This window comes from Barbus barbus, assembly GCF_936440315.1.
Source record: "Barbus barbus genome assembly, chromosome: 22".
Taxonomy (NCBI): Eukaryota; Metazoa; Chordata; class Actinopteri; order Cypriniformes; family Cyprinidae; genus Barbus; species Barbus barbus.
The window spans coordinates 25,801,554-25,945,732 of record NC_136750.1 but is presented as its reverse complement, the minus strand read 5'-3'; the positions used below and the strand labels follow the sequence as shown (position 1 = coordinate 25,945,732).

The following is a 144,179-nucleotide window of genomic DNA, read 5'->3' as shown; positions in this document are numbered from 1 at the left end:
AAACATTATTTTTCAGGCTGTTCTTCCCCTTTCAAATGCTTTGAAAAAGACTTTGCTTGAATGTACAAGTGAGAAGACAGAGCTTCCACATGTCATGTTGTGTCGTTGAGTACCAGAGGATTCAATTAATAGAAATCATTCCCTCCCATAACGGAGAGATTACTGTTATTCCCACAGAGTGAGTATTGCAATACACTTAAGGAGATAAAAGAGGACATAATGAAATATCACTCCCCTGATAGTCTCGTATTACTTTCTATATTAGCAGAGGATTTTTATCCCTGGTCATCTACAGACTGCATGGCCCGGGTTCAGTACAAGTTAAGCTGTAAGCTAGAGATGCTGCTGATTAACACAGACAATGATTTTACTTTAATTGAGGCAAGAAATAGGATGCAGAGGGAGGATGGCAAGAAATAGGATGCGGATGGATGGATGCAACGAATGACAGAATTAACAAAGAATGAACGAACAACAGATATAACGATATAACAATAGACAGACAGACATAGATAGATATTTGTCCTATAGAAATTTAAGACAGTAAAGTAATTGGCCTGTGATGTGAATGAAAAGTCACATACAAAATCCCTGCTATGAAATATGTCTGGGCCGGAGCTCAAAAGCCAGACCAAATTCATCATTTTTATGGAGCCATTTCTTGTCCTTTGGAAAAAAGACCTGTTGCCATAATTTGAAGCAGTAACACTTTCCTTTACATCTGCACTGCCATCGTAATTCAGTCCAGCATTACAATGTCATTTAGCACTGCACGGGCTACACAAGCGTCTCAAGCCGGGAGATGGTATCACACACGCACCTTACACACCACTCACATGTCATTTATACTCACAGGCTCTTAGAAAACTCCCTAGAGACTCTCTGTGTGTGTGTGTGTGTGTGTGTGTGTGTGTGTGTGCATTTGTTCACTACTCACTGCTGTGTGTGTGCACTTGGATGGGTTAAACGCAGAGCACCAATTTCGAGTATGGGTCACCATACTTGACAATACGTCACGACTGTGTGTGTAGGTATGTACGTAGTGATGTATTGCTTCTGACAGAGGGGGGTTTCTCTAGAGAAATGCAGCAGTCAGTGTCACACACACTAAATACTGAGAATAAGACGGCAGAATACAGATGTTGAATTCAGGTGTCTGTGAATAGATATAAATATTGCAAAAAGTCCCCATATATTAAAATATGTAATGCAAATAAATTTAAAACTGGGCACACAAAGTATGTGAACTGCTTGGAAACAACCACAGACTAAAGCATTAATAAAATATGGATAAAGCTGAAATAAAACTAAAAACTTAAACTTAAAAAAATTGCAACTAAAATAAGTTGCTAAAATTACTAAAACTCAAAAAAACTAAACTAAATATACATATAAAAAACGAATAAAATGACAAAAACAAATGACTAAAACCTAAATGAAAATGAAAATATAAAATAAATGTTAACAGAAATATTACTAAGTATAATACATATTAATAAATAATACTAAAATGATACTCTTCATAGTGAGGCAAAGTTGATGCAGAAATTCAACTGCATGTGGTCTCATGAGAAATAAAAAAGCAACCTCTGAGTATTAAATATTCCTCTAAGCAGGTATGCAAATAGATACAATTATTTATTCATCATTTCAGTACGTCTAAAACATATTATCCAGCTCTGTATCATTTCACATTGCATATTGACTCAGAATAACACCACTTATTACCAAGGACTGTCTATGGTTGTATGCTGTAAAAAATATAACCCAGTGTTGAATGAAAAATGGGCTTTGTTCACATGTTTTTTTGCAACTCTCCCCCAGGGTGCGTTTAGAGATGAAGTGACCTTAAAACACGAGCAAAAAAACTATTCGTTTGGCCCTTTTGACCTATCACCTTTGAGCTCGGGCAAAGGGATTTGGAATGATTTAAATCAAGCAGACAGATGGAAACACACACTCCCAAAACAAAACCACATACAAACAGGAACTTGAACGGTTTAAGTGCTACGAGCTGCAGCTTAATGATCTGTGATGGCCACATATATTCATTTTAGAGTTTGCACAATGTAGCATGTTACAACAACACACACTTACACGCTAAAGTCACAACATCACAGGCATGCATCATTAAGGAAAACTATAAAGGCTGCACATGAAGGCAGTTGGAAATGTGGCATGACACAAAAACAGATGCAATTAGCATCATTTCTCTGTTTATCAAAAGCATATCTTGCCCAACACTCACATGTGCAGAGGTTTACACATAAACTCCCACAGATTCATAGCAAACAATAAGTTGTCAAACAAGCATCTGGTCACACAATCGGTACAATCATCAAGGGACACACGCACGCCTCACACTCCTGAGGTTGATTTCTCATTTTAGCCGAGCAGGAAAAGACATGCAGCATAGAGGGAATGGAGAGCAACAGAGAAGGTAACATCTGTCAGGACTGGGGAGCCATCTAGTGGGACTTGATTAATTAATTTGGCTCATTCTGAGGGTTTTTCTGGGCTTGGTTCATTTGCATCAGTAATTGGTTCTCTCCTACTGTTTTCTGTAAATTATATTGTCCAGGTTCTGGATTGAAATAAATGGATTCAATCAGCTCATGACCTCTAACCATAAACAAATTCAGCTGCATCTCAATCTGCAAACATCTACAGCACAATAGAAGTGTACTACATCTACAACAAAAGCATGTACTTTCATCTGCAGTGAGAATTATTACAATATTTAAACACACATAATATATATTTATATTAGTATGTAGTAAGTATATTAAAATAAAATATAAAAAAAATTCACTGCACCTTCTGATCACACTGCAAAAAAGTGATTGTTCATCAGTTTTCCAGTACAAATGTCTACAGATTCTTAAAACAAGATACATTTGCTAGAAAAGCAAAAGGACAAAAATAAGTATTTTTTCATGAGAAACTGATCAAAATTTATTTATGCTTATAATGAGAACAAATATTTATCTACTTACTTTGATGGGCAAATCTGTTATATAAACAGATGTTATATATCTGTTATATAAATCTGTAAATCTGTGCATAAACTCACTTAATTTTCTTCAGTTTCCCCAAAATAAGACTTCATATCTTAACTTTCCTTCTCAAGGAAGGATGTTAATATATTTGAATTGAAAAATACATAAACAATTCTGTGGAAGATATTAATTTTTTAACAAAGCATGCAAAATTTGGTGCCACTACTTTGTGAAGTTAAGACTTTCTGCTCTGATTTTAGACCTTTTTAAGGCCTTAATTTGTGAAAGGGTAAATTACAATTTTTAAGACTTGCAGAAACCCTTGTATATCAACAGAGCACCTTTTGCACACCATACCACGATTTCAGATGCATTCTAATAATCCAAATACTTTCTGTTTGCTCTATACACATGTATTATGGATAATATGACAATCTGAATGCAGCATCCCATCATCGTTCTCAAGCTCATAGGATGCATGTCTTATCCTTTACCTCCCTCTAGTGGAGAAATGCATCCCATAATGCTTTTACAATGCATTTTCAGTGGTACTCTCATAAACTGACACAGCTCAGTCTACAGGCAAGCTTTATGAACCTAAAGACTATCTCTATATTTTCACTGTTGAGGAGAATTATTTGCCATATTGTCTTGTTTTGTAGCTTCGATTCTCGTTGAGATTATGGGACTACAACATGCCACATAAATCTATGGAGACAAAGGTGAAGCCCTCTTGTCCTTTCTACATTTTTATAGAAGTCAGAGGTTTGGAATAACATGAGAGTGAATAAACAACAGTTTTCATTTATTTTTGGGTAAACTATCACATTAAACTTAAAGCTCTCAAGATACTCGCTGGATCATTCTCAAATCATGCTGGATAATATGGATCATCAGGTTTTACACAAACTTGCGGAGTTTAGCTTACGCCAGCTGTCATTTTCAAGCAAAAGGAAAGATACTTAATACAAACATTTTTAAAATGCATATTACAACCCGAATTCCATAAAAGACTTTCAAATCACATGAGCTAATATTTTATTCACAATAGAACATAGATAAAGCAAATGCTTAAACTGAGAAATTTTACAATTTTATGCACAAAATGAGCTAATTTCAAATTTGAAAATGGTCTCAAAATAGTTGGGATGGGGGCATGTTTACAATGGTGTAGCATCTCCTCTTCTTTTCAAAACAGCTTGAAGTCGTCTGGGTATCGAGGTTATGAGTTTCTGGAGTTTTGGTGTTGGAATTCGGTCCCATTCTTGCCTGATATAGGTTTCCAACTGCTGAAGAATTTGTGGTCGTCTTTGATGTATTTTTCGTTTAATGATGAGCCAAATGTTCTCTATAGGTGAAAGATCTGGACTGCAGGCAGGCCAATTCAGTACCCGGACTCTTCTACTATGAAGTCAAGCTGTTGTAATAGCTGCAGTATGTGGTTTTGCATTGTCCTGCTGAAATACACAAGGCCTTCCCTGAAATAGACGTCATCTGGAGGGGTGCATATGTTGCTCTAAAACCTGTATATATCTTTCAGCATTCATAGTGCCTTCCAAAACATGCAAGCTGTCCATACCCTATGCACTTATGCACCCCCACACCATCAGAGATGCTGGTTTTTGAACTGAACACTGATAACACGCAGGAAGTTCTCCCTACTCTTTAGCCCGGACATGGAGTTCATGATTTCCAACAAGAATGTCAAATTTGGACTTGTCTGACCATAGAACATTTTTCCACTTTAAAACAATCCATTTTAAATGAGCCTTGGCCCACAGGACACGACGGTGCTTCTGCACCATATTCACATATGGCTTCCTTTTTGCATGATAGAGCTTTATTTGGCATCTGCAGATGGCACGGTGGATTGTGTTTACCGACAGTGGTTTCTGGAAGTATTCCTGGGCCCATTTAGTAATGTCAATGACAGAATCATGCCGATGAGTGATGCAGTGTTTTCTTAGGGCCTGAAGACCATGGGCATCCAACAAAGGTCTTCGGTCTTGTCCCTTACGCACAGAGATTTCTCTGAATCTTTTGATGATGTTATGCACTTTACATGAGACTTGCAAAGCCTTTGTAATTTAACGTTGAGGAACATTGTTTTTAAAGTATTCCACAATCTTTTTACGCACTCTTTCAGATTGGAGAGCCTCTGCCCATCTTTACTTCTGAGAGACTCTGCCTCTCTAAGAAAAAGATTTCTTGCTTTTTCAGCCCTTTGTTGCCCCCGTGCCAACTTTTTTGAGACCTGTAGCAGGCATCAAATTTGAAATGAGCTCATTTAGGGGATACAATTTTTTTTTTATCCATTTTCTATGTTCTATTGTGAATAAAATAGTGGCTCATGTGATTTTAAAGTCTTTTAGTTTTTATTTTATTCAAATTTGAAAAATGTCTCAACATTTCCGGAATTCGGGTTGTAATATTTCAGGTCACTTCTTCACTGAAACTGTTACCACAAGCCATCAGAACATCTGAAAACATGAGCCATGGTACTGCCATCACATTTTATATTCTGTACATTCACTTCCATCTGTCAGAAAATCTGTATTCTTTCCAATGTTCTGACTGTCAGAAACAGGACTGTCAATCAGATTTTCAGGGTGAATCATAGACAGACCTGCTGTTGAAGATGTGTGTATATTTTGTATTCACCTCCAGTGCTGCTTCATTAGGATGGTGTCAGATGCAGCTCATTTTGACAGACATAAAAACCCCAATAATACATATGCATCCCTAAATACCTCCCACTACATGCAAACCCTTCTGAGTGACATGACAATTCATCCCACCCATGTCCCTCCATTTCAAATTCCATCAGATTACACCAAACACATTATTTACACACTGAGACATAAACAAGTGTAAATGACAGGCATCAAATGCATTGTGCGTAACATGTATTCTTTGTAATCATCTCTTCTGCACTGTTATGCACAGATACACAGGAAAAGCAGATAAAGGATGAAACATCTAATCTGGAATGTGACATGCAGGTGGATAATTCAATTTGCAGCATTTAATTTCAGGTATTAGGATGTGTTCTCCTTATAGACACCCAATTTAAACGTAACATGATTTGGTCGGCTTTCCCTCGGTACCGCAGCTTGGGTTTCAGTCACTGACATCTGTTGGGTCTGTGAGGCAGATGGTTCCATGCACACACACAGAGGCATGGCACTCTCTCCACTAAGGCAACTCCCCTGCTGCTGGAGCAGAACCCACTGAAACGACCCTCTGCACCTGATAACGGCATAGCTATACTGTAAGAGTGCATACTTCAACAAACTTTAACAAAACAAACTGCAAATGGTTACATTCTGACATTGTTTACTTGTCTAAGTGGGTGATTCTTGACCATAATTAGCTGCAATGTGACCAAGAGGGCTATAATAATAATAATAAATTATAACAATAATAACAGTTTTACATTTATGTAATTATAAAATAATATTTTATATTATATAATAAAATGTAAAATATATAATTTAGGAAAAGTGTGCATTTACACCGCTTAAATGTAACATTTTAAATGGCATCTATAGCAATTTAATATAACTCTCATTTGAATGTAAATAAATACATTCAGTTTTTTTAAAGGTGTAATACTAAATGAAATATTTTATGCAAATACATTTAGATAATTCATACATAAAATAAAAACAAAAAATAATAAAATAATCCTAGTCAAAGAGAATTGACTGAATTGCAAGATATAATTGTGTCTTTATGTGGTTGCGCGTATATATATATATATATTTTTTACTGAAGGGATGTCAATTCAATTGGTTACAATTAATAATGCAGATATTTGATCAAATGATCAAATAATAGCTATGAATTATAATTTAAAATTAAAAAGATAACTAACTGAATCACTGTCCACAAACACTTCATCAACAGACATAAAAAGTTCCAACATAAATTTATTATGTATAATAAAAACTTCCAATTTATAATTTAACATATATTTCAGCAAATTTTCAACTCAATGTTTCGTTCTATTTTAAAATTCATTGTAACTTCTATTAAAATATTATATAAACCTTTCCAACAAATACCCAACATAAAATGTATTCACAGATCACCATTATTCAATCACAAACAAATATTTGAACTCCCAAACAGTTTAGAAGTCGTCAAGATGAAAATTGGCAAATAATCAAATGACTCTTTATTACCCTAGTAGTGATAGTAGTAGATAAACTACACTAGCATACAATTAGACAATCATTTTGTGTATCGTATACTCTGACATAGCAAATCAGATTAGGGGTGTGCGATATTGAAAAAAATCGATATTTTTTCGATAACAATTTTGCAGAGTGTGTTATTGTGCGCCTATCTGACTACCGTGGACAGCTGCAGTTTTTGATATTCTTCATATTCTGCGTGGTCAGTTCACATCAGTGATCAATTAATCTTTTCATTTAAATTGAAATAGATTTTTACCTTTAATAAAGCAATTTTCTTCATCTTTTGAGTCAAATTGTTACATTTGATCAGTCAATTAAGATAATAAACATTTAGGCTGTTACCAAAGAAATGAAACCTGCAAAGATTAATTTGAATGGTACTGAAGTTGCATCTGAAGTGGCGTTTAGATGTATTTACACACTATTTAATGCAGCTCAGAGGAACTTGGAGTGCTTTAACCGGTTACAAATGGCAAATTTTTTAATCATGCTTATTTTTGAAAAAAAATTTTTTTAACTACATGAAACTATATATATTTTCTCCGCCCATATCTTGAATTTTGAGTTCATTCTTAATGCATTTTAATAGACTGAATCATGCAGAACACACTCTAAATGCACACGTGCACTGTTTAACCCCCTTCATCATCACGTAGGCTAATGTATGTGTGCACTACGTAGGTGTTTTGTTTGGTTTTTGCAAAATACTCGATATTGTCAAATTGCACATCGTTAAAACAACAATTACAATATTATCGCAGATGATATACATTGCACACCACTAAATCAGATTCTTATTTTAATCATTTAAAATTGATCGTAATGGAGGAATTTTCCTCTGAATCATTCTGAATTAAATTGCTCTACATTGTTTTTGAATGTGTATTTTTTTATGTTTGTTTTGAATTATGTATGAAATGTTTTTGTAATTGTTTAACTTAGTTCAAATTGTCTCCATTCAGTTAACTATGTATAAAGGGTAGGCATAATAAGCAAGGCTTCGGCCTACACCTTTTTCGGTAACTATGTATTTTTATTTATTTTGAGAAAAGTTGTCTGTGAGGACCGGAATAAAATTATTATTGATATATAGATTTTTTTTCTGCTAAAGAAAACCAAGCAAATTATACGACAACATTTAACATGTTTGATTGTGATGTGAACGCTTGTGGTCTGAATCGATTACTTTTCATGTCAGAGGGCTCAGGCAAAACGTGGATATATTTTAGAATGTGGGAGTTTCAGAAGTCTGTCTCTGAATATATCTAACTCACTCGCCCACCTCGAATCACCCTGGGTTTGTTTCTGTGTGTGTTTTCATGTGTAGGCAGCCTAGTGGGTGTCTGAAATAGATTGAGGCTGTTTACTGATTAAAATGAATTTTCCTTTCTGTTTCTTTCCTTTCACATTCACACACTTGCTATTTCCATTTTACAGAGCCCACTTTACTATCACGCACAGTCGCACATATACACATTGCATTTTCGCTCCATTGTCTGTGCATCTTTCTGTCAGGGATGATTATGGGTTGTCAGCGTCTGAAAGGAGACCAGACGAACATAGAAAAAAATCCCAAAAGACCTTCAGTGCCACATTGTATCTGTGCATCTGTGTGTATCGCATGTCTTTGTGAAGATCATATCTCATTATACAGGTTTTAATTGGCCCCTCATGATCAGATCATTTCCGTGTGCCAGGCTAAAGTGATAACCTTGAGCCATTAGTCAAGCATGAAACAGCCCACAAGGAAATGACACACTCTCACAAATACACAACGAGACAGAAATACTGTGACGATATTAATATGTATAGGATTAGCCATAGAAGCACGCACACAAACAGCAGAAGTACTGCATTAATTCATGAGGCTCGAGTCATTCATTGCACGTCAAAAAACGGCAAAGAATCTCCCACGGGATTTAACCAACTGGTTTTCTTTCCACATTTCATCTATAGGGAGCCCTCACTGCAGACCTCTAACACTGGCAGAAACAGCCATTATTACTAATCACATCCTCTTTCTACTGATGGATCCTCTTAAAGGGATAGTTCACCCAAAAACAACAATTCTGTCACAATTTATTCAGCATTATGTCATTCAAAACCTGTGTTGATACGTTCAAATACATATCAGATGGAAAAAGCAAAATATAACATTAGAAAGAAAAGTTTCAAATTTGAATTTATTAGAATCTCTTTAAAAACAAGCAATAAAAAAACTTTATAATATTGACTAATGATGAGTTTCTTATTAAAATAGTGTAAATGTAATTTAATTAGTAAAAACATTAAATAATATGTTGAATACACATATATATATATACACATGTATGCATGCATAAAATCAGGCATTTCAATGTTTTCTCCATTTTATAAAAACGTGGCAACATCAACATAATAAAAAGCATTTACAATATATTACATACAGTGCCCTACAAAAGTATTGGAACAGTGAGGCCAATTCCTTTATTTTTGCTGTAGACTGAAAACAATTGGGTTTGACATCAAAAGATGAATATGAGACGAGAGATTAACATTTCCACTTTTATTTACAGGTATTTTCATCTGGATCTGATACACAACTTAGAAGATAGCACATTTTGTTTGAACCCACCCATGTTATCTTTCATATATTAAACTATAATCACAATTGACACTTTTTCCATTAAGTAACATAGTTCTTTAGCCTAGATGACACTGTAGATTTATAGACTTAATACTTCAGTTGTGCAGTGTGTGTGTTTTTGCTTTTAGAAAAATCTTTAAGTCAGGATATAGTCAAAACCATCTATTCAATGAAATATGTTTGCTATTATTTCTTCCTGACTGTGCTGAAATTGACTCTATATACACAGGAAAAGTTCAAGGCTGTCTGATCAGAATGCATTATCCTACTACCACCTCCTCCATAATAATAAACCCTATAAATAAACTCCAGTCCTGTTCGGCTGATCTGGTCCGATCTTTCTCTAGGTCAGCGCTGTGACTCATGGACATTAACCTTTCTCTTCATTTCTATCTCAGATGCATTTTTCTCCTCTCTTGCTCTTTGTTACACACCCTGGGACATTCTCTCAGCATAAGCAAAGGAGACAACAAAACAAATATTATAAATAAAATTCAAGATAAAACTTTTAGTTATTAAGTAATTAACAACTCACCCACTTGGATGTGACCACTTCCAATTACATTTGAATGAAAATGAACTTGAATTTACTTAAAAAGTTTGATTAAAATGGTAATATGACATTTTGTTATTGTATTATTACTTATAATTGAAGCCTTCTTATAAACTAAATGTTTAAAATTGTTTAAATCTTATGAAAGTGGATTTTAGTTAATAGTATGATAATATAAACATAAAAATGGTGGCTTGCTGATAGAGTAAATTAAATGGTGTTCCAAAGGCCTTTGGCCCAGAAATGGTGTAACACCAAATGTAACTGGAATATAAATTTGCATTGGATGAAAATCCACAGAGAGGAGCTTTTGCTTCATTTCAGAAGCCCACCAAACACAAACACACACTTCCATTGATGTTCTTCCTTCTGCTGCTATTGAAAAGAGTCTGTCGGCATGCTCCACTAACCTATGCCCCTTTGCACCAAGCGCTCAGATTCTTCTGTATGTTTGTTTGCTTTCATAACTTAAAGAGTAAAGCACCCAGAAACAGTCCAGAGGTCTTCCTACAGCAGAGCTCTGAACTTTAAATCTGAAATGCTTATATGCTTAACCATGTGTTAAATACACATCTGGTTTGAAAGACACACAATCTGCTACACACAAATATGCATAAACACATACAGTCTCTCCTGCACTTCTCCAGGATCAAAAGAAAAGCCCAGTTTGAGGCTCTGATCAGGGAAGATGAGGTGAGATGCATCCACACCATAGGACAAAAACAGTGTTGTTTTGTTGCTTTTTGCACAGTTGGTGTGAACGCTCAAAGAGCTTGCCGGCAGATGGGATTTATAATTATCTGAGGCGCTCAAACGTTCGGGGGTCCAGGATTTTAACAAACACTCATGGATGCAGATACACACTGGCACATGTGAATATACACACAACACGCATGTAAAAAATTTAATGAATAAGGTGTGATGTACTGAAACCAACTGGCAGTGGAATCCACACATACCCTAATCCACATTTACATAGCAACAGAATCATCCACGTTTTTAGAAAGCACCTGAATGAAACATGCGGCTTGTTGAGGAGAAATGTGCTATTGCTTTTCTAAACGACTGGATTTAGGATTTTTCACCTGGAGCACAAAAAAAATCCAAGAGACTTTCACTGAAGGAGGGAATTGAGCCATATCTAGAGACTAGAACATCATATACTGGGTTTGCATCCAACTTTTTGTCAGCAAATTGTGAATTTTTGAATGGAAACTGCTTGATGTGTGCATTAAAGGGGTCATCGGATGCCCATTTTACACAAGTTGATATGATTCTTTAAGGTCTTAACGAAGAGTCTATAGCATACTTTGGTTAACATTTCTCAATGGTAGTGTAAAAAACACCTTCTATACCCTGTCAAAATCAGCTCTGTTTTCAGCACGCTGTTCTAGTCCATGTTGCTTTAAATGCTAGTGAGCTCTGCTGACCCCGCCCCTCTCTTCCGTGGAGTGACGAGCAGACCATAGATGTGTGTAGATCCCTAATCGACCGCTCCAGATAATCAATTCATATTCAAAGATATATAAGCGTATAACTTGCTGTTGTAGACGCACACAGTCAATGCGCTCAAAGATTCGCAGACCATTCCAAAAATGGCAGATGGCTTACGTATAGCGGCCCATAGAAACAGTCGATAATGAGGCATCTAGGTATATATATATATATATATATATATATATATATATATATATATATATATATATATATATATATATATATATATATATATATATATATATATATATATATATCTCTATCTATGGAGCATACTAAACTTCAGCCGTGAAACTGGCTAACTAGCACATTATTAGGAAAGGCGATTTGCAAAGATTCATAAAAACCCTTATACTCACTTGTTCTGTAGATAAAGCTGGATCGCGAATGATTCGGGTGAAAATAGATGCATTCATGTAGAACAGGGATCGGCGCATTCCCTTCAAAATGAAAGTAATGTTAATCTTCTGAGTCTTCTGCGGCTAAGATGTCGGGAGTAAATGACGGCTGCTATATTCATTATTACATCCAACAACTAAACACTTCAATCGCTTAAATCGGAGACATTTTGTCTTCCCCTGCACCGGAGTCAACACGATAGATGGATGACTCAATCAGGGCGGGTCTAAGATAAGACGGTCTTGTCAATCAACTATCGTTGGGGGTGGGCGGTGCTGTACAGAACTACGTCATTCTGACAGGGCTCTCAGAACAGCCTGATTTGAGAAAGGGGATTTTAAAATAGAGATTTAAAAAAAAACACTGGGTGGATTTTTATCATTATAGGACGGATACACACACCTCCAACACACATTTATGCTCAAACAACTTGTAAAGTGAATTTTGCATCCGATGACCCCTTTAAAGTTTATGCATTAGGCTGAGGTGAATTTTCAGGAGTTATGCAAGGAATAAAATTGTGCTGAAAGCAACTTTCCACATGTAAAAAACATTTCACATTTAATTTTTCTGCATGAAAATGTCAAGGGTTAAACATTTGGGCACTGACAAGAAGTTGACAGCTTTCTTTTAATTAATCCAAGAAAAAAACAACAACAACATAATTTTATATAATATACATTTTATATTTAATTTATATAATAATTATATATATTTTATAATAATAATAAAATGTAATGAAAACATTACAGAATTTATTTGAATCTTTACAATAATTAATTTCTAAAAAAAAATCCCCGTGGAATAATATGTTTGATTCCATTTGATTTCAGTGCACATTTGACAAATAAATGAATGTTTCATATATTCCAGCAACATACAGTCAACCCACTATAGTCATTCCTCTTCCTTTCTTTGTCACGTTAACTCACCATCTCCCCTCCTGCACAGAAACACAGCAGGACAGGACAAAGCGCCGCATGAGGTGAGAGGTTGAGCTCCGCAGTGCAGGGAGGAAATCTATAAGGTTTATAAATAGAGACTCACAGGAAACAGCACCCCATTGATCATCTCAATTACGGACAGTGATATTTAATCCACAATCTCTGCTGCTTCATATATTGATCATTGCTCAGAGATCAACACACACCGGCGGTCACTAGTGATCCTGCAGCAATATCATAACCTCTGTCTTATTGTTTAAGCTGCACATCCTGAATGAGTTTGCTTGTGGGATATGAGCTGACGACCCAATAGTGAGACTGGTGGTTTTATTATGGGGCGAATTCATTAGTTATATTCACACTTTATACATTTTAATAAGGAGGAAGTTTAATTTGGTTCACAGCAGCATGAGGTCTCGCTGCAGTCTTATAGCTGTGTGTGTGTGTGTGTGTGTGTGAGTGAAGAAGGGAGGTATACTTCCCAATACTGGTATAAATCATCCTTTCTCTCTCTCTCTCCTTCCACTTAGACCTTCTACATGATGTCATTCTGCAGAATATCAAGTAATACACACCCACCCACAGGACCAGGGCTCTCAGACTACACCGTAAGCATGTACAGTTGCTGGCTTAAGGATATATTTCCACCTTTAAAAAAATGCTTTCATGTTTGTTGAACTTCCAACATTTTTTTTTTGTTTCAAATGTTAAATGTTTTGTTCAAATTATTCCAATTCAAATTATTTAGAGCTGCAATCTTCTCTATAAATCAGGTTTAATGTGTAATGATTCAGTCATATTTCAAGGGATAGTTCACCTAAAAATTAAAAAATGTCATTTTTTACCCACGACTTGTGTTTTCCACAGGAAAAAAGTTATTTTGCAGAATCTCCTGCCTTTTCAGCTTTATAATGAAAGTGAACAGCAACAGAAGGCCAAAACCCCCCAAAAATTGCAAAAAATCTTTGCAAAAAAGCACATAAGTGGGCCATATGACTTGTTTTAGTATCTATTATTGTATTTATTAACATTGTATATTAGCTTTTATTTTCATATTTTCAGTTTTTAATTTCATTTAATTTTGAGTTTTCATTTTATGTTTCTATATAGCATTCATTAATGTTTATTTCTGTTTTAGACATTGTAGTACTTCAACTTAAGCTTAAAATAAGCTATTTCAGTTAGTTACCAAGGAAATAAAAAAAATATTTATTTTTACAAATTTACATTATTAATCTAATATTTAGATTTTATTTTCAGCTAATGATTTGTGGATTTTACTCCAAGACTTTTAATGTCACAATAGCTTTGACCAATTAAAAGATAATTACATTTTTAATTATTTTATTCAGAAATAATTTTTTTTAGGTTAACAGACAAAACATTTTACCATAACAGAGCAAACCTGCTGCCATCTGACCATCAGAATTGTACATACTACACCAAGAGAGGAGAGAGAGAGTGAAGTACACAGTGATGGATGTCCTGCTGGAGAGGTGTTGTGCTCCACTGACCTCAATATATCAGATATGTGTGAACACACACACATATACACACACACTCACATACACACAGGGCTGACATCATCGATAAAGCCAAACAATGGAAGGCCAGCTCCGTAATAAGCTCTAACGTGATTAAAAGTGAATGTGGCAGAGACATCTGGTGTGTATGTGCAGCTCTGAACCATCTCAAACCTAATTTTTCCATTCACGTCCCGTATACAGGCAGTTTAATGAGGTTAGTGTGGATTCAAGGGCTGTTCTGTAAGAGTGAGGGAGAGATGATCTATTCCTCTCCATTCGCTCAGTGTGTGAACAGACTGCCTACTGCTGAAATGAAGACGCAGCGCTCTGTGCTGCTTTAATCAAGGGCAGATTACATTTAATGTACTGTGTGTAATGTACAACAGACCTAAGGTACAGGTGACATCATCAGACAGATTGTAAGCAAAAACATTAATGTTAAAATGTTATGTATTATATTAAAGTCAACATGAAACCAATGCATTTCTGAGAAAACAGGATATTCAATGAGAAAAAAGCGGTCAGGGACTGGATTTAATCTAACAGCAATAGACTGGATTATGAAAAGTGGGCATTACATTTCAAAAAGGGAGATGGATGGTTGGAAGGGAGAGGTTGTAAAATTAGAGGGACTGATGACGTCAGCCAAAAAGCAAATTCATTTCAGGAAGCATGTTCCTCGAATTTTCATAGGCCACATTTCCACTGTTTTTGACCCATTTTAAATTACTAAAAAATATTTGTATTGTGATTATTAAACAAAAACATTTAAAAAAGTTAAATATTAATTTTGAAAATATATTTTATTAAAATATTAGTTTTAATAAAAATATTAAAATATAAATTGCTAAAAAAAAAAAAAATGTATAGTACTATTAAATTACAATACTACTATTATGCACTTTTTCATTTTAAAATATTAAACCATCCAGCTTTTATTTTGTCAGATTGTTGGCTAATAAATATATGTGCAGCCTGTTTCAGAGTGAAATGTGGCACTGTGTTCAGTTACACGTGTGCAGATCATGATATGGTGTTTTAGCGTCTCAGAGTGACTTTATTCACAGTAAATGAACCAAGTGACTCTGGGACACTGAGAGACTGTATCTTCATGAGCTACACACGTGTAAATGAACACAGTAACACATTTAACTCTTAACCTATATTGATTGTATTTCAATATATCGTACAGCCCTAATTTTGTTTTCATGTTGACTTCGTAATGATTTCCCCCCTAATTAAATGGGGTATGAATGTATACATTTAGAAAAATGACATGAACATCTACCTCTCGGTTACAAAAACAGCAACACTTTGGCAAGACTTTAGTAAGACCTTGAAGTTTGTTCCACTCTTGCTCTAAATATGATTATTTCATAAAAATAACTCCAAACAAATCAGAATATGCAGTTTTGCCCATGCATATTCCCTTTACTTGCTACCAAGTGTCTCGTGACTAGATCTTCCTCAATATGCCAATTTTTGCAGCCTGGTACCTTAAAAATAACTTTGTTTCCAGATATACGGATACAAAATCTTTGTAAAGTCAACCAGTCAGAATCAGAGCTGGTGAGATCATCCAGCTCTGGGCATTGTCGTGTTCTGTGAACGGGCTGTAGGCGGTCTGTGGGTGTGCTGTCTGAGACTAGCTTTACACCTTCAGAAAATGATAAAGTCAGAACGTCTCCAAAGCAAGGGCGTCCTTTACACTTGCAGAGCCTCTTTGAGGAAGTGCAATGTTATAGAGCAGCTGACACGCTTTGCCCAGCATCCGTGGTTCTTTTATAAGTGAACCTCTTGTAGAAATGTTTCAGTGAAGGATGGCATCCCTCCAGCGCCGCATTAAAGCCGACAAGACAGAAAAGAGGTTATAAAATGATAAACACCGAAGATAAAAAGTAAATGCTCACTCATCCTAACAGCTCCCCGCAGACTATATAATTGCTTCTCTCAGAAGAGTCTCAACAGACAGCTCTCAAACCCTCAGTGTCCAAACACCTGTGTTCATTGCAGTTCACATTTACTATGGACATTATACTGTAGTTTCTGTCAAACAATTACTGTTACTATACAAAAAGAACATTAAAAAAAAAAAAATTATAACGGTATTTTGTTAATGTATATTTGTTATTTCAGTAGTAACTTAAAAAAACGTATCACAGTTTTGACAAAAATATTAAGCAGCATAACAGTTTTCAAAATTGACAATAATAAAAATTAAATTCTAGAGCACCAAATCAGCATATTAGAACGATTTCTAAAGGATCGTGTGACACTGAAGACTGGAGTAATGATGCTGAAAATAAATCTCTTTCAAAAACATGCAAAATAACACTGTTGCATTTGCACAATTCTTAAGCTTCAAGACCATGTTCAAATTCAAAGAATATTTTACTGTCTAAATTCATCATGATGTTTGTTTAACGCTGCCGTGTTTTTCACTATGCATAATGTTTTCACTGGCAGAATTTGCTTATCTCATCACCTTTGCCACTACACTCCTGGGCCAAATATGCAAAATGCAACTCAGGGCCAAGGAACTGTCTAGTTTCATGCAAAAAAAAGTCCTTTCAAAGGGTGAAATACACCCGGCATTCTCTGTAATTTGGTATGCAGTTGATCTTTAAGGACAGAAGGCTAGAGAAAGGCTAGAGGAAAAGAAAAAATGAGAATGAAAAAAAGAGATTTAGTTTTTATTCTGAGAGGTTCCCCACTACGCTTGACTATAATCTCCTTAGCCTTTGTATATTGTTCAGCAGCGACTGTCAGAGCCAATACGATAACCCCAATATGCAATGGCGCTAAGAATTACCATGTTCACCATGAAACATTTACAAAATTACTACAGTAATTTGCAAGATTCAGTTTAAACTTTAGAATAATTCATAAAATAACACTAGCTAAAATAAAGCTAAAAGTGCACCAGACATTTCATAGCTATAGACAAAATTAAGGGAACGGTTCACTCAAAAATTAACATTTTCTGAAACTAACAATAAACAAAATCAACAAATAGTTTTAACTTTAAACCATTACTTCTGGCCAAAATAATCCAGTCCATAATCCATAATAAAGCTTCCTCCAGTGAAAAAGTCCATCCCATGTTGTCCTCTCACATCAAAATATTTGACACCAACATATTTGTTTAGGACTGTTTTCGCTTGTAAACTGTGTTTGATCTGTGTATATTTCTCTTCTGATTTTTCACTGGAGAAAGCTATATTATATATTGAGGAGTCGGACTCATATTTTAGCCGGATGCAATGGTTTACAGTTAAAAACATCTTAACAATTGGTATTTTTAATACAAACTCGCTGATTTTCGCTTCACAAGATGCTAATTGATGGACTTGCATCATGTGAATTACTTGTGGATTATTGTGATGTGTTTATCAGCTGTTTGGACTCTCATTCTGACGGCACCCATTCACTCCAGAGGATCCACTGGTGAGCAAGTAATGCAACATTTCTGTTCTGAGGAAGAAACAAACTCATCTACACTTTGGATGTCCTGAGGGTGAGTATATTTTCAGCAAATTTTCATTTCTGGGTGAACTTTCCCTTTAAGTGTTTTGAGACATTAATATTTTAACTAGTGCTGTCAAAATTAGCGCATTAATGCAGGCGATACATTTTTTCCGTTTAACGCAGGGGCGGAGCCTGGGGTTGGCCACCCCACTCATAACTGCTACTTCGGTCTATTTTTTTTTGACAAGAAGCACATTTATTCAGTCGCAGAAGGTCTTTATGACCACATCAAACCAGAGATGTTTCACAGTCACATGTTTATGAGTCACATTTAAGAACATGCCTCTGAAATGGTTTTCAAAACTGTCTGCCCAGCATTGTCTCCCTCATCTAACACACCCAATTCAACTCGTCACCTCATTAATAGAGACTGAAATGGATCAGAAAAGGTAAAGAGAATTGAGAGAAAATACTATGCGTTTCAGACCCGCATCATGTTCAGTAGCGGCAGCTCTTAAAGAAACAGCAGCCAAAACAACCTAATAACCAGCTGCGGGGATGTCGGTTCATCAAGAACAAAAGAAAAAACGAGAGAATCAATAACCTTTATAGCTTTAAGGATTCACCTTTATTTACTTTAGAATTCAGTGTTTGATAACTTTATTCAATTTCTGTATATTTCTGCTGAGGGGCACAGGTAAATATGACATTATAGGCTAATGGGTTTATTTGAAGACTGCTTTAAGTTCACTTAAATTAGAAGTTATTTTTAAAGTTTAATAAATTTTAAAATTAATAGCTCTTAATTATAATGCAATGTTGAATAGCTATAGTCAATGGTTAAATATTAAGGGAATTTTTTGTTTTTATAGGGAAATCAGTATTAATTGGTATCAGTGATCCATGACCTTCAGTCATAAAAAGATGCCATTAAACAAATATTAAAAATATACTGTCTTTATGTTGTTTGTACATTAGTTTGAAGATTGAATTTGAAAATATTGCAATATAAAACTATATTTAAAAACTTTAATGTTAGGTTGGATTAATCGTGAATAATCGCGATTAATTTCAGAAAAAAATGTGCGATTAATTCGTTAATTTGTTTTTTTTATCAATTGACAGCACTAATTTGAACTAACACTGATACAAGTACTCAATTATTTTACCAGCTCTCCAACTACCCTAAATGCCCCATATCATTTATACCAATTTGCTGCTACTATTAACAATTAAATGATATTTACACTCTGCTATGCTTTTATCAAAAGTGACTCAAAGCACAATCTACACATTTTATCAGTTCAACCATGCATCAGACTCAAACCCATGACCTTGGAGTTGCTAAAACCATGCACTGCTTTTTAAGCTAAAGTAGCGCTAGACAAACGAGAAACAGAAGTACCAGCCGATACCAGAATGCATTTAAAAGCCACTATCTGCAGTCATAATGAGATTCTGATGGTCGCAGAGCTGTACTGCACATCCCAGAGGATCTCAGACAGATAAGGCTATTGATCTAAACGCAAATAGTACGATAACGGAGCAAGAGATACGGGTTGATGATGGAGCACAGTGCACGCAGATGCCACATCTGTGCACATGCAGTTCCCATAAGGACCAGCATTTCCCAGAATGAAAGCTTGCATTGTTGAGCTAATACACTGCGCTGGTAATAACATGATATGACAGCAGAATAAAGTATTCATCATAAAGAGATATGTGTGATGAGTGATTGTCGCAGACACTATAAAAGCGTAAACAAAATATTTTGACAAAGCAGAAGATATGAGTCTGTTAAGCTAACATCTTCAGTCACAGACAGTTTTTGTCAAATTATTTAGTTTGATGTTGGCAAGATGGCTAAGGAGGAGCTGATAGGTGGGGTCATATACCGTTATTGTAACCATGGCAGTGGAACAGATGGGTCAGGACAGGAAGTGCATGCGGTGTGGGGCGGGAGGGCGTGTCACAGACTGGGAATCATCAGATATGGTGTCATAAATCCATAAATTCTGCATTATCACATGCAGGTGAAGAGATAAATGCTATTACTATTGATATTCAATTAAAAAGACAAACAGATGCGAAATACACGCTAAAAACTCTGATAATTGAAAGAAAGCATGACGACAAAAGATTAAATCCAATATTTGGTGATAATGTAGAATAATGAGAGATTTACAAGGCTGTTCATTTTTGACCAGGAATTGGATAAAGAATTTTCAGCACAGCACAAGGGATATTGAATCCCATGATTTATGCAAACTATAAACGACTAACAAAAAAAATCCAGTTTACTCTGATGATGTGCAACGTCCCACCAGATCTACTGAGAAAAACAGCTAAAGATGTTCAGTTTTACTTTCTTTTTTATTTATGAATACTACAGTATGACTCCAGTCCCCTGATACATGCAAATCGTAAACAGTGAAAAAAAAGAGCCAGTTTTCTCTCATACCGTGCGCATAATTTTCAGCATCCCCCCAGATCAACCGATAACTTTGATCATATTTTACCGTCTAGGTTTTTGTGCTTCAAAGGAAAACGCTGTGTGTTGTGATGTCACCGTGACATTGAACCATGTCTGAGTGTCTTGGAGAAATGCAGGAGATGAATGAAAATATGAAGTGCTCACTGCTTTTATTGGAAGACTAATGAGAGCGAGAGGAACGGGGGCCCTTCATCAGCCAGGCTGGCAGCCATTTACCCACAGATGTCCCCCTCAGAGAGAGAGAGAATGAAAATGACACAGCCAGCGTGTTTCCCATGGATTCCTGCTTGTCTTTTATTGTGGTTTGTTGCTTCTTACAAATGTCAAGCATCTTAATTAACATCCTGACTGAAATATTAATGCTCGCTGCAGATACATCATTAATATTCATCCAAAGGCAGCCCTGTTAATATTTCACGTGTTACCACAGATTTAACACGATAAAGAGTGCACTTGAGTGTGCGCTCTGGTGTTATAAAAACAGACAGTCGCTGAGGCTGTTTAATGAATACATTATACAAAGGAAATGCAATCATCACTGCCTAAAAACAAGGGAAGATGAAGTGCCCTTAGGAATACTCAACATGTTCAGCTGTCTATATTTGGAAGGGGATTTATATGTGAACCCATGTGTGAATGTGCATGTGTGAATCATTTGACTGTCCTGGCAACATTTCTGAATGATAATAAACAGAGAGAAAGAGAACTTGACAAGCACAAGAACTGAAGATATGCATTTATACTGTTTATCCATCTCTATCCCTCTCTATAAAGATGGATCGGCAGAACGATAGATAAATGAACAATAGTTAGAACGACAGACAGACAGAATGATAGATAGAATGATAAAATGATGGAGCGATAGAACGACAGATAGATGGATGGATGGACAGATAAATGGGGGAAGGTTGGTTCTGTGACTAATTTTACACAATGATTACAAAATTGGTTTCTATTTAATGAAAAACTATCCTTATTAAATTAACTATTAAGTTTTTTTTCTTTCTGGGGCCTGAAATAGAGTAATTTTTGTCAATATTGATAATTAAACAATATTTTGCTGAATGTGTTTTTGTGCTGGCACCTTGGCTGGTTTAGCAAAGAGTACGGTCATGGATAAATGAATATGACAACAAAACCGGGAGTAGGTTTTAATAAATGATTTGCTGAATCATTCATATCAAACGATTCGTTCAAAACGGCTGATTCAATTGAAATTAAACAAGTGAGACCATCTGAATGGGCCGTTGAATCACTGGCTCACTGGATTCGTTCAAAACCTGATTCATTCACGGAATGAAACGCCATATTGCTCTGCACTGTTGTATAAAACTAATAGCACATTTGTGCTTGCGGCCTCGCGCACATGTGCTGATATACAGAAAAGTACACTGCTTTTCTAACTGGCATTCTAACTGTATTCTAATGGGCTTCATCGCGCAGTCAATGCTTCTCTCAAGACGTGTTTTTTTTGTTTTGTTTCTCAAAGTTGGATAATGTCAGCTCTCCTATCGTCTCTCAGTCCCTTGCAGTCACACATACATACACGTCAGGAGAATGTCTTTAAATTCTAATCAAGGAAAAATCATACCTTCTGTTGTCTTCTTTTTAAAGATCTTCAAAAGCTGCGCTTGAACCATTTTGCTCGAAAAATGAGAAATTGCTTCTGCTTGTGCGCAACTTGTTACAGTACTGAGTTCTGATTGGCCAATCGCCGTTACTTGCTTCATAAGTAATTTCAACATTTCATATCCATGATAAATTTTACGTAATACGCAAAATTAATTATCCAAAGGGGATGGTAAGGGGGGATGGTGGTTTTACAGAGGGGATGTTTTTTGCCATCCACCTGCATCCCCCCTTAATTCGAGCCCTGGGCCTTACAACGAATACAGGCAATTCCCCCCCAATCCAGAAGGGGGGGCCCGCAGTAATGCAACACTGTTTGATAATCGCCAGCAGAAGAACAGCGAATGCCATGAGTTGCGCGCTTGAAAACAAAGCCCACCAAACAGTGACTGTGTGCTGATTCTGAACGCGTCTCTCAAATAAACTGACAAAGGAGTATACTCTAAAGGCTTGTGCACTCAACTGTCGAAATGGAGCTTTGTGCTCAAGTATCCTACCCCTCTCATTCGGCAAAAATCCAAATATTCCATAATATTTCCATATTTGCGATGTAACGTATCTGAATGCTATACTATTATTTATGTAAATTATAGGCTTTGTACTTCAGAAACGTTCCAATGGTGACACAGAGGGGCACACGTTGATGTTTGTATTTTATTTGGATAAAGTACCAGCTTTAGCAATGCTGGAACTGATGTGTGTGTGTGTGTGTGTGTGTGTGTGTGTGTGTGTGTGTGCATCACTTCAACTGTTTCCTTATACCAGCAGAATCAACTTTAAACACTTATCGTCTTAATAATGCATCACTGTATAAAGGTCTGCTTTTATTTGTGTACACTCACAATGAAAACAAAACCATTTGTGAAATGTGGAACCCATGAAAGTGTATATTTACTGAATTTATTGGATTATTTACTTTATTAGCAGCGACTGGAATGGTATGGATATATCATTGAATTTTTCCAACTGAAACCGAAAACTCTCTTACACCAGCATAAAAAAAATATAGTACACCTGTACCTGTATCTCCCTTTTTACTGTACATTTTTAAAACAGTAAATATTTATGCTTCTTATATCAGTAACAGCCAAAATTCCCACTGCATACCCGGATGGATCTTCCAAAGCAATTGCAGATTTGGATTTGATTCCATCCAAGGTATTCTGAACTCCAGTGTCAGAGGTGATAGAAGGGGATAAAAGAAAATGAGAAATAGAAGATGAAAGCTTATTTGCAGAGCACTTTGCGCTGTCTCTCTCTCCTTGTCTGTCTCACCGCTTCCCCTCAACATGTCAGAAAGAGCCGTGGCCTATCACCATGGAGACAGACAGCTGTTACAGGTAGGGCAGAGGGGTGGGGCAGTGGCATGCTTTCTCCTTGTCTTTCCAGAGGTGATCTTACACCACACCGCCTCCCTCTTTTAGCTCCACAACCTCTCTCTACACCTCTCAAAAGCACAATACACCAACTAAATCACACTAAAACAGGTGCACACAATCAATAATCATCATCCACTTGATTTCACAATTCACAGATTGAATCCACCTTATTCAGCTAAACGGCACGAGTGTGCACGCATACAAAGTCAGCGAAACAAAAATCAGCACTATTAAAAAGAAGCCCATCGTGCAGTAATGAAACCCCATTGTTCGAAAAGCACACTCTCTGCAAATGTGTGTCCGCCGAACTCTGGCTTTCTCTCAAAACTGAGGCAGTAGTACTCGAGATGACACATGGATGCTGATGTCAGGATACCTGTCAGGGGTTTTTCTCTGCAATGCTAGTGTGCTGTGCTGCAATTCGGTCAGCGTTTGGAGGTGGTGCTGCAGAGTGCATGTGCTTCGGCTTTTGTGTGTGTGTGTATAAATTAAAAAGAAAAATTGAGCTGCAGTCAAATCCATCAGGTCAGATGTGACAGTTCATAACTTAGTCCCAAGGGTTTTTTAAGTGTGTGTGTGTGTGTGTGTTCCGAGTTGGCTTTGTACTCACCATAAGCAGGCAGACGGCAGATTCAGGCATCAGTTGCACAGCCATGATGTCTTTACCGTAAACAAATGTTTAGGTAACGTTCAAGTAGTGTGTTGAAAAAAAGGTAACCGTTGCGCTCTACAACACCTCCAAAATTGTCCAGGCAACGTTCAGTTAACACTTAATTAACGTATCATCTACTCTTTCACAGGACACTGTAAGATAGTTACCCGCTCCCGTACTCTCTTCCCTTCCGTTCAGAAATCCCAAAGCACTGTTCAAGCTCCGTCCTTGATCCAAATGAAATGTCTCTTCTTTGATCTCCAACAGCCTGTTAGACTCCCTCCTCCCTGAGGACGGAGAGCTGGGACGGACACACACTCGCACACACATACGGTCCGAGAGGAGGCAGAGACTGCCGTTTCAAATGATCAAGCGGCACTGCAGACACACACGCGCTCTCACGTTCACAAATCCGACTGATACAACCAAACACGGCGCTAGGAGAAAGAGAGAGAGAGGGAGAGAGAGAGCACACCCATCACTGAACACAGAATTCATATCAATTACCACGAGGCCACTTAGGATGTGAGCAAACACACACTTTACTCTAAATGAATTGATTTGCATGTGCCAATAGACAGCTACTAGCATAATGTTGCCTAAATTAAAAGAGAAACTATTATTCATACTTAATTCAAAGTATTTGAAAAAACCTTTAACCATACATATTTAAAATCAGTGTGTAATCATATTATTTGTTCTTCACACATGAGTTACACTCTTAAAAATAAAGGTGCTTCACGATGCCATAGAAGAACCTTTTTGTCTAAATGGTTCCATAAAGAACGTTTAACATCTGAAGAACCTTTCTGTTTGACAAAAGGTTCTTTGTGGCAAAAGAAGGTTCTTCAGATTATAAAAAGGTAAGAAAGAGATGGTTCTTTAAAGAACCTTTGATTGAATGGTTCTTTGTGGAACCAAAAATGGTTCTTCTATGGCATCGCTGTGAAGAACCTTTTAAGCACCTTTATTTTTAAGAGTGTACCTCAAATCGTGATGTAGACTTGATTGGAAACTCATAAACCCCCTGCAGTTCCTTCATACACCCAGTTTTGGAAACCTTGGCGTAATGTTTAATGCACTTCATGTTGTTGATAACAACAAATGGAATATATTTTCTTACTCTTTGTATTTCTATATCAATATGGCACAAGCTATTTAAATCAATGTGTAAAACGAGGTAGGTCAAGAGTAATTAAAAGTAGTCTGATTAGATTACCTAAAATGCGTAATGTAATGGATCACATTACTAAAAAAATTTGTCATGTAATTTGGAATCAGTAACGGATTGCAATTTGTAAGTAATCTACCCCGCTCTCTCTCGGTCTCTCTCGGTCTCTCTCTATATATATATATATATACAGTGGTGTGAAAAAGTGTTGGCCCCCTTCCTGATTTTCTATTTTTTTGCATGTTTGTCACACTTTAATGTTTCAGATCAAACTAATTTAAATATTAATTAAAGATAACACAAGTAAACACAACATGCAGTTTTTGAATAAAGTTTTTTTTATTATGAAGGGAAAACTAAATCCAAACCCACATGGCCCTGTGTGGAAAGGTGCTTGCCCCCGAAACCTAATAACTGGTTGGGCCACCCTTAGCAGCAACAACTGCAATCAAATGTTTGCGATAATTTGCAATGAGTCTGTTACAGCGCTGTGGAGGAATTTTGGCCCACTCATCTTGGCAGAATTGTTGTAATTCAGCCACATTGGAGGGTTTTCGAGCATGAACCGCCTTTTTAAGGTCATGCCACAGCATCTCAATAGGATTCAGGTCAGGACTTTGACTAGGCCACTGCAAAGTCTTCATTTTGTTTTTCTTCAGCCATTCAGAGGTGGATTTGCTGGTGTGTTTTGGATCATTGTCCTGCTGCAGAACCCAAGTTCGCTTCAGCTTGAGGTCACGAACAGATGGCCGGACATTGTCCTTCAGGATTTTTTGGTAGACAGCTGAATTCATGGTTCCATTTATCACAGCAAGTCTTCCAGGTCCTGAAGCAGCAAAACAGCCCCAGACCATCACACTACCTCCACCATATTTTACTGTTGGTATGATGTTCTTTTTCTGAAATCCTGTGTCACTTTTACGCCAGATGTAATGGGACACACACCTTCCAAAAAGTTCAACTTTTGTCTCGTCAGTCCACAGAGTAAACACTTTTCCACACAGGGCTATGTGGGCTTGGATTTTGTTTTCCCTTCATAAAAAAACCCTTCATTTAAAAACTGCATGTTGTGTTTACTTGTGTTATCTCTGATTAATATTTAAATTTGTTTGATGATCTGAAACATTAAAGTGTGACAAACATGCAAAAAAAAATAAAAATCAGGAAGGGGCCAACACTTTTTCACACCACTGTATGTCTGCTGTAAGCAACTACCTACCTACCACCCTGCACAGCAAAATGCTTTAAAAACCATCAGAACAACTAAGTAAATGAATAGCAACACCCTGGTTACCATTCACAAAACACTATAGCATCATGGCAATAACTTTTACACAGGAAAAAAATAACTGATGTATTCTTCTTTAATTAGCAATTACCCAAAACAACCTAGTAACTGCAGAATGACAAGCTAAAATCTAGGGATGTAATGATTACCTCATGGTAAAATTCCCCACGGTTAATATTACCATTTCATATTTTAATTATTAAAAACCGTATTCGATTACCGCGATTTGAACAACTCACGATAAATAAATAGGGTGGAAAAGCTGGGAGGTTTTAAAAGATTGCTAAGGGAATTATACATATAAATATATGAATGTACCTCTGAAGGTTCTGATTGTCTTCAGAAACGATTCAATGGCCTTTTGTTTTCATCTTCGCTCCATGTAATACCTAAAGGAAGCGTTTTTAATCGCAATACTGCTTTGTCCACGAAGTTTACGGGAAACAGCTGTAATATAGCGTTTCCATAAGCACCACCTGCTGTCAGTGAGTGGGTTTACAGAGACTTACATTCACATTCAGTCTGTGTGCAGTAGCCCCTCACTGCAGAACAAAGATCCAGGGGGCGGGGTTGGATCCACATCTAGGGGGTGGAGATTGCTAGGTTTAGGGGTGGGGATGTGTAGGTTTAGTGATCAGGGGGTGAAGACGGGTAGGTTTAGGTATATGTAAGGTGGGAGGAGTTGGATCTAGATCCAACCACGCCCCCTGGATCTTGTGTTCTGCAGCGAGGACCATCTCTCTGTGTGCAGTTTCTGTCTGGCAAAAAACAGACCGAATTTGCATGCCCTGCTGTACATTTTGACCGGTTGATGAAAAACAAGCTTATGTGGATTCTACACATTTAAACAATTCAGATAAGTTAGAGAATTATTTATGGAGCAGATAAAAATACATGGGTCTAATCAGTTATTAATCAATTATAATTTTGACATGAAAATGTGAGGTTTACCCATTTATGAAACTTTTTCAAAGCTTTATTTGAACATTTACATTAGATATTTGAACATGCTATTAAACAGTTGCAGTCTAATTATCATTTAAAATCCAAACATCATTGGTAATGTTATTGTTTTAGTGATTATGCAAACAAAAAGTCATTTTATTTGTTGTTTGTTAATTCTTAAATATAAAACTTGGTGAAATGATTTATGTGGCAGTAATATTTGAACATCTCCTGCACATTTTAACAATACCGTGATAATACTGATAATCGAGATAATTTTGGTCACTATAATTGTGATAAGAAATTTTCATACAGTTACATGAGAATATCTTAGCTAGTGCAAAGCAACAAATTCGACTCTCAATCTCACAGTCGAATATTCGCGGGGTATTACGATCATGCCATTTTGGCTATAGGGGGTGCTCAAATGTCTGATTTCACATAGAACTACTGGTTTTCTCCCAATAAGTTCATATACAGCCTATTATGATAACACTGTAAATAAGAATCTGTAAAAAAGAAGCTTTAAATAAATATTTAAATTAATGAAGAACGCATCCACAAAAGGAGTTCATTCAGAGCCGCGCAGACACGTTCATTTCTGCATTCGGTGCATTCTGTGCAGATAGCCTGCAAGTCGTAATATTAACGTTATGTTTTATAAATAACGAAGCGTATTCTATATTAGATAAATGAGTTAAATCCCACTGATTAAAAAATTGCTATCAAATGCTTCATTCTACTGGTCATCTTCAGCGCGCACAGCTCAAAACAGAAATGCAGAACATTAAGTTCAAGTTCAAGTTGAGCTTTATTGTCATCCGCTACATGTGGGGACATGCAGTGGAACGAAATGTCGTGTCTCGCAGGACCACGGTGCTACATAAATACAGACATTACAACAATGAAGTAAAAAAAAAAAAAAACACTATAAACCTATACACTACTAACAGATTTAACTATAAGTATACTATATATATATATATATATAAGTATTTACCCTATACAAACTAAAAAGGATAAAAAATACAACTATACGAATGCTTCACATAAATATTACCCTATACAAACTAAAAAAAAAAAAAATAAGTTTAATAACTACTGTCATACACTTTAATAACTACTGTCATATAGCCTACATAACGTTATAATGAGAGCACTGTTGTAAAAATGTTTTGAATTATTAGGGTTTCGCTGGCGTTTAATTTTAACTATCTTTTAATCAAAACATAAAACATTATTTTTGTATCTGCGAGGTGTCCATTACACATTTTCCCTGTGTGTTAATGTCAGTAATTATGACTTGACTCTTGGTAATGTATTTTGCCCCGCCCCCAAACATATGATTCGACTATCAGTCGAATATCGGCAAGATTCGAAAATTCCAATTCGACTATGAAAATCCTTAGTCGGGGACACCCCTACTTTGACAAAACAGTATAGAATATAAAGTTCACAACGCAGGTTCGGGAGGAGCCTAATCATCCAGTCCTGTCAATCATCGTTACGACCGTATATAAGCAGCAGTCATTGCTCCGTTCAAGCGACTATTCTTCCGGCATCCCTCCACCACCCTTTCTCCTCCTTTAAATCCCTTCTCTTTCATCCACACCGTATCATCATAAGGGGGGGGGGGGGGGGGGGGGTTCTTACTTGGAGCTCAAGCCGAGCCTCGGGTTTCGAGCCTCCTTAACAGACAGCAAGCCAAGTTCGTTTTACCATTACCAGGCAGGGCTGAATGGGCAGGCGAACTCGTAAAATAATTTTATTGACATCTATCTATCTTTGCAACCACCACTCACATTCTCTTTAGAAAACATAAAGATCCGGTTATAATCTGTGCCTTTGTTCTTGGTGCAAAGAATGAATGAAAGAGTAAGGGATGAAAAAAGAAAGAGAAAGCAATAGTGAGAGGAGCCTCAGGGGACCTAACATACTTTCTCCAAACATATGATTAGATACAGCGACTCTCCCTCTCTTTTTCTCACATACACACAATCCACAAGGTGAGAAGGCTGCACTTTCCTTTTTTTAGATTCTACTTCTCCTTACTCGTCCCATGTGACACTACCTCAGTAAGGGTTAAAAGCACTATCCCTTAGAAAAGATTTGCTTTCTGTAATTTTACTGAAGCTCACACACCTGGGTCGTTCTCTCTCTCTCTCTCCATGCACACACACACACAGTTTCTCCTTGGCTGGTTCTTCCAACCCACACAGGACTAATTAGCCCTCCAGAGCAGCAGTGGACTAACAAAGATAAATGAAGTCACACTCGCAGTCTGACTGACTGACTCGAGACAGTGGGGTGGGGGGCGTCTGAGGTGTGGCAGAGGGTCTGCGTTGCCATGACAGAATCAAAACATTATTCCTTTTGCTATAGCTCTGCCAATCAAAAACTGTCAGTCCAAACAATACGTGCTGAGATTTAATTCATGAATGTGGTCAAGACACACTCTGGTTTCTATCTGCTTCAGTTAATAGGAACAGACTGTGAAGAATAAAATTTGCTTTGATCTTTTTAAATAAAACCACTCAATGCACAACCTAGTACCAGTCTAGTCTAAAAACAAAATTTAAACTATATTCTAAGATATTTATGTCCTTTATGTCAAGTCAAGTCAATATTATTTGTATAACACTTTTAACAATGCAAATTGTGTCAAAGCAGCTTTACATCGGCTTGATATAAAGCTGGGTGGCTTTATATCAGCATTACAGTATTTAGACGGGGAAATAGTTTGTCAAAATAGTGTCATTCTCCTCTGGCCAGACAAAATCAGCAGTTTAAATCTAGGCTAAAGCAGAATCAGATCGTGCAAAGGACTCATCTGGTTCCTGTGGTCTTGTCCCGATGGCCGTCTTGGAGACAGGGTCTAGACTAGTCCTGGCTGCAGAGGTCAACTCTAGGTGCTGATCCACCATCTGATCTGGATACAGTCTGGATCTGGGTGGCTACGGTGACCTCGGAATAAGAAAGAAACAGACTAATATTAGCGTAGATGCCATTCTTCTAACAATGTAACAAGTACATCAGGTGTTTTCAAAATCAGAATCAGAAAGAGCTTTATTGCCAAGTGTGTTTGCACACACAAGGAATTTGTCTTGGTGTTAGGAGCTTCCAGTACAGAAAGTACAAACATAGTGCAGACAACATATAATTAAGGTGATAAAGAACACTAATAATGAAGAGAATAGACAATAATTAAGAATAACAATAGTAATAAAGAATAAAAATATACAGAAAAGAGACATGACCATAGACAGAACTGTGAATGTGCATGTGTCCTATGTACAGATGAATGTTTGATGAGTTATTTACAGATGTACAGTACCGGGGTGTGTTATGTGTTGTTCAGGTAGGATACGGCCTGGGGGAAACAGTACAAAGATAGACTGAGCTGGGTGTGAGGGGTCCAGAGTGACTTTCTTAGCCCTTTTCCTCACTCTGGAGGTGTAAAGTTCTTGGAGCCTGGGTAGAGGGGCACCGATAATTCTCTCAGCAGTCCTAACTGTCCGTTGTAGTCTTCTGATGTCTGTTTTGGTAGCTGAACCAAACCAAACAGTTATAGAAGAACATAGGACAGACTCGATGATGGCAGAGTAGAACTGTTTCAGCAGCTCCTGAGGCAGGTTGAACTTCCTTAGCTGGCGGAGGAAATACAGCCTCTGCTGGGCCTTTTTTCGCAATAGAATCAATGTGATTGTCCCACTTCAGGTCCTGGGAGATGGTGGTTCCCAGGAATCTGAATGACTCCACTGCAGTCACAGTGCTGTTCATGATGGTGAGTGGGGGAGAGCAGGGGGGTTCCTCCTGAAGTCCACTATCATCTCCACAGTTTTGAGCGTGTTAAGCTCCAGGTGTTAAGACTGCACCAGACAGCCAGCTGCTCAACCTCCTGTCTGTAAGCAGACTCGTCACCGTCCTTGATGAGGCATATGACTGTAGTATCGTCCGCAAACTTCAGGAGCTTGACAGAGGGGTCCTCTGAAATGCAGTCATTTGTGTAGAGGGAGAAGAGCAGTGGGGAGAGAACGCAACCCTGAGGGGCGCCAGTGCTGATGGTGAGAGTCCTGAATGTGTGTTTGCCCAGCCTCACTAGCTGCTGCCTGTCTGACAGGAAGCTGGTGATCCACTGACAGATGGAGGCGGGCACAGAGAGCGGTCTCAGTTTGTCTGAGAGAAGGTCAGGTATGATGGTATTGAAGGCCGAGCTGAAGTCCATAAATAAGATCCTTGCATAATTCCCAGGTTTGTCAAGGTGTTGCAGGATGTAATGCAGTCCCATATTGACAGCGTCATCCACAGACCTGTTTGCTCTGTAGGCAAACTGAAGAGGATCCAGCAAAGGTCTAGTGATGTCCTTCAGGTAGGCCAGGACCAGTCTCTCAAGTGACTTCATGACCACAGACGTGAGTGCGACAGGTCTGTAGTCATTAAGTCCAGTGATTTTGGGCTTTTTGGGGACAGGAATGATGGTGGAGCGTTTGAAGCAGCAGGGAACTTCGCACAGCTCCAGAGATCTGTTGAAGATCTCTGTAAAGATGGGGGCTAATTGGTCAGCACAGACTTTTAGACAGGCAGATGAAATACCGTCTGGTCCTGAAGCTTTCCTAGATTTCTGATTTCTGAAGACCTGGTTCACATCCTCTACACAGACTTTAAACGCAGGTAGAATGGTGGGGGAGGGAGTAAGGGGGGGAGGTGAATGTGTGAAGTGCAGATCAGAGCGGGTGCTGGGTGTCAGTCTGGCCTTTTCAAATCAGCAGTAAAACACATTGCGATCGTCAGCCAGTTGTTGATTCTCCACAGACTGTGGGAGTGGTGTCTTGTACATGGTGATGTTCCTCAGACCAGTCCATACTGACGCTGGATCGTTTTTTGCTGAAAGTTCTTTTTTCAACTTCTCAGAGTAGTTCTTTTTAGCCACTCTGATCTCCTTTGTTACTCTGTTCCTGGCCTGGTTATACAAGATTTTATCCCCACTTCTGTAAACGTCCTCTTTGGCCTGACGAAGCTGTTTGAGTTTCCCAGTAAACCACGGTTTATCATTAGTGAATGATAAGAATGTCCTGGTGGGGATGCATATATCCTCACAGAAACTGATATATGATGTTACAGTCTCTGTGAGCTGGTCCAGATCGGTGGCAGCAGCTTCAAAAACACTCCAATCAGTGAGGTCAAAACAAGCTTTTAAATCTTGCTCTGCTTCATTAGTCCATCTTTTAACAGTTCTTAATACAGGTTTAGAAGATTTAAGTTTTTGCCTATAGGTCGGTATGAGATGAACCAAACAGTGATCAGAGAGCCCCAGAGCTGCCTGTGGGACAGAGTGATATGCATCTTTAATTATTGTGTAACAATGATCCAATATATTATGGTCTCTATTGGGACATGTAACGTGCTGTCTGTATTTTGGCAGTTCGCGGGAGAGATTTGCTTTATTAAAATCTCCAAGAATGATTAAAAGAGAGTCCGGGTACCTTTGCTCTGTTTCAGATATTTGTTCGGCCAGCTGTTGCATCGCGCGTCCGGAGACACATAGCCTACACATTCACGAGAAAGGAGGAGGAAAACTCTTGGGCGAATAGAATGGTTTACAGTTTATGAAGAAGCTCCTCCAAATTAGGAGAACACATCTTCTTCAGAGTTGTTACATCTGAACACCAACCTTCATTTATGTAGAAACATAGTCCACGACCTCTCATTTTCCCCGTTAGCTCCGTGATGCGATCTGATCTGAACAGCTGATATCCCGGCAAATGAAGCACTTTATCCGGGATGGTTTCACTCAGCCAGGTTTCAGTGAAGCACAATGCAGCAGAGAAAAGTCCTTATTTGTGCGGGTGAGGAGAAGTAGTTCATCCATTTTGTTAGGAAGGGATCGGAGATTCGCTAGATGAATGCTCGCGGAGCTTAACCAGCGCGCCGGCGCGCTTCCCCCTTTTCCGTCTGAGCGCGCGTTTGACTAGGACCGCTGCCCCTCCGACCAAAACATCCAACAAAGCGTCTGAATAATCAAAAACCGGAAAAAAAAAATTGTCCGTAGTGCGTTGCCTTATGTCCAGTAGTTTGTCTCTGGTAAAACTGACAGTAAGACAACGAACAAACAAAAACATTAAAAGAACGGGAGCGTTCCACGCAGCAGCCATATGCGGCGCCATCATTATTAGTTTTGGGAAGTGTTCCCGGTTCTGGTTGACCTAATTAATGCAGCCTAACAATTCTTTAACGGATTTGAATTATAGAAATGCGATAGTGTATTATGTGTAAACCAGGTTAAAGAGATTGGTCTATAATCTAGATTTAAACTGACAGAGTGTGTCTGCTTCCCGAACAGTGTTAGGTAGATTGTTCCAGAGTTTGGGCGCTAAATAGGAAAATGATCTCCCTCCCGCAGTTGATTTTGATATTCTAGGTATTATCAAATGGCCAGAGTTTTGAGATCGCAGCGGACGTGAAGGACTATAATGCGATAAGAGCTCACTCAAATACTGAGGTGCCAAACCATTCAGGGCTTTATAGGTAATTAGCAAGATCTTAAAATGAACTCTAGCTGTTGCATTTTGAACCAGCTGGAGTTTGTTTATTAAACGTGCAGAGCAACCACCCAATAAAGTATTACAATAATCTAGCCTCGAGGTCATGAATGCATGAATTAATGTTTCTGCATTTGACATTGAGAGCATAGGTCGTAATTTAGATATATTTTTAAGATGCAAAAATGCAGTTTTACAAATGCTAGAAACATGTTTTTCGAAGGAAAGATTGCTATCAAAAAGTATGCCTAGGTTCCTAACTGATGACGAAGAATTTACAGAGCAGCCATCAAGTATTAGGCAGTGATCTAGGTTATTACATGCAAACGTTTTTGGTCCAATAATTAACACCTCTGTTTTTTCAGAATTTAGCAGTAAGAAATTGCTAGTCATCCAGTTTTTGATATCAACTATACATTCCGTTAGTTTTGCAAATTGGTAAGTTTCATCAGGTCGCAAAGAAATATAGAGTTGTGTATCATCAGCATAACAGTGAAAGCTAACACCATATTTCCTAATGATATCTACCAAGGGTAACATGTAAAGCATGAAAAGTAAGAGGCTAAGTACTGAGCCTTGAGGTACTCCATACGGCACTTGTGATTAGTATGATACCTCTTCATTTACTGCCACAAATTGATGGAGGTCTGATAAGTATGATTTGAACCATGCCAGTGCACTTCCTCTAATGCTAACATAATTTTCTAGTCTATTTAAAAGAATGTTGTGGTTGATAGTGTCACGGCGCTAAGATCAAATCAAAAACAAAAAAGCGAACGATCAAATTAGTTTGATAGACAATACCAGAAATATGGTGGGAATTAAGTTATATATTATCACTTTAAACAACAGAGAGTGAAAGTAAGATAGAGATTAATGTAAAAAAGATTAATGTACACTACCATTGGAGTTTGGGGTCAGTAAGATGTTTGAAATTTAAAAAAAAAAATCTGCTTATGCTCACCAAGTCTGCATTTGATTAAATTTTTTAATATATGATGATAAAGCATCATTACTCCATTCTTCAGTGTCACATGATCCTTCAGAAATCATTCTTATATGTTGAATTGCTGCTCATATTATTATGAATGTTGAAAACAGCTGTTTAATTTTAGTGGAAACCATGATACATTTTTTTCAAGATTGTTTGATGAATAAAAAAAAGTTCAAACTAGAAACCTTTTGTAGCATTATAAATGTGTTTACTGTCACTTTTGATACATTTCATGCATCCTCGTCAAATAAAAGTATTAATTTATTTTTTCTAATAATAAAAAAAAGGATCTTACTGACCCCAAACTTTTGAATGGTTGTGTACGTGTATCTCCTTTTAAAATAGACTGCATGTTTAAAAATCATCATGAGCTAAACAGGCCACTTACTGGGGTAGTTCAGGTAAGAGCTATTCTGTTGGAAGACCTCTGGGAATGTTCCGTCCTTTCACCTCCATCTCTCCTCTCAGTGGGGATTTTAAATGTCAGAAGAAGAAAAGATCTAAGATCACAACCGGAAGAGGGCAAAGGCCAATCTTGATATGCTTGATAAGTCAAATCCTGTTGCAGTTTTAAACCGTCTGGAAAATAAACAAGAATTGTGTCACATACATGAGTGGAAAAGGTCTCATTTACATAAACGATTCAGCTCCAATAAATGAGTTTTGGTATCTGATATCACCGTTTAGACTATAGCTACAGTCACCAAAGACAGCTCAGACTGTGCTATTACGTTTTACAAATTATTTTAAGTGAATAAATAAATAATACAGCATAATGCACATCAGCTGTTGGTAAAATAATTTGCATATGTAAAAATATTCTGACACATAGGACTTTCTCTGCAACAAATCTCACCACAAAGCCACTAAATAACTAAAATTCAACTATATACTTAAATTAAATTAAATCAAATAAAACCTGCTGAGAATATAAAGTATCTCTTGGGATCTGTGAAGGCTACAAGTGGGAGTAAAATCAATAGTGTCTAGTACTGCAATAAGATTTTATCACAATACCAAATCAATACACAGACGCCAGGTATTGATTTTAATTATTGTTTTTGTTTTGCAATTTATTTATTTATTTTTGTGTCATTAATATAATGCAAAGCTGTTAGATATGCCAATTAGATAAGTGAATTGTCTCATACGTTGCCAAATGTGTCATACTCCAGTCAAAAATAAAAAGATGAATTAATGGAAATGCATTGCAATATATATGATGTACAGTATTGCAATAGAATGCATTCTATTTATTCTAATGTTCTCACAAGCTATTGAGTGTCAGCTGTGAGAAAAGAACATTTAGAGGTCTATCATGCAGCCATTTGTAGCCAGATCTGTATTGATCTTGTCACTGGACAAATAAATCATTCACACCTGGCCACATTACACCACAGGCTGATACAGGATTTGCATGCTTGAATTGTTACATATCTTACTTATTGAGGTATGCATAATAATTTGGAGACTAATCTATCATCAACTGATGAATGAATTATTAATGAGTCACCAAGTAAGAAACAGCTCAATACTTATTTTTTCTGGTTTTCCAGATACAAACTGCGAGGAGGTTGAGCATGCTTATGTAAAACGTCTCATGCTTTTACACTCTCCGTGCCTTAAAAAAAAATACTGAAAGTCCTTAATTTCACTTTTAACACAGTAGAGCGATAGAGGAAAGGACCCTGTGCCAGAGTGATTTTCTTTCTGTGCCCTATTGATTTAATAAAGCTTGCAGAGCTCAACAAAGAATTCAATTGCATCTCAAAGTGCTTGTATTTTGAGTGGCTGCTGAAGGACATGCTTTTCAAAACTCTATATGTGCAAAATGAAGCAGCAGAATGTTCATGTATTCAATAAAGCTCATCTTAAACAGCAAATGACCTTATCCTCAGAATACAGGATTTTTAAAAATAACGATTAACTACAGTATTTAATCTCAAATCAAACTGATTGTCTTGTAATACAAGAATTGTATAATTGTCTTTTAATACAGATGGGCAGAGTTCAGACACAATTTCAACAGGAAATGAAAAAAAAGCATGCTTTGAGAGTGCAGTTTTGTTACAATTTTGTTGCATTTTGCTAGCAAAACCTATTGGAATTTTATCTTGATCTATTATTCTCTAGACTAGAGGACAGACATACTGGAAGCAATGTTTTAAAACAGATCAACAGTGCCCTCTGCTGGAGTTGGATAAATCAAATCTCACAACTGCATGTGCAGTGAGCAGGAAGGCAAACCTCTTAATTCACACAAAGCTAAAAAAAAAAAAAAACATACATATTTGCATATACTGGCGCTGACAACTAAGCAGTAAAAAGGTGTCTGTAAAATGTTGGATGACAAAATACATAGCCTATTTAGTCAACAAATTGATGTTTTGATGAAGACACACACACACTTAAGACACACTTTAAGAGTTAATAAGGCAGATGATTCTGTCACATGTAGGCTAACAGAAAGAAAATGTGAAAAGATGACAAACTTGGATTGGAAGAGGTGCATAAACAATAATATAATAGGCCTATACATTTAAACCTGCATGACTTCTTTAGATACAAAGCTTTCCAGCAGATTCATTCATTCATAACAACATTAAACTAATCTGCATGCAGTAGGCTATGTGTGTATGTGTGTGTGTGTGTTTGAAGTAAACTTGCAGTCTCTCAGCAGCATTGGGAAGCTGCAGTCGGTGCCTATAAGAGGCTTTCCTACAGCAATCCCCTGCAACTGTCACAAGCACTCTGTCACTTACAGATGAGACTTTTCATCAGACCCTTAGCAACTCTTGTCTCCTTGTTGATGTTAAGGAGGTTTGGTTTGGCTATGCTTGTGAGGGCCAAACATCCTCACTTATATAATTAAGCATCATAAAAAAAACAACTTGTGAAGACATTTTATTTGTCCTAACTACTTAAAAATGCTCATAAATTGGCCAAATCATGTTAATATTTAAATCAAATAATGTGTACAGATTTCTGCGAGGATTAGGCGTAGGTCATATTTTTTTGTCTTGTTTCCAGTGAAAACATTTACCTATGAGGTAAGAAAAATTAATTTATTTTAAATAGTTGACAATTCTGTCATTATTTGCTCATCCTCATGCTCTTCCAAACCTGTGTGATTGTCTTTTTTCTGTGGGACAGAAGGAATATTCTATCTAGATATGTTTTATATTTCTTACCTTTTTATAATCTGAAACAGGTTCTTCAGATGTTAAAGGTTCTTTGTGGAACCATTTAGACAAAAAAGGCTCTTCTATGGCGTCGTGAAGCACCTTTATTTTTAAGAGTGTATAATTTCAGAAGATTTATAATATAGCGCACAAAGTCAAAAATACATTTATGGTGCTTTTTGTCATTTTTGACATTTCACTTTCACTACATGAAAAGTGGCCAGAATATGCTTAAAAAATTGTGTTTTTGTGTTCCATAAAAGAAATGGAGTCAAATGTGGAGTGGATCATAATAACACACATAAACATTAACAATATTAATGATCCTGCAACAATACTGATTGAAATAAATTATATTTTTCCCAGTGTACATAGGGTAAATTCTGTTTATTTGTTTTTAAAATGACAAAATTATGCACCTTTTGCTGAATAAACAGTTCATCATTTCCACGAATACACACTGTTGGAGGTTTGCCAGATGGTGGCAGTGTAGGAACAATTGCCTTCCTTACATAAGTCTTTTAATTCTTCCTGCTTAGTGATGGGGAGACTCAAACATACGTCAAGGGGATTTGAAAACCTGGCTGACCTGTTGACAACGTCACATCCTACGACATAAACACCTATTTGTTTACCCATAACTCTTTTCTCCTCTCCCAAAACCTTCAATCACAAGCTAATTGCCTTTTCCTCAAAATAAATAGGTCAGTACAAGTGTCTGATGTAAGGAAGGACACTCGTTTACCTGTGCACACAAACAAAGGTGCATGTTTGTTCAAACCACGGTTTTGCCAGAGCACTTCTTGGAGAGCGTCTGCGTGTAATTAGCCCGTCAAGAGCCGTTTTCTGTTGCTCCAACCTGAAACCTCTCCAGGGTTGAGCACACTCCTTCAGTGCACCCTGGGATTTGACTTTGTTTGTGAGAAAGCCGTTTCTAGGCTGTGTGTACACATAGTGACAGAGGCATATGCATGCACACGCAAAATAATGAAAATGACGCCCCAAATAAATTGTTAACACATACAGTGGGGCAAATAAGTATTTGATACACTGCTGATTTTTCAAGTTTTCCCACTTACAAAGAATGGAGAGAGCTGTAATTTTCATCGTAGGTACACCTCAACTGTGAGAGACAGAATATAAAAAAAAAATCCAGAAAATCACATTGTATGATTTGAATAATTAATTTCCATTTTATTGCATGAAATAAGTATTTGATACAATAGAAAAATAGAACTTAATATTTGGTACAGAAACCTTTGTTTACAATTACAGAGGTCAGACCTGTAGTTCTTGACCAGGTTTGCACACACTGCAGCAGGGATTTTGGCCCTCTCCTCCATACAGGTCTTCTCCAGATCTTTCAGGTTTTGGGGCTGTCGCTGGGCAACACAGAGTTTCAGCTCCCTCCATAGATTTTCTATTGGGTTCAGGTCTGGAGACTGGCTAGGCCACTCCAGGACCTTGAAATGCTTCTTACGGAGCCACTCCTTAGTTGCCCTTGCTGTGTGTTTGGGGTCATTGTCATGCTGGAAGACCCAGCCACGACCCATCTTCAATGCGCTTACTGAAGGAAGGAGGTTGTTGCCCAAAGTCTCACGATACATGGCCCCATCCATCCTCCCCTCAATACGGTGCAGTCGTCCTGTCCCCTTTGCAGAAAAGCACCCCCAAAGCATGATGTTTCCACCCCCATGCTTCACAGTTGGGATGGTGTTCTTGGGATTGTACTCATCCTTCCTCCAAACACAGCGAGTGTAGTTTACACCAAAAAGTTCTATTTTGGTCTCATCTGATCACATGACCTTCTCCCATGCCTCCTCTGGATCATCCAGATGGTCTTTGGCAAACTTCAGACGGGCCTGGACATGTGCTGGCTTGAGCAGGGGGACCTTGCACGATCTGCAGGATTTTAATCCATGACGGTGTAGTGTGTTACTAATGGTAACTGTTGAGACTGTGGTCCCAGCTCTCTTCAGGTCATTGACTAGGTCCTCCCGTGTAGGCCTAGGCTGATCCCTCACCTTTCTCAGGATCATTGATACTCCACGAGGCGAGATCTTGCATGGAGCCCCAGCCCGAAAGAGATTGACAGTCATCTTGAATTTCTTCCATTTTCTAATAATTGCGCCAACAGTTGTTGCCTTCTCACCAAGCTGTTTGCCTATTGTCCTGCAGCCCATCCCAGCCTTGTGCAGGTCTACAATTTTGTCCCTAGTGTCCTTAAACAGCTCTTTGGTCTTGCCCATAGTGGAGAGGTTGGAGTCTGATTGATTGACTGTGTGAACAGGTGTATTTTATACAGGTAACAAGTTCAAACAGGTGCAATTAATACAGGTAATGAGTGGAGGATAGGAGGGCTTCTTAAAGACACACTAACAGGTCTGTGAGAGCCAGAATTCTTGCTGGTTGGTAGGTGATCAAATACTTATTTCATGCAATAAAATGGAAGTTAATTATTTAAAAATCATACAATGTGATTTTCTGGATTTTTTTTATATTCTCTCTCACAGCTGAGGTGTACCTACAATGAATATTACAGATCTCTCCATTCTTTGTAAGTGGGAAAACTTGAAAAATCAGCAGTGTATCAAATACTTATTTGCCCCACTGTATTTTAATTGTCACAATGCATGCTTTTCATAGCTACACAAAATCTCAAATGTGCACTGCAATGTTATAGTACCTTTGGAGAAACAAGAGGTGGGGCATGTAAAACCCATCCCTTGTCTTTCGCTCCATTAGTGAACACCATGCACCACAAGTTCCTCCCCCCTGTTAAAGCACACACACAAACACACATGCACACTTAATGCTGCAATCCTCTTTGTGAAAGTGACGCGCTTCTGTCAGAAACAGAGCTTAGCTGAAGTGAAACAGGGAGAGAGAGAACCAGGCTCATTCAATTTCTGCTTGTCTGCCATCCGGTTAACTACTGTATGAGGTTCTGTGATCTGGTTTTTCTTGCAGGTTGATCAGTGGGACTACGAAAAAGACATCCAACCAGATCTTAGAAGCTTCTCATTTTGGACATTTGAAATTTGGGATTGTCAGTTGCTGATCAAAATTTCAACTTTATCTACAGGTAACCTGCTTTGCACTTGCACAACTCTACAACTTCGGCCTGTGGTTTGGAAGATGCTAATAGCTTATGCAAATTGGATACAAATCTAACTGAGGACTCCCATATCCAGCTCTTATTGATTTAGTTTTACTTTTTTAAACTCTACTCCGAAGTAGAGCCTGGTGTATGAGCAAACAGCTGTAACTGTGAGGTGGTCTCAGGTGAGGGGGGTGAGACAGCAATCAGGTGTTTTTTTTGGGGTTGGTCGGGCTCAAACAGAGCCACGGTGGAGGACGACCTGCTGGATTTCTTTGATATGGATGGGCACGGGTATGCGGATGGGGACAGGGACAGCTACCAGATTGATTACCGGCGTATTGTGGGGGACATGGAGCCGGCCAGGCCACGGATGTCTTTACGAGACTCGGATCATCACTTTCATGGCCCGTTTACACATAATACACTGCATGGGCACGGGCACGAGACGGCTGCCCAGCGCTACAGTGCTACCCGAATACAGGCGGGATATGAACCAGAGAGGTGAGAACATAGTGTAGTTATTAAGAATGAATAAATGAGCAGGTCTTGGTTTCTTTTTCCTCAAGTATCTGATTTAACCACACTGTACATCATACTTGATCACATTCAATAAGGATGGACATATAAACACACAAATATACATTGTCTATGCCTATTATGTATACAAATACAGTAGTCAACATTTGAAGTGGATCCAAAAAGTTCATCAAATTTGTCCTAAGACAAGAAAACATTTTGGTTTTAGGATAACTTTGATGAAAGGTTTTGATCCTCTTGAAATGTTGACTAGTGTATATAGGTGTGAAATATATTTATTTAATTTATTTACAAATAAACTCGTACTGTATATATCAACTCAAAATATGTCTATACCCATTACACACACACACACACACACACGCACACGCACACACACACAAACACATACAATTGCAATTATATATAAAGGTAAAAACAATGATGACCAACTAAATAATTATGATTAATAATGTATTTTGACCCATTAATAATTAATGCTGTTTTGGGAATAACTCATGTTGATTTTGATCCCCTTTTGTGTATGTATGTGAGTCATTTCTTTATATTTTAAACTTGTGTTGAAAATGTAGATGGAATAATAGAAAAATAACAGCTGTGAGTGAGTGGGAGAGAAGAAGGAGGGGGCGGCTCTGTTGTGTCTGTGTTGACCTCTGTTTTGTCCAGTCAAAACAAGCGAAGACATTAATGTATTATAGATACGCTGTAAATACAGAATCCGCATAATGATATATTTATAAACAAATACACATTTTATTTAAGCATGTAATCGTCATTGAACAACTTTAAATGAATGAATTCATAGCAATAATACAATTTTTTTTAAAGTATATATATTTTTTTATCATTTAAAACCTATCAGAAGTGTGTTTGTGCTGTCTTCATTTTAAATAAATGCCATTTGTTTGATATTTTGTTACCTAACATGGTGACATTCAGGAGCCCAAAAACTTTTTGGGTCCACTGTTGTTTCAATCACATTCCTAAATAACAGTTGGGAATGTCCACAGCAACAGCCTGTGATGTTGTTTTGACTCTCAGGATACGACACCTAGAAACCCCATGAGCTTTCAGCTGGATCTGGCATCACAGCTTATTACTTCCTCCCAGCTTTGACACCGACACCTGCGGCACAGGTGCTTTTCTAAGTGTCAAGCAAGGGTCTCCCCTACCTCTGCGGTTGACACTTCTGCCCTCAGAGGTTAACTAGTATTTATCTGCCTCAGAACTGCAGATCTTCAGCTTAGCTCAAGGACCACGTGACTCTGAGAAAGTAAGACATGACCCATCAATCTTTAGTGTGTCTGCATGCTCTTCAAAGCTCCGTACACATCTTCAGTGTTGTGCAGCATCTGAAATAAGATCTGCTAACTGTGTCATGATTCATGAAGCTCGTTGCTGTAAAACATTAATATCTAGAGGGACTTTGTCATTTTTCCACCACCACATCTTTTCTCTTTTCCATTAGTGTCGGCTCTTTCGACAGATGAGAAGAGAACTTTAACGAAGGATTATATTGATAGAGCACTCTTTAGGTCTAATCTGCAGTTTAGATTATAATTCCCACTAGGAAAGAACAGCATGTCTGTGTATGTTGAGAGGGCAAGATTAAATGTCCATCAGGAATAGATTCAGCTGACCACGGCATAACATGGTATATGTTAAACAAGGCTTAAATGGTTGAAGTGATTTTATTGAATGTATGTGCTAATAAATGCTGTGCAATTCTAGTGCAAAATGTATTACGAATCCCATGTTGCAATCAAGACTTCATTAATCGATGTATGATTTTACAATTTGCAATGAATGATACAAACCATTGTAGTCCACTGAGTTGTTCAATACAAAAATGCAACACTCTCAGGGAATTAAGTAATTTTGTATGATGTGTGTTTTGAAATTTAAGTTTTTAATGCTCAGAAAATATAACCACCTGAAGATCTGGCATTAAAAAACAAACTGGCTAATATTTAATTTAATCATAATATTTTTGTCTTATTAATTTGTTTGTTCTTTTTTGATTTAAGTAAATAAATAAATAAACAATACATATGCATGCAAAATATAGGCTAGTAAATATAGAAATGAAAATGACCAAAATAAGATCAAATAAATTTGAGATAAAATAAAAAAATGAAGCAAAATAATAATACAATAAACTATTACATCTCAACAAAATATACTGCATCCTTTAATAAATTAAATTAAAAGACAGCACAGGTTTTGCTTCAAATAACAGGTTCCATAAAATAAATAAATTAATTAAAGGAAAGAAAGTTATCTCTGTTTATTACGGGTTTTCAGGTTTAGTTTTATAAATATTAATAATACCTTTATAATATTTTAAAATATTTATTGTAATTGCATGTGTCCCAATTCGGCGTGTTGCAGGTCTGATTTTGTTCATAAAAAGTAGGGTAGACTGAGTACATTTGAGACATGTGTACAGTTGAAACACCTTATATAACTTGCGTACACAAGAACCCCGAGCCGTGATTTTTGCTTGACACACGTGTTTTAGTGTTCTCTTTGATTGTGGGAAATTTGAAATGTGTGCGTCTTTCTACTCCGAAAATATCGGCAAAAGTTTTATTTACAAGGTGAGATTTTCATTTCACCATGTCCCTTCCACAATGAATAGCTTATTATTCATTTATGATAGTTGATAGTTAAACTTAACATACATCATTGCAAACTTTACTAAAAAAATGGCATATTTTATCACATTGTGCCATGCAAGGTCTTTTCATAATCTAGAGAAATATGCGTGCATGCCAGTGGGGTACGGTTGAGACACAGTGTATCAGCTGTACCCAGATTGGTGTCCTATTGCTTCACATGCTGTTTAGTTGTACAGTGTTATGATAATAGGATAAAAGTCACATTTACACACATGCTACGCAAATTCTGTTAAGAAAATGTTATTTGTGATATTTCAACTGTCTATTATTAATGGACATATTTTCTAACATGAATGTTAAAAGGATTACATAGCATTTGAATAAATATACAAGGTGGTAAAGTGCGTAAAGTTGAGACACCCTTTAGGTTGCTATGTACTGTTTACAGTAACAGTTCAATCATAAAAACTAAAATGCATACAGAGGCGGTGTGTGTTTGTGTACTGGTATTACCTATATGGGGACCAAATGTCCCAAGTATAGTAATAACAGTAAATTTTAACATAATGGGAATATTTTTTAGGCCCCCATGATGAAACAAGCTTATAAATCATACAGAATGATTGAAAATGTAAGATTTAGGGGTAGGGTTATAGAATATATGGGTGTATATTATTTTTACTGTTATGTTTACATTTGTACTGTTTGCCATATCTTTTCTAGTGTTAAAGATGTGTTCCTATTTTGTTTAACTGAATCTGAGTTAAATAAGCTATTTTTAAACTGTAATTATTTAAAACTGTAATTTTGTAATTTATTACATTTGCAATAAATGGTTAGCCAGCTTTAGAGCATTAAGAATGGGAGTCTAACTGCACCATGCTACTGCTACACCATATGGGTACAGTTGAGACAAAAATGCACCTCATGTGTATGAGCTAATTGTGGAAAATATACACTACTTATGGCTATTATCAATTTATGATATTTTAGTACACAAGCAAAAGAAATATCATGTGAAAAATCACTTCATTTTAGTCTCTAGTTTTTGTGTAGTGATGAAAAAAGCAGAAAGTATCTCTACTGTACTCAGTCAACCCCCTAGTAGCCCCTCACTGCAGAACTAAGATCCAGGTGGCGGGGTTGGATCCACATCTAGGGGGTGGAGATGGGTGGGTTTAGGGATCAGGAGGTGGAGACGGGTGGAGTTATATGTAAGGTGGGAGGAGTTGGATCTGGATCCAACGTCGCCCCCTGGATCTTGTGTTCTGCAGCGAGGACCATCATCGAAAAGATTCGACTCAAAAGAACGATTTGTTACTTCTGTTTTCTCAGGATACCTGTTTCAATTAAATCTCTCAGGTATTACGAACATTGCATGCGTTAAAAGTGGCCTATGTAAACCCAGAGATATAACAAAAACATAACTAAAAATGAATTACTGACTCCCAGAACATGTGCAAAAACAGGTTTGAGGAGTGTTTAGCTCAACCTTTCCTGTTCCCTTTCCAAGCGTTAAACTGAGCGGGTATCATGTGACATCAGTTCAGTTCAAACGGCTGCGCGTCTCACCATGAGACCCTCCATCCAGAGCAGCCTCAGCCTCCTCAGAACGCTGCTGTGCTGTACTGGATGAGAGCCTGCTGATCCCCGCATTGATCTCTAATGCACTTTAATACAGCCGTCATCATGTGAGATACTGTACATGACGGTGTATATTCAGCAGAAGGAAGTGTGTTCATAACACCGGTCCGAAAGAGAAAGTAACTCGAAATTGTAAGTGGATTCCTCTTTGTTTTTCTATTTAACGCGCTTATAAACGTATAAGAATGAGCAGCAGGTTATCTGCACAGAAAATTGTCGTTTTAAATTCTTCTTATTTTAAATTTATTTGTATTTTTGACATTTATCTCGTCTAATTATCAGTAGGCATTGTTCCTGTATTTAGGCGACTTCTATTTAGCGTTTATCCAAAGTGTGTGTGTGTGTGTGTGTATATTACACTGCAGGACACTTGTTTTTTGGCATGTCATATCATTTTAATTTGCAACATCAAATCAATCCCTCTCTGTAAAGGTGTTTTAAAGTTGTTACATTAGTTTATAGGTACAACATTGTTTGTATGCACTGTCATTCAGCACATTTTGTCTGTGAATGGTTGAAGTTAAACCCAAATTTCATGTTACAAACTCTCTTGTATGCTTGTAGCATGGCTGATTACCTTATCAGTGGTGGAACTGGGTACGTTCCAGAGGATGGACTCACTGCCCAGCAGCTCTTTGCCATCGGTGATGGTCTCACATACAAGTAAGTCAAGGATCATGTGCACAAAAACCTTTTCTAGATGCCCTGCCTTGTAATCAGACACATAGACTGACATGGACAGCACAATCACCCTGGCACACTCACATGCACAGGCATTTTTCTGGACATCTGTCAGTGAGATGGCTCTCAGCTCCATGGCAACCCTCTGTGCATCTCCATAGCAACGGGGAGCTCAAGTGCCCGGTCCCAGTACATGCAGCCCGTGTTTATGGGACAATGCAAAACCAGAGTGTATGTGTGGTCCCTTTTGTCCCTGCTTGCTCAACATGTGCTTTTAGTATCAACATAGTATGTTTTACACCAGTGCATTAAATGATCTTGTGTTTGTGTGTGAATATGAACGTGTTTATGCTTTCCCAGCCTTATGATAACTTGTTAGCAGAGCAGTGGTCTCTGCTTCTATTTTTGTCATGCTGGCTGGAGTGTTTAATCTGGTATAATGGAGGTTTTATGAGCGTTAGGCCACATGGGGCGGGACACTGAACAGTGCCTTCTCACACATCCTCCTGAGACAGACAAATCCGGTACCATTATCATGTTTTAAAGTGAGGGATATCATTAAACACTTTCTATTTGTAGCCCTGAAACAATAACAGTGCTTTTAAGTGAAGTTAGATTCTAACAACACTGATAACATGCTTTTGGATATCAAGTTTTGGGTACCACTTTAAGTTCGGGGTCAGATTATTAATGCTTTTACTCAGCAAGGAGGCATTAAATTGTCAAGTGACTAAACCTAAATCTCATATTTTTTTATTTGCACACACTTTTGTAGTATAGTACCGCTGCATTAGAAAGAGGCTATGTGTTTGTGCGTGTGACATTGGTGATACGGTTAAGAACATTAACAGGACTTCTCAGTATGCCACATCTTAAGTAGATTATATAACTCCTCTTGACAGGACCAGAGACATACTGTAAGCGTGCAAGTTTATCATTTGTGGCTTCTTAAAGTATTAATGCTGCAGGCAAACACACATTCATTTGCTCATGCAATTTTTTATCTGTTTTGAAAGAAGTCTCTTATGTTCACGGCTGCATTTATTTGATCAAAATACAAAAAAATGGATTATTGTGAAATATTATTACAATTTAAAATAACTGCTTTCTGTTTTAATATATTTTATAATGTCATTTATTCCTGTGATGCACATCTGAATTTTCAGCATCATTACTCCAGTCTTCAGTGTCACATGATATTTCAGAAATCATTCTAATATGCTAATTTGCTGCTCAAGAAACATTTATTATTATTATCAGTTGTTCTGCTTAATTTTGTGGAAACCATGATACATTTTTTCTTTGATGAATAGAAAGTTCAAAAGAAAAGCATTAATTTGAAATAGAAATCTTTTGTGACATTAAAAATGTCATTACTTTTAATCAATGGAATGCATCCTTACTGAACAAGTTTTTTTTTTTTTTAAAGGAAAAAAAACAACTTTCAAATGGTCGTGTTTAATAGTTGCATACATTGCTGTCATGTTTGCATAAACTAGCCATAATAATACCCAAAATTCTGAATCAAACATGGTTTGTTTTATGCTTGCTTTAGAGTGGTTCTGCTGTTTTTTTTGTCACTGATTTGAGTGTGTGTTTAAGCATTTTGTAATTTTGATAATGTTCTGTTTCATAAATTGCTGATCTAAAGGTCATTGTTGCCTAACTCTGCCATCTGTCCTTCCTCGTTCAGTGATTTCCTCATACTGCCTGGCTTCATTGACTTCACATCTGATGAAGTGGTGAGTACCAACATTTACAGTATCTCACAGAAGTGAGTACACCCCTCACATTTTTGTAAATATTTTATTATATCTTTTTATGTGACAACACTGAAGAAATGACACTTTGCTACAATGTAAAGTAGTGAGTGTACAGCTTGTATAACAGTGTAAATTTGTTGTCCCCTCAAAATAACTCAACACACAGCCATTAATGTCTAAACCGCTGGCCACAAAAGTGAGTACACCCCTAAGTGAAAATGTCCAAATTGGGCCCAATTAGCTATTTTTCTCTCCCCGGTGTCATGTGACTCATTAGTATTACAAGGTCTCAGGTGTGAATAGGGAGCAGGTGTGTTAAATTTGGTGTTTGCGCTCTCACCCTCTCATACTGGTCACTGGAAGTTCAACATGGCACCTCATGTAAAGAACTCTCTGAGGATCTGAAAAAAAGAATTGTTGCTCTACATAAAGATGGCGTAGGCTATAAGAAGATTGCCAAGACCCTGAAACTGAGCTGCAGCACAGTGGCCAAGAAGGAATCCTCTTCTAAAGATGATGCACAAGAAAGCCCGCAAACAGTTTGCTGAAGACAAGCAGACTAAGGACATGGATTACTGGAACCATATCCTGTGGTCTGATGAGACCAAGATAAACTTATTTGGTTCAGATGGTGTCAAGCATGTGTGGCGGCAACCAGGTGAGGAGTACAAAGACAAGTGTGTCTTGCCTACAGTCAAGCATGGTGGTGGGAGTGTTATGGTCTGGGGCTGCATGAGTGCTGCTGGCACTGGGGAGCTACAGTTCATTGAGGGAACCATGAATGCCAACATGTACTGTGACATACTGAAGCAGAGACTGGGCCGCAGGGCAGTATTCCAACATGATAATGACCCCAAACACACCTCCAAGACGACCACTGCCTTGCTAAAGAAGCTGAGGGTAAAGGTGATGGACTGGCCAAGCATGTCTCCAGACATAAACCCTATTGAGCATCTGTGGGGCATCCTCAAACGGAAGGTGGAGGAGCGCAAGGTCTCTAACATCCACCAGCTCCGTGATGTCATGGAGGAGTGGAAGAGGACTCCAGTTGGAACCTGTGAAGCTCTGGTGAACTCCATGCCCAACAGGGTTAAGGCTGTGCTGGAAAATAATTGTGGCCACACAAAATATTGACACTTTGGGGCCAATTTGGACATTTTCACTTAGGGGTGTACTCACTTTTGTGGCCAGCGGTTTAGACATTAATGACTGTGTGTTGAGTTATTTTGAGGGGACAACAAATTTACACTGTTATACAAGCTGTACACTCACTACTTTACATTGTAGCAAAGTGTCATTTCTTCAGTGTTGTCACATAAAAAGATATAATAAAATATTTACAAAAATGTGAGGGGTGTACTCACTTCTGTGAGATACTGTATCAGAGATTATCAACAAATGGGGGAACAGACCAAAAGCTCTTTTATTAGTAAACAGTTATAGTGCAGAGGATAATTTTTGATCACATGAATCAACTCAGATGCTAAGTTGATGGAAAAGGAGCTCTTTAACTGCCAGAGAGGTGGAAGATCTGCAAAGGACTGTGTTTGTGTGGATGAGAGGTTAACATGGCTGTGTTAGCATCCACACAGTCCCTGGTGTTCTGGGCATGTTGTCACAAGCAGTGAAGCTCAGGTGTGTGTGTGTGAGACACAGCGAGAGAGACCAGGATGACACAAATATCAGTCCTCCTGGAACCACAACTTTAAACTAATTTTTAATTAAAGATGGAGCAAATTCTCTTTCCTGGGATAGATTATAAGACAATGATTTAATTAAACAGGCAATCAGTTGAACTTAATAGATACTATTTCAACTTATTTTGTTGAACATCTCATATATGTTTTGGTTTAAGGTAGTCTATAGTCTGTTTAAAATGTTTTTTTCCAGTAGGGCAGATAGGTTAGCTTCCTGCTGATGTAAACGCAGGTACACAACAGTGTTTGTGTTTTCTTTGAGCACTTCTGAGATTACGCTGAGCTATGGTTAATGATGGGACACAGGTGTTAGAGAGAAAGAAGAAAAATAAGATGTGACAGTGTCTACAGTTTGACGAAGTCAACTTATGTGACCGAGTCAGTGTTATTTCAGTAATATTTGTATATAATTATAGTATTTATTATAGCGCAAACGATTAATCACAATTAATCCAAGATATCAAAACTAAAAGTTTTTGTTTACATAATATGTGTGTGAACTCTAAATTTATATATATATACATATATATATATATAAAATATTTATATTATATATGAATATTTTATTTTATTTTTATCATTTATGTTTTAGTCATTTTGCTGTGTACTTTTGTCGTTTAGTTTTTTCTTTTAATATTTCTAATTAGCTATATTTTATCATTTCATTCTTTTAATTCAAATAATTACAAATAGAATTAAAATAGACCATTTTTGCAATGCATTATATATTATTAAAGTATATATTAATATTTTGAATTAGCTTTGATTTTTATTTATTTTTATTTCTTGACATTTTTACGTTTTTTAAGTTTCTGGTTTTTTTCATTTGATAATTTTACTTCAGCTTTACTTCAATTAACAATTTGTCATAGTGTTAGTTTTACTTAACAATAACAACACTGGTCTGTGTACTGTAAATGTTTTCTGTTAAGAAATAATTCACTCACAAAACTAGATTTTTATTATTTTCCTACCCTTATGCTGTTCTAAACCTGTATGATTTTATGACAAAAGGTCATTTTTACTTGCACCTAAGTAGCATACTTAAGTTGAGTTCCTAAAATGACCAAAGGTTATTAATTAGCTTTGCTTAGTCGAACATGTCCCATTACATAGACAATTTCTGATTTTTTTTGTAACAGTCATGTGTTGTCATAGGATTTGACATCAGCCTTGACCCGCAAGATAACCCTGAAGACGCCACTCATTTCCTCTCCCATGGACACAGTCACAGAGTCCTCCATGGCCATCGCTATGGCTGTAAGTAACACTCACAGAAACGTTATATATCAGAACTTGTACTGAATCGTAATTGCTTTTCAATTTCATCCACTGGTTTTTCCCATAGCTCATGGGTGGAATAGGAATTATTCATCACAACTGCACACCTGAGTTCCAGGCCAACGAGGTTCGGAAAGTCAAGGTCAGTCACATGAGTGTTAAGAGATTAATATTTTGAGGAATTAAAAAAAAGTGAAACTTGTATTTTGAAAGTCTGTTGAACTGTAGATTCCTGATATAATGATAACTACCTATTATTAATATGTTTTGTGTATCTGTCATATTGGCAGAAATTTGAGCAGGGCTTTATTACGGATCCTGTAGTGATGAATCCACGGCAGACGGTTGGCGATGTGTTTGAAGCAAAGGTACGGCACGGTTTCTCCGGCATCCCAGTTACAGAAACCGGCAAGATGGGCAGCAAGCTGGAGGGCATCGTTACGTCACGAGACATCGACTTCCTGTCAGAGAAAGATTATGACAGGCCACTGGAGGAGGTTTGTGATTTGAAGTTTCTGAATTCTAATTTAATTCTTTAATAATTTGAAGTTTGATTCTAATTTAAGTGAAGTTTCATAATCTAAGTATTCATTTAACTTCCATGAAGTGTCATTTTGAATGAAACTGAATATTTAGTGGCACAACTGTTTTCAGCATTGATAATAATAATTATAGTAATAGATTAGATATAGTATTAAAATGATTTCTGAAGAGTCATGTGACACTGAAGACTAGAGTAATGACTACTGAAAACTCAGCTTTACCATCACAGGAATAAATTACATTTTAAAATATGTTAAGATAGAAAATAGTTATTTAACATTTTAATAATATTTCATAATATTCCTGTTTTTACTGTAGTGTTGATAAAATAAATGCAGCCTTGGTGAGCATTCTTCTTTCAAAAACATTTTGACCCCAAATATTTGAACAATGCATATAAAAGAATATCACAACAATTTATTTGAAATATTTTTGAATTAAAAAAAAACATTGATCACTGATGAATTATTCACAATAAAAATAAACAATTCAAAATTGTTGTTGTCCTTAAACACTCGTAGTCATTAATGCTACTAATATGCATTAACGATAGTTTTTGAAATGTCTTAAATCCTCCAGGCAATGACAAAACGAGAGGATTTAGTGGTTGCTCCAGCAGGTGTAACATTAAAAGAGGCAAACGACATCTTACAGCGCAGTAAAAAAGGTATGAGCCGAAACTTCAGTCCTCTTTATATTGTGATGTTTTGCAGAAACTTGCTGATCACATTCCTGTTTTTCTCTCTCAGGTAAACTGCCTATAGTGAATGACAGCGATGAGCTTGTAGCTATAATAGCTCGGACCGATTTGAAGAAGAACAGAGACTATCCTCTAGCCTCCAAAGACTCTCGCAAACAGCTGCTGTGTGGCGCTGCCATCGGCACCCGAGAGGACGACAAGTACCGGCTAGACCTGCTCATGCAGGCCGGAGTGGACGTGATAGTTCTGGTGGGTCCTAAGGGGAATAGGATGACATTAAACTTTAGACACAGTTCTGTTTCTGGAGATCTAGCTTTTTGCATTGCTTTTGCTGCATTCCATTGACATTTAAAACAACGGAACTCAGAATTTCTCTTGCAGAATTCCATAATCTGTTCTGCCAAGCTGCAAACATGTCAACACCAAGGATAGATGTGCACATTTAATGAAAAACATTTACTCACCATCAGGCCATCCAAGATGAGTTTGTTTCTTCATCAGAACAGAAATTTAGCATTACATCTTTGCTCACCAATGAATCCTGCAGTGAATGGGTGCCGTCAGAACGAGAGTCCAAACAGCTGATGAAAACATCACAATAATCCACACAACACTAGTTTAGGTGACTTTTTCACTGGAGAAAGCTACACTATTAATAGAGAATTAGCAGTCCTTTGAGTGCGGAAGCTATGGTTTGAAGTTAAAAACATCTTAGTGATTAATTTGTTTCTTACAGACATGCAGCTTTTCACTTCACAAGATATTAAATGATGAATTTGAGTGGTATGGTTTACTTGTGGATTATTGCGATGTTTTTGTCAGCTGTTTGGACTCTCATTCTGACGGCACCCATTCACCGCAGAGCACCCATTGGTGAGCAAGTGATGCAATGCTCAATTTCTCCAAATCTGTTCTGATGAAGAAAGAAACTCATCTACATCTTGGATGGCCTGAGGGTACATTTTGATTTTTGGGTGAGCCATTCCTTTAAGCAAAAAATGCATTAGCGAGTCAAATTTCCAATATGACAAGAGAAAACCTGTTTAGCAAGCAGAGACAAATGTGTCAAACATGGTAAATGACCCTCTTTATAATCACACACCTGCAGACAACATGCCATTTTATTTTTTTGTTCCATGGGTCGGGACGTGGAATGCAGCATTAGCATGTTTTCACACGTGTGGTCTCGCGGTCTGCTCGAATCATCTACTGTGCGCGTTCAGAGGATTATAAGGCTAAAAATCAGTTGAACTGTCTTCATGTCTGTGGTCTCCCATGGTTTTAAAATCAGTTAAGATTTGAAAATCGTCTAGTGTGCAGCCATCTTAACGTACTGTCTCACCTTTGGGCAACATATTTATTCAAACACACCTGTACGAGCTACTCAAGTTCTTTGGTTTCACTGGGAAATTAATTAGTAGGTGGATTAGGGAACCTAAATTCTACAAGAGTGCAGAATAGAATTGCATCAACCATTAATTCCTTATGTGAAACACAAAATTAAAATAATATTGCATAAAGTAAAATAAATATTTTACAATTTCCAAAGTTGGTCTCAGACTGCAAAACTGGGGCCAAAATCACAGTATACACACAATGTTGTTCCTTTTAGCTCTTAAGCCTACATGATATGATGGTTTTTCTGTTATTCTGTCTCAGGACTCTTCTCAGGGGAACTCAGTGTTTCAGATCAGTTTGATCAACTACATCAAACAGAAATACCCAGAACTACAAGTGGTGGGAGGAAACGGTGATGCTTTTTTGCCTTTTGTGCGGTTCTTTTCTGTATAACGTGAGGATAGAGTGATATTAGACATATGGATGCATGGACCTACAGTTGTTTTCCATTCTTAAATCGAGTAATAGCATTTATTTTCTTTCTCTTGTACACAGTGGTGACTGCTGCTCAAGCAAAGAATCTTATAGATGCCGGTGTCGATGCTTTACGAGTGGGCATGGGCTGTGGATCCATCTGCATCACACAGGAAGGTATGGGGATAGAAATTATCATTTTAGTTTTTATTATAATATAATATGTAATAATAATATGTGGGTAGATAGTATTTATAGAGTTGTAACTTTTTAGTTTTAGTTACTTTTTCTTATTTGTAAGTCGCTTTGGACAAAAGCGTCTGCTAAATGACAAAAGTAAGTAAGTAAAGTAAAGTATTATATTTCTTTCATTTTAATTACAAGAAAATAATAAGAATTACCTATTTATAGAGCAATGTAAATGTGTGTATGTAGACATACTTAAAATGAAAATTATTCCTATAATGTCTGCAAAATGGAAAAAAATTATTATTATTTTATGTTACTTTATTTTATTTTATGAAAAAGAAAAAAATAGGAATTGCTTATTTATGTAGCAATGTAAATGTGTTTAAAAAGAAAATGGTACTTTTATTCATGTCTAAAAATGGTAAAAGTTAATAACAGTTATCATTTTTTAATTTAATTAGATGTTATATAGCCATGTAAATATGTGTACGTGTTGTGTATCATGTAGTGATGGCGTGTGGGAGACCGCAGGGCACATCTGTGTATAAGGTGGCTGAATACGCCCGGCGTTTTGGGGTTCCGGTCATTGCAGACGGTGGCATCCAGACGGTTGGGCACGTTGTCAAAGCCCTTGCGTTGGGAGCTTCCACAGGTGTGTGTTTTTCTGGGTGATTTGCCTGAACGATCATTGTTATTAATGGCTGGGATTTGTTTGCCTACATTTTACTATCTGTGCCAGACTGTGCCCTTCCCTTCTGCCTGTTTTGTTTCAGTGATGATGGGGTCATTGTTAGCAGCAACCACAGAAGCGCCCGGTGAGTATTTTTTCTCAGATGGCGTACGACTGAAGAAGTACCGTGGCATGGGCTCTTTGGACGCCATGGAGAAAAACAACAGCAGTCAGAAACGTTACTTTAGGTAAACACTCTTAAACTCAGTTGACCTCGTGTACATAAAGACAACATTGGGTGTATTAATCTCACATATGCTCAAATTTGTTATTTTTAGAGTCTAGGTCCAAAACAAGGTTAAAACAATAAAATATACACAAAAATGGCATAAAAAAGTGAGAATAAATGATGAAAAATCAAAGTAGTGTTTTGTATGCAGGATATCATGGGTTGTGTGTATATGTGTGTGTTTTCCAGTGAAGGTGATAAAGTGAAGGTGGCTCAGGGAGTCTCTGGCTCAGTTCAGGATAAAGGCTCGATACACAAATTTGTTCCTTACCTCATCACTGGAATTCAACATGGCTGCCAGGACATCGGTGCAAAGAGCTTGTCCATTCTGCGGTAAGTGTGTCATTTTCCTTTATAGACATCTGAAAAGCTTGACAAATTACTTGCAATTTTGTGACTTTGAATTCATGTTTATCCATATCTATGATAGTATCTACTGTATTCTAGTCACTTTTAGAAATACACTTGCAGCTAGTCAACTAAATGAGCTTTTAGCAGATATACACGTGTAAGTCTTTCTTTCTAGATCAATGGACCAAATTTTTATCAGATATACACTACTCGTCAAAAGTTTGGATTTTAAATGTTTTTAAAAGACATCACCAACTCAACAAGGCTGTGTTTATTTAATAAAAACAGTAATATTGTGAAATATTATGAAAATTTCAACATTTTCTAAAATAGAATGTTTTCTGTTTTAATGTATTTAAAATTGCAATTTATTCCAAAGCATTGGCAATAATAAGAGCCATTATTAATAGTTAAGCTCCAACTATTTTTTTTTTTAATTTTGCTTTGTCATCAGAGGAATATATTACATTTTTAAATATATTAAAACACATTTTTTTATTTGAAATAATATTTCACAATATTAATATTTTTTACTCTTGGTGAGTATACTTAGTAGACTTAATTAAAAATAAATTACAAGGTCTTAATTATTCCAAACTTTTGGCCGGCAGCGTTTTCTTCTGAAAAAAAAGAAAAAAACTAAAAATATTATACTCATTCTGCACTAAACAAATTTTTGTTCGATAATTCTCTTTAGAAAAAGAATATTGCCTATCCTTTCTTACATTCAACTAGCAGTAAATCATCGGTGCACTGTGTGTCTTCAGTTGTACTAATACATCAACCTACTATATTTTGTTTCAAACATCAGAAATAAAGATAAATATAGCTGCAAGCAGCGATTACTGGGGTCAAGCCCGCGAATGGCCCGTAGTGCGGCGCAGATCGGGAAGAGCAAAAACAGCTGAAATAGAACATACATAGAAAAAACAGATTCAGGTTCAGGAGTACAGAAGTTCAAAACTGAATAGAAGTTCAGATGAGAACGAACAAACACACGTTTCTGATTCAAGACGAACGCGCACAGAAGATCCAACGTCCGGAACAAAAGCAACGTTCGCATCACTTCTGGTCACAGTACCTCTGGCGGTCTGGGTATGTGCCAACCGGGATTCGAACCCACGACCTGAAAGGTTCGGGGCCAGTTGCTTAGCAGAGCACGCCACTCAGTTGATACACATTCAACTGGCTGCCTAGGAAAGGTTAAGGAGTGAGAATGAGCTGACTAAAAAAGTTCCTTAGCATTTTAACCAGTGTAACACGCAAATTTAAGTTAATTGTAATGCAGCTTATGGTTAACTCGATATCTGAGGGGTCCCATTAAACAGAATGGTAATTGTTTAGCCTGTAACTTAGTAGAATGTTAAGATTATTAGCATAAGACAATGAACACCGGTACGGTCATCTTCCAAGAGGCATTTCTCGGGAACGGTAGTGAATATCAAAAATCTGTTCAGTCATTTCTGTGCAGGTTGGTCCAAAGATCATATGATTAGATTTTGGACAAAATTGGACAAACTTTGAATGAGGAGTGGCGAAAAAACAGTTTTTCATTTACTTCAATATGGCTGACAGGCACATTCATGGAGAATGACAAATGAGACATCGTCAGAATCGGCATATCCTAGGGAATGAAAAGATACAGAAAAAACTAAATTTGGACAATGCTTTCAAAAGTTATAAGCAAAATAGTGCATTTTTGGTATCTCACGGCCCATAGGTGGCGCTGTTCCCAACTTTGGCATATATCCTCAGTTCATGGTGTTGATGAAGCGTACCAAGTTTTGTGTCGATTGATCAAAGTTTGGCCGAGATACAGCCTCTGAAACAATTTTGGGTCGACCTTGTTAACTTCACTGCATCATTAATGGAAAATGACAAATGAGACATCGTCAGAATCGGCATAACCCAGGGAACGAAACAACATAAAAATGACACATTTTGGACAACATTTTCAAAAGTTCAAAAGTGCTTTTGCAAGAATCGTTATGTCTCTGGAACACTAGGTGATGCTGTCTTCATTTTTCCGGGGTACCTCAAGGACATCGTGTTCATGATCCCTACCGATTTTTGTGCAGATATGTCAAATGGTTCAAAAGATATTGCAATTTATGACAAATTTCAAAATGGTGGACAGCTGTGTTGGTTCAGCCAATCCTGGCAAAACTGACATCCTCTGATTCGGCATGACCCAAGGAATCCATAGACACAAAGATGATAATTTTCTGACTGACTGTTCAAAAGTTATACGCAAAAATGTGAATTTTTGGTATGTCACGACCCATAGGTGGCGCTGGTCCCAACTTTGGCATGGATCCTCAGATCATGGTGTTGATGAAGCGTACCAAGTTTCGTTGCGATTGATCAACGTTTGGCCAAGATACAGCCTCTGAACCAATTTTGGGTCAAAATTTTGTTAAATTCACAACATCATAACTTTTGAACAAAGATGAGTAAAAAAAAATCTGTTCAGTCATTTCTGTGCGGATCAGTCCAAAGATCATCTGATCCAATTTTGGGAAGAATTGGACAGATTTTGAAGGAGGAGTAGCGAAAACAAAGAATACTGTACTTTTTAAAATGGCCGCTACTGTAATGGGTGAAGTCTTAATGTAAGCTATCGAATGTGATCAGCATGAAGAGAGTCATGAAGAGAGTAATCAGGTGTACTAAGTTCAATTGTTCTAGAATTAGGGGTTCAGGAGTTATTACCATTTCAATGTTGAATTTTTGAACTGGTGGTGGCGCTATAGAGTTGGTCCTAGAGACCCCAAAGTTGGTCAGATCACTATTCATGGCCATCACTACACGTGTGCCAAATTTCATCATTTTCCTGTGTTCCCTTCATAGGGCTGCCATAGACTCCCATTGGGCGATAAGAGAAATCAAACACAAACAATACGTTTCGGGCTTGGCCCCTAATTTATGCATTCTTAAACCGTCTTCTTTGCTTCCATCCATGGAATAAGCTGTCAAATCTGTATTTAGCAGGCTGTAATGTAAACCAAAGGCTATTGGTTATATAAAATAGATAACAAGCTCTTTTATGTGTCTCATTTACATTACATTTACATTTATTCTTTTGGCAGATGCTTTTATACAAAGTGACTTGCGGTTGAGGAAAACAAGTGATTTATCATTAGATGACAATAAACACGAGAAGTGCCAATAATATACACATTTTCAGTCGTCGCTCAAAAAAATACAAATAAAAGCTGGGACAAGAAGATATTAAAGAAAAAGAAAAACAGAAAAAGTGAAGGAAATATTTTTTTCGACTCGACTTCCTGAAAGAAAACGTCAACATGGAAAAGAATGTAGTTTGTTTTTACCTACACCTGTGTAAGTCTCACCTGCGTTACATATAGATCGATGATGTACTCTGGAGAGCTGAAGTTTGAGAAGAGGACCATGTCTGCTCAGGTTGAGGGCGGAGTTCATGGACTTCATTCGTAAGTCTCCGCCCACTCATTTTACCCCACTTCTTGACCTACCATCGTGTTTTTTTTCTCACAGCACATACCCTCAAAAAATGGTTGTGAACACATTTCACGTCATTAGAATAACATTCACATAAAACTAAAAGTTTAGCAATCCCCTTTCTGTTTTTATAAAGTTCCTCTCAGAGACCCTCAGTCTATCCTTTCTTACGTTGTCATGGAAAAGTAGAGATAACATGTGAAAATGTTCTCTTCCTTTCTCTTATGCTGTCATAGATATTCTTTTGTGCCATGTAAGTATAATAGCGTCTCATGTCTTTTATAATAGCGTTAATTTCTGGTGGAGGGGATTGTGTTGTAAACAGCGGTAAGGTCTGGGCTCTTTAGTGGACATTGAGACTATTTTAGTTTACTCTTACTGTTGTATCATGTAGACAAACCTAGTGTCCATTATCCCAGTGCTGCGGTTGAGTCTCGTCTTTGAAAGGGAGATTATCTTGAAAGAACCCCGCTCATACTTTAAAAAGGATAGTTTACCCAAAAATGACAGTTCTGTCATCACTTATCCACCCGAAAATTTCAGAGATTTTTTTTTTCCCATGGTGAAAGGACAGAAAAAGACCATGAAAGTACACTAACATTCAAAAGTTGGGGTCCATAGGATTGTTTATTTTAGGAGCTCTCTTATGCTTACCAAGACTGCATTTAATTGATCAGTAAAAACAGTCATTTTTGTGTGTGTGTGTGTGTGTGGGGGGGGGGGGGGGGGGGGTTTACATTTTAAAATAAGAGCTTTATATATAAATATATTTTAAAATGTAATTTATTCAGGTGATGCAAAACTGAATTTTCTGCATCATTAGTCCAGTCATCAGTGTCACATGATCCTTCAGAAATCATTCTAATATGCTGGTTATCATTATTAATGATAAAAAAGCATTATTTTAGATACATTTTTCAAGATTCTTTGATGAAGTAAAAATCTTTTGTAACATTATAAATGTCTTTATCTGTCACTTTTGATCAATTTTATGCATCCTTGCTGAATAAAAGTATATATGCATATATATATATATATATATATATATGTGTGTGTGTGTGTGTGTGTGTGTGTATATATATATATATATATATATATATGTGTATATATATATATGTGTATATATACACACACACACACACACACATACATAGTATTATCTCAGTGTATATACTAAGTAGTATTGTATTGTTGTATACATACATATATATATTACTGACCTTAAACTTTTGAATGGTAGTGCATCAAAAATAATCCATATGACTTGGCACTATATTTCATATCTTCTGAAGCCATATAATAGCTTTGTGTGAAGAACAGACTGGAATTTAAATTGTTATTTAAAAATGACACTAGATTTGACATCTTTAAAGCCATTGATTCTCATGCATCTCATAACTGATGACAATATGCGAGTTTCAATATTTGGATGCACAAATTATATTTGAGACTGAGTAACGTCTTAAACTGTAGTCTGTTCCTTGCTGAAAGGCACTTTTATGATACTTCCATGCTGCTTTTTTATTTCCATTTTTGGGCGAACTGTTCCTTTAATTGGTTATGCTGTCATGTTTGTAAAAACCTTTAATTTAATAATATAATCAATGTAACTGCATTTATTAAGGCTGTGTTGTTTTGCTTTCCTCGGCAGTTACGAGAAGCGGTTATATTGAGCCAGGCAGCAGGGGGCATCCGAGATCTGGACCCAATGTTCCGTCACCAGCCGTCACTAAACACAGCAGCTGAAAGTGATTTCTGATATCCTCAACCCCTTTATCCTTTTCCCTGGTGGCTCTTGACTCTAGATAAACATTAAAATTAAAAAACTGTCTGATTGTAATAAAAGCCAGCAACAGTACTGAATGTACTATGGACTTGCTTTGATTTTTTAAATTTGTTCGGGCTTCCCTGTAAGAAATTAGACTTGGCACTAGAGATATTATTTTCAAAGTCCTATGAATGTACGGCATCATCTGAAATATGAGGATGCTACTTGTGTTTATGTAAAGCGAGAGTATGAACATTTATGATCTATGTGGGTATGTTTTTCCAGACTGTCTTGCTGGTTCATTTTAATTCATTTTGTCTGTTATAACAATATTTTTGTAACCATGGTGGTATATCACGGAATCATGTGCATGCTGCATTGCTATTAGAGTGTTATGAGATCAGTTCAGTTTCAATGTTATCTAAGAAATGCATTTGTTTTCTTTATTTTTCCACTGGGGCAGGTTTGCAGACTGCTTGTGTCACTGCTTGTGTGCTTTTCAGATTATCACTAGAATGATGTTATTTCATGGATCAAATTATGAGTATCAGCCTTAAACTCAGGTATTCTGTACTGTTACTAGCCTTACACTAGTCAATAACGCACACCGACATTAGAGACGCTCATTTATTCATTTCAAGTTTAACAGTTTCACACACTTGCATCATTTAACTTGGAAGCATTTACATATATCAAACATTTTACAGTATACAAAAGGTCTGAATTGAAGGACAGTCAAAAGCATTTGCTGTAAAAATGACACTTTCAGCTGGGCATCATTTGGTAGTTTGCAAAGACTTGTGTTGTCATTCTGAACATAATACAGTTTATAGAATAAATAATGAGTTTTATAGATTGTGTTTCTTATTTTGTACCTGTAGTATCAGTTTGCATACTTTGCTTAAATATTTTAATGTTAATATACCCTTTTATAAACAGTAGCATAACGATAAATGCAATTTAGAGCATTAATCGGAGTATTTACTAGTCACAGAGAGAAAATGCACAAAAAAGAGAGAAGCAAGAGTGAGACAGTCTTGAAGTTTTTGTGATGAGCTCCTTGCTGTCATACAGATGTGCACTAATAAAGATGATGACAAATGCACAAGCTATCAAAACTTCGTTATTACAACTCTATGGCCAACAGAGGGTAGTATTTGTGCAGCGGAATGGCTGTGAGGGATTATGGGTACAGGATAGAATAGATCTTTATTAAGTACTAAATGTAATGAAATAACAGTTTAAAAAACAGTAGTACTAAAATGCCAAGTGTTCCATACATACAACAGCTAATTAACATGGTTTTCATGGTTATCTTCATGCAGCCTTTTGCTAAATACGTCTTTTCCCATAAGTATATGCTCCAACAGAACACCCAGGTCTCATTCCAGAACAAAATGTTACCCAAGTGACAGTGCTGCCACAAATAAGTGGGTTAACACCAATGATAGTGCTGCAATAAAATGCTAAATGGTTCTAGAGAATGTGTCTCTATACTGTACATCTGTAATGTTGCCAAATGAGTGTTTAGATGGTCTGTGCTGTAAGAGCAAAACCAAACGAAATATCATCATAAAACATGTTCATAAGTGCTAGCTTTATTGCTGAAAGGCATCCTGTACAGTAGTTTATTTTTTAAAGTCCTTTGATCAAACCAAGCATTTTCAACAAGATTTGTCAAATTTGAGAAGTGGATTTCGGAGGATTTCTCTTCATTGATAGAGAACATCAGTCACTCTGCTTCTAAAATAAAACATTTCTTTCCATTCAAGCAGAATGCATCAACAGCAAATTCTTCTCCGCATGTCTGTCAAGAAAATTTCTGTAAATTGGAGTTAGGGTTGAAGTTACTTAAAGGTGTTATAGGTCAGGGCTGGGCAACTTCGGTCCTGGAGAGGCCACTCTCCTGCAAGAAAATTTCTAGTAATCCTGAAGACTTAGAGTAGCTTGTTCTGGTCTGTTTGATTTGGGGTGATCTAAACTATGCAGGAAAGTGGACCTCGAGGTCAGGCCGTAGTTCAGAACCCCTGCTCTACAGCAATCTGTAGTTGAATAAAGATTTCTTCCCCTATAGATCAATCGTATCACTACTGATACTGAGTGCATCTATCTGCCTGCAGACATTGATGAATTCAGCCTGAACGGCAAGCTCATCAACATGAGAAGTTGTCTCCACATCCATGCTTCCTGATGTGGAGCCCAAGGTTGTGTAGCGTCTGTGGAGTTGGTGCCCGGACTGAGCGCCCCTATATAGGCTGCTCTGGGACTGTTCTGTTGAGTTTAACCCACTGCAATGGACTGAGACGTGAGCTGGTCTCCCAGAAATAGTGCTCCATTGCCTGGGTCGGCTGGGGACTGTAGCGGGGTCCACATCCCCGCAGGAGGAAGTGCGGTATAGGCTGGGTTCGGTGGAGTTTCCCCGACAGGGTTGTCCGTCTGGGGGTCCACGTGTGCTGAGAGAGAGCCTGGAGGAGCCGAACAGGCTATGCTGGAACAGAGCCTCACTGTTCAAGGCCTCGTCGATGCTTCGTCGCAGGTCGATTGGTGAAGGGGGCCGCAGATCTGCTGTGGAATCGGCATCAAAGCTTGCAAAGGAGGATGCACAGGATACTTTGCTCTTCTTTGTGGCTTGGGTGAGCTGTGTGCAAGACTCGTGTTGAGGGCTGCTGGGATAGTGGAGGTCCAAGCCATCAGATTCGCTGTGCGGAAGTTCCACTAAGGTGTAGAGCGGCACACTTTCGCTTTCCCGCCGTGCTATTCCCTCACACAATCCCAGCTTCTCTGCGGGCCGTAATGACCAGCCACACCGACTCGAGACGATGGTGGGTTTGGCCAGTGTTGTGCCTTCTGTGGGTGGCTTTTTGAAGAGCCAGCTGCAGCCTCCTGGTTTGGAAAGGGGCACTCCACAACAGAGAAGGGGGTGAGTGATTACAAGAGCGAGGGTGAGACATACTCCTGTTTCACAGACTCGGCAGCTGAGCTGAAAGCCCCACCAGGGCCAGGGCATCAGGCCAGTCATGACTCCACCAGTCAGCCCTCCTGCACTGAGCATAGCATAAAGTCGTAGACTGCCACATGCTAGCAGAAACAGGGCAGAGAACACCCCTGTCCTGGCCGCCCTTTCCCACATCCGTGCTTCTGTGAATGGACACCTGCTAGCATGGCACGATGGCCGCTCGGGAGAGCTCTCGCTTAGCCGGTAAATGTGCTTGACATCAGCACGAGCACAGCAGTAAAGAAGCAGGTACGTGAATGACAAGAGAGAGGACATCAGCACGAATGCTGCAGGTGGTAATAGAGGCACAACTTGCAGTGTGGGAAAGAGTTGTAGTATTGCCATGGATGCCATTACTATAGCTATGTGGAGCAGCACTAGAGCAGCCAACAAGCAGGTGCTGCGCTGCAGGGTGTTCTGGGAAAGTAGCTGGGTACAAGAGCGAGCAGTTAGCAGTAGAAGCAGCAGACCAAATGATGCTGTAAAACAGGGATAGGCAGCTTCATGCAGCAGTCGTGCCCAGGCTACGGGTAGGCGCTCTTTTTGGCCGTATGGATCGTAGAGGAGCCACAGAGCTCTGCTGGAACCTGTTAGTAGTTGGAGAAGGTGGAGGAGGCTGAAGTGGGCACAGCCGGAGGGCCAGCGCAACGGCAAACACATCAGGCTGAGCACAGATAGCACAGCAATGAGCGAGAACACACAGCCGAGCCCGTATACCTGCAACTCCCATGCCAGGCCCCATGTCGCCATTGCAGCATTCCAATCAGTCAGTAGAGGGACCAAAAGAGGCGGGGTGAGGGCTTCAAGGGGTGGGGTTATTACACGAGGGGGTGTGGTTTCATACACAGGAGGTGGAGTGGACAGAGTGTTGTTAGTTGAAGCATGATTCCTTAAGGAGTCAGTCGACTGACAGGTCCCAGTGCCAACCAGGCTGCAATCAGGACGTGTGGAAGATTTGCGCCAGTCATCACCTAGAGATGCTGAAATACAATAGATAGCTTAGTTTAAGATGCATTGTTATACATACACTCTCAGGAAAAAAGGTACAAATGCTGTCACTAGGGTGCGGTACCTCAATGAACACTTAGGTACACCTTTGTACCTGTTTACAGTATTTAGTACCTTAAGTGTACATATTAGTACCTACAATGTACAGTATATATAAGTATGCATAAAATATAACAGTCATTTTGTTAACAAAATATTTCACATAAACATTAAACAATGTTGTATAGATGAACATTGGAACATTTACTATTGGAACTTACTGTATTTTCAAAATTAAGGTTTATAACATTGATCATACCAGTGACAAGAAACCACAGCACAAATTATGAAACAAATATTTTCAATTATTTGTTATTAATTACTTATTTAGTTAAGAATTTTAGCACAATTGTTAGACTTTGCACTAAAAACCCAGGAAAACAATATACATTTTCCTTTTTTTTTTACAAAATTGCTTTAAAGAACAAAACAATCCTGAGTGAACAATTTCATATTATTAACTTTTAGTTATAGCATGCTGCCTTTCAAATGGCATAAGATATTGTAATGCAGCTCCAAAGATTTAGTCTGTTTATGCACTCATGAGGTTATATTCACAAAACACTAAGCTAATATTCTCCACAAGCAGCTTATGAAGTTTTTTTATGCATATGAAGTTACACTTGATACAACACAATAATTTAAATGGCTGAGAAAACACATAAACCACACACTGATGTTTAACAAATAATCTAAAACAAGACTTAAGTAGATAGCTGTGCCTTGCTCCAGTATGTAAGCCAGGATCATGAATCTCAGCATTAATATAAGAAGATACACCATCAGCCGAAAATATGTAAAACAATGACTGTGTTAATTTTGCTATTGAGAGATGTGGAACTAGGCTGTTGTAAATGGGTCACACACTTCAGCTCTGACACACATTCACATACGGCACAGATAAGAGGGCATTGACCCTGTTGCCGTTCTCATGAGAGTGACTATTTAAAAACTAGTAACTGACACACTTTCATGACATTACATCACTTAAATACCTGTGCGTGGAAGTGAGGAGAAGGGGCTCTGTGTAGCAAGCTTGTGTTTCTGAATACAGCCTAATTTTTACCAATACCCCGCTCTAATTGTGGATCAAAAGGCACTTTATTGCTTATTGTATAGGTCAGAGAATCTGGCTTGAGTTTTCCCTCTTTAGATTGAATGATTGACCTTTGTGCATAGGAAGAGATTTCAGTACCACCACCCTTAATATGTCTTTGGGTGGTCAAAAATGACAGGTTTACTTTGTCCACAAGGGCAACAAAAGAGGGGGAAATGTGTTAATGAAGCGATGCAAAGTATAATACAAATCTCATTAGCTGCACTTTCTAAACCCATTTAGCATTAATCTTCATAGCTCACCAGTTTCTGACAGTTTTATCTTTATTTCTGAGACAGAAAATGTATTAAAACCAGTTATTGTAAATTTATTACCGTCTTTAAAGTATTCTGTATCAAATAAATGTAGCCTTTGTGAGCACAAGAGATTCAAAAACATTTTGATTCCCTAAAAAGGATTGGCTCACAATAGTAATTTGCATGTGAACACTACAATACTTAGATGTGTTTGTTTTTGCATGAGGCCAAAATGACAAAACCAGTTATATGCAAGACCCTGAGTTCAACTATTGCAAACATTTTTTTTTTGTAATCTCTCAGATGCATATCTATTTAGAAGCATTGTGAAGAACTGGAAAGCTCTTGCACTCTGCTCCCCAACAGTATAAGATCATGTTTTAGAATAGAGGTCATGACAATGAATGCTTCAGTACCTTCTTCAGGATAGGTTTCAGTGACCTTGATCACAGTGGTGGTCGATTGGCCATTTTGTTCCTTTTTCACTTGGTCAACACCCTTGCGCTCCTCTCTTTCAGGGTCAGGATTTGTCATATTGAGAGTCTGCTCTGTCAGACTATCTGAGAGAGAGAAAATAGGATTGTAAACATGTTCTCAAGCAAGCAGAACTGAGAGCTAATGCTAGCTCAAGGAGAAACCATATCATTTAATTTAAACCTGTTTTTGTTCTTGTTTTATACCCATAATCCTCAGCCAAACTTTAATTCCAAAAGATTCATACAAAAGAAGCTGTAAATTGCATTAAGTTTCACAATGAGTCGCTAGGGGCCTTGTATCCCACTTACATCAGCAGTGATGAACAGCTTGTTCGCTGCTGGAATACTGATGTTTTCACTGCAGCTTGAGGAACAACAAGCAGAGTAAGCTAAGAGCGCAATGAGGATGCACTATACTGACGCAGGCATTAAGTGGAAGCTATTATGCCAAAATAGCATTACCAATAGATGCAGTAAAAGTGCAATGATACCAATATCACTTTATTACAAAATTCTGATGTGTACATTTACACATTTTATTCAGTTTAAAATATCATCAGTGTTTCAAATATCATATTATATTGTACATGAGTATTTGAATAAATGAATGAGTATATTTTCTGATTGTATTAAAAGCAATGTAGTAAAAAAAAACATTGTAGGCTACTGATAAATAATGACAAGAAGTTCTTTTCTGCTGAGTTGTCCTTGGAGTCTGCATGCAAAACATACAATGTGGCAATGTAATTCAACACAAATGACCCTGAGCCAAATGATAAGAGAATCAGAAACACACAGTGCAACCAGAGTAATCGGATTCACAAACAAATTACTGCTATGAGCCGATTCTTTTTAGTGAATCAAAAACATACAGTGCACTTGTGGTCCAATTCATGCACAAATGACTCTTATGGATCGATTCTTTTTCGGGTGAATCAAAAACATACAGTGCAACCAGAGTAATCAGATTCACAAACAAATTACTCTTCTGAGCCGATTCTTTTTAGTGAATCAAAAACATAGTGCACTTATAGTCAGATTCATGCACAAATTACTCTATTGGATTTATGTTTTTTAGAGAATCAAAAACATACAGTGTATCCAGAGTAATCAGATTCACAAAAAATTACCCTTCTGAGATTATTTTTTTAGTGAATCAAAAGCATACAGCGCTATGAGTAGTCCGATTCATGAACAAATGACTCTTATGAGCCAAATATTTTTAGTGAATCAAAAAATATAATGCACTTGTAGTCTGATTCATGCACAAGTGACTCTTATGAGCCTATTCTTTTTAGTGAATCAAAAACATACAGCACGAACAGTCATATGCACAAACAAATGACTCTTGTTAGCCAAGTTACTGGTTTGAATCAGTCTGATAGATCCTTCACTGAACAGAATCCATCAGAATGGTTACAACAACTGACTCACTATGATTATTTGTATTATTATTTATGACTATTTTCAGTGATGTCTGTATTAAACTGACACATCACCTTTATCAGTTAAGAATGGTTATGCTCGGTCATGAGCACCAGAACAACATGAACCATCATGATCCAACATGGAAATAAGTTTTTTTTTGTTGTTGTTGTTTTTTTGTGCAAAGATTTGCATGTGTTACATACATAGATATACATTCACACACTATCAGGTTCAGAGTTGGCTCTGATGTATCATTAATTTGATTACCTGTATGAGCATCTGTCAAATCCTTTGTTTCCTCAGATGGCTGCATATTGTCTGTCAGCCCTCTTGGCAAAGTGCTACCATCTAAGGTTCCTCTGGCATATGGTGTCTGAGTAGCACCAGAGGACTTCCACAGTGTCTGGTAGGTGCTAAATGCAGTTTCAGCAAGAGTCTGAGGTGTATATGTCTCTGTATTCCAAGCACTAGGTTTCTTGGATTTGGAACTCCAGGCCTGAGAAGGAAAAGGCTGTAGTGTTGCCAGTGAAGATGATTTAAAAGATTGTTCCATATTGCTTTGCTTACTAAAATTTGGCCAATCAGATGCCTCTGTTTGAGGTCCCTCTTCATCGTTCTGGATATCTGAAGGTGATTCAACCTTAGTGGAAATTAAAGTTTTGGTCCATGGTGTTCTTGAGGCTGGAAGTCTTGACAAGCCATGATCCTCCATTGTGACATAGGGGTTTTGATCAACTGAAGGGTCCACCTCGAGGTCTCTGCTAGTCACCTCTGAATACAATACATCGGTTGGACTTGTCATGTCCATTTCTGTTGATTGAGACGTCCACGATGAGCTGGTAGCTGGCTCTGGGTTCGTGCTGGCCCAAAAGTGGGCTCTTTCGTTTCTATTTAAAGATACAGCACACAGACTACCACACAGTGAGAAACTGAAGACCAGCAGTAGAGCTCCACTGTGAGGGGTCATGCTGACACTCCTCTGAAGATGTTACTCCTCACAATATCACCAAGTTGTCTCCATTTGACTCTCACATTCTGCACTGGGGGGGCACAGATAAGTGAGATAAGTAAGCAAAGATAAGTATATGCATATGTAAATCTATACTTCATGTACAAATATAATATTTATATATTATAAATCTATATTTTTTTGCAATATAACATTAAGGGTTAATTGTTTACAGTAATCGTTTGCTATCACTTTAGGTTGGTGGTGATATGTTAATATATTCAAAAACAATTCTTAAAAAACTTATTATTAACCTTAATATCCAATAAATCTGATAATACTGAAATTAGGGGATCATATATAACTGATAATGTACTGATATATCATGAATCTCTAATGTCAAATATATGTATCTTTACATGGAATTGGACATACTTGGTTCTCCAACAGTGGCACTAAAAGTTGAGTGTTGAGTGGCATATTACAGCCAGAGTTCTGAATTTACATCAGTCTTATTCGATCACCTCGAGTCATGTGACCTAATTCAGAAAAAATGTACCTCACAGAACCGGACAGCCACCAAACCAAATCACGAGCCACCAGTGCATACTTTTACACAAACAAATGCTATATATTTTGCATAATTAACATGGATCAGTCCTTATTAATAACATAATTGCAGATATGTTGTGACTGTAGCAGTTTGCAATTCCATTAGACTGCTTAGATTTATGTCAAATGATCTGACAGCTGCTGCAGTGCAAGCTCTGCTTCTTAACTCACAATAATAACCTTTTCTTTTCTCGCCTTATTGCATTTCTCAACACTCTTCCGAAGTGGATGCAGCATTTATCATTTATATTTCAGCAATAGAGTGGGGGATGCTGGTCTACATTACCAACCAGTGCAGCACTTTTAATGCATCTTCTCTTCAGCATCCAGTGACACATTTTCACAGAGAAGCATCTGAACTCACATACACATACATGCACAGACACAAAGTTTGATTGTGCCAGAAGAGATGTGCTCACCCCGGGACGCATGGATGAAGAGTCTAAAATAGGAGTAATCCTTCTGCCTCACGTCCTGCAGTGGAAAAGATTTGATTCTGTCTGTGCCTGCGCACGCGTGTTTGTTTTAGTGTGCTCTCTCTCTCCCTAACACACACACTTACCCATCTCTGCTTTTCGCAGGGACACACACACACACACACACACGCTGCCTGACACACCCCCTTTTAGTACCCCATCTCCATTCTCTCTCTCTTCAGGTGTCTAATCCCTCTCTTCTGACTCGGTTAAGCTGTGCCTCTAGTTTCCAGAGCTGGATTAGCCAGGTTAGGTGTTTGACTTCCTTTCTCTTACATCATTGAGTATCAGAGGCAGGGCATCTACTGCAATGCTCCTAAAAATGGGGAAAAAAATACGTTTACAGTAAAGATCTAAATAGAAGAGGATGAGCCTCTCGTCCCAATTCAGTTTAGAAAATCAATATACAATATTGAACGTAATTTTCTGAATGAGTCAGAGATCAATATGCAACAATAAATCACAGCACTAAAGACCACAAGAGTGACTGCTGCTCTGTTTTCCCCTACGGCGGATTGAGATAAAGCATTCTAAACATACAATAAAATCTAAAAAATATGAATTATCATAAATCTATTATTCTTTTCTAAATAAAAAATAAAATAGACTGGTTTGAAATGGACAAGGGAAAAGACCCTTCAAGTAGGGTTATTTTAAAGATAAGCAGCATAGCTAAAATTTGTGATTTTTTTGATTCAGCAAGGATGCATTGAATTGATCAAAAGTGTAGTGAAGACATATATAATTTACAAAAGATTTCTATTTCTAATAAATGCTGTTTTTTTTTAAACTTCATAATCATCAAGTTCAAGTTCAAGATTATTTGTATAGCGCTTTTTAAGATACAAATCGTTGCAAAGCAGCTCTACAGGAAATTAAGTTTCCACAATATATTTATATATTACAGAACCTTAATATATTTAACTTATGGCAACATTTGGTCATTCTGTATGTTGTCTTAGTGTTGGCATCCTCTGAGGGGTTGGCATCATCTCTTCTCAGGTGTTTGGTCATCTCAGATCATTTAAGGGCTGGATCCAGACTGAAGCTTCTGTAATTCTGTAATCAAAGAACCCTGAAAAAACAATGCATCATTGTTTCCACAAAAATATTAAGCAGCAACATGTTTTCAACACTGATCATTATAATAAATGTTTAATGAGCACCAAAGTTGCTGATAATTCAGCTTTGCCATCACAGGAATAAATTACATTTTTAGAAATATTCAAGTAGAAAACAATTATTTTAAACTGTAATAATATGTCACAATATTATTGATTTTTCTGATTTTTGATCCAATTAAATGCCACCTTATTATGCATAAGAAACCTATTTCAAAAACATTTAAAAAGCCCATATATATATATATATATATATATATATATAGAGAGAGAGAGACATTTTGTGCCTTTATGAATTATGGTGTTGCATTTTGTTTTAGCTGATCCCATTGGCATGTAAATCTAAGTGGGTAAATGAGTGAGTGGCAATAGCTGAGCAAACACTCTACTTCCATATTCAGAGCATATAAACACTCAATACATATTTAAAGCCATTCCCCTTCAGTGAATCCAGGATGGATGGTCCGCTGGGACGCACCAGTGTGTGTGGTCAGACAGAATGAGCAGGATGTAGATCAATCCTTATTAAAACACACCCCGAGAGAACACAAACTGGGGCAGGCCCATAAAAAGCTAGTTTTGAGAGGACTAGTTAGGGCTCAGAGAATATAAACAGATTATAATATTTGGTAAAACTGTTAATCGCTGTATGCCATATTCATCAGAGAAGTTGAGACTGATGACTAATAAATTCATCCCATGGGAATACAAAGGGATGTTTTAATTTGTTTTCACAGATTGACATGCACTTTGAATGCATTGCACATTACATTCTCTTATAGTGTGTATACAGGAAGGCACCAAATGAGCTGGAAATAAAGGGGGGTTTGGTTAGAACAATGACCCAGATGAGCTTAACAAACATATGACATCAGTGTGGTCCGCAGCCAGATCCCCCCAGGCTAGGGCTGCTTTTACGGCCCCACCAATCATCTGCATCACTGCTGCTGAGAAGGGGGCTTGTTGGGTCGGCAAACAAGACAGCAGCAATAATTCACAGCACACATTATGCAGAAACAGTTCATATACATGGCTATGAAGCAGAAAGAATGATGGGACAAAACCTGTCATTTTAAAGGAGAAACAGGTTTTTAATGCAAACAAATTGAAGTCAAGATCAGTTTAAGACCTAACACCAAAATACAGACCATATAACAATAAATAAATATTAGTTAATTATATTTGCACATTGCCAATACAAAAGTAAGCTTTGACCATTATTTACTTTTCATATAAAAAGGAAATGCAAACACAAGCCACAAGTTTGGAATATGTAAGGTGTAGGCCTACTGTTATTTTTTTTTCTTTAAAGAAATTAATATTCAATTTTTATATATAAAAACTTCATGTTTTTTTACTGGGTTTGTTTCATCAGATAATCCTAAAATCAATAAAAATTCAAAATGAACACACACACACACACACACACACACACACACACACACATTAAGCAGCACAAGTGTTTTCACAACCATTTTTTTCTTTACTATTAATCCTTTATATTTTATGCACATCTGCTGTCACTTCCAGTAGGGTGTTGGTCGTGTAGAATAATGATTATTTAACTCCTGTAGTTCATTTCTAATTGATGGATTTGATGGAAATGTTTTGGGCACATTACCTACTGAAGGGATGTCACTCATTCAGCTTGCAGGAAGTCATTGAATAGGCACTGGTCACAATATTCTTAAATATTCTACATTATAGAAAATATGCAAACATATAGATTTAATGTGTTAGATTTTTTTATTGTAAAATTTTATTACAGTCTTTTACGTGATGACGAGTCGGTTCATTATAGAGGACCGTTCGAAAGAACCGGTTCAGGGAAATGAATCAGACTTCACTAATATCGTAAAGTTTCAACTAGGTTTTTAACCCTTCACAGCTGCTTGCTTAGAAAAGCATTATTCATCACGCCACCTGCTGGTGGTAAAGAGCATTTACACTCACAGAGTCCAGAGTTTTCACTACTATCACACAGTATTACTTACTACTACACAAAGAGTAAGGTGCACTAGTTTTATAGGCTATATGTATTTGTGTTCATTTATCCGACTTGTTAATTTTTTGCTTCCAAAGTGTCACGCGCTGAGCTGCTCGTGCACGCCGGTGTTACGGTTTAACTGGTTTCCGTGTTATCTGGTGACCAACTTCCTTATTTATATAATTTAGTTTGTTGTATTTTTGTCCAGTACACAAAGACAAATTCTTTGTGCATATGTAAACCCATTGTATCTGACAATAAATGGGATTGTGATTGTGAAATAACTTGTGGACCATTGATTGAAAGAGTTTGGAAATGTAAACATTGTGGCTAAGAGGTTGGCAGCCTGCCAGTGTAAGAATGTGTTTTCTGCTGCGGTCGTCCATCACAGATCACACCTGCATCAGCCTCAGCTCAGCTAGCGAGTCCTGTCAGCAGCAGGTAAGAGCTCTTATCCGTGTTTTTGGGGTATTTTAAAAAAGCGTACACCTAGGCTGACCAGTCTGAGACAGTTTATGTAAGGTTTTATCCGTTAGTTTGGCGTTGCTAACATAACAGCTAGTCGTGTCCTAAACTACGACAGGCTGCTAAATATAATAACTGAATGCATCAGGATGAAGTGTAGCTTATCTTCCAAATGTTTTCCTTAGCTTGTGTTTTTACATTAAACGTTTGAATGAATGAATGAATGATGCATTTATATAGCGCTTTCTTGTGTATTGCTGTACACCCAAAGCGCTAGGGGGGGTCTCTCCTCAACCACCACCACTGGTTTAATAATTAAGTAATTGTGTTAGCATATTTGAATGAGCATGATTTTCTGCGGCATCAAACACAATTATAATCATTCAGACAGCAGTGGATGATCAGGCATGATGGTCGAGGTTTATTTTGAGACAGGTTTTAGTTTTGGATCAAAACATGAGTGGGATCATCGACATGTTGTCACTGACCTTGGAGCACTTGCATAGTTCACATAGACTGGATTCATGCGTGGAATAAAACAGGCGAGATCTGCTGATCTTTGGACCATAACCTTGTCAAAACTTTGCGACCTTCTGCCCAATTTGAGTTTCTTTATCATTTTCGAGGATGTGTTAAGAGTGACAAAGAGATATATGAAACATAGTCAGGGTTTTAGTCAGGGTTCATCCACACACACAGTAAAAAGTACCCTCCCCACGTGATCTGCGAACCCAATACTGACCATTACTAAAATAAATGCAAAGAAACGTGATTTTTAATCATATTTATTCATGAAAGAAAAAAAAAATTGAATATGAAAATGAATAAAATTAGCAGCTGGCTAATAAATTGCTTTGTGGCTGGTTTCACCTCACTCAAGTCTAAATGATTGTAACCACGCTTTGTCATATAAATAACCTGAAATAAGGCTAAATATTTTATTAGTTAAATCTTGTTCTTTTATTGAAAATGTGTTTTATGTTCAGAAGATAAATGTCCTTTTTTTTTAACCCCTTAACTGTCACCGTCCAGTATACGGGACGTTTACTTCAATATATTACCATTAAATCCTAATCTAATCATGACAAACAATATATCATCGGAAAGGTCCAAGACTCCTAAATAGATATTTTACCACTGTTTGTTATTAAAAATTATGTAGGAGCAGTAATAGATTAATTTATGACAAGAGTGCACCTCAAAACATATACACCATAACAGGAGCTCTGACCTTTGACACAAAAATTCTATTAGTTTCCTTTTTTTCCTATCACGTTTTAGTAATCATCATATATTATATATCATTTGAAAGCTTAAAATCTCAAAATTCATCCTGTGAAAACCGTTTTGAAATCGGATATTGCATCACCATAGAAATGGTACTTTAAAATCTTTTAGCGGGCTCCTCCCCCTCAGTGGGAGGTGTCATATTCCAAATATATTATGGTCTTATAGAATCAGAACTTTTTATAATCTTGACAAAATACATATATTTGGAAAGGTCTGAGTCTCAAGATTCCATATTTGGTGGTTATTTTGTGATAGGAGTAAGAGTGAGAGAGAAATTGATACATTTGTGACAGAAAAGTGCATAAAAAAACTTCAATGGGGTTTGAATGGCACCCGGTGGCTGTTTGTGGTATAACGCCTAAACAAAATTTCCAAGCCCTGGAAATACAAGGCATTAAAATGCAAGCACTGTTAATGGCAAGGCATCTTTTTTTCGATTTGTGGAATTCAGCATGCTTTATGTTTCAAAAACTATTGTCATTATTCTGCTTCCATACACATTCCTCTGTATTTGTCCATCCTCCTTTTTGAGGCACTAAAGTATCTGGTCCACTGACTTCCACTCAAGCAGGATATAGCCGCTGGACTTCTTGGTGAAGTGACCTTCGAATGGTCTTGCTTAAATCAGAGCATAATGGTTACTTGAAGGGGTTCGTAGCTACTTATTTTGTTATTTTACTTATTCAGGACTTCTAGTTTGGTTGTTAGAAACGCTAATAGGTTTTAAGTCTTCTGTAATGTTATCTATAATTGCATATGATATATATATATGTATATATATAATTATATTTAATTCAGTCAGACTGCTATCACTTCTAGTCAGAGGCTTTGGTTAAATATTAGGCTATTTTACATGCAGTGTTACATTTTAACTTCAAGTTTAGAAAATATTTAGCATTTCATAAATTGTAGATTGCTTTCTCCCAGGGGAGAAGGTTTCTTCACCACGGTGTATCAGATACGGTATGAACACATCCGAAATGGGCAGTGTCTGAGCATCAGTGCTGAGAAGCACACTCTTTTAATCGATTCAGACCTTAACTAAAACAGCTGCAAGAATTAAGGCAATACAGCATGTCATTCATCCAGAGGATTAGATATTTCTTTAAAAGGCAGATTTCTAGAGTTCATATGGCATTGAGAGGATTTCTTTGGCACCGACCAACACTTGAGTAAGTTGGAATCCACTGTGCCTTTTATAAAAATAAACTGTTGTTCTTTCCACTCTGTCCTTTCTTTAGTTCACCTGCTATCATGCTTTCCAGAGCGGCCACCATGGCAGGGGTCACTGCTCACAAGATCAGTAAACACATCACCTTCCTCGCCAATGATGTCGCTGGGACTCCCATGGCAAGTGTTTCACCTGCTCAGCCTAAACCAATACTGCTGATGCTGCCATGGCTGGGCTCTAAACCGCAGACCATTGCCAAATACTGTGAGATTTACTTTCGCACGGGCTTTGATGTGCTCGTAGTGGAAAGTGTGGTGAGCCAGTTCTTGTGGCCCCGCTGGGGGTTGGAGTATGGTGGCCATGTGCTGGAATTATTAGAGAGCGAGCGCTTCTCACAGCGCCCCCTACTGGTCCATGCTTTTTCCATAGGTGGATATACATTCGCTCAGGTGCTTGTTCATATGGCCAAAGACACCCAGCGTTACCAAGGCCTGACCAACAGAATTAGAGGGCACATCTATGACAGCCTTGTCATGGGATCGCTGGAGCATATGGCCAACGGTAAGTACATAGATTGCAGTGTAAAGTGTTTATTTATTTATACAGTGCCCTCAACTAATATTGGCACCCTTGGTAAATATGTGCAAAGGCGGCTGTGAAAATAAATCTGCATTGTTTATCCTTTTTAACTTTCATTAAAAAAACTCAGAAAATTCCAACCTATCATTGAAGTAAAACAATTGAAAGTGTACCATTATTACATTCCACGCCATGTTTCTCTCATGTGTAAAGGACCTAATAGTTTGGTCAGTTTTTTCCAGCGTAAAAACATTCATTTAATTTTATTTAATGAATGAAAATTAAACAAATCGTATTTTTTGGAAAATAAAGGGGATTTAATATTACATTGAAGACATATTGTATGATTTTGACGGGTTGCTGTGAATACCTTTACATTTCTGTGTGTATATGATACGTTTGTGTGTGTGTGTGACCATGTAAAGTAGAGACAGAAATGACATGCTGTCGTGTAAATAAGATAAATAAGACTATTTAGTTTGTTTAATAAAAGAACAAGGTATAGACCTGTTCTATAGGAAAGGCAACATTAAATGACTTCTTTTGTGATCTGGCGCTATAGAGAAAATAAAATTAAATAAAATTAACTTGACATTCAAGGGGGGTGGGGGGTGCCCCTAAAATAATGGTAGTGGAATCACTGATGCTAAATTTGTTTCCTTCCTCTCTCTTTTTTGTAATTTAATGTCTGTGTGGAGTGTGAGCTAATCACATAACAAATGCTTAACACATACTGGAAAATTAAAGTTGGCACTACAGCCAAACAAGGAGTCATAGACTATATAAATCAATCAGCTTATGCTTGTGCTAAAAGTCTGTCTACACTTGACGCGAAAAAGCGACAGTTGCAGATCATTTGAACTTGTGTCAGTACAGTTCGTCATAAAAAGAACGAGGCATCAGTTTACTGATGGGGATCATGTCGCATCCAGTGTAGTCTCATGCCCATGGAACATTGTCTAAACGTCTGATGCATATGGCACACTTTTCTGGAAACACTTCAGGAATTTTTTTTTTTTATTGCAAATCAAAAATATTACAATACTTGAAAAATAATAAGTGGGATACGAACAACATCACATGGAGATATAAGGGCAACATAAATCAGCATGATATGAAAAATAAAAAAAATTACAGATACCTTACAGCAGATTCAAGAATGTTAAATGTTTTAGAAGCCTTTGAATTCAAAGGTTTGGACACATTCTTAAAAGAAGTAAAAAGAGATTTTACATCAGATGAAAACATTCTAAAATTAGGTTTACAATGAGTGGTTCTGGGTAAATTTCCCCTTCATAAAGCCAGAAGACAACGCAATAATAAAGTATGTTCAAGATTGCTGTCTTTAGAGTGAAAATCTGACAGGAAGATGATAGCTTCTGTAATTTCGATCGTTTTGTTACAACAGAAAGAAATTTACACGGTAACTTCTGACCAAAAAGATTTAGAGAATGGGCAATGACAAAACAGATGTTGAATAGATTCTTCATCGGTATTACAAAACGAACACAATGAAGCTATATTCTCAAAAAAACTACTTAAGAATAAATTACAAGGGTAGTATCTGTGAACAATTTTAAAATGGATTTCTTTAATTTTACTTGGAATAAAAAATCTGTGAGGAGAGGTCCATAAATTATTCAAATCATAATCAGTCCGGATAACAGATCCTCCATTTAGATTGTGCTTTAGAGGGGCGTCCTGGAGTTGAAGATAGGGCATTTCTGATAAAGACGTTATTGCATTTTTTATTTAATACATAAACTCCATTAAATGCAAGTGTAGGAAAATGGTTGTTTACACAGCCATAACATAAATGTGCTTTAAACAAAGTTTTTAAACTGACAGGGATACTTTGAGAGTTGAAATTTGAGAGTTTAGTAGGTAATTTACTACACTTAAAGTTACAGGACAATAAACATTTAAGGCCACCACAACAATTGAAGATTAGGTTAGGGATCCAAAACCAGGGTAACTCATCATTAGATAAACAATTCTTAGTCCAGTTCATTTTGAAAGTCTGGTTAATGGTTTTAAAATCTAATGCGTTAAGACCACCCTCCTTATAATTCCTAGTTATAGATTTCCTTTGAACACATTCTGTCTTATTTTTCCAAATAAAGCGGAATAGCAGAGAGTTCATAGATTCGATAGTTTTTTGATCAACATAAAGGGAAAAAGCAGGATAAACTAAGTGTGATTTGCCCTCAGCTTTAGTCAGCAGGACTCTCCCATAAATAGTCAAGTCTCTCTGCAGCCAGCAACTTAACATTTTTTTAATATTATCTAGTCTTGGCTGAAAATTGTGATGGAGATGGTCAGGATCAGATCTGCAGATATCAACCCCTAGATATTTAACATGAGATTTAACTTTAATACCATCAACAGAATTTGAATTGTTAATTAGGTTAGTCGACGTGAGTAAAATTAAGTCGATGATTTTTAAAATTTGAATAGTCGAATAAAATGGACGAATCGCGACAGCCCTAATCTTTACACAGCTTGAGTAATCAAACTACATAAGGCCTAATACAACCTTCAGATTTCAGAGATAGAAATTTGTTCTGATGAATTTAAGTCGCTGAAATCTCTTGCTTAATTAGTTTGGTTTTGTTGTTTGTTTTCCAGGCCTGGGTAAAACTATATTCCCCCGGATGGAAGGTCTTGTGAAGTCGGCTAGCCTTCTGTACTTCCGTGTCTTCAAACACCAGACGGTTGACCATTTTAACTCATCGATCAGTGTTTTCTGGAACACTCCTGTGATGGCGCCTGCTCTTTTCTTCTTCTCTGAGAACGATGCACTGTGCGATTACAAGAGCTTGGAGAAGATGGTGGAGTTCTGGAGGAGTCGCGGCCAAACTGTCGAGAGCAAGAAGTGGAAGGAGTCTGTTCATGCAGGTCATCTGCGCACACACCCTCAGGATTATCTGTCCACGCTGGAGTACTTTGTGCAGTCTCTCAACATGGTGCCTCTGAAGGCCAAAATGTGAATTTTGAAGGTCGTCACCCGTCTCGTTAGACATCCAAGTTGCCCGAAGTGCCTGATTTTTGACATTCTTATGCTCTTTGTTCAAGTGATACTTAGGTGTTGCAAAATCTCACTGTTTCTCAAACTTCTTCAGTCTGTTCAAATATTTATGTGGCTAAATGTAATCCTTTTGAGCCAAAAATTCATACCCAGTCCAGAAAAAGAATTTGAGCTCTTTTTGAAGACTGTAGCCCTGGCATGTGGGGGACGTGTAATACTTTATACAATCTTTTGATATGTGACCAGTTAGGTTTATTGCACTACAATCTGAAGCTCCTGTACTTTGTCCAACGTTTGTTCAGACCTCAAAATCTTGACACACAAATCTGTATCATTATTTTGTTATGCTAAACCGTAAGCACTCGAATAACACTTAACAGGTTTTTTCAACCTTTTGTTAATAGTGAATTATAGTTTATGACAATTTAACATCTATAGTATGTTCATTTGAATATACTGTCCTCTGATCATTTATCAGTTACCTCAAAAGGAAACAATTGTTTTTAAATCTACAGAAAGTACTTAAATTTATCAATGACAAAATCTGAAGTAAATTAAAAACGTAATATAATTAAATATAATACAATGTTTGACACAATCCTGGTAAACCTATGCAATGTTGTTTTTCTAGCAATGACAGTTAAAGTAAAGGTGGTTTGTTCAGGTATCTGCACACAATATGGCAAATACAAGTAAAGTGGGACACTTAGGTTTTTGTATTACATGTTTTTATATTTTTATTCTGTGTAGTGTTATGGAAATATTTAGCTTATGCCAACTTGCATATTTTAAAACAACGTTTATATCAAAGTGTCCTGCTTTACAGTACATCAATGCAATAATGAAGTTTTTTACTTTTTTGTTGCTTCATCTTGTAAAAGTCAAATAAATATTTCAGATTGTTAATGTGTTTTCTGTTTCAAGTTCAAGTTGAGCTTTATTGTCATTCCGCTACATGTGGGGACATACAGTGGAACGAAATGTCGTGTCTCGCAGGACCACGGTGCTACATAAATACAGACATACAACAATGATGTAAAAAAACACTATAAACTACTAACCTACTGACAGATTTAACTATAAGTATACTATATATAAGTATTTATCAAACTTAAAAAATACAAACTATACGAATGCTTCACATAAATATTACCCTATACAAACTAAAAAATACAAACTATACGAATGCTTCACAAATACTGTACATGTGCAAAGAGAGACATTTGAGTCAGCAGCTGGTTGGGGAACAGTGCAGGATGATTTGTAGTGCATGAGCATGTAAACATACATATATTGCTGAGTCTTTTGTGGGATTGTGCACACGCAGCAGTGTGTGTAAGTGTCCATAGTGCACTTAGAGGAGAGTGTGTTACTACAGGTGGTTTGTACAGGCCCACTCACCTGTGTGTAGCACACTTCGAATTGCACAAAAAATAAAAAATAAAAATAAAAGTTCCATACAGTTTTTCTTTGGTGTGGTAAGGTTTGGGGTGGGGGGTGGTCCATTTTTCAGGAGGTAGGGGTTTGCATGGGGTTTCAGAGGGGGGCGGGGTGATTTGAGTTCAGGGCTCTCACAGCCTGGGGGAAAAAGCTGTTGAGCAGTCTGGCGGAGCGGGCTCTGATGCTCCGGTACCGTCTTCCTGATGGTAGGAGCTGGAAGAGACTGTGGGAGGGATGGGTGGAGTCCTTCATGATGCTGTTGGTTTTGCTGGAGCATCGTGTAAGGAAAATGTCCAGGATGGAGGGGAGAGGGGCACCGATGATCTTTGCAGCTGTGTTCACTGTCCGCTGGAGGGTCTTGCGGTCAGCAGCACTGCAGTTCCCATACCAGACAGTGATGCAGCTGGTCAGCACACTCTCAATGGTGCCCCTGTAGAATGTGGTGAGGATGGGTGGAGGGAGACTTGCTCTTTTCAGCCGGCGGAGAAAGTGTAGGCGCTGTTGTGCCTTTTTGGAGAGTGACATGGTGTTGGTGGTCCAGGTGAGATCCTCTGTGATGTGCACCCCCAGGAATTTAGTGCTGCTGACTCTCTCCACAGTCGAGCTGTCGATGGTCAGTGGGGGGTGGTCAACGGAGTTTCTCCTGAAGTCCATCACAACCTCCTTTGTCTTCTCCACATTGAGGGACAGATTGTTAGTGCCACACCATTCAGCCAGCTGTGCCACTTCCTCTCTGTAGTGCGTTTCATCGTTGTTGCTGATGAGACCTACCACTGTTGTGTCATCAGCAAACTTGATGATGTGGTTGGAGCTGAACTTGGCAGTGCAGTCGTGGGTCAGCAGTGTAAAGAGCAGCGGGCTAAGCACACAGCCTTGTGGGGCACCTGTGCTCAGTGTTGTAGTGCTCGAGGTGTTGTTGCCGACACGGCTGTTTAGACTAGAAGTCTAGCAAAAGGGTTGTGCAAGATGAAACTAGAGACATAATTTGTCAGAATTATATTAATAATTAAAAAACTGTTATCTTGCGCAATGATTATTACTAATTAAAAAGTGGAACGTAATTCATTTTCATGAAACGGTTTTAAAGATTATCATCTAGTAATCACAAATGAATGCGATTAGTTCTCTCTACCAGCGCTGAGAAAAGTAACAGGTCCCACATGACAACCTTGTTCAGCAAAGGTATTGAAAGTAATTTTAACCTGAATAATAACACTGAGAATATTTATAGACATTTAATCGAAGAGAGAGAGGGGAGAAAACAAAAACAAACCAAAATATAAAAATTATAATTTAGACCAATTTTACCTGGGCAGCTAAGCCCCGCCCACTTCATTAGATTGGATGTGATATGAATTGAATTCCTCGATGTTAGATTAGATCAGGGTTCCTCAAATCTTTTCCTGGAGGTCCAATCTGCCGCAGAGTTTAGCTCCAACCCTGATCAAACTCACCTACCTGTGATTTTCTAGTGTTCTTGAAGACTCTGATTAGCATGCTCAGGTGTGTTTGATTAGGGTTAGAGCTAAACTCTGCAGGATGCCTGGATTAGAAAGTAACCAAGCACACCTTTTTCTGTAAATTTCCCATAACTAACAAGCATAACCTTGTGACCATTTCTCCAAACAATGTTTCCCTGTGTTCCATTAAGGTGTATGTCAAACAGCTCTCTGTGATTCTGCTTCGGCCAGAGGCGTGAGTGAGTGTTACGCTTCTGAAGGAATGAGAAAGTGCTTTCAGGCCTGATCATGAGTGCAGGAGGCTGAGGCAGGGTTCAGAGATGATCCGCGTCTCATGACCACAAACCCTCTCAGTCCCACCAGCAACATGGATGATTTCAGGACACGCACCAGTGGCGCAGACAACACGCTGTTTGGAGAGACTTTAACTCGGGTGAGGGAAACTGTTGCTTACTGCTTTTTACGGTTAGTTTTTAAGTGTTTATCAGCATTAATGCAGAATCATGAATTTTAAGATGTTTAATTGCTCATTGATCAAGGCAAAACTCTTGGGCAGGCATCACAGGACTTTTAAAGGGAGATTATGAAGCAGAATTAAAGGGCTGAATTAGTATGCACAATATGAACTTGGATATATGGAAAGATTTAATCAAGTTACACTGACAAAATGTAGCCCCTGTATATTTGTTCGTCAACTTGTTTTCTTTCAGCACACAGCTGTTAATCTGGCTATTGGTGGACTCGCATCTCTGTTTGTCCTAGTGAGTATAGTGACCACACACACACTATGGCAAGCCGTTTTGACTTTTATTCCTTCACATGATATGAATTCTTGATATCAACAATTAAATTTTCACTAGTTAAAATGCTAATTCTTGATATCAACAATTCAATTGTTGATATCTGTAATTGTATTTTCACTAGTTAAATGTCACCATAGGCTGCCATTCAAAATCAGTTGTTGATATCAAGAATTAATTTCTTACTAGTTGAAATTCCAATTTCACCTATCAGAAATACACTCGCACTTGTTTCACTATCCTTGTAGGGACTCTCATAGGCATAATTGTTGTTCTACTGTACAGACCGTATATTCTATTGCCCTACACCAACCCTACACCTAAACTTAGCCCTCTCAGGAGACTGTATTTTTAGATTTTCAAAAAACGTCTGTGTGATTTATATAAGCTTGTTTACCCGTGGAGACCTCAATTTAGGTCCCCACCGTGACACAAGTCCCCATGAGTCTGTGTGTATTCAGGTTTAAGTTCCCACCGGTATATAAAAACACAAACACATGCGCACACACGTTTAGTTAGCTATCTAAATGAGGGCACTGCATAGACTTCTATTGTTTTTATATACAGCTACTTACAAATACTATAACCAAACCTGCACTCTGCATTTTTACAGCTTAAAAAATTACTGATCGCCTCCATCCAAATGCAACTTGCTAGTTGTTTTTTTTTAACCCCCTTCCTTACTTTTTTCAGGTAACTGTCATCAGTTCATTTGTCTTCCCTACACCTCCTCCGACAGCACTAAATATTTTCTTTGTGGTCTGCATCATCATGATCTGTTCTTCTGTATTGGTGCTGGTAAGTTCTGTGTATATATAAAAGTCCTATATATGATCTATGTGGCTTAATTTTTCCATCTCTCTTATAATCATTAATCTGAATCAATTATTATTATTTTTTTTATATTTCTCAAATCATGGGGGTTTTACAACTTAGTTTTCTACTGTGCTTCATGGTCACACTGCTGTAACGAGATGTTTGATTCTTTGGGGTGTTTTTTTTTTTCTCGTGTTTATATATACATTACAACATATGTATATAATTCACTAAAAATAAATTTCTCTGTTTTTTGTAGATATTCTGGTATCGTCAAGGTGATCTGGATCCAAAGTTTCGTGGTCTGATTTATTATTCCATAGGTCTGATTATCCTCCTCTGTCTGTGTGCCAATCTGTACTTCCATGATGTCGGACGATGACATGATTCAGACACACCACTTGACCTTCGTAATTCTGTTAAGCACAATAAAAAGTGATTTGTCAGAAGTGAGCCTTTTTTGATTGTGTGCATAGGTGCTAAGATGCTTGTTCAAATCTATTAGTTTTTATTTAAATATTTGGACTGTGTACTACTTGTATTTCTTTTTTTTTGGTCAAAGCTGAATATTTATATGCTGACTATTTTGTACATTATTTTCTGTTGCTGTCATGAGTCAGTCGTGCTAGAATTTCAGTTAGTTTTATTAAATATTGTGATTTTTGTACTTTGAACAATACTGGTGCCAAAGGTCTGAACACTGGCAATAAATAAAATAATATACATGTACTATGGAAATGAAATATTTAATGGGTTGGAGACCATGACTATTGCAGTGAGTCTGGAAATAATAAAATGCATTATTATTGGAAAGTTGAAAGCTAACATTGTCTTTTTTTCAATATCAAGATTTTGAAGAAGTTATTTAATGTTTAAATAGTTTAAAAAACAGTATAGCGTTTCACATTGTAATATCTTTGAAACGACTGTTATCTTGTGGTGTGCATATGAATAACAATCACAAATGCTTTGGATTATTTTATTAGTAAATGTAAAAGCAGTGTTCTGAATGTTCATTGTACTTATTCGAATATATTAATATTATGACTCTACGGTGTGTATTTATACACAAACGTGAAAACATTAAAACATTTAAGTAGATATGCACTATTACTCTTCTTGGTCCTAATTTGGGTAACACCGTTGTGACGTCATTTCTAAGACTTCAAAGCGGCTCCGTCAGATGACGTTCTATGTTGACGTCGCTCGCTGATATGATGGGACGGTCCCGTTATTCCGTTCGGCAAGCGATGGAGCGCACGAGGAAAGCCATTGTCCGCCACCGAAACCGTTTTGTACTGGATCATACGGCGTGGTGGATATGTTTTATTTTCGTCCTGAACGCGTCTGCCGCTCACCTGCGCCCGTGTAAAGAGGTGAGAGATCGTTCTCACTGATGTTTCTGTGTTTTGCACACGCTGGCTGTGGTTTTCCATACATTTATTTGTACTTTTGGGATCAGTCTCTTTACCGACACGTGCAGCAAGATAATGTAGGTTGTCACACCTTACAATAACCAAAGTAAAAGGTGCGTGCGTCAGATTGAAAAGCCCTAACCAATGAGAAGTAGGCTGGTTTAGATGCTCAATATCAATTGTTATTAATGGCTTTCTTTGCTTTAACATGTAGGAATCAGACTGTCACACTGTCAAATACCGTTGGTGAACATCTAGTCATGTTTTTACAAAAGATAGTTCTGCAAGAGGCTTCTTGATGAGCTTTAAATCACGTCTCTGGAAGCTTTGAAGTGCTTAATGTGACTCTTTAAGTTCTTACAAGAGCTGTAAATTCTGCGAGAAATGGCTTTTGAGGCTCTGATTATGAATTTAGATTTTTTGAAATCATGATTTAGGCACTTTTGGTTTATTTGTGTTCTTTATCAAATTCTTTTTTTTAAACAGGTATTTAGAATCCTTTTTAAGCTGAATATCATTTTATTCTCAAGTCATTTATGTATTTATGGCATACTAAGGTATCTTGAGCTTTTCAGATGCATATTGATATTGAAACTGATATGCTTTTTGTCTCGGTATATTGATTGGTGTCAGATTGCTGTTTGGGATGGGCATCTCATTTTAAATATGCATTTGTCATCCAGCCAGGGTGTGTGTTTTATGTCTAATGTTATGGTAATGGCTGAATAAGGTTCTAGTGGAGTGCTAAACGGAGATTTTCACAGAGATGGTCAACCCTGCGTGCCCATCACAACAGCCTGGTGATATGATGCTAAGAATAGCCTCGCTGAAACAGCTTTCACTGAGACTCAGTACTTCCTCTGGCCTTTGTGCATGGAAAAACTGTTAAAATCCCTGTGTGTCCCATAAACTAAAAGATTGACTGCAGTGCTTGGCTATGAATAAGGAATAATATTGCAGAATTGGAACTATTTGGCTTATGCATTCACAAAAATCAGATGATAATTTTACACAATTCCCTCAAAGCTGCATTAATTATTTACGTTATCCGATAAAGCCTGGCATATGAAATAATAGTTTTTTAAATTTATTTATAGAACAGTTTATCGGACCTTTAGAACAAAAAAGATTATCATGTAAAAGTAAAAACAGCTTTTTTAATTTTTTTATTTAGAGGCAATTTGATAAAGATGCAATTAATGAGATCTTAAAAACAGTATAGCATGCTATTTACATAAATGGATAAGGCAGACAAGTTATTTAAAACATGCACAAGCAGAATTATTACATGTGATTCTGTAATATACTCCATTGCTTTTACGGAATTACATGCATTGGGAAGTTTAGGGTTTGACATTCAAATCTGATTCTTCATAAAACAAGATTTGATAACCAAAGCACTGACATATTAATATTTTGTTATAATGTGCTAAAGTGATGATAATGGCTGCATAGAAAGCATTGATTACATGATTTTTTTGTACGCTATCTTGCATTGTGCCATTCAGTGGCACATTAATACAGTGGTAATGGACTAGGCTTTTGTATGGTAATATCTGAAGCTATTTCCTGTTTTGAGCTGTGTCTCTCACTCTGCCCTCCCGTATGTTGACCCGCAGGGCATTCTGGGTTTTATTATCAGCTTCCTCCTGATAGCTGCCTTTCCTTCCCAGTCACTCAATAAGAGCTGGAGGATCTGCCGGCAAGTGATGTTAAAGAAATTATTCGGAGGTTTTTGTTGCATTTTGGCCAAACAAAATGGTCACATCTCAGCTAAATCAGTAAATCGTCATCCCAGTGACTCTTTTGAATCTGTTCGCTAAAAGAGTTGCTCAGATTTGTACATTGATTGATTTATTTTTTAATGCAGGTTACTTTGCTATGCCAATAGGTAGGAGCAAGTATTTTGTCTTTGCATATAATGAGTGCGTCATTCATTGAATCATTGAGTTGACTGAAACAAGTCATTTTTCTCTTTTATTGAAATTTGTGTGACTGCAAGTCTACTAAGTATGTTTCCGAAGCCCGTTTCCGTCACTGAATAAAAAATAAAAAAGGTAGTTGCGACTTATCTCACAATTCAGACTTTTTTTCTCGCAATTGCAAGTTTACATCTTGCAGTTCTGACTATTTTCTCAATTGCGAGTTATAAAGTCAGAATTACGTGATATAAACTCGCAATTGTGAGAAATAAAGTCAGAATAATTTTGACTCTTTTTTTTGTTTTTTTTTGTTTTTTTTTTCTCATAATTTCGAGATTATATCTTGCAATTGTGACTTTTTTTTTTTTTCAGATTTGCGATTTAAGTCAACTGTGAGATATAAACTCGCAATTCTGAGAAAATATCTAGTCTTTTTTTCCCCTCAGAATTGGATTTATGCACTTATGAGTTTTTATATTGCGCATTTCGGAGGAACAAGTCGCAGAATGCAAGTTTATATTGTGCATTTCTGAGGAAAAAATTAAACCAAATATGTTCCAGTTTGTTAACATAACATAATGTCCAAGTTGGTTGTTCAGTTGGTTTATGAACAAGAAATTGCAGTTTTAGTTTTTTTTTTATTTTCACAAACACAGACTTGTTGAGTGAAGGGGAAATCGTTAAAGGCTTTGATGAACGAAAAGTCAGCAGTGCGTGGTTGCGAACAATAAAGATCTGTTCAAAAACTTAAGAACCGTATACAGTTGAAACCACACTAACGCTGATGTCTGGAAAGGAAAGAGTGTGAGCTCAACAGACTCCGGACAGATGACTCATGGATTTATTAAGGCATATTACGACCTGTTTTACTGTCCTCTGCATTAAATCCAATTAAATACTCAAGCGTCCATGTGCTTTACTCTTTTACAGTCAAACTTCACACATCCACACCCACAAAACACAAGTATCTTGTTAAATTTAGATGTGTTGTTTGTTTTTTCGCAGGCGGACTACTACTTTCAGTACACGGAGTGTGACAGCACCGGGTCCAGATGGAGGGTGGCCATTCCTCTGAATTCAGGAGAGTGTACAGGACTACCAGAACCTGTGCAGGGCACCGACTGCAGTAGGTTCACATAGTGTGTTAGACAGACTGGAAGTTTAATTTTAAATGACAAGGGACTTTGTTAAATGGACATCGTGTGTTTATTTGCATGTTCATGCATGAATGTGTACACTAATGTGATTCCATGCAATTTGAATGTCAAGTGTGTAAATTTGAACAGCATATTGGTCCCCCCTTATCAGCACAGAGGAATTTCCTCTTGGACAGAGTATGTTCAGTGGCCCCAGAGTAATCATTCCCAAAACCTCAGTCTTTGGCCCCTGTATTTTATTTTTAGTCATGTGTAATATTAACAAAAGGTTCATAGTTTAAAACATGACCCCCATATTACATTGAAGTTAATATGTACTTAGTTATGATATCAGTAATATTTTTTCAGAGGAATATTATGATAGCTTGCGTATTTTATTTATTTATTTAACAAAATAAGCTGGCATGGCATTGAAAACAAACTTTATTTATTTATTTTAAATATTAATTTATTTAAATAGACAAAGATAGTTTTGGTGCACTTGACCCACGCAGTATTTGGATTAGTGATTGATCTTGTCAGTATGTTTTTTCTTTTGCATAAAATGTATTGTACATTTTGTTACGTCCTTCGGTCAGCATTCTCGTGTGCAGCGGGGGAGTTTCTGGAGATGTCTGCTCAAGAGTGCACTCAGTGTGCGGCTGGCACTTACTCGCTGGGCAGCGGCCTGCGTTTGGATGAGTGGGACGACATCCCTCCTGGATTCAGCAGCCTGGCAACCAGCCCTGATGATGCACCCAACGGACAGAATGCATCCACCTGCAGCAGGTCAGTTCCTTTAGAGCAGGGGTCGGCAAGTAAGTTTGGCATCGGGCCAAAAAAAAATTTCGCCACTAGATGGCGGGCCAGAACATAGTCTAAGGATAATTTAAGAAATTAATTGATGAAAAATGCAACTAGAATTGCCTGTGACAGACTGTTACAGTGTCTTTTGTAACTGGCAGTGAGCTGTTACTCTGTGTTAAATCCTGTAGGAGGACAGTCATAAACAAAGCCACATTTATGTGGCGGTGTCCGGCAGAGTATATGAGCGGAGTGGAGCGTCAACAATTTCCCCTCCGCGCTCTGAGCATTTAATAATCACTCCGCTCCGGGTTCACCATTTCCCACTCCGCACTCACTGATATCAGAAACACCGCTCCGCGTCTAAAGTATTTCAGTATGTTTGAAATATCACAGTTCTGTTCATCACGTATATTAAAAATTTAAATAAATAAAATAACAGGAGAGTTTCAAAGTGACTTATTGGAACACTAGTGTGCAATCGTTTTTGCTACCACGTCCACATGGCTAATAACATGGTTGTCAGCATTATAATAGCTGCTTTTTGTGGTGCAAATTTTGTTTATGATGAAAATAACTACGTTTTCGTCAGTTATTTTACCTACGGATCGATGCATTTCTTACAGATTTCTGCTCATTCGAAATCGGATACAGATAATAATTTGTTACATTTATATAGCGCTTTTCTGGGTACTCAAAGTGCTTTACATAGAAGGGGGGAATCTCCTCAACAACCACCAATGTGCAGCATCCACCTGGATGATGCGACGGCAGCCATAGTGCGCCAGAACGCCTACCACACACCAGCTTACTGGTGGAGAGGAGACAGAGTGATGAAGCCAATCAATGTATGGGGATGATTAAGAGGCCATGATGGTCAGAGGCCAATGGGGAAATTTGGGATTTTTAATGACCACAGAGAGTCAGGACCTCGGTTTAACGTCTAGATGAAGTAGCACTGTAAGATTACATTTGTTTGAATATTGAGAGAGTGATTGCGTGTGAACAAGTGTTGTAGTACTTGTTTAAATCATGCTTTCAGCTGAAAATATTCAGTATCTAGAAGGAACGAACAAATTCCTTGAACTATAACTTACTGCTCATGTCCATCGCTGTCATCATATAGTCACATTCTTTCTGATTTGTGTGATCCTTCTCTATCAAGCTAGCTAAATATGTTTAACATGTGAATTCTTGCTAAATATGCAGTTATATTACGGGTCGTTGGCATGAATTGTCCTTGTGATGGTGGTGGAGCGAGTGAAAACCACGACGCTCTGACTTTTTAAAAATCTGCTCCTCGGTCCATTCAAAATCACATCGCTCCGTTCACATACTCTGATTGTGAGCAACTGTTGCTGTCATGACAGATTTATTTCAGAACCAGCCGCTATCAAAATAATCTGGCTGCGGGCGCGGGCCAGATATAATTGCAGGCGGGCCAGTTTTGGCCACCGACCACTGCTTTAGAGGGTTCAGTCGTGTATAGGATTTGTTTTGATTTTTGCTTTCTGTATTTGGTGTGTTTTAAAAGGTATTGATTATGTGTTCTGTTTATTTGTCCAACACTAAACAGAAATAAAATCCAAATGCTCAAAAGACAACATGCATATAAGATACAGTTTTACTTACAGCCAGTCAGATACGTCTAAAATGACTGTTCCCAATCCAAGTTCTCATGAAAGTCTTTGCAATGAAACACTGTATTTTTGCCCTTTCCTTTTATTTATTTATTTAATATCAAAAATTCAGATTAAAGCATACACAGACTTATTCATGCAGGCACACACATTTCCAGGGAAATGAAACGATACAAGTATTAAACCAATCATTTATTTTTATCCTGAAGTTATATAACTTAAGACTGTAGTCACCACAGTGTGTGTGTGTTGTTGTGTATTTGTGTGTGTTTAGTGCAAAGTGGGTCGCTCAGGGCTCGTATCTGGAGTCCACCAGAGATGAGTGTACTGTGTCTCTGATCTACACTGTACACTTGAAGAAGCCGGGGTCAGTGTCCTTTGACTACCAGTATGTGGATAACAGCATCTTCTTTGAGTTCTTTGTAAGTTTGGATCCCATTTTGGCTCTGAAATATTTGTGCAAGATATTTTAAGACATCAAAAGCAGCTATTCTGTATTGTACAAATAAATTTTTTTTGGACAGATTCAGAACGACCAGTGTCAAGAGATGAACCAGGATTCAAATAAAAAATTGATCAAATTAACTACTCATGGAGAGTGGGGAACACATAGTGTAAGTCAGAAACACTTAACTATAACTGTATACTCAGGCTTGAACTGCCATTTGAAAGTTTGGGGATTTTTAAAAATGTTTTTGAAAGTCTGTTCTGCTCACCAAAGCTGCATTTATTTGATTGATAAAATATTATGAAATACGATTGAGTATATTTTAAAATGTAATTTATTCCTGTGACGCAAAGCTGAATTACAGCCAGTCTTCAGTGTCGCATGATTCTTCAGAAATCATTGTAACAGAACAGTTGTTTTCCTCATATATCAGGTGAATCTGAATTCTGGCACTAATATCCTGTATTGGAGAACCACTAGAGTCACACTCGGCTCTAAAGCAGTCAAATCTGTACTCCTGAAGAACATACGGATCGAAGGTCAGGATGTGCTATGAGTGTGTTCTCCATTTTAATCTGAAAAAAAAAATGCTTCCCCTCATTGAAAGATTATATGAAACTATTTTTCTCCTTCAGGTGTGGCATATACATCAGAGTGTTTTCCATGTAAGCCTGGGACGTTCAGCCGCACCCCGGGCTCCTCCTCCTGTGAGCCCTGTCCACGGGACACGTACTCTGGCCGAGGGGCCAGCTCCTGCACACCTTGCAACACAAAAACACACTACGCCTGTAAGTACATACATGCATATGAATATATATATATATTAATTGTTGATATGTATGCACACACATTTATGCAGAGATGAAGCCATTTGATTTTAAAGGAATAGAACACCAAAAGAAAAAAAACCTTGACCTCATATCACAATAAGTCCTCTTTAACACTGAATAGTTTTGCTTGTGTTAGACTTGTCTTCCAGTTCCAAACTATTCATGTCTATGTGAGGTATGACTCTTCTGTATCTTTAATAGCAAAAGGCTCTGCCATGTGCAAAAGTAGACCTCCATGCTCCGAAAAAGACTACATCCAGACATACAGCACCTGTGATAAAGATGGAAAGGTAAAATAATTATCTAAAAAAAAAAAATAGGCCGAGAGAGAGAGAAATGTCGTAAAATATAAATATTCTTTATTTTTCCACTTAAAACATACAAGTACATAAATGCTGTCTCTCTCAGACTCAGGTCATATATAAGTGGGTAGAGCCTCAGATTTGTTTGGCAGCTGCTGCTGGCGCAGTAACACTGCCACCTTCTGGTCAGCGTGAGCCTTGCCCACCCTGTAATCCTGGTTTCTATAACAACGACACTGCCACCTGTTCTCCCTGTCCACCCGGGACTTACTCCGATGGGGTCAAAGGTGAGAAACCGTCCTGACATCTTAAGAAGGACGTATGAATTATGATTATTTCAAAAGCATGAATATAATTTCAAACAAACAGCCAAAAGATATTTAACATGGATTGTGTGGCATCTGTAAGCATGCCAGCCTTGTCCAGCTGGCACGGAGCCTGTCCTCGGGTATGAGTACAAGTGGTGGAACGTGCTGCCTGCCAACATGAAGACATCCTGCTTCAACGTGGCCAACAACAATTGTGATGGATTGAATGGTGAGAGATTACATGAGTATGGTGTGGTATTATGTTACAGTATATGGCTGTAATGCTTGTTTTTACTGATAGGTATCGCTGTTGCGTCACTGATAAATGAGATTTTCTACTTTTTTGTGTACATTGTGTGCATAATACCTTCATATCTTGAACATTTTGTGTGTTTTAGGTTGGGAAGTAGCGGGTGATCATGTACAATCAGGAGCAGGTCGTTCAGATAACGATTATCTCATATTAACTCTCACGGTGCCTGGATTCAAGTGAGTCTTCAAGTACTTGTCCACCTCCACACAACTACACTGTTCAAGTGCCGCCCACTGCGCATTACGTTCATTAAAGCTCATTAAAGCCTTGTGTGATTAACATGCTGTACATGAACGTTTCTGCTGTGTGAGTTGGTATTACAAGAACATAATGTCCTTTTGGTACAGAACTTGGTGTGTATGCAGACGTGTTTGTCCTTACATAACCTGTGCTGTGCGTCTGTTACTGTTTGTCGTATCAGGTTGCCTGTCTCAGTTCGAGGAGCATCCGGCAGTGAGTACGGCCGGATCACTTTTGAGTTTGAAACCAGCTGCTCAGCTGACTGCGAGTTCTACTTCATGACGGTGAGCTATTTGCTGTTTTTGATAGACCGATTTATCTGCTTTTAAACGTGCACTTAAATATTTGATGAAGTTTGGTACTTTTGACATGTTAACTCGCTCATGACTGCTTGTAATTGGTGTGGAATGGAAACAAAATCGTACCTCCCCCACACATTAACCCATTCTGCCTCCAGAAATATGTAAAATATACATTCAAACTTTTTTTTTGGATGAGTTATTGCAAGTAACTTTCTTCTGTGGAACTGTTTAGTTACCAACATTCTTCAAATGATCTTTTGTGCTCCACAGAAGAAAGAAAGTCATAGAGGTTTGGAATGTAGATAATAAGTGAGATGACAGAATCTTCATTTTTAGTTGTACTATGCCTTTTACGTTTATTTAAAATGGTCAGACTTTAATTTCTTTTTAAAGTGTTATTGATTTTGCTGTTGCTTCAGGATGTGAACAGAAGGAGCACAAATGTCATTGAATCATGGGACGGGAGTAAAATCAAACAGAGTTACACACACATCATGACTGAAGACTCTTCTGTTGCGTTCACCTGGGCTTTTCAACGCACCAGTCAGGCTAGTGATGTCAGTACATATACATGCACACTCACACTGATAAAAAAACATGTTTAAATAATGACAGTAGTCATAATGGTTGTTTCCACTGTCCGTCAGGTGCGTCAGTATGTAAATGACATGGTGAAGATTTACTCTGTGACTGTCACTAATGCCATGGATGGGGTGGCATCAGCGTGTCGGGCGTGTGCCCTGAAGTCTCAGCAGGCCGGCTCCTCCTGTGTGCCCTGTCCAGCTGGACACTACATTGATAAACAGACCAACCGGTGCCAAGAGTGCCCTCCTAACACCATCCTATCTGGGCATCACATCTATGGCAAAGAAGCGTGCCAGCCTTGTGGGCCAGGCAGCAAAAGCAACAAGGTATTTCAACTACTGTTTCTCTGTTTTTAGGTGGCAGAGTAGCACTTATAAATTAGTTTTAATTTATAATTTTATAATTTTGAATGAAATATCGGCTACACTTAACTTTAAATATAATATGCACTATAATGTAATATAATGTTTTTCAATAAGTAATAAATATAAAGTTTGGCTAATGACATTTATCACTATTCACTATAAATATTCAGAAAATACTGAAAAAATATGGTGAAGGGTCATTTTGTATGAAAAATGCTGTGAAGTCATTATGTAAATTGGTAAAATTTATAATTTTCAATTAAACAAACAAACAGATACATAAGTCTTAAAGGGGTCATATGATGCTATTTTAAAGATAATTATTTTGTGTATTTGGTGTAACAGAATATGTTGACATGCTTTAATGTAAAAAAAACCACATTATTTTTCAAATACTGTACATTAGGTCCTCTATGCCCCACCTCTCTCAAACGCGTCACTTTCTACAAAGCCCCTGTCTGCTCTGATTGGCCAGCTCACACGGTGCATTGTGATTGGATGAACACCACAAGCACGCGTCGGAATTGTAACGCCCCTTACCATAATCTCGAGCTTCAGCCTTCAAGTTAGTTTTACCATCAGTTATTTTTACCGAAAGAGGAACAGACTAGTCGCGTGACAGACACAATGATGATGCTCGTATGTATTTGCAGTACACAAGCCGCGGTTAAGACGATCTCTGACGGGTTGTAATGTGACCCTGTTCCCCTCACAAACACATACACACGACGCGTTACGCGCAAAATTCCGCATTTGAATAGTCAATAGCAAATACTTGAACTAATAACAAAACATATTTACAGTCGCTGATTCAGAAGCACCAGATTGTCATAGCAAAGTCGGAATTTTCCCTTTTTTTATTTTTTAGAAATGGCCTTTGTGCACAGCCAGCCTTGTAACTTACTCTCTTAGGTTCACGAAACTGTCTTCCATAAAATGCATTGCACAAATTTGAACATTTGGGTTGTGCTGTTCTACAAATCTTAATCAATGACTTCTAATTGAAAGAAGTGCTTTTGCATAGAAACACACATGTCTCCCTGACATGGCTGCATCAACACTACTGCGGTTACTGAAACCATGCCTTCTTTCTTTGCGTGAACATTTGGGCGGCATTACGCAAATATTTCCACATCGTGACGGAGACATGTGGGGGTGTGTTTTAATGAGGCGTTTTAGCCCGGTCTGGATCAGCCTTCACTTTTTGGTAGAATACATCCTTTTGTGGGAGACTTTGAGCTTTGTAACTCTGCAGATCTTATACATGCACAAACAGCTACATAATACACTAAAGACAAGGAAAACAAGAAATCGCGTCATGTGACCCCTTTAATTCCATTGGCTTAGTGGTTGAGAAAATAGGCATTACTGAAAGTGCTTCAGGAATAATGATAACTAATAAGTGTGTGACTGTTCTCTCTTGAATGTTTCAATTATAGGAGCACAGTGTGTGTTTCAGCGACTGTTTGTTCACATACACTGACCAGAATCGGACACTTCGGTATGACTTCAGTGCTCTGAACTCCGCTGGGTCCATCATGAACGGGCCCAGCTTCACTGCAAAAGGCACAAAGTATTATCACCTCTTCAATATCAGCCTGTGTGGAGCTGAGGTACGATACCAACACCTGAAATAAGCAGAAATTACATAATAATGTGATTTATTCCTTCATCTGTCTTTTGTCAGGGTCACAAGGCTGCGGTCTGCAGAGATAATGTCACAAACCTGCCCAATGAGGACACTGAAGGTGGTCAGCTGGGCAGTTCAGTGGAGGCTTTTCTCTGTCAATCAACTATTATCCCATCTGATGGGCGGGGCTTAAGAACAGCTCTTTCCTCTCAGTCCATTAGCCTGGCCGACACTTTTCAGGGTGAGAACATTTCATAATTTCAAAACGAAAAATGTATTCTGACTTCTCGATAGTGTACCATTTGTGATGTGCATGTCCATATTTCGTTCATTTGAATTGCTTACCAATAAGGCTGCTAAAATTAATATTGTAAGTTATGACATCAATTAAATATTTAACAGACTTTCCATTATCTGTAAATAATGGAGAAAAGCGTCCTTAACGGCTTATTTAATTAAGTCAAATCCCAATGGGACTTCTAATTGAAGTAAAGTCATTTGCAGTTTAATCATCAAAGCTCAATAATTATAAAATATCACCTATGAGCAAAAACATTTTCAGCGCTGCTGTTGTTGATGAGGAGACCACTTGGGGACTGTGGCAACTGTAAAACATCTTCATGTAGTGTTATTTTTTGTTTTTACTATCTGAATGCATTATATATGAGTAGATTTTGGAATGACAGTTATGCAAAATATTTTTTATATGTACATGAAACAGAATAACAATACTTTCCACATAGGTAATCTTGTAACACCCCAACATTCCTGCCTGAAAACAATATATTATGTAATATTTTACTTTTTTTTTTTTTATGAAATTATTATATATTTAATGAAATTTATAAAGTGTATATAAATTTGCATTATTCTTTAAATATTCCATATACATTTTATGTATATGTCTGTATATTATTTTAGAACATTGTTTTATTATTATTAAAATAAAATATCATAATGATTGTTTTCAGAAATATAATAATTAAAAAAATTAAAACAAGTGCATCAATGCATGTTTCCATCTTTTAAATTAAGCATTGTCGGGACCTGGATGGAACACAATATTCACATAAAAATCTTGGATGTTGTTATATGTTCTTTGTACAATTCAAAGGTGAACACATGTTTTCATAAAAAGATTATGAATATTTTCTGGTCAGAGCCGTTAATATATTAGACAAGCTCCAATCAATAAAAATGTGCTGTAGTTTTCTGCTGCTTTAATTCTACACAGTGCCGGTCATCTGTGTTCTCAGGTATAAAACTCAGCATATATAAAACAGGCGTCTTGTTTAGTGATAAATACGATTAATTACTTGAATCTATGGGTGGTCCTGCTAACTAAGCACTTCCTGCTGAGCAGCCTGTCACCCCCATGTGTCCTCTAAGACAGGTTGTGTGTGTGTTTGTGCCACAGGAGCCACAGTGGAGAAATCTCTTAACGGAATAACCACCAGACCAGAACTATTTCCATCTGCATCCGAGAGAATCCCAGATGTCCACTTCTTCTATCGGTACTAGTGTTTACGTCATCAAACCTAAAGTGCCTCTTAAAGTTCCTCTCATATACCGTTATCTGGGGTTTTAGTTTTAGGTTTTTTTTTAATAAAGTGTGATGTTTGTTCTTTTCCTTCTATCATCTATTACGTGTTTAATGGCGTCTTTTATTTGTAAAGATCTTCACAGGTCACAACCTCATGTCCGAGAGGCAGGAATGCAGTGGTTTCTCTGCACTGTAACCCGGAGAAAACAACAAGGGGAGACATATCTGTGCCCAGGTACACACACACACACACACACACACAAACAAGCGCACTGCTGTTAATGCAGTCTAAATTTGGTACAGGGCATCTCCCATCATGCCGTACCAAATCACCTCACTGCAGGGCCACTGAGTTGATGTATTTGTCTTGCTTTATTTTTATAAAATTTATTTTGGATATTACCAAAGGTGTAGTCACTTATTTTTGTTGCATTTATATTATGGATTAGTAATATGTATGTATGTATGTATGTATGTATGTATGTATATATAATATCTCAGAATATATATTTTATTTATTTAAATGTGTGTACTTTTAGTGTAAGTAATGACTAGTGTTTTTATTATAGTTGTATTTATAGTATAGTTTTTACAGTATAAATATTTATAGTGATTATATATTACTATGTGTCTGATAATATTATAAAATTATTAATAATAATAATGTTATTGTAAGTGTATATATATGCACATTTTATATTTTATGGATTGTTAATATTGTTGCAATTATTGTGCAATTACATGTATGATATAACAATTATATTGCATTATATCTATTATAATTATAAAATAAGTTTCTCTAAAATATATATTTTTTTTAAACCGTGTTTAAGATCACTCTAAGATGGTTTCATTCAAGGTTGCCAGGTCTCAAACAAAACCAGCACAATTGCTAATTAAAACTAGCCCCAATGTGTTTTAGTTTGACTTCCTCTGTCCTGTGTCAGTAAGTGTCCTGCAGGGACCTGTGACGGCTGCACGTTCCACTTCCTGTGGGAGAGCTCTAGCGCCTGCCCGCGCTGCACTGCTGTCGACTACCACGCCATTGAAGGAGCCTGTAAGGCAGGAGTGCAGGTACTCTTTCATTAGTTCTGTTAATGAATCGCTGTATATATATATTATTGACTGAGAAATTAGTTGTAATGATTGTGTACCAAGTGCAGTTAAAACTGGCTTTGGTAGGGAACTGCAAGTTAATACATACTTTAAATCAGATAATAGTCTGGTCCTCGCTGATGTAAGTAATAAAATCAGTCTACTAAAGAAAAGCATCTGTCGTGACTTGTGCATATTCCACTGAATTTATCATCAGAAGTGTATCTAGGGGAAGTTTGTTTTCTTCAGAACTCCATGTGGTGACACATATGCGGAATATTCCTCACATTAAGCTGCCAAAACAAAAATGATGAACAAAATCGCAGTGGGTGTTCACGTGTTTGTGACAGGTACAGTTTGAAAGATGATGATGATGATGACTAGCTTGAATTTAGAGTGACACAAATAACTTTTTCGTATTGTCACAAGTTGAAAAGGGAAAAACTAAGTACATTACTGTTCTAAAGTTTGGTGTCAGTAAGTTTTTATTATTTGTTTTTTTTTTTAAGTACATCAATACTTTTATTTCAGTAAGGATACATTAAATCAAAAGTGACAGTAAAGACATTTACAATGTTACAAAAGATTTCCATTTCAAATAAATGTTGTTCTCTACAAGCTGCACAACTTTTTAGCATTGATAATAAAAGTAATGTTCCTTGAGCAGCAAATCAGCATATTAAAATGATTTTGGAAGGTTCATGTGACACTGCAGAACATTCAGCTTTGCGTCACAAGAATAAATTACATTTTAAAATATATTCATATATGTATTTGCATTGTTTGATTTTTATTCCGTTTATTTAGTTTATTACCAAAGGTGTGTGTTATTTTGTAGCTTTTATCAAAAAAAATTAAATTTTATTGACCCCGATGCAAGGAGAGATCCAGGCAGGCAATGTCTTTCAGTAAAATTATTATTTTTTTTAAACATTTACATATACTAGAGACTTATATCCTCTTATAACATCACAAGAAGTTTATGTCCAATCGATAAACGTCAGATGCAAATATTTTCCATCACTTAAATCGTGTTAACATGACAATGAAATGCAATAGATAAGGTCAGATAAAAATAAGATAAATACAGATGGGGCTGTGGTTTTACATCTTTAGATACAGCAGATCTTCGCAATCATTAAATAGCACTTTGCAAATACCAGTTCTTGGAACAGAAGAGTACACATAGTACCCAGAAAACCCGATAAGACAAATTTAGCAAAACATCCTTGCATATAAAATTGTTTTTTTGGCTGAGAATAAGTTTCCATAATCCGATAAATAATTTTTAATCATAACAAGATGTACCTTTATATGTGGAATCTAAAAGAAAATACTACGTCAATGGGATATGAGTATAAATGGAATGGATAACAATAAAAGAGAATAAATGTGTAATACTTGAGTATATGCCATTAACATGAAATGGTAATATGTGAATATAATGTGGAGTAATAATAAAAGAATCATAACTCCTAATGAATAGACTGTATAAATGAATATGAAATATATAACAGCATTGGAAATTTGTATTCACCAACCCCAAACTTTTGAACATAGTGTAGCTAAATAATGACATTTTCATATAGACCAAAAAAGCACCCACAATTAACAATGCAATGATGCAAATTTTCATTCTAAGGACACTGTGTTTGTGTGGACCGAACCTCGGCTGTGCACTGGAGGACTGACTCTCCCGCTGAAGAGAACGTCTCCATGTGAGGCCATTGATTTCTGGCTGAAGGTGGGCGCTGGGCTCGGACTGTTCTGTGCTATTCTACTCGTCTCCCTGACTTGCTACTTCTGGAAGAAGAACAAAAAGTATGATTCTTGTTTTTGGAGATATACAACCATCTCTTTGTTTATGCTAATAAGCTTCGTGCTTCTCTATCTTTGTGCTCTGATAGGCTGGAGTATAAGTATTCCAAACTCGTGATGTCAGCCAATAAAGAGTGCGAGTTACCAGCGGCGGACAGCTGTGCCATTATGGAAGGAGAAGGAGAGGAGAACGAGGAGGAAGTGGTGGTTTATGCCAACAAGTCTTCTCTTCTGGCTAAACTAAAGGCTGTTGCTACCAAGGTTAGCTAAACAACAGCAGGTTTAAATGCTTTCCTTTAAAGAAACATTGTAAATGGTGCCTTAACAAAAACGGTTAGCAAATATGCTAACAACCTCCCAACTTTCTCCTGTCACTCTTTGCTATTAAAGAGGCATAAAACCCAGAAAAACAAGTACTCAGTTTTTAAGAAAATAAGCTGAAATTAGACATCAACACCACTGAACTTCATTGCTATGCTACTTTTTTTTTATATTGAGTTTGTGCTGCACCAAACAGAACCGCAAGAATAATAACTCTTTATTTACATTTGCACATTTAGCCAGTGCTTTTATCCAAAGTGCTTTAAGTAAGAGGAACAAAAGCAATTAGTCAAGGAGCCAATAAGAGTTGTAATATAAAATATATTTATTTGACAACTAGATGTTAGAGAAGAGAAGAAATGCAGAGAAGAAAAACTGTTTTCACCACTGATGATAAAAATAATAATTTAGCATGAATAAAAATTGAGCACCAAATCAGCATATTAGAATGATTTCTGAAGGATCATGTGACCTTAAAGACTGGACTATACTGTTGAAAATTCAGCTTAGCATCACAGGAATAAATTATATTTTGAAATGTATTAAATGGAAAACTGTTATTTTAAATTGTTGTATTTTTGAGCAAATAAATGCAGCATTGGTGAGCATAAGTCTTCTTTAAAATTTTTTTAAAAAATCTTAAATTATTCAAAATTTTTGACCAGTAGAGTATTATTTAGTGACCTCTAATGGACATTTATGGAAGTGTTTTCGAAAATATGCTTCAATTTCTTTCCACACCCTGCAGTTTCTTCACAGCATTTCGGTTGAAATGACCTCAGTTTTTACTCTTTTTTTCCCTCGCCTTTGCTTTTTCAGAACTTCCATTGTCACTTAAAGTATCAAGCGTTCAGTCCTGAAAAATGCCGTACGACCCCCCTTGGGATCATGCTCAGATTTCCTGCAGTATGTGGAGTCAGTTTTGGTCCTGTAGTTATTGAGGAAGTTAATTAAGAGAATAATCTGTCCAAATCGAGAGGAATTAATCAATCATGTTCCTAGTGACTGCTTTGCCTTAGATAAACCCTGCTGAACGGGGAAAAATTTATTAGCTGGTCTCCCAGCCTGGTTTTAGTTTTTTTTTATGTGATGTTATGACACAGAGTTAGAGTTTAGGAGCCTGATGGCCTGGGGGAAGAAGCTCCTCCTAAGTCTCTCAGTTTTTGCCATCAGGCTACAGAAGCGCTTACCAGATGGAAGCAAAGTGAATAGACGGTTACCAGGGTGATTTGAGTCCTTGATGATTTTAACAGCTCTACTTTTGCAGCGTTTGAGGTAGATGTCCTGCAGAGAGGGGAGAGCAGACCCTGAGATGCGCTCAGCTAAGCGCACAACTCTCTGTAGTGCTTTGCAGTCCTGATTGGAGCTGTTTCCATACCACACTGAGAGTCAATAGACTTTATATGGTCCCTGAATAGAAAGTTTTCAGGATTGCTGGTGAGACCCTGAATTTCCTCAGCTGTCGCATATGGTACAGTCTTTGCCTGGCTTTCTTAACCTGTGTTTGGGCATTTTTCAGCAAGCAAACCAGCTAAAAACACCAGCTTGGCCAGTCTGAACGACTAGCTTAAACCAGCTTGGATTGGTTTTTAACCCTCAGAGACCCAGCGTAGAACAATTGCAACATTTGTTAAACCCCCCAAAAACTATCAAATAATACCCAACTAAAAATAGCTGATACTTTATAACAACGACACATTTGGTGGACAAAAATCAAATATTAACAGAATTCTGAAACAAATTGATCTATTTATCTTTGAGGGTTAATAATTTAGTTTTTAGTGATTTATTAGTTTTTTTTAATTGAAAAGTCAATATATTTTGTAGTGAAATCGTTTCCAGAGGTGGAGAAAGTTAATACGAGACAAAAATATTTTGATTTGGAAAAATGTACACCTGAATCATTCACAATAAGACCAGGAATGTGTATTCATTGTAAATCGTGTTTTTTGTAATATTACGTTGACTTGCAACACACAAGGTAGAGGAAATTAGCAAAGAATTTGCTAAGCTAATGGCACAAAATTTTGAGCTAATAAGCTTTTAAGAAATAAACAGCACACAAATATTGGGTAAAATAGTGCAAATAAAACTTTCAGTATTGAATGAAACGTACATTTTTAGTCAACATTTCTCTCAGCTCAAGGAATCTGCCATCTTGAATGGATTTTCCACTGCGCTTGCCAAAAAGAGTTTTTTAAATTCAGGATATTATTGTTGGCTACCTTTTTAGAACAGGCTTTGCGTAGGGAGCATTCCGGTGATGCATTAAAATACTGTCTATGTAGGAAAACTAGGTTTCATAACCAAACTTATGTGTGAATAACAGCGTTCCAGAAATCTGTGCCATACAGAGGCAGTTGCAGGTCATTTGTCTTTCTGTTTAACAGACCTAGCTCTTTGATTTGCACGCTGGTTGTCCTGGTAACGCGAGGTGTCCGCGGACAGTCCTTGGCCTTCGCAGGGCAGGCTTTTCAAAGGGAGGCGACCTTGATGAAGAGGCCGAATCCGCACTCTGTTTGTGTACATTTGTCGCGCCCGCGTTCAGTGATTTGTTCCCATTTCGCCTGCGTTTTCAAAACCGTGTTCCTGTTTCTAGGGCAACAAGAAGAGCGGTGAAGCCGTCCAACTGCAATTCTCCAATACAGAGAAGTCTGTGTGGGGATAGAAGAGGAGCGAAGAGGGATATGGAAAAGAAAGGCATGAATGGAAGTTTGATATCACACGCAGTGGCCTTAAGAAAACAAGGGCACAATTGCCCGAGGAAGGAATATGGTTTAAACAAGCCTGCGATGCCTCAGGAACCCGGATGGACGTGTTTTTACGAATATTCCTGTCGAGATTTGTCACTATGCAGTTGTGTATGTGTTTTTCTAATGTAAATTCCCTCCCTCTCCAGTGCCCGGGTTTCTCCAGAAGCTTTTTGGAGCGACAGCCGCGACTTTACACGAGTCCTAGCTTGTCAGAGCGATTGTAGCCAAGGGTCACGCAAATACACTCAGACGTTAAGCTTTACTGACAGACTTTACTAAACAGCACTGGAAAGCCATGTAAAGTGTGTTGTGTTCAAGTGCAGCCAAAATAGACATTTTTTTTTTTTTAGTTAAGTAACCTATTTGACTGTGACGGTGACATTCCAAATGAAATATGACATGAATAAAGTCTATGAATAAAGAGATTACAGCAAAGCTGGAGTCATTTCTGAACAGCTATTTTTATGATTTTTTTGACATACCTCTGTGGCATACCTTACAGTACCAAGACAAACACAGGAGATTTCAGGAGAAAAGGATTCCTTTAGAACTGTGACTGCAGACTGAGGTGATGAAATTTGCAGTCTAATTAAAGAACTTAATGAACTGCCGGTGGGGTTTTTATTCATGAAATTTTAAGACCCATCGACATGATCCGCCGAGACCCGTATTGATTCTGGATTGAGGTGTAAGCCTATGGTTTACTGTGCCGCTGGGATTTAGTTGTTTTGTTTGGTCTACTACTACTCTGAAGTGTTAGATATACTGTAGGCAATATTATTCACATGAGTAATTCTGTGATTTTTCTCAATTTGTGTGTGTGTGTTTACAGTGATATGAACCTGTAACTGTGTCCAACTGATGTCAGTTCTTGATATAATTTGTTTTTGATATCGTGTATAATAAATGATTGTTTGCAGTCTCAAATGTGTCAATTTTAAGAACTTTAAAAACCAACAAATATGAAGAATTTCTGTAAAAAGTTTGATGACCTCATCTGATGTTTTGGTGAGATTTTTTTTAACTGTTATAATATTTATAAATATTTGAAATTAGCTCAAGGTTTCAGTTGTCCTTTTAATTTTTAGTAGTTTGGACTGGTTTTATTATTATTTTAAATATTTCTATTTAGCTGTATTTATTTTGTTGTACTTCAACTTAACTTGTCAATGCAACATTTCTATTTTTTTCTAATTCAAGTTTTCATCTAATATTTATATTTTATTTTATTTATTTCAATGAAGAAAATATTGAATATTTTGTAATCTAATGTGATGTCATGGCTGATTACATCATTTGCAGTACTTCATGGTACAAGTCGTCCATTCCCTCACGAGAGATGTCAAAATTTGTATGGTTATTTATTTATGCTATTTTTAAATATATCTGTTCCTCCAATCAAATATAGTGAATCTGGTTTCCTTTGTATTTTTGGAAGTTTTGGAAATGAATGAAAAGTAGCTGAAATTGTGGGTATAGCAAATGGGATGACAACAGTAACAAAACACCATAAAAGTGGGCAAATTGAAATCTTTTCCTAACATTAAGCTCATAATTTCGTGTATGGACTACCTTTATGCTATTTGTTTTTGTTATGTTGTGAAACATGCTCAGTATACAGTAAATATGACAAGCTGGGTGAAGATTATTTTTGTAACAGCACAGGTTTAGATCAACGTGACGGCGAGTAGATGATCACAGAGTTGTCATTTTTGGGTGAACTATCCTTTAACGCTGCAGCCGTGAAGCAAAATCCTTGTACGTTTAGCTGTCCTCATTAGTTCTCTCACTCGTTCTGAATGTCACAGGCTAGCTCTCTATCTTTTATTCTGACTCTCACTCATTCCTGTGCCTCCTCGTCTCTCGGGGCTTCAGAAATATTGTGGTTGTAGGTGGAGGAGGTCATGTCTAACCTGGAAAAGTGTAGCGGTTCTGATATCTCCCATAAAAGCCTCGACTCGGTGCCACAGCCATTAGAATTCCACCGAGAACGCAGGAAGTGTGATGCATGTGCACAATTCACCAAAAAACTCCCTCACTATCTCTATCCCTCAGCCATTACTTAAACTCTCTCATTCATGCCGTTCTCTGTCGCTTTCTCTCACCTGTCCTCTCTCTCTCTCCTCAGACGAACTCGTGTAGCTGATAAAAGGAAGAGTTTTCAAAGGCTTCAGCACTTTCGATGTATTATTCTGGCCAGAAAATCCCTGGCAAAAATTGCATTCCATTTTCCCCGCTCATAATCTCTGCTGCTTCGTCCTCTTTAGAAAGCCAGAAGCCAGCTGATTGGATGTCAGCAGAATAATTTAACACCAGGGGAAGGTTTTTATTTTTTAATTTCAGTGAGGAAATGCTAACCTGACTCTTCTTTGTGAGACATCTGAATCCATCACAGTCCCAATGACAGAAAGTGTTGAGAAGGTACGTCAATGTGTGTTTGTGTATGATAAAGATTCACTGTTATCCCACAAACCTCGACATGAGGAATAAAACAAACAATTCATCATTTAGTTTGTTTATTATGATGTCATAATGTCCTTTTTTTATTGCACACTGCATCATGGGTACTGTTCTATTGCTTTGTGTTCAAACCAAAAAGTTCAGTGCCTTCCAGAAGTACACGTCCCACACATTTATAACTCCTTTACAGATCTGAAGGAGGGTTTTTAGTCTATTTAAGCCTTACATATAAATTTGAAATCACCCCAAATTTTTCTTGGTACATCCAACGGACATGCTGTTTCAGAAAAACAGACAGAGAAAGAGTGTCCAGTCACACATTCAGTATTTGGGGTTGACAACTGTACTGTATTTACTAACAGACGTGACACTAAATTGTCCTGTACATACAACAGAAAACAATTAATTATTTTTAAACTTGCAGGCCTGCACAGAATCCGTTTCATTGATTTCCACAATATTGGAACCTACCGAAGTTATATTTATTAAGTATTTTGGCTAAGATTTTTGCAGATTTTTCTTTCCAGAAAAATGTGGGGGAAAGTCTGATTCTGTTCAGGCCTAGTCTTGAGTCGTGCCTGTAACCATAAGTGATGGATAACCACAGTAACATCAAGCTTTTGTATTGTTTTGATTTAGTTGGATTAATCTAAACCATTTTGACAACTCCTTCAGCCTATACTGTAGATATTGAGTCAAAAATCTTGTTTTTCTCAATTAACTTGTCTGCCCAGACACTTAGAAATAGTTTACCCAAAAATGAAAATTTGCTGAAAATCTACTCGCCCTCAAGCCATTCAAGATATAGATGAGTTTGTTTCTTCAGATCAGATGTAGCATTACATCACTTGCATACCAATGGATCCTCTGCAGTGAATGGGTGCCGCCAGAATGAGAGTCCAAACAGCTGATAAAAACATCACATTTGTGAACATCACAGTTGTGAAGATGTTCTGGGTGGTTTTTAGAATGTTACTATGCTGTTGCTAAGATGTTGTGGGTGGTTTCCAGGGTGTTGCTATGCAGTTGTGAAGATGTTCTGGGTGGTTTTTAGAATGTTACTATGCTGTTGCTAAGATGTTGTGGGTGGTTTCCAGGGTGTTGCTATGCAGTTGTGAAGATGTTCTGGGTGGGTTTTTAGAATGTTACTGTGCTGTGGTTAGGATGTGGTTGGCTTCCAGGGTGTTGCTATGCAGTTGCAAATATGTTCTGGGTGGTTTTTAGAATGTTACTGTGCTGTTGTTAGGGTGTGGTTGGTTTCCAGGGTGTTGCTATGGAGTTGTGAAGATGCTCTGGGTGGTTTTTAGAATGTTACTGTGCAGTTGCTAGGATGTGGTTGGTTTCCAGGGTGTTGCTATGGAGTTGTGAAGATATTCTGGGTGTTTTTTTGAATGTTACTGGCATTGTTATGCAGCTGCTAAGGTGTTTTGAGTGTTTTTTAGTATGTTACTATGCAGGTGCTAAGGTGTTGTGGGTGGTTTCCAGGGCATTTTATGCAGTTGCTAAAGTGTTCTGAGTGTTTTTTTTTTTACCATGTTACTGTGCAGTTAGGGTGTTTTGGATGGTTGCCAGGGTGTAGCTATGCAGTTGTTCAGATATTTTAAGTGGTTTTTAGCAAGTTACTGTGCAGGTGCTGCAGATGTTCAGAGTGTTTTTTAAATGTTGCTGTGCAGGGTGTTCTGAGTTTTGAGTTAGGCTACCTAATGACATTTACTTAGGGTTAGAGATTTGTTGGAATTCGTAATCCTATTGCTCACCAGTAGTAATCACTAATTAGTGGGCGAAAAGAGAAAAAAAATTAAGAAGTGTATAGTTTATATGGGCTCAGCTGCATATTGATTATACATATTTGTGTAGTTCCACTACATCTCTTGTGTTTCTGTGAGCAAGTCCGTCTCCATCGGAAGACTAAATCTGTCATTGATTGGTTATGTTTTTCTGTCATCCGATTTTCTCGTTCCTGCTGTGTATGTTCACATCCTGGTACTGTTAACTGACACACAAATAATTTCCTTTGCTACCATGCTGTTGAATTATGAATGTTGAGAGCTTTAGCATTTCTAGGTTACTGTTACATGTTTGTTTACTATGTCTCTTCATGACGAGCCAAGAATGGATGATCCTACAATGATATGATACAGTTTGACACTTGCATTAGGTAGCGTGATATTGTACAGAATCCCTTGGGGCCGTGCGATGGCCGCAAGCTAAAAACAAGCAAACTTTTAACATTTAGCTCTCCTCAATCTTCAGCTTGTCTAAGAACCCGAGCGTCCCACTCTTTTCCAAACGAACCAACAGCAAAACATAGAAATGTATAAAACTTCTGAAATGTAAAAAAAGATGTCTGTAAAAAATGGCCTGGTCCCCTCCCGCCCAAAGGCTCTGAGGAACCTCTCGTATTAAAACTATAGGACAAATGATAAGGCACAACAAGCCGATATCGAACAACAGAATACATTTTACATTCACTGCATCACAAAGCATTTCACACATCAGAAACGCAACCGATTATCACCAGTTTTCCACTGAAATGGCGCCGTTGCCAGTGTTGGGGTAGACAGAAATATTAAGCAGCATAACTGTTTTTAACATTGAAGATAAGAAATGTTCCTTAAGCAGAATATCAACATATTAGAAGGATTTCTGAAGGATCAAGTGACACTGAAGACTGGAGTAATGATGCTGAAAATTCAGCTTTGCCATTTAACAATTAAATCACATTTTAAAATCTATTAATATAGAAAACGGTTATTTTAAATTGTAATAATGTTTAGCAATGTTATTGTATTTTTTATTGTATTTTTGAAATATTTGCAATTTCAGTTTTTCTCATTACTTCCGATTTCCAATTACTTACAATTCACCAAATTGTATTTGGTGAGGACATTATCCTATTGTTTGCCCTCTGACTATACTGTTTCTTGCTTTGTCATAAACAGGTTTAAGGGCCATGTGTGGACGTGTTTTTTATTTTCTTCTGGCGAATCACCTTTTATCCAGTCGACAAGTGTGGGACGGCACCATGAGGGTGGAAAAGAGGTATACGTCAACTTTGTAAAGTACCTCAAATGCTCATCTTCCAGACTTTCCATGTCTGAAGGCTTCTCGTCACAGGCAATGTAACGTCTCTTAGCACTGCATATCTGTGCTGCAACATAATCATGCATCACAGCCAATCCGAACGCAATGCTTATGAGATGCAGTTAATGTAATATGCTTTCAGATGTCATGACAGTGTACTAAAATGGTGTTGTAACCTCTGGCATCAAGCCACTGCCTGTGATGAGACGATGTGAAGTTTGAGGTGCGAGCGCTTACTTAAATGGTTTTCCTGCTCTGGACCTCATGACCAGCGTAGACTCTAATACTGTCGTCTTGTGCTGTTAAAACCATCGGTTAAGATTCTGTACAAAATGTACAACATAGAAATACATACAGTTTAGGTTATTACAATGAGGCCTACAAAAGAAAACGACCACAAATTCCAGTGTCCAGTATTGCAGGCGGAGCCGTTTCTGTCAGTCTCTACTGTGGCCCAATCAACAACTGGTTTGAGTTTTACATAATCACATCATGGCCGTTTACAACATACATAATAAAACTATCAAAACAAAAGTTTCCAAAATCTCTCTATAAAGGATTTTTTTGTTCTTTTGTTTCTCTACAACAATGTCAGTTAATATTTACAACAAGCCTAAAAATAATTTAATAATCATCATAATCATACACACTTTCTACACACTGTAGGCAGACCTAGTTCTTGGGCAGAGCACAATGTGTGCTGATTGGCTAACAGTCGCTAAGGAGCAGGAGTCTGGAGGAAGAGGCGAGGTCACAGAGAGGAAGTGGTGGAGTCGACGATCTCTCTGCCGTTGCACACTGTTGGAACGTATTGGGCACTAACAGATGCTTAAGAAAGAGAGCAAAAGGAGAATTAGACAAATGAAAAGAAAGTATGGACACAGGAATGTAAAAGAGGTAGGACCTAACAAGTCATCATTTTATATATTTGTAACTGCATATATTATTATTTAGTTATTTTTGCAATAAATTCATCCCCAAGTTTTTTTTAAATATATATTACAAAACCATGCGGTAATGCATATTATTTTTGATTGCCTAGGAAAATATTTTTTTTTTCCCAATAATTACAAATTTTGATTTCTTCTTTTCTTTTTCTTTTCTTTTCTTTTTTTTTTTTATAGAATTTTGTTTTTTACTTGATGAACGAAGGAGCAAAAAAGGACAAAAATGGACAAAGCGATGTAAAAGTAATGGATGTATTAAGTAATTTTATAACATGGTAACTGCATACATCATTATATAGTTATTTTTATAGGTTTTTTTATTTATTTATTACATGGCCATGCATTTTTTTCGGTTATCAAGTAAGATAATATATATATATATATATATATATATATATATATATATATATATATATATATATATATATATATATATATATGTGTTACAAATTAGAGTTATATTTATTTTATTGCCTTTTTTTATTTAGAATGTATTTAGATTTCACTTAATGAGCAGAAGATCAAGAAAGAAAGAGAGCACAAGTAGAATTAAATGAATAAAAAAAGTTATTTTGTATCATGGTAACTGAATATGTCACGAATCCAGTTCATGGTCTTCCGCACACTCACCATCAGAGTTCGCCCTTCCATCATATTGACTCTTGCACCACACTACTGTTGCTCTTCACCCACGGACTACAATTCCCATCATCCATTGCACTGACAACACACAGCTGTCACCAATCTCACATTGCTCTGATCAAACAGCTGATTACACACGATTTATAAGCCTTGAACTTCCTCTCTGTCTTTGCCGAGTATTGTTCTGCGTATAACACTCTCCTAGTGTTAGCTGCCTTACCGAGCCATTCTGTGTTTTCTAAGTTTAATTTGTTTTGTTTATAGTCTCGTTTCCTGTTTCCTGCCCTTGTATTGTGGGTTTGCCCATGTCTCACCGTTTCGTACTCGAGGACCCACGCATGCCCTAGGATTACTCTTGTGTCTTGTCCGTGCCATACTCGTTTGCTGGTGTTTTGACCCTGCCTGTTATTTGACTGTTTATTAATAAAAGCTTGCAAATGGATCCGCATGTCTCTTGTCTCGTCGGCTCCGTTACAGCATATATCATAGTTTAGTCATTTTTGCATGATAGTGTGTAAACAAATAAATTTAACAAATAATTACAAATAAATAGCGAGAAAAACTGAAATAGCATTAGAAATAGTAATGACCAATTCTAGCATGCATATTACTAGCATATTGGATGTATATTAGTACTTATAAAACACATATTAATGCCTTATTCTGCATGACCATATTTTAGATCCCTTAATCATGCCCCATACCTAAACCATCTTACTAACTATTGACAAGCAACAAATTAGGATGTTTTTGAGGCAACGGTCATAGTTAAAAGTTAATTAATAGTGAGAATTGGACCTTAAGATAAAGTGTGACCATAAAGTAGGTATAGGGCCATCACTTAAGATATTCCATGCATAATGAAAGTTTTCATATTGTGTGTTTACATGCTATACTGTATACTGCAGCAATAGTGAGGTATGTTAAAATGCAATTCCAAACACAGCCAGGTTTACAGATGGTCAACTTCACATAAAAGGCACCACAAACTTTTCACAAAGTTCGCCGACATGCTTTCCCCCCGATTTGATTCTCCTCTCATCACCTCCCTCCCCCTCTTTTCCCTCCTAGCGGGTGACTGTATGTGATCTCTGCTCTGCAGTGTCTTCTCTTCTTTGCAGTGTCTGTCATGTTATTTATTAGATGGCTGAAATGTAAATAAAGATGAAACTGTTTACCTGATCTGTTTTTGTGCTTGTGAATAATGCATTGGAGCAGAAGCTGTTTTCTGTGCACACATGGGCTTATTACCTAGCATCAGGCGGCAGAACGGCCGCTCAGCCGTACCTTTTCTCTGGGCTCTTACACAACTGCTCTGTGTGACAATGCTGACATTAAAATCCTCGGTGTAAATTGGTACATCAAAGGGCTGTAATCACTACAAACCGTCTGTGTAAGCACTGCAAAAAGTTCAACACATGCAACCAGTTGGCATTGCGTGTCACTTGTATTTAGAGCACAAATGAATTGCTTTGCAGCATTTTCTCATTTTGTGCTGTTTTTTTTGTGGGTCAACGTGGTTGCAAGTTTGCATGATTTTGTAAGTATATAATATATGATCACATTAGACCCATCATGCCACAACCATGGCAATAAAATCAACAATAACAAAATTTGTTGCTAAGGCATTACTAAGGTGTTGTGTGTTTAAGCCTGTGTCAGAATTAACTATTTTATAAATGAGTAATATGTGCTCCTAGACTTTGATTTGATTTGAATTGATTGATTTTTAAAAATATTTATTTTATACTTTCTCTTGACCCTAGTTGTCCTGGGTAGTTGCTAGTCAATCTGCTAAGTAGAAATTGTAAGATAACTGCTTAGAAAAGTAATAATGCAATAATGTTTATTTGTTTTATTTATTAAAACAACTATTTCATTATATAGGCTTTTTTTATTGCTTTTGTCCCAGACCCTGCTCTTGACCCTGGTTTAAACACACTGGGTGTCCTTTCTATTTGCCAGATAATCTGCCAATAGTTTCCAGACAGTCTGCTTGCTTAAAAAAGTAATAATTAAAAATATATTTTATATATATATATATATATATATATATATATATATATATATATATATATTAGGGATGCACCGAATCCAGATTTTTGGGGTTCGGCCGAATAAGTTACCGAATCCACTGTTTAAGATTCGGCCGAATCCGAAACCGAATACCGAATCCTACTCGCATCCTTAGTTTTAACATCGGCGATGTTGTGTACTGCTTAGGGTCCTTGCCACTAGAGTGCTGCATTGGGATTGGGACCCGCCGGGTCCCGTGGGACCCAACGCAAATCTCGCGGGAGCGGGCGGTTTGAACTTTGCTGCGGGCGGGAATGGGCGGCTAAAAAAAACACTGCGGGATCGGGAGGTAACCTAGCGACATGATGTCATTGTCAACAAAATCAAAGTACTTGAAGTCTAAAGAAACGCGCTGTAGCCTAAGCGTTTTAGATGTCCCCGATAGCCCAGGCTATATTCATCTTCCCTACCAGTGCGTCAGAATACATGCAGGTCAGGGAAAGGAACAAACATGAATCTCTTTAATAATAGCAATACAATACGGTTTTTTTTTCCTGCGGGACGGGAGAAGACACAAAATCAATGCATCTCTATTATCGTGCGGGAATAAATTCTCAGAGTTTTGCGGGTGCGGGCGGGAGTGGACATACATATTGCGGGAGCGGGCGGGAGTGTAACACACACGTTGCGGGAGCGGGCGGTAATGGTCAGAAATTCGGCGGGCTCTACTTGCCACCACGAGACAAATTGGCATTGCAAATTGAACATAAAGCTCGACTTGAATCGCCTTCTTTTGGTTGAAAGTACTGCCAAACAAAACTTTTTTTGCTTACGCGTTCCATTTTCAGATTCTTACAGCCTACTACATTCGAACGGGTCCTATGTAAACACCGTCACGTAATCAACGGCCGTGTGACGTCGTAGCGCAAGTCTAGGGTTCGGTTTCGGTGGAAAATAAATCTAAGGTTCGGCCGAAACCGAACCCCGTCAAAAAGCCCAGGATTCGGCCGAATCCAAATCCGAATCCTGGATTCGGTGCATCCCTAATATATATATATATATAATTTCTTTTTTTTTTTTTTTTTCCAAACAACTGTATTATTCATGTCAATGGCATAAATATGATGGTAACACCTTAGTATAGGGACCAATTCTCACTGTTAACCTGTTATTAACATATTGGTTGTTTTTTAGTGGGTACATATTCTGCATGCCCATGTTCTACATCCTTAATCCTACCCAATACCTAAACTTAACAACTACCTTACTAACTGACTGACTTAAGCAGCAAATTAGGAGTTTATTGAGGCAAAAGTTGCCGTTAATGGTTTTTAATAGCGAGAACTGGACCTTAAAATAAAGTGTGACCAATGTGACTTACTTAAACTTCAAATGCTGCAATATATTTTTTTGTTTTGTGTGTAGATCTCACCGTGGGATGCGTAGCTAGTGGCCGGCCCGCTCACACTTAAACGGTTCATGTTTAACCGGTGACTGGTGACGTTCTTCTGAGGCTGGAACATGATGATGTGGACTTTGGGGGCAAACATGCAGCCCAGCACCACAAATCCACTCAGACTGACAGATATACACATGGTTGTGGTTTGGACCTGAGAGAGAGAGGGGAAAACCACAATTAATTTCTCAACCTCATTGTCTCTATGGTGTCTCCCATTCGTTCCCATAATCAGAAGCTATTAGTTGTAACTATCAAGAACCCCCTTGGCTAATAAAGAGGTAGAGCACGGGGGTATAACAACAGTGACATTTAGCAAAGTGCTGCGTAAATAGCATTTGATTAGAAGTAGTTGAACGTCTCCCATTAGCAACATAATTTTCCTCCCTCCAGTTTTAGATCTTCTTGTTGTTCCCTACGGTCCCCCGTCAATGCGCACTGCTGTTAGTGAACGAATAGGAGGATGGATATAACGCTAAACTGAATAGGAATTTCTCAGCCCAGGGGAATCTAGACCTTCACTAACAATCCAACGCTGTTCCGCTTAAGGAATGATTTCACAGAGAGCTAAATGAACGGTATGATCCATTTCAGTTAGACTTTTATCTCATTATGACTTATCAGCGGGTTCCCCATGTGCGTATGTTCATGTCCTGCTAAAAATATGTGAACCGATAAGCTGTTCTGTTAGTCTTGCTCATATTTTCTGCAATGTAATCAGCGTGAGCCATCTTTATTCTGTTTTACTCGGTCGGTTCGTAGCTCTGCATGCATTTGCACTCAGGGTTTCTGTATCTTTCAACTATCCTGCGCTTCTACGGGCATCAGCATTATGCGCGAACGGTCTCTGAGGGCCACGTCTCTTGAGAAAAGAGCCTCTCTTCGCACTTCATTGACTGTACGTGGCCTAGTAAGATACATTTTCGTCCTGCTCACTGCAAGAATTCCTCTTTGCGTCAGCAGGCTGTCTACATGGTCCAGTTTCTCTCTTGAGTGGCAATGCTGTTTGGGTTCTTCAAGCTGGTGTGGTGAATGACAAGCTCGGTTATAGAGACTGAATCGCTCTGTGTGATATATTTGTTGCAACAACGAGCTATTGAGAAGTTGTCTGTTGAGGCTACGTGTTTGCTGAAGATTTAAATTTGTCAACAGATTTCTATCTGACAGTTCTGCTTACTTGATGTAATTCCTAATACACGTAACAGCTATCCGAACAGCAGGCGTCTTGCGGTCCCACAAGTGCGGATACAAGACAACGTCGTCTGTTTTGCATGTTAATGGCTTTTTTTTCTGGTTCCGCTTTTCAGCTCAGATCAGTTTGATTCATTCTCACTAAAGCAGATTAAATCTAGCTGTGTTCAGTTAGCTTCAGGTACTTGAATTTGAGCAGTATTTCTGCTTATGTCAGGCAGGACTGGGTATAATTCAGTTATGTTAAGAATTGGTTACCTTTAAATCCATGAGCTGGAAATGAAAACCATTTGGCCACACCCCAAAGGAAGCTGAATTCATTTCAATTTGTACAATAACACATTTTTTTTTTTTTTAAGTAAAAAGATAAGTAAGATCATCAGAATTGAGTCAGAAGGTTCACAGTGGCATGTTGCTGCTGGTTTTTTTATTAACATTAATTAATATTAATTAGTTATGTAATAATTCAACTTATTCAATAAGTACATATTATTTAATATTTCCATGGATTAGATTTATTGCAAACATATTAATTATTCATCACATCATATGCCAATTCAGCGGAATCATTAAATCTGAATTTATATATGTGACCCTGGACCACAAAACCAGTCATAAGTAGCATGGCATATTTGTAGCAATAGCCAACAATACATTGTATGGGTCAAAATTATTGATTTTTATTTTATGCCAAAAATCATTAGGATAAAGATCATCAAAACGTAATTTTTGATTAGTAATATGAATTGCCAAGGCCTTTCTTTAGACAACTTTAAAGGCAATTTTCTCAAAATTGTGATTTTTTTGCACACTCAGATTCCAGATTTTCAAATAGTTTTGTCTCAGCCAAATATTGTCCTATTCTAACAATCAATGAATCAATGATGATGTATAAATCTCAGTTTCAAATAATTGACACTTATGACTGGTTTTGTGGTCCTGGGTCACATATATGTTACTGTTCAGATGTATTTTTTTGACTTGGATTCTGTTATTTGATTTGTCTGCTATTATTAGAATTTAGCATTTGTACACTTTTAAAAATTAATATAACAAACAATCTATACATTTTAAATATTATAGATCTGTCTGTGTATAAGGCCTATGAATCATCTTTAAACTTTCAGACGAGGCTTAATGAATCCATCATTTAAGATTTGTGTTGACAAACCTTCCTTTTCTACTTGAAGGGAAGTTCTCCCAAAAATGAAAATTTTGTCATTATTTCATAGCAGAACAAAAAAACGACAGCCAGACGTACCCTGTAGTCACTGGAGGTGACGTAGAAGATGGGCAGGAAGGCCAGCCAGATGATACAAGTGGTGTACATGGTGAAGCCGATGAACTTGGCCTCATTGAAGTTCTCCGGACACTTGCGGGTCTTGAAAGCGTAGACCGTGCAGAGGACCACCAGAACCACATCATAGATCAGCGACAGCAGCATGCTAGAGTCCCGTACGTTACACTTCAAAATGACAGTCTGACGTTTCTCCGGTGTTGTGAACCGCCGTGTGCCGGGCACTTCCACGAGTAGCCAGACGGACACCAACAAGAGCTGTACGGAGATCAACGACAGACAGATGAACACCTGTGAGCTGGGACTGATGAAGCGTGGCCGCTGAGCCCCGCCCTCTTTTACGCCACTGAAGATGCGTGCTATGCGATTGGTCTTCGTGAGCAAGGCGGAGTAGCATACCGCGAACGAGGTACCGAGGCCTAACCGCCGCAGTGTACACACGATAGGCGAAGGTTTTGCGATGTATATGAAAGTCATGACGTAGGACATGAAGACGCCCAGCAGCAGAATGTAGCACAGCTCACGACCGGATGCTTTGACTAGTGGTGTGTCGTTGTGCCGAATGAAAACGACGAAGACCATTAAGGTACATATGAAGCCAACGCATGCAATTGAGATGGGTCCAATGGCCCAAGCATCCTCCCACATGATGTAGTCCTCAGGAAGGTCGTAGCATCCGGTCAGGTCGGGACGGGGCCATTGGCCGGGTGCACAGGGCATGCATGTGAACTCATCCGGCAGGTATTCGTAGGGCTCACAAGGAGTACAAATCCAGCAACAGTATTCGCCTGCTTGCATCTTCTTCATCTCGTTGGGAGCGCAAGGGTCGCTGCATTGAGACGTGGGTACATCCGCTCCCCTTGGCCAGCCGATCAAGCCCTCGTTTAGGGAAAGACTTTCTGCCCACTCTCCAACCTGGATATAAGTGAACTTGTCGCTGCCTGGCACACGCTGGTAGTTGAATATGTTGTATCGGCCAATTCCATCGCCATATGCGTCAAACTTTACTTGATTCTCCGAGCCAGCAGGGGAGAACGGAGCTTGAGAGAGAGTACGAGAAAGAGGGGAGAAGTTAATTCACACATATCAAGCGGAACGAAACACATTATTAACTCAAGAACAGATAGTTCCCTTTATGACTGTCTTTGGTTATTATCAGTAAGTGCGTAAACGGCTGCAGGCTCATAAAGCAATTATAGTAGGCAAAGAAAAGTATCATCAAATCTCTAAACAAAATGACTTTGCAATGCCGTTCAACTTCGAGCGGAGAATGTATCGTGGGTTTGGTGAGGAATCGGGCCGCTTACTGTCAGGGTTTATGTGCTAGGTATTGGTTTTAACGTTCATATGAAGTCTCCCACACACCTCTGTACTGTTGCTCGGGGCTCTGGGAGTAAGCGTCCTTGGTCAGCACATTGCAAAATAAGACACGGGCAAATGAGCACAGAGGAGCTGATGCTTCTGTCTCGCGTTTTGGCCTCAGGGAGAATGATATATTGTGAACCGAGACAAAAGACGAGAAGAAAATGCCCCTCAAGGGATGATGGTGAAACTGTCACTACTGTTTGTACAAGTGATAATTTTTCTATAGGGGCAAGAAAAAGAGTGAGAATTGAAGTTGTGGAGATGTTGACAGAAGTTGTCGATCTATCTCTCTGTCTCTGAATCTGTCTGTCTGTCTGTCTGTGGTTTATCTATATCTATGTATCTATCTATGTATCTATCTGTCTGTCTGTCTGTCTATTGTAGAAGCATATACTTATTAATCAAAATATAAATTAATCAAGTGTAATCAATGTGAATATGGCCATTTATGTATCAAGTTATTCTACTATTATAAAATTGATTCTGCCTGCGTGTGTAGAGGTGTGCAGAAGAATGGAATGTGCAGACGTATGGTTTAAGGTAAAGCTGCATATCCTGTTTTGACATGATAGGGTCTCTTCCTTTAACGTAACATAAAGTGGGGCCTATTGTCTGCTCTAGAAAACAGATGGAGACTGTTTCTTAGAAACAATAACGATATAGGAAATGTATAGAACACGCCTTAGAGGAAAAAACTGTATTTAAGAAGGAACGAACAACGATTCGGGAGATTCACTGCAGGGTCTCTCGGTTTTATTGTCTCTGATAATAAAATCTAAATTCTGGCATCAAAACCCCAAGACTTGAAGAGTGATTCTTTAGAGAAGGCGGAGGACACTCTCTATCTATCTATCTATCTATCTATCTATCTATCTATCTATCTATCTATCTATCTATCTATCTATCTATCTATCTATCTATCTATCTATCTATCTATCTATCTATCTATCTATCTATCTATCTATCTATCGTCCGTCCGTCCGTCCGTCCGTCCGTCCATCCGTCTATATAACGTATTATTATTATTAGTTTTATAAATATATACATGTATACATATTCTGCTAGTTATTTGGTTCTGTCAGGGATGTGTATATGTATATATTATGTATTTATAACAGTGCCATGATATTCAGTCCAGTCCAGTCCAGTCCAGTCCTGTCCTGTCCTGTCCTGTCATAGGGAAATTTGTCTTGGATATTTATATACTTTTTTGTTGTTGTAATTTTAACTATATGTAGATATACAAATAGTAGGCTACAGCCAAACCTGGTGCAGTGCATTTTCTCTGCACGGTGTAATTGCTCAGAGGGTCTCTGGAAGCTCGCTGCTGGATGATGATTCATCAGATAAGGAAAACAGGTTAGGAGTTATGAACCCCATCATTCACAAAGATAACGTCAATGTCAACACCCATGCACTCACGCACCCACTTACACACACACACATGCTGAGGTGCAATGAAATCCACACATACATTGCTTTATTCTAGAACTTCATTGTGTGCTGGATCAAATGAACCTTCTGTGGCCCATAGTTCATTTCTTCATAGCTCATCTGTTCTTTCCAGAATTTGATGGCACGCGACCCTCGATAATGTGTAATCATCCCTCATTGGCAGCAGATGTTGAGCACACCCCTATATTAAATAATCAGCATCTGGTAACAGGATAATTAACTGTAATATAATTACCTGTTACAAACACTAATTGCAGTTAATGCGCTGAGTCTCCAAGGATATGGACATACCTATTGTGGGGAAAAATGCTTTCCATATAGGATTCACAGCGACGATGTGGATATCTATCTATCTATCTATCTATCTATCTATCTATCTATCTATCTATCTATCTATCTATCTATCTATCTATCTATCTATCTATCTATCTATCTATCTATCTATCTATCTATCTATCTATCTATCTATCTATCTATCTATCTAACTATCATCACAGATATGGGGTTATGGTTGAGGGTGTAATACATCTATCAGTGATAGGTTGATGGATAGATCAGTATGATTGAAATGCAGATATTAGATCATGTATGGATGGATAGATATGGGATTATGTTTGAAATATAGCTAAACTAAAATAACTAAGTGTCGATCAGAATATCTCTCTGTGCATCCCATACAGATGTTTGCATGTTTTGGCATGGGATGCTTTAGACACAGATACAGTAAATACACAAATCAGGCTAGTCTGATGGTGCCTTAGAATAGCTTTATTGATCTGAACGGATCTGGCAAGAGCAGTTTAACCTGTGTGAGAAGAGCAATTCTGTCTATTACTGCTCGACACGGATCACTCAGACTGCTCGTGGAGCGGAGGGACATAAACACTCACAGACCGACTGAGGATGAGCATGAATTTATAATTTACATCTCTCTCGTTGTAGGGGATTCACAAAGTTGTTTACAGATTTTGACACAAGGCATAAAGATCACCATTAAGGCACATAGAACAGCACTGTACATCATATTGAGTGTATAAACACGGTCAGGGGTGTTCTGCAGGTATTTTTGAAGCAGAAAACACTTTTACTCCCTTAATAGTCCTGTATGTAAGACATTACATTTGTCGTTTCTGTCTACCCCTCCACTTGTCTGTGTTTGCTCGTTCCAGATAAACTATGCGCAATGGCGAGGATTATTCAGTGACCATTTCTGCAGGTTACATCGTTACGCCTGTAGGTGGCGACAAGTGACTCTCTTTATGAGCGAGTCATTAATTAATTCAGCCGATTTGTTCCAAAACACTGATTCATTCAGAAAATAAATTAGTGACGTGTTGAATCATGCACTCAAACGATTTAGCTGCAACTGACCTTAAGTTTTTAAGATGAACTAGATTTTTTTTTTTTTACAGTGTATGCTTTAGACATGCATACATAGCTACAGGTGCATCTCAATAAATTAGAATGTCGTGGAAAAGTTCATTTATTTCAGTAATTCAACTCAAATTGTGAAACTCGTGTATTAAATAAATTCAATGCACACAGACTGAAGTAGTTTAAGTCTTTGGTTCTTTTAATTGTGATGATTTAGGCTCACATTTAACAAAAACCCACCAATTCACTATCTCAGCAAATTAGAATACTTCATAAGACCAATAAAAACGTTTTTAGTGAATTGTTGGCCTTCATGAAAGTATGTTCATTTACTGTATATGTACTCAATACTTGGTAGGGGCTCCTTTTGCTTTAATTACTGCCTCAATTCGGCGTGACGTGGAGTTGATCAGTTTGTGGCACTGCTGAGGTGGTATGGAAGCCCAGGTTGCTTTGATAGCGGTCTTCAGGTCATCTGCATTGTTGTGTCTGGTGCCTCTCATCTTCCTCGACAATACCCCATAGATTCTCTATGGGGTTCAGGTCAGGCGAGTTTGCTGGCCAATCAATCACAGTAACACCATGGTCATTGAACCAGCTTTTGGTACCTTTGGCAGTGTGGGCAGGTGCCAAGTCCTGCTGGAAAATGAAATCAGCATCTCCATAAAGCTTGTCAGCAGAAAGTGCTCTAAAATGTCCTGGTAGATGGCTGCGCTGACTGTGGACTTCATAAAACACAGTGGACCAACACCAGCAGATGACATGGCAGCCCAAATCATCACTGACTGTGGAAACTTCACACTGGACTTCAAGCAACATGGATTCTGTTCCTCTCCACTCTTCCTCCAGATTCTGGGACCTTGATTTCCAAATGAAATGCAAAATTTACTTTCATCTGAAAAGAGGACTTTGGACCACTGAGCAACAGTCCAGTTATTTTTCTCCACAGCCCAGGTAAGACGCTTCTGATGTTGTCTCTGGTTCAGAAGTGGCTTGGTAGCCCTTTTCCTGAAGACGTCTGAGCGTGGTGACTCTTGATGCACTCACTCCAGCTTCAGTTCACTCCTTGTGAAGCTCTCACAAGTGTTTGAATCAGCTTTGCTTGACAGTATTCTCAAGCTTGCGGTCATCCCTGTTGCTTGTGCACCTTTTCCTACCCAAATTCTTCCTTCCAGTCAACTTTGCATTTAATATGCTTTGATACAGCACTCTGTGAACAGCCACACATTTCAGTAATGACCCTCTGTGACTTACCCTCTTTGTGGAGGGCGTCAATGTTCGTCTTCTGGATCATTGCCAAGTCAGCAGTCTTCTCCATTATTGTGGTTTCAAAGAACAAGCGATACCTGCAATTTATACTGTCAGGATGGTCATTAACTGAAACTCAAAAGTAAATATTCTAATATTTTGAGAGACTGATTTTTGACTTTCATGAGCTGTAAGCTCTAATCATCAAAATTAAAACAAAAAAACTTTTGAAATGTTTTACTTTACATGCAATTAATCTAAAATATATGAAAGTTTCACTTTTTGAAATAACTTACAAGAAAAAATTCACTTTTTCACGACATTCTAATTGATTGAGATGCACCTGTATATAAAACTGTTGTTTTCAACAGAAAAGTGCTAGTTTCAGGGTTTTTTTCTTTTTCTTTGTGCAGTATCACTTTCTGTCTCTCAGGTAATATACGCTTGTCAGTTACTCTTTAAGCTCCATGGTAATGTTATTTTCCGTTTTGACAGAGACACATTGAGTTGGCGATGTGACATCACTGATGAGCATGATCTGCTTGACTCTGAGGTACCACAACGTGTCAGTCTGGCATCCGAGACATTTCCAAAATTCAGGGATTAAAAACAACATATCTCTACTGTGCACACCTATGCAACTGAAAGTCACCATTCAGATACAGCTTCCCCATCAAGGACTACACACACACACACACACACACACGCACACAGACATCCACAGACTCGCACAGCTGAGTTTGACAGTTGTGTTTTGAAGAGCTTCTTCACAGAGAAAGGAGAGCAGAAAGAAATGATAAAGAGGTTTGTCGTCAGTAGATAGCAGAGGTGGAGGACTACAGTTACATGATTTGACTCAAATTGCACATTTAAGGATTTGTGACTTGCTTGGCTAAATGCAATGACTCAGGAGACTACTTGGACTTGTGGTAGATGATGCAACAATGCTATAACAATGAATTATTTTTCAAAATGACAGTCACAGAAAAACTAAAACCTTTGTCTACATTTACACAGTGCACTGACATGCAAAATCATGCCATTTATATTGCTATTGTCACACAGAGTGAAATTTAAGACAATTATTTTTATGTATTTATTTATTTTTAAATTAATATTATTTATTTATTTCTTTAATTTAAACTTTTTACAGCGTTCAATTCATATAGGCTGCAGCTAACTTCCAGCAACATCAAACCTCATTGGTTCTTGGGTATATATATATATATATATATATATATATATATATATATATATGTGCTGATCAATCATTTCATTTGATTCTAGATTTAAAAACTACCTAAATATTGGTCTGTTCATAATACTATGTGATTATATCTTTTCTGAAGACTTGTATTGTTTTCTGTTCTAGCATATTTTAAATGTAAATTATTTCTGTAAGACTCTGGTCTTAGGTGTCACATTATCCTTCAAGAAATCATTCTAATATGCTGAGTTGGTGCTCAAAAGAAAATTATTATTATTTTTATTTTTTTGTGGAAACTGCATTTATTTGAGATATATTATTTTTTTCTTTACTGCCACTTCAGATCAATTTAATACATAATTTTACATTTCTTTGCATCTTGAATCCTATTCCTCCAAAAATGAGTCATTCCTAAATTTTCATTCATATAAAGGGTTAACAACTAATGTTTTTGTGATCCATTTACTATATTTTTGTTCTCATCGTTACACAATTTAGCTACAGCTGACAGAATCAGCTTTTAGATATTAATGTAGACAAAACAACAGTATGTTTCTTTTCGGATATTTATAATTCATAAAACAGAAAGTTCATTTAAGGGAAATAAGTAATATAAGGCACTTTTTGTACTGTGACATTACTCGATTCTTAGCAGGACAGCTTGCATGAGGTGAGCCACTGACTTGAGATTTTTTCTTTACTGCAGACTCGAGACTTGCCTATGGTTTACCACCTCTGCTAGATAGTTGTGGATGTGTTTATGACTCTTTTCAGCTATATACATGCACAGCAGTTTGGACATGGTATTGTGAGATTGTGTGGTATGAGCGCAGAGATGCATGCTTGACTTTCCCCCATCGCTGTTTACGTGACAATAAATCTTCCATAGAGCAACAAATACACAAGCTCTTCTTTCTGTAGTGCCAGTTCAGTGTGCGTGTGTGTGTAGTGCATGTGTGTGTCTGTGTTAATGGTGGGTGGATGAGCGATTGCTTTATTTCATAGTGTATTATGATGTTGCTCTGTGTGTGTGTGTGTTTAGAATGTAAGCAAGGTGAAAACTCTTCTGTAGATGCTCAGTGTCAAACGCTTCTGCAGCTCCAAAAATACACCATCGCTAAAATAATAATCCATTGTTGTGAGGCATGATAAATATTTACTCCTGATCTGTGAATTTGAGAGGCGGCTAATTAGTTGTAAGTGATCTAGTGGCTGCAGATGGAGGTGATGCTTAAATCTCAGCTTTCAATGTGTGTTTGTGTGTGTGGCGATAGTAGGCGGACGAGCAATTGTTTAGTTTCATGGTGTGTTGGTTGAAAGTGTCTGAGAATAGGAAAAACACAAATACCCTATTGTGTGTGTGTGTGCCTTGATAGCTCATTTCCAGATTCTAGTGAGCTGCCTACCTAGACATTATTTTGAAGCATCACAGGTGTTTCCGACACAAAGGCGACTGTTTCAAAAGGTTAGTGGTAGAATTATACTGCCCTCTAGATACCTGTTTGAATTTTTTAAATTGTATCCATATATATATATATATATATATATATATATATATATTACAATATTACTGATTCTGTACTGTTTCTCTTTCAGTATGTCAATCAAATACAGAATTTATATTCAATTTTTTTTAAATTTCTTAGTATTTTATTACCAAGTAGTGCACTGTAGATTGCAATTGTAATCACATGCATCCTTCATGGAGAAATACAACAATAATCTATTTTTTTCATTAACTGAAGCATCTTTACACAGATTACTGTATGCAGTATTCAATATAATGTATGCTTAGCAGCTTGTCATCTAAATTAGCTTTAGGTAGTCAAATTATCCAAATATATGTATGATTATATTGTTTTTGCAGTGGTATTGCTTAGTGCATTTAGAGTGACATATATTTATAAATATTTATGCATTTGTCATTTTAAATGTACAAAGCCCTACAACTCCTATTGAAAATGGCTTACAGATATAGTTTTAGCAATATCTGTTTTTAACTTATCCAGCAGAAACTGTAAGCAGGTGGTAAGCAGCACTGTTAGTTTCTCAACCTCTTCAATATGACATTACATTTGTCTTTCATTACAAAAAAAAAAAGAGTACAAGCCAATCTAAGCAACAACTAATTTTAAGTACAGTTGCTCCCTGTGTAGCGTTCCAGACATCCAGTATCACATATGAAGTTTTATTTTAGTTTGGATGTTGCTTAATAAAGCAGTTGCCTTTGTAGGTAGTAGAAAGCAATAAAGATCATGCAGTTTTGGAATATTAGGGTGAAAGTGTGTGTTTGTGCTCAGTGTCTAAATGAGTGGTACTCAATGGAAGTACTGTATCCCTCTTTATCTTGGTTTTTTTTTTTCTCTTTGTTGACAGAACTCCCCTCTATAACCCTACTGGATTACCTCACCGCTTGATGCCATGTGGCGACCTAATTGCTATAGCAACGGCATGTTGCCACAGTGTGTTAGGGTATTCGAGGAGTTGGGCTCTTGGAGATGTGACAGGCTCCTCGCAGCACAGAAACGCTCTGACGCAGAGGGTAAGGTTTTTACACAACACCACTGACAAGAGGAGCTGCCTGTGAATAGCACTTTGTGACATCCAGCTAACCTCTTCTAACACTTTTAACATGCAATAAGCCATAAACAGGTCCTGTTGGAGGTATGTTCTAGAAGGAGCTGGAATATTCTTCAGGGTTGTAGAGTAGATGGTAACCTGGTGTTAATATCCATCTTTGGTAGATTCAGTCACAGATGATCAGCTGAGATGTTTGCAATTAACCGTATACCAGATATTTGCATGTTAATATGTGTATCCAATGGTTTTAATTAAAGGAATAGTTTGGCCAAAATGTAAATTCTGTCATCATCTATTCACTCTCATGTTGTTTCAAACCTGTAGGAGTTTCTTTCTTCTGTGCCAGGTTATTAGTTAAATAAAACTAAAACATAAAAAGGTTTGTTACTTAAATATTAACTAAAATAAACTTTAACTGAAATAAAATATTTTAAAACTTAAAATTAAAGTAGTTGTAATATTTCTCATTTTTAGTTCTCATTTAGTTGAACTTGAGGTTCTAAAAATACAAAAACGTAAACCAAATAAAAATGATTAAAAACTATATACACGTTTAAAAATAAAAAACAAAATGACTAAAACTTTAACTAAAATGAAAACAAAAAAATATATAAAATAAGAAATCATTCAAAATATTAATAAAAGCTATGATAGTATCTCAATAATACTAAAATTACAATTTTGAGAAGTATCTCAGTGTGTTTTTGTCCATACAAAGAAAATGAATGGGTTCCAATGTTGTTTGGTTCCCAACAGAGTCTCTTTTCCTCACCAAGGCTGTATTTATTTGATAAAAATACAGTATAGTAATGTAATATTGCAAAATATTACTAGTTAATTTTCTATTTTAATATAATTTAAAATGCAATTTAGTCCTGTGATGGTAAAGCTGAATTTTTAGCATCATTAATCCAGTCTTCAGTGCCACATGATCCTTCAGAAATCATTTTAATATGCTGATTTGCTGCTCAAGGAATATTTTTAATTATTGTCAATGTTAAAAACCTAATATTTATATATAATAATGTTTCACATGCTTAATATTTTTGCGAAAGCCATTATATATAAATGGATTTTACTCAATATTTGTAAGCTCTTCATAATGCTTATTAGAATACAGTTATATAAAAAAAATAATATTTTTTGTTCCACAGAAGAAAGAAAGAAATACAAGTTTGCAACAACATGAGGGTAAGTAAATGATAACAGAATGTTTTTTTCTATCACTTTAAGGAACAGACTCGATTCCTGGCTCCCGGCTCACTAGGTTTTGGAACAGAGCAAATGTATAAATGGGCTTCCACTGGTAATACAAAATGCCAAAAGGTGTGCATCCGAGTTCTGAAAACCAGTCAAACGAGTGACAAATAGACTCCAAAAGCTTGAGTGTGAAAGCACCTTCAGTAATAACAGGCTCTCCACAGACAGAAAGAGAGCTAGAGAAGGGGCAGCTGTGTGAACTTTGTGAGTCACAATGTTGGGAAGCGCAGAGGGACTTAATTCTTCACTGTAGGGAGGAGAATGTGAACTGTAAATCCTTCTGGGCTTCTCTTCTCATCTCTTCCATCTTTCCTCCGTTTCTCTCTTTCTTCATGGCAGATCATCTATACCAGGCATCCTCAAATCCAGCCCAATCCTGCAGAGTTTAGCTCTAACCCTAATCAAACACACCTGAGCATGCTAATCAGAGATCATTAGAAAATCACAGGTAGGTGAGTTTGATCAGGGTTGGAGCTAAACTCTGCAGCAGATTGGCCCTCCAGGGAAAGATTTGAGGAACCCTGATCTATACCAACACCCTTCTTTTGATTCCAAGCACATCTACGATCATTCTCACTCCACAAGCTCCTCCATTCGGTCTTTTCTGTCTCTCTCTCTACCGCCATCTCCTCTGTCTGCATGATGATGATAACATTTTTTTCCCTCCTGTTCTCCTGCATGGCTTGCCTCCTGCCTCCCTCTCAATCGCACCAGACAGCAAACCCCACACGTCTTTGATTCTGCGCTTGAAAAATGAAGATGGTGAACTTCAAAGAGAATGTTCTTCTGCTGATGCGTACCAGCCCACTCAACCTCTCTCCCGTCATTTTATCTGCCCAATCTTTCTCTCTTTCTCTCTCTCTCTCTCTCACTCTTTCCATCTGTCTTTGTGTCTGTTTCTCTCTTTTCTGTGTGTGAAACTAGCGTTACCTCCCTCTATTGCTCTGTCTTTCATACAAACACATGAACACATATGCACTGTACAGATATAGATAGATAGATATAGTCATATATGGATCAAAAGTGACAGTAAAAACATTTAAAATGCTACAATTTCTATTTAAAATGTTGTTCTATTCTGTTTCTAACTTTTTATTTAACAAAAAATAAAAAAAGTAACGTTCCATAAAAAAATATTACACGGCACTGCTGTTTTCAAATAATATTTCAAAATGTTACTTAGACAAATCAGCATAAAATGATTTCTTAAAGTGATAGTTCACTCAAAAATGAAAATTTGACGTTTATCTGCTTATCCCCAGGGCATCCAAGATGTAGGTGACTTTGTTTCTTCAGTAGAACACAAACAAAGATTTTTAACTCAAACCATTGCAGTCTGTCAGTCATATAATGTAAGTAAAAAAAAAAACATACACAGACAAAACCAAATTAAACCCTGTGGCTCATGATGATACATTGAGGTCTAAAGACACGAAACGAGCGGTCTGTGCAAAAAAACTGATGCGTTACGCGCTGGCTGTTGTGAATGCGCCGTGGGTCCCATTAACTGCCATTATATGACTGACAGACTGCAATGGTTTGAGTTAAAAATATGTGTTTGTGTTCTACTGAAGAAACAAAGTCACGTACATCTTGGATGCCCTGGGGGTAAGCAGATAAACATCACATTTTCAGTTTTGGGTGAACTATCCCTTTAAAGATCACTTGACACTGAAGACTGGAGTAATGGCTGCTGAAAATTCTGCTATGCAGTCATAGGAATAAATATAATTTGAAAACGTATTAAGAAAAAAAAAAAACTGTTGTTTTAAACTGTAATAATATTTCACAAAATGACTGATTTTTATAATATTTTTATTTATTTTTACTGTATTTTTGATCAAATAAATGTATTCCTGGTGAGCAAGACATTTCTATTAAGAGTATTTATTTATTAATTTATTATTATTATCAGCATTATTATTATTAAATGTACATATTAATTTCTGATCCATTGTACATCCCTTATAAAAAGTACTAACATGGTATTTTGGGATTTTACTATGGTGCCACTATGGTATTTTAGATATGGTACCATGAACTTCAGTACTATGGTATATTTCAAAATACCACAGTATTACCATCTGATACTGCCACTGTACTATAGTACCATCACAGTACTTTTTGTAGGCTAAGTGTATGCTGTGCTATAGACCTTGGTATTTATTTACATCACTCTGCAGCCTCTTTCTTCTCACGTTCATAAATTTCAGCTCAAATCAATATTTAATGTCCATTTATTTATTTATTTGGTAAAGTAGTCTTGTAATCAACTAAATTATGCACAGTCTGCCGGTCATTATTGCAAAATAACCCCCTTAGAAAGATATAAAACCACTCTGTTTCCAGTGAGGATCCTGATTACCCTGTCGAGGTTTATTTTGCATCTCTACATTATCCCTTATGTATTCATTATGCAGTGCTTATGTATAATGTAATTGTGGTGCTGTTCCCATCATCTCTGTTTGGCGTAGTCAGAATTCTCTGCATCCTTTCCTCCTCTAAACTTCTAGCTATCGTTTGCTCTCTCCCTCTGTAAGTTTGTCTTTGAATGTGTTTGTGCATAGTCACAGATAAGTGTGGCATAATCCCATCTACTTGCCACGCCAACCTGAGCATGCTGAATACTTTTACATAGTTTATTTTTACCTGCTTCTCTCTCCTTCAGCTGTCAGTCAACGCCAAGCTCTCAGCGGCGCTGACAGAAGACGTTCAACTCCTGCCTCATTCTCCCAGTCACAATCAAGACACAGTGTCTCTAATTACAGAGCCTGTAAACCTGTCGTTTCGGAACCATGGAGTGACACAGATACTCCGCGAACAACGTAAACTCGTATGCTGCTAGACTGTGTGGAGAAAAACAAAGCAGGTTACCTCTAAAGTTGACGTGAAGTAGAAAGTCCCGGTAGAGTTTCCTGCCGTCGAGACTCCGCATGGCGTCGCACAAGCGTGTGGTGTTGGCGCAAAGAGTCCGTTGCATTCGATGCAAGGCATGCGCCATGGCGTATACAGCGTTTACGACAAACATGATCTTTGATTCGGGTTCAAAATTTGACTGGTCAACAGCCAGTTCTGGGTCACAAGGTGGCTTTGGGGTTCCCGCCCCTGCTACCGAAGCGCCGCCCAATGAACACTGAAACTTTTGTTCCCAGAAGTCTTTGAACCAAGGGTTGCGGTGATTATTAAGAGGTGTGAGGCTCTGGAAGTAGCGGTTGAACTCTGGTATCGGATGAGCTGCGAGCTCCAATGTGATCGCACCGTCCGCCGTGAATTCGTTCCCTTTGACGATGCTCTCTTGCGCCCCCCATCCGTCGCTAGCCACCCAGAGGAAAGATGCGTTGAGGTGGGCAGCAGCCGCAATGAGTTCTCGTGCGTCGTCGCTACGCAAAAACAGCACTGCCACGCGGGCTGTGGGCTTTTGTAGAAGCTGACGAACCACTGCCTCGTACGAAGAGCGTTTCGCGTTCGACCGTCCTACTTTTTCCGAAGTAGCGATGCAGATGTTTCTCAAACGGGCTTGTTGCTCAAAGGCTTCGATTCCCGTTTCTCCGTAGTCACCCTCTGAGGCGACAGTGGAAACGTAGGTCCAGTTGAAAACACGCAGGATCTCCGCCATGGCCTTGGCCTGGTAGAAATCTGGTGGGACGGTGCGTGCAAAGTAGTCGTAGCGGGATTTGTCGCTGAGTTTGGCACTGGTACTGGCGTAGCTGATCTGAGGGATCTGAAATAGTCGCAGCAGGTTGGCAACCTGGGAGAAACACACACAAACATATACTGCATTACGAACCCTGTTTCGATCAATAAGTCAGCACCTTATGAATTAATTATCCAAAGTCTATGATACATAAAATATTCTTTTTTTAGTCATTTGATTGGATCAAGCCACATTAGCCCAATTAAGAGGACGCAGGCAGCCTCAGCAGGGCTGAGCAGAGTGGAAATCTTTCTCTTTGGTGAGACGCAGCTTAGTTCTTCCATATCTCACATCCCACGCACAGAAATGTACAAGATAATGTCTCTTTTCCTGCAAAACACTGACACTGGCATGCACAATGACAGCTCGCAGCTCTTTATGTCAAAAATAGGACAAAACCTGCAGTTCGGTCCTGTTGTATGCAATGTTTATTTTGTGTTTTGGGATGCTCACTGATATGTGTTCTACATATGAAAGTAATGAATGTTTGCAAAATGCTCAAAACAAGATTCACTGACACTTTGTTGATGTTTAGGGGGGAAGTCAAATTGAAATCTAAATTGACCATTTTATTTTCTTCATGCACGTTTCTGGTCTTATTGTGATTGATCAAGGCATGTTATGCCAAAGAGGAAAAACGTTTAAATCAAGTCCCATCCTACTTTCCTTTTTTTTTTGCTGACGTCACTGAGGCCATGTATGTTATTGGCTAATTTTAACCAGCTAAGGTATTATTTTAACAATTGTTTTTCACCTTATGAATAGGTTAATCAATGAGAAAAAAATTAGGTTGAGACTTGATTCTGTTGCTCTCTGAAATGCAAGACAATTTACAAGTTTGAGTTTTTTTTTCTCTTTCAAGGCTGAAATTATTTGATAAAAAATTCAGTAAAAAGCCAATATTATACAATATTATTAAATTTCAAAATAACCGTTTTCCTTTGGAATATATTTTAAAATATAATTTATTCCTCTGATGACAAAGCTGATTTTTTCAGCAGCATCAGTGTGACTTGATCTCTCAGAAATTGTTATAATATGCTGATTTGAAGTCTGGAAAAAAACAAAAAAACTATGTAAAAGTCTGTCACTTTTGATCAACTTTTAATCTTGCTGATTAAAAGTATTAATTTCTTTTATATATAAAAAAACTTTTAAACAGCAGACTTTAAAAAGATAACAATAGGATGTAAAGAAAAAGCAACGTCTAAAGACACAAAAGCAGAAGTGACCTTGTTTTTTCAGTTCGACGGAAAGTAAACCTGTATTAGTTTATTCCCTTGAAAGCTGAGATATGATGTAACTTAAAAGAATATGGAGGAATGAGGGACAGAAGTGTGCACAGTCTCTCAGGAGAAAGGCTGCCAGAGGGAGGGAGGCGGGATTGTCAAACAACAGCCGGTGTCGTGAGAGAAAAACGATGCCCAGTCGTTGGCGATGAAAGGAGAGCGATGGATAACAATAGTTATCTAACGAGAGACCACTGTGAGGTCACAATTCTCCCAGCTCTTTGCCAGAAACAGAGCAATATCGCTAAATAAAACTGCAGGAAGACGGGGAAAAAAGAGTGACAGGGAACAAGAAAAAGACAGAGAGAGGGAACAAGAAGAAAGGAGGGTTAGACAGATTACGGATTTCGGAACTGATAGAGGAAGTCAGCTTTTGCTGAGCCACAAATGGGGAGAGGGTTATGCAAAATTATGCAAATTCACATGGCTCTGTCACCAGTGGTACTAGAAAGCAACGCACAACACACACAATAGTATAGCTGCAGTGCTAATCCGTGCACGTACAAGAGGAAAGGAAAGAGCAAACTGGATTTACAGGAGCAAAGAATGGAAACGGGGGGTGGCGCAGAGTTTTATTTGAGGGCGGCCCTCTAAATAATGGATTGAGTTCTTCATAGTTGGTCAGGAAAAAAAAGCTGTGTTGTTTTTTTGCCAAGTAGATTTCTAGAGGGTAAAGAACAAATTTGTGATTCACAAAGCAGAACTTGCAAATAATTCAGTAATTTTGATGTATTCTTCCAAACTGTACACAAATAAAAGGGGTTTATTTAGGTGACTGTGCTGAAAATGTGAACCGGGAGATCTCAAGGGAGCTTATGCTACAGAGACCGGATTTTCTGCTGCTTGTTTAATTTTAGTGAATTCTTGAATATGTTGTTGCAACTAATTTGTGAAATCAAACTATGTTTAATCCATTTGTTTGGGACTATATGGAACACTATAAACACTTTAGAAAATAAATGAAACAGGTTTTATTTTGCTTAATTATATTTATATATTTATATTAAATTATATTTAATTTGAAATTTAGATTTTTTTTCTTGTACTATTCCATAATTTATTTATTCCATAAACAATTTATTATTTGAATGCATTCAGGCATGACATAAATTTGTAAGTTGCTTATTACTTACACTGTTTAAAAAAAATGAAGTTGTACATAAACCAATGATTATGCTTTAGAAGAAAATCCTTTTTCAAAAATATTATTACTAGAAAATACTATTTTAGTCTTTCAGTTACTTGCTGTTTCTTTGTAATTAATTTATTTAATCTTTTTTTCTAGCAATTTTGAATGAAAATAGTTTTAAAGGCATTTTTTCAGTGTACTTATCTTTATTTATGGACATTTCAGATATTTGGACGTTTCGTTTTACTACATAAATTACACAAAATCATATTTCAAATGTGAATTTCAAGCTTTTTAACCTAAGTTGCTAACAATATTTAATATTTAATTTAAATAATTAAATAATTTTTTTGTAAAATCCCAGAAATTGTAAAAATGTCTTATGAACAAATATATATATAGTATAATAATATTTTTAATACTAAAAATATTGTGGTCTGGTATGTTGCGTGCATATGGATTTATTTTTTTTTTTTGATAATTTTATTTTTGATTATTTTTGGTTAAATTTAGTAAATCTTTTCTCAGTAACTCAGTATTATTTTGTGTATTTTTTTATTTCGATTAAATTGACTGGCTCTGACCTGTATGGAGACACTGCTAAAAGATCCCCCAATGACACCGGCTATGGCCAGCGGACTGTCTTCCTGAAGAGCGTAGGATCCATCAGGACAGATGAACTCTGTATCATCCACTTTTGTAAGCGATGCCCTAACAAACTCCAGCGCCTGTTCCAGAGCGTAGGTGTCCCTCGAGCAGGTGTCCAGGATATGGACACCCAAAGCCACACCTGGAAGCAGACCTACGTCCTGGTTGATCTGATCTATGGCGAAGAGCATTGCCTCAAGCCGCTGGATGCCACGGTCTTCATTGATCTGGCCACATTCGTCCATGCCTATGCCCTTCTCATGGATGGGGAAGAGGCCTCCCAGAACCAGGTCACCATCGATCTTAATTTCTTTGCGGGGAGAGTCGCCGCTGGAGAGCAGGACCCTAGTACCCAGCAGCACCAGGAGCAGAGCACGGACCACGGACCACATCATTTAAGGGAAGAAGATTGAGGAGGTGTAACGGTCAGGTGGGGAGAGAGAGGGTGAAAGGTGGGCGTCAAGGAACTGACAGAGGCATGAAGGGAAAGCAGGGAGCTCTGTCTGGTTACTCATGGAGATTCACAACACTGGGTTCAGCCTTTGAACTGCAGAGAAACAGACAGAGAGAAAGAGAAACTGTAAGGCAAGGAGACAGAATAAGCGTTGAAATATAAATGTGAGAAATCGTAATGCTCAATATGGCGGCTGTATTACTTCCGGACTTTCAGTAAAAAAACAAAACAAACAAACTTTGTTTTAGGAAGCACATAAACTGGACCAGCCTGAAAAATACAGGTTGTTCTTAGTCTTAGGAGCAAATCATATTTGAAATATGTAAGTCACATGAAATCTTGACAGTTTTGGAGATTTCAGACTTTTCCCAGTCAAGTAGTTACTCAGAACCATGATGTACCTATGGAGCTGTTAAGCCACGATGTACTATAAATTTGTGCCATAATTATTTTTTAGATATTTGGATGCTTTGTTTTACTACATAAATTATACAAAATCATACATCAAATGTGAATTTTGAAGTTTTCATAAACATAAGTTGCTAAAAAGTTAATGTAGAAAAGCTGCAAATAGTTGTCAAGCTTTTTGTTATTTTTTTAATATTTTTAGTTCACCCAAGTTTTCACCCAATGACTTTCTTTCTTCTGCTTAACATAAAAGATGATGTTTGGAAGAATGCGTGTAACCAAACAGTTGCTGGTCCACATTGACTTCCTTAGTATGGAAAAAAATACTGTAGAATTCAATGGTGACCAAACACTGTTTGGTTACACAAATACCTCAAAATATCTTCTTTGTGTTCAGCAGATGAAGGAAATACTGTACATACAGCTGTGCAACACTGGAGGGTGAATAAATAATGACATAAGTTTCATTTTTGAGTGAACTATTTCTTTAATGTAAGGAAGTTGAGTAGTTGTATGGTTCGTAAAGCATTTTGGTATTTGGTACATAAAATACACGTTTAATACATGTTTACATAATACACGATACATGTTTGGTATATAAAATAGACATTTAGCATATAACTGTGCAATTTATGTTGTAGAATAAAATGTTCAAGTATCTTCCAGTAATGCTTACCACAGACCTTATTTTACTCCTAAATTTAAAACTGTCACTATAAAAGCCCAAAGGAAAATCCAGAGGGAACCTGTAGGTCAAAAATGCTAATTCTCTTCTGGGTTTTTAGACTACTACCTGAACATCTCTATTACGTGCACAGGAAATATCTAGCCAGAGGCATTACAAAGACGGCCGCCGCTTGAACTGAATTAAATAGACTTTTGTTAGTCAGATGTAGCTCAGACTTAAGCATTAGACATTTCAGGGCTCTCCTGTGTTTTGCAGGGTCAGCTTGTTCTCTGTAATCACAGTGTTCTGTTTAGAGTTGAAAAAAGATCGTCTGCAAAGACATAGAACAGGCACGCACAGGCAAACGAATCTCAACAAATTCACCCAACACCAACTCCTCCGCGCCTTCCGTACACTTACGAACAGATTTGTCAAAACAGATTCTCAAGGATGGAAAACACATGAGAAACATAAATTAATCAGCACAGAAGCTCAGACAGATGATGGAACTGTTTGGCTGATTGAGAAAAAAAACAAAAAAATAAACTTTGTATCCACTGATAGTACTGTTTATAGGTAGGTTATTTTCACCTGCGAGGCCACAAATGGGGGTGAAGGTTAACAGGTTAATTAATATTTTTTTTTAACCCTTGATTCACTAAAGGAATTATGCTAATCAGGTAATTATCAATCAACACATTTATTTAGATTTTTACTGCTTCTATGATCAATAAAACATGTATGCTGGTGTCTCTTTTGAATAGTAAATTGCATGCCAAAATATTTTTGCTGCCTGTTTTTCACCTATTTTGCTTAATGGTCTAAAGTAATGCATTTCACAAACATTTCACTCACCTTTAAAAAAAAGTTGTGACAAAAAGTTCAAGAATTGTTGCTTAGTTCATTGATTGTTAATTAAAGTCAGATGCAATTTTATGTTGTGATCTCAAGCAAGATTATTATTTTCTCCTTAGTTTGCCCAGATTAAAGGCCCATTCACACCAAGGATGATAACTATAAAGATAACGATAAAGATATACAGTGCCCTCCATAAGTATTGGAACAGTAAAGACAGAATTGCTCTGTTGGCTGTGGAGTCAAGACATTTGCAAATATGATTAAAATATGAATATGAGACAAAACTACAGAATGTCAAATTTTATTATTAGCCGTTTCAACACATACATGTTTTACCAAATAAAAAGAACAGCACTTTTAGAGTTCATCCCACTCATTGATGTGAGCATAAGTATTGGGACAGTTGAACATAAGGCAGATATAAAAGATTAAAAGCTATTGTTTAGTTGCTATTATTTATTATTATTTAGTCTGTGACCCATAGACATCACCAGACTCACGACACATTCCCTGCTTTTAATATCTGAAGAATTAATGCAACAGGACACAGCTGATCACTTAGAAAGACCTGTGAGGCAACTGTTCCAATACGTATGCTCACATCAGATAGAGGGATGAAACTCTATTTCTATTTTATTATTGGGTGTTGAATCACCCAATAATAAAATGTGACATTCTGTAGTTTTGTCTCATTTTCATCGTTTAATCATATTTGTAAATCTATTCACTCCACAGCCAACAGAGCAATTTTGTTTTTACTGTTCCAATACTTTTGGAGGGCACTGTAGTTCTAAAAATCGTCCTCAATATTAAAGAATAGCAGTCCACACCACAGCTATAACAATAAAGGTACAGAAAAACGATATTGTAAGAATCACTTTCAAAACAATTTTTTTTGTGTTTAGCATTTAAAGCCTGTGTTCTCCCCTGTTCCCTTGTCCGCCTCAGGAAGGCCCCTCAGCTCACCCTCAGCACGCCATGTCCGGTGGGTCGGTTGCGCTTCGGGACTTCCTGTTACCAGCTACCTCGGGATTGGAGAATCCCCAGTCTTCGCCTCCAGCCTTCGAGACCCAGACTCCACCTCGGCCCTCTGACCCATTGGCTCCACCTTGGCTCTTGGCTCTCTCGTCTCCACCGTGGCCCGTCATTCCACCAGCTCCACTGAGTTCCCTCGTCCCTCTGGCTCCGCCTTGGTCAGTCGTTCCCCTACCTACTCCACGGGACTCCACTCTTCCAGCTCTGCCTCATCCCTCCGTCCCTCTGGCTCCATTGGGCTCCTCCCTCCCTCCGGCTCCACCTTCATCCTCTGTCACTCCGGCTCCGATCCCCACCTCCGCCTCACTCGCCTGAGCCGCTGGCTCCGCCTAGGCCCTCCGGATCCTCGGTGTCACCCAGGCTCTGCGGCTGCTCAGCTCCAACCTGGTCTCCTACTCCACCGGCATCATCTCCGTCAGTTGGCCCCCTGGTGTCGGCGGTCCCATCTCCACCGTGGCTCCTCCCGCCATCGACTCCATCGTGGGCCGCCATCCTGGCTGGCCTCTGGACTTCCACCTGGCTCCTCCTGCTCCGGGCTCCTCCCTGGCTCCTCCCACCCTCCACTCCCCCTTGGACTCATTTTTTGGACTGTTTTTGTTTATGTCCCTTTCCCATTGCCTGCCCCTCTCCTATTCCACGCCTGCCTCTGGAACCCCCACCCTCCCTCCTCTGCTGGACTATGTTTTTCAACGTGAGGATGGGCCGTTCCGGGAGGGGGCGAACTGTCACGGTCATGATCTGTTTTAATTTAGTTATGTCTTTGTCATCCTGCCTAGTTTGTTTCCATGGTTATTAGTTAATAAAAAAGTCGGGGCCCGTCGGGCCCGGACCAAAATGCAGGGCTCTAGATGACATATGCGCTCACCTCTGCAATAAACAGGAGCAAAGGAAATAAAGTTTCCTTACTTATTCTCTACTAAAGTAGAGACTAAAGTCTCCTCTTGGCTTTATATCGAAATAGTCCGACATTTTTCTTTACAAATCCTTGTTTTGTGCTTCTAATTCGTGACCAGTGTTTTGTTTTGTTCTCTCTGTCTGTTCGTCACTAATCACGCAACGCAGACGTCCTACGTCATCCGCCTGGACGGCTTCTGTGTACCACAGTCAGTGGAAGTGAGAAAAAAGTGTTTATTACATTTGAAATATGGATATTTATCTTACAAAAATGTATGGATTCATTACAGGAGGCCCTTATTCACCCCCAAGAGCTGTGTGAGTTTATTATGAATGCATACACTTTATTTCACATCTTCTGGACTGTTGATAAAAAGCACCCGCTTATGCCATTGTAAGACTCCGATTGGATTCGTCTGAAAGAAGAAAGTCATATACACCTAGGATGCTTTGAGGGTGAGTAAAACACAGGCTTATTTTCATTTTTTGGGCGAACTAACCTTTTAAGTTCAGATAAATCCATTCAGCTGCGTGGAAAAGTCATACATTTCTTAAGTTTGAGTCTGTGTTAAAGCACTAAATTCAACTGTGTATGATGAAGGTTTTTGCACTGAAATGTGCAAAAGCGATGCAACGGTTTGTCTGTGTAGAGTATGTGAAACTATTGTAAAACTAAATCCATTATATCCTGTTATGTAACATCTTTTCCTTTCCCTTCCTCAAATGAGCATTAACGTTTCTTCCTTGTTAGTACGGAGTTGATTCCCCCCTTGTTAATGGAACTCAGATGACAGAAGTATGAAATACTACTTAAATCCTGAACCTACGACTTTTAGAAAATGCAACAAATTTAGCCACCTGATAAATAGCTTCTCAGAGAGCTAAGCGAAAGGCACTAATTGTTAAATCTGATGCCGGGTATGTGTGTCTCTCCATTTGTGCTGAAACCGTGCAAAAGGCAGCCTTGATATCTAAGCCTGGTTTTTGATCTCAGGGCTTGGGAAAAAACGTCCCTAATCTGATTTCCTCTTCCACTTTTCCTTGCAGAAGGGTGGGCGAGCGCAGGCGGTGGCGGCGGCGATGGGGGGCGGATTTATGAGGTGTGCGAGATGGCTTGCCGGGTTTCCACGGCTCTGGCAGCTACACAAAGGCTCACAGCCTGGCCCGGAGATGGCTCCAAGGCTGGATAACACTCAACCGCAGTGATGCTATCACCACCGTGCAATGCAACACAAAGCTCAACACATAGGCCTCTGGCAGCATCACACTAACGGCAGCTTTCCTCATTATCTTCTTCCGTGATTCAGTCTGCCAGCCAAACAGCAACAATGTGCTCTCACTGGGCAAAAGCTACACGGCCGCCGCCGGTTTAAAATGCTTCCACTTGCTCGTGCTCTTCCTCTCTCTCCTGAGAGGTCAGCGGGAGATCTGGAGGGCTGGAGGAGAGGGGAGGGAGAGCGCATTCTGCTTTGATGACAGGCTCTTGGACTCTTCAGAAGTGGACTGGTGTTGTTTTAGCACACTGAGTCTCTGTGGCCACACTGGGTGAGAGGAAATTCATGCCCGATTCCCCCTCACACCCTGACGCCGAGCAGAACAGAGTGAGAATGTGAGGAGAACGCATGAGCGGCCCTGTCAGACATCATCCACAAGTTGAAATGTGCTGAACTGCATGAACAGGGTTGTACTTCGAATTTATGAATTAGAATTTGAATTGGCCTCACACACCAGCAAATTGGAATCTATCTATCTATCTATCTATCTATCTATCTATCTATCTATCTATCTATCTATCTATCTATCTATCTATCTATCTATCTATCTATCTATCTATCTATCTATCTATCTATCTATCTATCTATCTATCTATCTATCTATCTATCTATCTTCTATATGTCATTCTATCTGTGAGGCCTATAAACCTTTTAACTTAATGGTTTTAAATTATTTTCAGCTTTCAAACAAGCTTTCAAACAAGGCTTGTCATCATGTCTACATTTAAAGTTTGCCAAACTAGTTTTTAACTATTTTTGTAGTTAAATATTACAGTAAAACGTTTACATTTCAGCTTTTTTTAAATTCAGATTTCTTACATTTGTTAAAAGGATGGTATACCCAAGGATAAAATTTCTGTCATCAATTACGCATCCCCAAGTCGTTACAAACCTTATATGAGTTTCTTTCTTCTGTTGAACATAAATGAACCAAACATTTGCTGGTCCCCATTCACCTCCATAGTATGGAAAAAATACTATGGAAGTTAATGGGGTCCAACAATTTCAAAATATCTTCTTTTGTGTTTAACAGAAGAAGGAAATTCATACAGGTCTGGAACAACTTGGGGGTAAGTAAACAATGACCAAATTTATTTCTCAGTTCAGTTCTGTATGGCACACAACACTGGTGTCCATTATAGTGGATGGGAAAATAAGGGTTATTTTTGTGATAATAGATAATAATTGAAGAAAATATTGTTGAAGAAATAATACAGAAAAAAAAAATTAAAACACAAATGGAACAAAGATGCTTGAAGTTATGGACGATTAGTCAGTGCACATTATTTCAAAGAAAAACATTAAAATGTAATGACTTGCTCTGCCTCTGAAAAGACTTGCATGTTTGGTTGACGTAACTCTTTTTTTCCCTAGCCTCTTTCCTCCGACCACCTGTCATATAGAAAGCAGTTTTCAAGATCCACTCATTTCCCGACGGATAAAAGTCCTGCATTATTTTCTTGCTGAGTATCCTGCTTCTCTCAGAAATGCATCTGATTACAGAGGTAAAATGGGAAACCTTGTTTTGCGATGATTTTAAACATGACACACATTCAAAATAAGAGCACAGACGTTTAACCATTATTATATATTACTCTGTAAATATGTCTGTCTTAAATCAGTGGGAATATAATAACCAGCTGTATGTTATTGCAAACAAAGGGAGCCCCTGTGCATAATTTGTGCTAATGAATTATTTACATTCCCCACCAAGCTGGAATCTAATTTTAAGAACAGGTGTTACATGTGGAAAAAAACTTCTCAGAGTGGGCTAATTAACCACATTTCATAACCATATGAATTATAACCATATAACCATAACCATAGTAAAATAAACACTTTAAAATTAGAGTTTTGCTAATTAAAAATAAAATTTATAAAGGATTTTATCTTTAAATAGTACATCACACAGGCCATTCTCTCATGAGTGCTATAAATCAATACAGAGGCAGAAAAAATGAACCATAACAAAATCAGAGGTCAAACGAATCCCTGAACATCTTTAAAATAGTTATGATATTCATCAGTATGCTCATTATCAAATCAATCAAACAGGTTGATTTTGACATAATTCCCCAGAGTGCATTAATTTCTTGGTGGTGGGAAGTTGCAGGCATTTTTGTTGCTTCCCTCAACCACCTACTGTAGCCTATCTTTAAACAGTTCCTCATGGCTAATCATGTTAATTAGTTAAGAGGGGTAGGACAGAAGAGCGGTACGGGGCGTTTTTTGGGTACAGAGAGGCTCAGGAATTAATTGGATTTTGCTCGCAGGCAGTTCCTTAACAGCATGCTTAAATCAAACAGTCACCTCGAAAAAAATCAATTCTAAATTCCTGTGCCAAAAAAAGGACTTGAAAAAAACATCCCTTTTTCCAAGCAACAATGCTCTTCGTCTGTAAAAACTATGAAATTTGTTTTGCTTGCGTCAAGGGCCACAAAGAATATGTTTTAAAGAAGAATTCTTTTGTCATGGTGCAATTATTTGGAAATAGTCTTTATTGGAGGGAGTCTGGATCCTCCTGGGACAGAATACTTTCTATTAAATTGCATACTTGTGCTTTTACAAGAGTACAGGAATAATAGCAGGGGTTCAACAGTAAGGATGGCCTGGGGCCAGTGTGAGAGCGTTTCAGACCAGTTGACAGAACTGTCACTTGCAAGTGCTGCATTGTCACCGCTTTTCATGTTTGTTGATCATGTGCTTGTTTTTTCATGCCTTTCAGATTTTAACATTTGTTTTTCTGTGATGTATTATAGCATTGTTCCTGCAAATTAAATATGTCACCAAGGTAACATTATGTAGCTGGCTTACACAGATGAGACTTTGCTGAAATTGTGAAAATGATTTATGGGACTATAGTGCAAGCATCAGTTAGAATGGGCTGAAAATGATAAAGTATTGTAAGCCAATGATTATATTTTTGTAACTGTTGTTTTTACTTTCTTTTTATATTTTGTGTGTAGGCTATAGATAGATAGATAAATAGATAGAATTGCTCTTAAAAATTTATTAGATTTTATTTTTGCTTAATATTTTAAACATAATATGACGTATAAATACATGAAATAAATAAAATATATAATAATAATAATGTATATGGCCAGGACCGATCAGTAATACAGATTTGTACCTTCCCTTCCAATATTTTCACTAGAAAAAAAAGATAACATATAGGGCATGAATTATTGTGTCATCAAATCTGAATTACTGGCCTAGAAAGTCAATATCACCAAATTTCATATCAACTGAGAAGACTAGCCCATTTCTAGTGTAAAATATTTTACACATTCACTTATGCATGTAGTGCACGCAAAACCATTTTACTGCAGCAAAATGAGAGCTTGTGATTGGCCGAGACATTTGAC

The 144,179-nt window shown here is 37.6% G+C and overlaps 6 protein-coding genes across 9 annotated transcripts; 4 read left to right on the top strand and 2 right to left on the bottom strand.

Annotated features, from left to right (window-relative positions):
- Positions 1-41,345: 41,345 nt before the first annotated feature.
- LOC306888390 (inosine-5'-monophosphate dehydrogenase 1a-like) lies at positions 41,346-62,726 on the top strand. Of its 4 annotated transcripts, none has more exons than XM_079446638.1 (16): positions 41,346-42,091; positions 46,957-47,055; positions 48,767-48,815; positions 51,692-51,793; positions 51,882-51,956; positions 52,105-52,311; positions 52,937-53,024; positions 53,107-53,306; positions 54,717-54,807; positions 54,951-55,046; positions 55,567-55,710; positions 55,832-55,976; positions 56,207-56,350; positions 59,737-59,820; positions 60,085-60,101; positions 61,500-62,726. In XM_079446638.1, exons 1-16 carry the CDS (start codon positions 41,868-41,870, stop codon positions 61,592-61,594), a joined length of 1,860 nt encoding a protein of 619 aa, XP_079302764.1. In that variant the 5' UTR covers positions 41,346-41,867; the 3' UTR covers positions 61,595-62,726. The 4 variants fall into 4 exon arrangements, with proteins under 4 accessions (XP_079302764.1, XP_079302765.1, XP_079302766.1 ...); XM_079446640.1 differs by lacking the exon at positions 41,346-42,091 and adding an exon at positions 46,266-46,524; XM_079446639.1 differs by lacking the exon at positions 60,085-60,101 and having other exon boundaries at positions 61,500-62,720.
- A 958-nt stretch (positions 62,727-63,684) lies between these two features.
- Positions 63,685-69,882, bottom strand: LOC306888696 (proline-rich transmembrane protein 4-like; the record flags this gene model as incomplete). The annotated part of the gene is made up of 3 exons (XM_079447113.1): positions 63,685-65,591; positions 67,428-67,571; positions 69,183-69,882. The coding sequence occupies 3 exons, from the start codon at positions 69,880-69,882 to the stop codon at positions 63,685-63,687; spliced, it is 2,751 nt and encodes a 916-aa protein (XP_079303239.1).
- Positions 69,883-74,001: 4,119 nt separating this feature from the next.
- On the top strand, positions 74,002-82,021 carry LOC306888207 (transmembrane protein 53-like). Its single transcript, XM_079446400.1, has 3 exons — positions 74,002-74,501; positions 77,057-77,547; positions 80,194-82,021. The coding sequence occupies exons 2-3, from the start codon at positions 77,070-77,072 to the stop codon at positions 80,553-80,555; spliced, it is 840 nt and encodes a 279-aa protein (XP_079302526.1). The 5' UTR covers positions 74,002-74,501; positions 77,057-77,069; the 3' UTR covers positions 80,556-82,021.
- Positions 82,022-83,815: 1,794 nt separating this feature from the next.
- LOC306888208 (transmembrane protein 243-like) lies at positions 83,816-85,925 on the top strand. Its single transcript, XM_079446401.1, has 4 exons — positions 83,816-83,926; positions 84,204-84,254; positions 84,987-85,091; positions 85,369-85,925. Exons 1-4 carry the CDS (start codon positions 83,828-83,830, stop codon positions 85,489-85,491), a joined length of 378 nt encoding a protein of 125 aa, XP_079302527.1. The 5' UTR covers positions 83,816-83,827; the 3' UTR covers positions 85,492-85,925.
- Positions 85,926-86,296: 371 nt separating this feature from the next.
- Positions 86,297-105,803, top strand: LOC306888632 (endosome/lysosome-associated apoptosis and autophagy regulator family member 2-like). Its single transcript, XM_079447072.1, has 22 exons — positions 86,297-86,485; positions 89,452-89,572; positions 90,182-90,371; positions 92,301-92,448; positions 92,551-92,640; positions 92,908-93,013; positions 93,110-93,262; positions 93,506-93,594; positions 93,713-93,893; positions 94,015-94,143; positions 94,313-94,403; positions 94,649-94,751; positions 95,189-95,326; positions 95,417-95,680; positions 97,159-97,332; positions 97,407-97,590; positions 98,767-98,863; positions 99,026-99,127; positions 99,840-99,966; positions 101,630-101,808; positions 101,895-102,066; positions 104,726-105,803. The coding sequence occupies exons 1-22, from the start codon at positions 86,303-86,305 to the stop codon at positions 104,792-104,794; spliced, it is 3,090 nt and encodes a 1,029-aa protein (XP_079303198.1). The 5' UTR covers positions 86,297-86,302; the 3' UTR covers positions 104,795-105,803.
- Positions 105,804-111,174: 5,371 nt separating this feature from the next.
- Positions 111,175-135,613, bottom strand: LOC306888781 (metabotropic glutamate receptor 3-like; the record flags this gene model as incomplete). Its single annotated transcript, XM_079447225.1, has 5 exons — positions 111,175-111,251; positions 115,461-115,638; positions 117,937-119,012; positions 131,336-132,209; positions 135,158-135,613. The coding sequence occupies 5 exons, from the start codon at positions 135,611-135,613 to the stop codon at positions 111,175-111,177; spliced, it is 2,661 nt and encodes an 886-aa protein (XP_079303351.1).
- Between the last annotated feature and the right edge of the window lie 8,566 nt (positions 135,614-144,179).

Bases quoted from the DNA above. Each gene is read 5' to 3' on its own strand.
- LOC306888632 (XM_079447072.1), top strand. From the start codon at position 86,303: ATGTTGACGTCGCTCGCTGATATGATGGGACGGTCCCGTTATTCCGTT. The intron at 93,263-93,505 runs GTAAGTACATAC...TATCTTTAATAG, and splicing joins CACAAAAACACACTACGCCT to CAAAAGGCTCTGCCATGTGC. The intron at 94,404-94,648 runs GTGAGTCTTCAA...TTGTCGTATCAG, and splicing joins CTCACGGTGCCTGGATTCAA to GTTGCCTGTCTCAGTTCGAG.
- LOC306888390 (XM_079446638.1), top strand. From the start codon at position 41,868: ATGGATGGGCACGGGTATGCGGATGGGGACAGGGACAGCTACCAGATT. The intron at 48,816-51,691 runs GTGAGTACCAAC...GTGTTGTCATAG, and splicing joins ACTTCACATCTGATGAAGTG to GATTTGACATCAGCCTTGAC. The intron at 55,047-55,566 runs GTATGGGGATAG...TGTATCATGTAG, and splicing joins CATCTGCATCACACAGGAAG to TGATGGCGTGTGGGAGACCG.
- LOC306888208 (XM_079446401.1), top strand. From the start codon at position 83,828: ATGACCACAAACCCTCTCAGTCCCACCAGCAACATGGATGATTTCAGG. The intron at 83,927-84,203 runs GTGAGGGAAACT...GTTTTCTTTCAG, and splicing joins TTGGAGAGACTTTAACTCGG to CACACAGCTGTTAATCTGGC. The intron at 85,092-85,368 runs GTAAGTTCTGTG...TGTTTTTTGTAG, and splicing joins GTTCTTCTGTATTGGTGCTG to ATATTCTGGTATCGTCAAGG.
- LOC306888207 (XM_079446400.1), top strand. From the start codon at position 77,070: ATGCTTTCCAGAGCGGCCACCATGGCAGGGGTCACTGCTCACAAGATC. The intron at 77,548-80,193 runs GTAAGTACATAG...TTTGTTTTCCAG, and splicing joins GCTGGAGCATATGGCCAACG to GCCTGGGTAAAACTATATTC.